Genomic DNA, 121,896 nt, shown 5'->3' on the forward strand with positions numbered 1-121,896 from the left:
CCTTAATAGCCCCTTACCCTAATCTATATAACATAGCCCCTACAAAGCCTCTCCATCGCCCCTTAATAGCCCCTTACCTTAATCTATATAACAAAGCTCCTACATAGCCTCTCCATCGCCCCATAATAGCCTCTTACCTTAATTATGTAACATAGCCCCTACATAGCCTCTCCATCGCCCCTAAATAGCCCCTTACCCTAATTTATATAACATAGCCCCTACATAGCCTCTCCATCGCCCCTTAATAGCTCCTTACCTTAATTTATATAACATAGCCCCTACATAGCCTCTCCATCGCCCCTTAATAGCCCCTTACCTTAATTTATATAACATAGCCCTACATAGCCTCTCCATCGCCCCTTAATAGCCCCTTACCTTAATTTATATAGCATAGCCCCTACATAGCCTCTCCATCGCCCCTTAATAGCCTCTTACCTTAATTTATATAATCCTTACCTTAATATATATAACATAGCCCCTACATAGCCTCTCCATCGCCCCTGAATAGCCCCTTACCCTAATTTATATAACATAGCCCCTACATAGCCTCTCCATCGCCCCTTACCTTAATTTATATAACATAGCCCCTACATCGCCCCTCCATCGCTCCTACATCGCCCCTTCATCGCTCCTTCTTCAAATTTATATTAAATTGTACTGTGATGGCCCCTACATCGCTCCTACATCGCTCCTTCATTGCTCCTACATCGCCCCTTCATCGCTCCTTCTCCAAATTTATATTACATTGCAACTTGATGGCCCCTACATCGCTCCTACATAGCTCCTCCATCGCTCCTCCATCGCTCCTTCATCGCTCCTACATCGCCCCTTCATCGCTCCTTCTCCAAATTTATATTACATTGCAACTTGATGGCCCCTACATCGCTCCTCCATCGCCCCTTAATAGCCCCTTACCTTAATTTATATAACAAAGCTCCTATATGGCCTCTCTATCGCCCCTTAATAGCCACTTAATTTAATTATATAACATTGCCCCTACATAGCCTCTCCATCGCCCCTTAATAGCCCCTTACCTAAATTTATATAACAAAGCTCCTATATAGCCTCTCCATCGCCCCTTAATAGCCCCTTACCTTAATTATGTAACATAGCCCCTACATAGCCTCTCAATCGCCCCTTAATAGCCTCTTACCTTAATTTATATAACATAGCCCCTATATAGCCTCTCCATCGCCCCTTAATAGCCCCTTACCCTAATCTATATAACATAGCCCCTACAAAGCCTCTCCATCGCCCCTTAATAGCCCCTTACCTTAATCTATATAACAAAGCTCCTACATAGCCTCTCCATCGCCCCATAATAGCCTCTTACCTTAATTATGTAACATAGCCCCTACATAGCCTCTCCATCGCCCCTAAATAGCCCCTTACCCTAATTTATATAACATAGCTCCTACATAGCCTCTCCATCGCCCCATAATAGCCTCTTACCTTTATTTATATAACAAAGCTCCTACATAGCCTCTCCATTGCCCCTTAATAGTCCCTTACCTTAATTTATATAACATAGCTCCTACATAGCCTCTCCATCGCCCCTTAAAAGCCTCTTACCTTAATTTATATAACATAGCCCCTATATAGCCTCTCCATCGCCCCTTAATAGCCCCTTACCCTAATCTATATAACATAGCCCCTACAAAGCCTCTCCATCGCCCCTTAATAGCCCCTTACCTTAATCTATATAACAAAGCTCCTACATAGCCTCTCCATCGCCCCATAATAGCCTCTTACCTTAATTATGTAACATAGCCCCTACATAGCCTCTCCATCGCCCCTAAATAGCCCCTTACCCTAATTTATATAACATAGCCCCTACATAGCCTCTCCATCGCCCCTTAATAGCTCCTTACCTTAATTTATATAACATAGCCCCTACATAGCCTCTCCATCGCCCCTTAATAGCCCCTTACCTTAATTTATATAACATAGCCCTACATAGCCTCTCCATCGCCCCTTAATAGCCCCTTACCTTAATTTATATAGCATAGCCCCTACATAGCCTCTCCATCGCCCCTTAATAGCCTCTTACCTTAATTTATATAATCCTTACCTTAATATATATAACATAGCCCCTACATAGCCTCTCCATCGCCCCTAAATAGCCCCTTACCCTAATTTATATAACATAGCCCCTACATAGCCTCTCCATCGCCCCTTAATAGCCCCTTACCTTAATTTATATAACATAGCCTCTACATAGCCTCTACATAGCCTCTCCATCGCCCCTTAATAGCCCCTTACCTTAATTTATATAACATAGCCCTACATAGCCTCTCCATCGCCCCTTAATAGCCCCTTACCTTAATTTATATAGCATAGCCCCTACATAGCCTCTCCATCGCCCCTTAATAGCCTCTTACCTTAATTTATATAATCCTTACCTTAATATATATAACATAGCCCCTACATAGCCTCTCCATCGCCCCTGAATAGCCCCTTACCCTAATTTATATAACATAGCCCCTACATAGCCTCTCCATCGCCCCTTAATAGCTCCTTACCTTAATTTATATAACATAGCCCCTACATAGCCTCTCCATCGCCCCTTAATAGCCCCTTACCTTAATTTATATAACATAGCCTCTACATAGCCTCTCCATCGCCCCTTAATAGCCCCTTACCTTAATTATGTAACATAGCCCCTACATAGCCTCTCAATCGCCCCTTAATAGCCCCTTACCTTAATTTATATAGCATAGCCCCTACATAGCCTCTCCATCGCCCCTTAATAGCCTCTTACCTTAATTTATATAATCCTTACCTTAATATATATAACATAGCCCCTACATAGCCTCTCCATCGCCCCTAAATAGCCCCTTACCCTAATTTATATAACATAGCCCCTACATAGCCTCTCCATCGCCCCTTAATAGCCTCTTACCTTAATTTATATAACATAGGCCCTACAAAGCATCTCCATCGCCCCTTAATAGCCCCTTACCTTAATTATATAACATAGCCCCTACATAGCCTCTCCATCGCCCCTTAATAGCCTATTACCTTAATTTATATAAAATAGCCCCTTCATAGCCTCTTCATCGCCCCTTACCTTAATTTATATAACATAGGCCCTTTATGGCTCCTGTACAGCCTCTGTAATTGTATTGCCCCTTCATTATAGAAGGTAGGGCATTAAGGTAAGGAAGGAATGTGACCCTCTACAGTTTTAAATTTAAGTTTTAAAAGGATGACAAGGATGACAACATTTATAAAAGCAAAGCTCTGAAACGGTAGAAAAAAGTTTAAAGGAAGCCTGCAAGAAATACCACGCTTTAACTGCTGAAAGACTGCCACAAGTAGACCAAATACCCCAAATTTGAAGCCTTCAGCTTCTATAACAAAAAAGTTCTAGGCATTTTAAAATGACATTTTATGTACAATGGAAATTTTGAAAGAATTGCAATGCTCATGTTGAAAACTTTAAAATTAAACTACGTGGCCTAGAAACAAAATTATAAGCTTATTTTTGTCATAAATTTAGGTTTCCAGTAACTAATTATATTTTTACAATAAAAATACCCATTTTTATAGTCAAAATCATTAAAAAAAAATAAGTTTTACTTGCGTTGTACCGAATGTACTGTAGCCAATCAGAAGGCTGAATCAGCTTAACAACCAATCACAGCTAAGCTTGTATTAGTTTACCCCTTTGTTTCCGCTATGATTTTCGTTTAAAAATGCAATTTAAATCGATTTTTTTTCATAGATTTTGACTATGAAATGTGGTGTTTTTATTGTAAAAATGTAATCAGTTACAGGCAATCTAAGTTTCTGACAAAGATAAGGTTATAATTTTATGTCTAGGCAACGTAATTTAATATTGTTTTTTCTTTTATGAGCATTGGAAATCTTTCAAAAATTCCATTGTACATAAAATGCTATTTTGAAATGCCTAGAACTTTTTTGTTATTGAAGCTGAAGGCTTATAATTTGGGGTATTGGGTCTTCTTGTGGCAGTCTTTTAGCAGTTAAAGCGTGTTATTTCTTGCAGGCGTCCTTTAATGAACATTAATAATGTAGAGTGTCAGAACTGAATAGTCAGAACATAAATTTAAAATTCGAAACAAAATTGTAAGTAAATTTATTGAGAAATTGCTAACATGCAGGAAAATGCTTAAGGACGTACTCACATTTTTTGGACTTGATTATAGATATGATTCGCTTATAACATTCTATTTTGTTGTCCTAGGAATCAGTATCCCAGAAATCAGATTAATCGGATAATTTTGATACATAAAAATTTGTTGTAAGTTAATAATTAGTATGCTTAAAATGGACGTATGGATATTCTGATAATGATTATAGACTTTCTAAATCGTACCTTTCTACTACAGGAATCACATGCCTAAATTAACGAAAATAGCTAACCGTTACGGACGTACGGACTGATCCTTAATATAGAAAAGCTTTGCTTTTAAAAAGTTAAAAAGATTTTTTGAGGGGATGGGGTAATATTTTTCTTGGGGTGAATTTTCTGGGAGGGTGGAGATACCCTCCCTCGAAATAATTATAAACCCTCTATGAACTTAAAAGAAGCTTCACTGTAAAGGAGAACCATATAGGTTCAGCGGTTAGCTTTTCTACAGACAAAAAAAAGATTACTACTTTATATAATAGGTTATGAAAAAGGAAAAAAAAGCAAGATAACAAGGATAACAACATTCACAAAAGCAAAGCTCTAAAATCAGGAGGTCAAACATAAATTTTGTTAAAATTAGCGTAAATCTATAATACAAAGTAGAATGATGTCTGTCCATCCGTCTGTCTGTCTGTCCGTCTGTCTGTCCGTCTGTCTGTCCGTCTGTCTGTCCGTCTGTCAGTCCCTTAAGATCTCGGTAACCACTGGACCGATTATATTCTACTATTCAGGGAATATACCTACTGGTCCTGTGGTGGTTTTAGGCTATTTTCTTGGGGGGTGGGATACCCCCAACCCCCCCAAAAACAAAAAAATCCCCCCCCCCATTTTTTTTTTTGCTGAAGATTTTCTTGGTCCTATTACGAATTTCGCCAAAAAAAAATTTTATCACCTCTTGGGGCAAAGCCCCTGAGGCTAGGGGCGAATCTGCTAGTATAGAATATAGTAAAAGGGCATAATTTTATTTTTAGTATTTGATTATAATACTAAACCTTGTTGTCCTAAGAAACATTACTCCAAAACCCAGATGAATGGGACAATGATATTATACAAAAAAATGGACGTACATACTTTCTAGTAATGAATATAGTATTGTACCCAACTGTTATAGAAATCATTCTGCAAAGTTTGAAATCGATAGGATATTTATAACATGTCTAAATTAAAGAAAATGTCGTCTAACCGTTTGGACGTACGGACAAACCAATCCTTACTATAGAAAAGTTTCGCATTTAAAAAGGAAAATTATAATGAAAATATAATGAATTAATAAAATAAATATAAATAATATAATAACATAATGAAATAAAGAAAAAAAATAAACTAAGAGAATGAAATTTTTTAGTTAAATAGAATATTGAATAAGGATCATATAATGGACAAACAGACAAAGTAAGTTATAGAGCAGACTTTAAGAGAATATGCTATTACTCAAAGATTATCACGAAACCTAAGTCTTTTTAAGCATAATTGAGAGACAGACAAAATAATTTATAGACTGGATATACATATGTCATGGGAATATTCACTAAAAATCTCAACAGTCTATCTTTAACAATAGCAGAGAAAACCACATGCTTAACTTAATGAGAAGAGCAATGACGAAAGGACTAGCCCTAATTGTAGAAAAGTCTCTCTTTTAACAAAAAAAGTATTTTTTTTGGTCTGAAGCTTAAAAATTTCATAAACTGACTAAATTCTCCATTTAAGGGAAGCTTCACATAGGTCATGGGATGGTTTTTTGCTTTTTCATTTTCAGATTTAAGCCCCTAATTGGTTTAGGCTATTTTTCTGCCTCCTTACATTAAAAAGAGCGCAGCTGCAAGTGAATAAGAAAAGAGAAATATAAAAGAAGAATACATATTATCCTATTATATAAAGTAGTAAAACATAAACAAACGTTGGAGTGGACAAACCTAGGAATGGGACAATCGTCGGAGTGGACATTGCTTATGTAAAACGCAGGAGTGTCTTTTATTTTATTTATAAGATAAAAATCTTTCAAAACAAAAAAAAATCTTGAATATCTTTTCTCACAGACTGAAATTTTAAAATCAGTCTAACAGTTTTCCAAAGTAGGTAAGTTCTATCGAAAGGCAAAGGTTTGAAACAGATAGAACATTTCATTAAACTAAAACATATTTTTTTCTCACATTGTTTACAACTGTCAAATAGGTTTTTTTATATGCCTAACCCCTGCAGGGGGCTTATTTGTATATTTATATCTTAACCTAACCTAACCTGTGTAGAAATAACTAAACAAATGTTGTTGAAACCTAATTTTTAAGATATTATAGACACTTCTGCGTTTTACTTATATAATGTCCACTCCGACATTTGTCCGAAATATCCTGTGTTTGTCCACGTTAGTAAGGCTTTCTGTTCTGAAACTTAAGATCTCAATAACTACTAAACAGATTGGGCTTTCTATTTCAGGTAAGCTTAATATTTGTCTTGTAATGGCTTTAGGCTATTTTATTTTAAGTCGAGGGATGGTTTTAGGCTATTCTATTTTAAGTCCTGGGAAGGCTTTAGGCTTTTATTCATTCCCCTTTGAATACAGAGCCAATAGATGCTGGGGGCGTAGCCGCTAGTCGATATACAAAGTTTTTTTTTGTCTGTAGCAAAGGATCTCGTTTGCTGCTAAACCGATATGATGTATGTCTGTCTGTCTATACCGTAGGATCTTGCTAACCGCTGAGTACTGAGATGATTTTAAGATAGTTTATTTTTTTTCCTTATAATAAAATAACAGGATATTTGTCCATAAAAAGCGAAGCAATATCTTAATTTTTGTTGTTGGAACTGTTATTCAGTTGATTATACCAAGGATCTAAAGGAATAAGACGATGGCCGATAAATTTTTATCCATCCCTAATAACGATACACAAAATTGCAACACTACAACCAAAATATGACAAAAGTCCCCAAAGTTTTGAGCCAACGAATAAGAAAACTTCATTATAAAACTTTGGAGACTATTGTAAAAATTGCCTAATGTTTCCTTTATCCCTGAGATTATACAGACTATCCTTAAACTAATATTTACATTAAAGTAACAGGATGTTTATCAGTATCAACTGAACCGATATGCTTCTCCTTTACATTGAAGCTTATTTTACTCGCAGGAAAAGTTTTCATTTTGGGGAGGGGACTAACACTTTCAGCCCCCGGAAGGTATCACTTCCCTTAAATTCTTAACCTTCCCCCTCCCCCCCTCTCCACCACATCTATTCATTAAAGTACTCCTAGGGTCATCTATGGGATTAGCCGTTAGTGACTTAAAAATAATTCAAGTGCAATGATATATTTACCAAATTAATACGATAATTTTGTATACATTTTTTATGAAAAAAAATTATTTTGCCAAAGGCAGCCAAAAAATAAGCAGCAAATATTTCAAAAATGCTCTGATAATCAGAGATCTACAGGGATAAGACGATTGTCGATAAAATGATATATATACATATATACAGTGTGTTTTTTTATGAGAACTTTTTTGAAAGCAATTTTACCTTACTTATAGTTATTAGAATTTAATGATTAATGGCTTATTCTCTTCTTTTTTATAACCTTTAATAGAAAAGCAAAAAATATTTCAGTTTTTATTCAAAAAGTACAGTAAATTAAAAAATTTAAAACTTAGGTGTCAACATCTAAAAATGGTTTTAGTGCATTTTTCTTATAATCTACCTTTGCAAGAATGGCTGCAAACCGCTTCAAAGTTGAGATATTGAGCTAAAAATTTATATAGATACTACTTGTGACATGTACTAGAACATTTTGAAATTTGAAGGCCATATCTCAACCAGGGAGGGAATACTGGCCCCCCAATGTACTCCCTCCATTCTTGGAAAGGGTAGAAGATTTGAGCATAAGAAAAATGCGCTAAAACCATTTCTCGTATTCATTTGAATCCGGTGGATAGGAACCGGTTCTCATCCATACGAAAAAACTATGTCTAGCATCGTATTATATCCAGCTTTCTACGAATATAGATATGTACAATCATAAGATTAAACCCAGTTTTTTTAGCCGGTGCCTTCTGCACCTCGGGGCTAAAAAAACTAGTTTTAATCTCATAATTGTACTTTCTATATCCGCGGAAAGCCGTTTATAATACGATGCGAGAAATAACTATTTTAGATGTTGACACCCATGTTTTGAAATTTTGAATTTACTGTACTTTTTAAATAAAAACTGAAATATTTTTTTGCTTTTCTGTTAATGGTTATAAAAAACGAAGAGAATAAGCCATTAATCATTAAATTCTGATAACTATAAGTAGGGTAAAATTGCTTTCAAAAATGCTCTCATAAAAAAAAACACTGTATATATATGTATGTTTATATATTAATTATTCCCATTGATGATTCACAAAATTACCCCTTCTTTAGTTTAGAATTAGTGGTTGAAACATTTAGACACTCAACTTAATGAACTAAACAATCACAAAACAATAAAAAGTCCCCAAGGTTGTTAATCTAACGAATAAGAAAACGGTATTATAAAACTTTGGAGACTAGACAGCACTCTTGGATAAGCCAACTTATAACACTTTGGGAACTATCCTAATCCTCCCTGGCGAAATGACAATGAGATTTTTTGGTAAATTTGTGGCAAACTTTATTCTTAATAAATTAGCACTTGGCAAAATTATACTGGAGAGATATTTCATTGAAGAATAATTTTTTTTTTTGCCCAAACTTTTCGTCAGCCAATAATAACAGATAAGTTAAACATTGTAAAAATAATATAGTAACTTAACTCGAGTTGTCAACGGCAGAAATTAGGTCCTGAGATGGTTTTAGGCCTGGAAAGGTTTATAACAATTTTATCTGTATTTCTTAAAATAAATTAACAGAATCTTTGTCTGTATGTATGAATGTCTGTCTGTACCGAAGGATCTTGCTAACCGATGAACCAATATGGTTCTCCTTTACAGTGAAGATTCCTATAGGTCCTGAGATCGTTCTCCTTAATAGGGTAGCTTCTCATAGGTCCTGGGGAGGTTAATAACTATTTTATTTTAATCCTTATAATAAAGTAACAGGATCTTTGTCTGTATGTATGTCTGTCTGTACCTTGCTAACCACTAAACCGACATGGTTCTCCTTTACAGTGAAGCTTCCTATGGGTAATGAGATGGCTTTAGGCCATTTTATTTTTAATCCTTATAAAAAGTAACAGGATCATTGTCTGTATGTATCAAAGAAGATCGCTAACTGCAGAACCAATATGGTTCTCCTTTATAGGGTAGCTTCCAATAGATCCTGGGAAGGTGTATAACTGTTTTGAAGGAGGATATAAGGGGCTATTAAGGGGCGATGGAGAGGCTATGTAGAGGCTATGTTATATAAATTAAGGTAAGGGGCTTTTAAGTGGCGATGGAGGGCTATTAAGGGGCGATGGAGAGGCTATGTTATATAAATTAAGGTAAGGAGCTATTAAGGGGCGATGGAGAGGCTATGTAGCGGCTATGTTATATAAATTGGCTATTAAGGGGCGATAGAGAGGCTATATAGGGGCTATTTTATATAAATTAAGGTAAAGGACTATTAAGGGGCGATGGAGAGGCTATGTAGGGGCTATGTTATATAAATTAAGGTAAGGGGCTATTAAGGGGCGATGAAGAGGCTATTTAGGGGCTATGTTATATAAAATCGGGTAAGGGGCTATTAAGGGGCGATGGGGAGGCTATGTAGGAGCTATGTTATATAATTAAGGTAAGGGGATATTAAGGGGCGATGGAGAGGCTATGTAGGGGCTATGTTACATAATTAAGGTAAGGGGCTATTAAGGGGCGATGGAGAGGCTATGTAGAGGCTATGTTATATAAATTAAGGTAAGGGGCTATTAAGGGGCGATGGAGAGGCTATGTAGGGGCTATGTTATATAAATTAAGGTAAGGAGCTATTAAGGGGCGATGGAGAGGCTATGTAGGGGCTATGTTACATAATTAAGGTAAGGGGCTATTAAGGGGCGATGGAGAGGCTATGTAGAGGCTATGTTATATAAATTAAGGTAAGGGGCTATTAAGGGGCGATGGAGAGGCTATGTAGGGGCTATGTTATATAAATTAAGGTAAGGAGCTATTAAGGGGCGATGGAGAGGCTATGTAGGGGCTATGTTATATAAATTAGGGTAAGGGGCTATTCAGGGGCGATGGAGAGGCTATGTAGGGGCTATGTTATATATATTAAGGTAAGGATTATATAAATTAAGGTAAGAGGCTATTAAGGGGCGATGGAGAGGCTATGTAGGGGCTATGCTATATAAATTAAGGTAAGGGGCTATTAAGGGGCGATGGAGAGGCTATGTAGGGCTATGTTATATAAATTAAGGTAAGGGGCTATTAAGGGGCGATGGAGAGGCTATATAGAGGCTATGTTATATAAATTAAGGTAAGGGGCTATTAAGGGGCGATGGAGAGGCTATGTAGGGGCTATGTTATATAAATTAGGGTAAGGGGCTATTTAGGGGCGATGGAGAGGCTATGTAGGGGCTATGTTATATATATTAAGGTAAGGATTATATAAATTAAGGTAAGAGGCTATTAAGGGGCGATGGAGAGGCTATGTAGGGGCTATGCTATATAAATTAAGGTAAGGGGCTATTAAGGGGCGATGGAGAGGCTATGTAGGGCTATGTTATATAAATTAAGGTAAGGGGCTATTAAGGGGCGATGGAGAGGCTATGTAGGGGCTATGTTATATAAATTAAGGTAAGGAGCTATTAAGGGGCGATGGAGAGGCTATGTAGGGGCTATGTTATATAAATTAGGGTAAGGGGCTATTTAGGGGCGATGGAGAGGCTATGTAGGGGCTATGTTACATAATTAAGGTAAGAGGCTATCATGGGGCGATGGAGAGGCTATGTAGGAGCTTTGTTATATAGATTAAGGTAAGGGGCTATTAAGGGGCGATGGAGAGGCTTTGTAGGGGCTATGTTATATAGATTAGGGTAAGGGGCTATTAAGGGGCGATGGAGAGGCTATATAGGGGCTATGTTATATAAATTAAGGTAAGAGGCTATTAAGGGGCGATTGAGAGGCTATGTAGGGGCTATGTTACATAATTAAGGTAAGGGGCTATTAAGGGGCGATGGAGAGGCTATATAGGAGCTTTGTTATATAAATTTAGGTAAGGGGCTATTAAGGGGCGATGGAGAGGCTATGTAGGGGCAATGTTATATAATTAAATTAAGTGGCTATTAAGGGGCGATAGAGAGGCCTTATAGGAGCTTTGTTATATAAATTAAGGTAAGGGGCTATTAAGGGGCGATGGAGGAGCGATGTAGGGGCCATCAAGTTGCAATGTAATATAAATTTGGAGAAGGAGCGATGAAGGGGCGATGTAGGAGCGATGAAGGAGCGATGGAGGAGCGATGGAGGAGCTATGTAGGAGCGATGTAGGGGCCATCAAGTTGCAATGTAATATAAATTTGGAGAAGGAGCGATGAAGGGGCGATGTAGGAGCAATGAAGGAGCGATGTAGGAGCGATGTAGGGGCCATCACAGTACAATTTAATATAAATTTGAAGAAGGAGCGATGAAGGGGCGATGTAGGAGCGATGGAGGGGCGATGTAGGGGCTATGTTATATAAATTAAGGTAAGGGGCGATGGAGAGGCTATGTAGGGGCTATGTTATATAAATTAGGGTAAGGGGCTATTCAGGGGCGATGGAGAGGCTATGTAGGGGCTATGTTATATATATTAAGGTAAGGATTATATAAATTAAGGTAAGAGGCTATTAAGGGGCGATGGAGAGGCTATGTAGGGGCTATGCTATATAAATTAAGGTAAGGGGCTATTAAGGGGCGATGGAGAGGCTATGTAGGGCTATGTTATATAAATTAAGGTAAGGGGCTATTAAGGGGCGATGGAGAGGCTATGTAGGGGCTATGTTATATAAATTAAGGTAAGGAGCTATTAAGGGGCGATGGAGAGGCTATGTAGGGGCTATGTTATATAAATTAGGGTAAGGGGCTATTTAGGGGCGATGGAGAGGCTATGTAGGGGCTATGTTACATAATTAAGGTAAGAGGCTATTATGGGGCGATGGAGAGGCTATGTAGGAGCTTTGTTATATAGATTAAGGTAAGGGGCTATTAAGGGGCGATGGAGAGGCTTTGTAGGGGCTATGTTATATAGATTAGGGTAAGGGGCTATTAAGGGGCGATGGAGAGGCTATATAGGGGCTATGTTATATAAATTAAGGTAAGAGGCTATTAAGGGGCGATTGAGAGGCTATGTAGGGGCTATGTTACATAATTAAGGTAAGGGGCTATTAAGGGGCGATGGAGAGGCTATATAGGAGCTTTGTTATATAAATTTAGGTAAGGGGCTATTAAGGGGCGATGGAGAGGCTATGTAGGGGCAATGTTATATAATTAAATTAAGTGGCTATTAAGGGGCGATAGAGAGGCCATATAGGAGCTTTGTTATATAAATTAAGGTAAGGGGCTATTAAGGGGCGATGGAGGAGCGATGTAGGGGCCATCAAGTTGCAATGTAATATAAATTTGGAGAAGGAGCGATGAAGGGGCGATGTAGGAGCGATGAAGGAGCGATGGAGGAGCGATGGAGGAGCTATGTAGGAGCGATGTAGGGGCCATCAAGTTGCAATGTAATATAAATTTGGAGAAGGAGCGATGAAGGGGCGATGTAGGAGCAATGAAGGAGCGATGTAGGAGCGATGTAGGGGCCATCACAGTACAATTTAATATAAATTTGGAGAAGGAGCGATGTAGGAGCGATGGAGGGGCGATGTAGGAGCGATGGAGGGGCGATGTAGGAGCCATCAAAGTACAATGTAATATAAATTTGGAGAAGGAGCGATGAAGGAGCAATGGAGGGGCGATGTAGGAGCGATGGAGGGGCAATGGAGGGGCGATGTAGGGGCCATCAAAGTACAATGTAATATAAATTTGGAGAAGGAGCGATGAAGGGGCGATGTAGGAGCGATGAAGGAGCGATGTAGGAGCGATGTAGGGGCCATCACAGTACAATTTAATATAAATTTGGAGAAGGAGCGATGTAGGGGCGATGTAGGAGCGATGAAGGAGCGATGTAGCAGCGATGTAGGGGCCATCAAGTTGCAATGTAATATAAATTTGGAGAAGGAGCGATGAAGGGGCGATGTAGGAGCGATGAAGGAGCGATGTAGGAGCGATGTAGGGGCCATCACAGTACAAATTAATATAAATTTGGAGAAGGAGCGATGTAGGAGCGATGTAGGGGCCATCACAGTACAATTTAATATAAATTTGGAGAAGGAGCGATGAAGGAGCGATGTAGGAGCGATGTAGGGGCGATGTAGGAGCGATGTAGGGGCCATCAAAGTACAATGTAATATAAATTTGGAGAAGGGGCGATGGAGGAGCGATGTAGGGGCCATCAAGTGGGTTGTTATATAAATTAAGGTAAGGGACTACGGAGGGGCGATGGAGAGGCTATGAAGGAGCCATCATGGGGCTATAGCATAGCCTCTTATCATAAGAGGCGATATTAACGCCCCTTCAAAGGAGCTATTAAGAGGCCATGAAGGAGCTATAGCATAGCCTCTTATCATAAGAGGCGATATGAACGCTCCTTAAAAGGGGCTATCACATCGCTCCATATGATAAGAGGCTATGCTATAGCTCCTTGAAGGAGCTATAGAAAATCATCGCCCCATATGGAGCGATGTCATGGAAAGGACTATACCCAAAAAAAATATATATACCATTCTTTCAGGGATCTAAAAGGATAATACAATGGCTGATGTACATCCCTAATGATGATGCATAAAGTTACCACTTCTGTAGATTAAAATTAGTAGTTGGGACGTTTGAGCACTCAACTAAATGAATTAACTTATCAAAATTCACTATTCCCAAAGTTGTTAATACAACGAATAAGAAAACGTTATAATAAAACTTTGGGGACTAGTGTAATAAAAAGCCTATTGTCCCCCCCCCCTTTCTCTGCCATTTTTCACAATATTTAGAAAAAAAATGAGCGAACATATCTTTTTTTCCAGATGAATTATCCCTCTCTCTGAATTAAATCAATTTCAAATGTTTTGTTCTATCCATAAAAAAAATGAATAATAGAAGAGAGAAGACAAGATTTAAATAAAAATTATATTGCAAAAAAAAATTAAAAGTTTGGGCCATTTAAAGAGGACGAAACTTTTCCTAAAAAGTGCAGACATTACCTTCTTAAGATTTGACCTCAGATGGGCTAGGTTTGAGCTAGAATCGATGTTAAGGTGTCTATAGAAGCGTCTTGGCATGCTTTACAAATAACTCGACACACCCCAGGGTGTATCTCAAATATTTCAAGTACTTTGTACAAGTAAAACGTCTGAAAAAATATCTTTAAACAAACAAAGTTCTAAAATCTAAAATGTTTCATGTGAAACTATAGGCAGCTTAGATTCTTGAAGCTCTGTATTTGAAGGGTAAGAAAAGCAAAAAATAGCGTAACCTATAACAAAAATTAAATCTGGTGCTGCAAGAACTTCCTAATAAACAAAAAAATGGGGGGGGGGGGTTTAGGGTGTCCCACCCTCCAAGAAAATAGCTTAAAACCACCACATGACCAATAGGTATATACCCTGAAAAGTAGAATCCGATCGGTTCAATGGTTACCGAGATCTTAAGGTACGGACGGACAGACATCAATCTACTTTGTATTATAGATTATTGGTTTAAAGGTTAGGACAATGTTAGTTTTAACCAACCAATAATGATTAAAATTACCCACATTTCTTTAAGATTATTTTTTAATAGTGCCAGTTTAATATTTCCTCCCTCCATGAAAGCTTCAGACATTTTACAGAAATACAGAAAAGGTCTTTTTAAAAACTTTTAGAATGATTGATTTTTTTTATTTAGTTGTGTTGTCTTAAAATTTTAAAAGTTTTAGTAGGGACAATTCTTCTAATATTCTGTTTGAGATAAAAGTGGTAGAAAATAGCCTAAATCCATCCGAAGAAAATTTTTTGAATAGCTATGACTATCCTAAGCCTTTTTTTTGAATCTCCCTTTAAATGAAAAACCCAATTGGCTCAGTGGTTAGTGAGATCTTAAAAAAAAAAAATGTTTTATAATATGATTTCAATAATTTTTACTTTTTTATTTTGATAATACTTATTCCCCTGTGTTACCTAGGGAAAATCTTTAACTTTTTGTTTTGTTATCTGTAGCCAAGTAGCAAACTATTCTTTACCAGGGATAAGGTAGATGGTAACTTGCTAATTTTATTGCTGTTTTTATATTAAAATAAGACATAAGTATAAAACTGTTTTTATTTAAGTATAATGTTAAGGAAAAGATTAAGCCATGACATAAATCAATATACTTAAGCAACTTGCGCCCCTAGCATAAAGGGGCTCTGTATTTGTAGGTAGAGTTTGGAAGGGGGAAGGGTTGAGAAATAGCCTTAAACCATCCAGAAGCTAAAGTTTTTAAAAATAGCCTAAACTATATTAAGACCTTTGTGAAGTATATTATAAAAAATTATGAATTTTTTTTCAATTTACGTGTGAGCTCCTTGAACCCTGATTTTTCTCACAAATTTTGCTGTGCCAGGGTCGACCTTGAAATCTGCACAAAATGAGGGGGGCAGCCACCCCCCCCCTAACGTCTCCTGCAGGGGGGCTGGGTATTAAATTGTCGGAGACAGGGCTTCAGCTTGAAAACACATTTGATTTAATAAACAGACAAAGATTTTAATTCGCTAGGCAAATAGGATCCTTTATTTTATATTTCTTTAATTTTCTCAACTAAAGTGACAAGATGACTGTCTGTCTAAATGTTTGTTGGTCCCTTAAGATTTGGTACCTTTCTTATTATAATATAATATAATCGCAAGAAAACAAGCTGGTGATTCTTCAAAATGAACCTTACATTATATTTTTCGAAATCTTTCTTAAGATATTGTTCAAAAAATTTAATTCATTCCAGAATATATAATTTCTACTGTTTATTTTTTGAGAATATAATTTCATATCCTCCAAAAAATGTTTTTTTTAAGTGTGTATTTCTTTGTCGATTTGTCGTTCTAAAACTTTCCAGTATGGCTCCAAAACCTAATAAATATCTGCTGTTTTAGAACTGATTCTGGGCCATACTAAAAAACCATGTATCGTATCGTATCAGAGATAATTGTCTACAAATAAAAAATAGAGATCATAAAATTAATACCTGTTTTGCTGACCGGACCATCTGCGCCTCCGGGCCATCAAAACTGGAGTTAATCTTTCAATCTTTCTCAGATAGAAAAACATACTTACTAAAACTATTTTTTTTATTTAAATGATTTAAATTTGTGAATGGATGTTCCTGTCCTGAGAGGAACTGCAACACAAATTCCCAGGATATTTTAGACAACCAAGGAACAATATCAACAAGAACGACCATGTAAATCTCCAGCAAAGATTTGCACACAAAAAAAAATAGCAAGAATTTAAGGCGGTTCTGCAAAAGTATTTTTTACTTTTTCGTGTTTAATAGATTTTTTTCAAGTTTTTACAAGAACCATGTAATTTTTTTTATTTATCTCTATACCTTAAAAAACGACAAAAAAAATTTACTTTTAGTGGCTACGCCCCTTTTTAAGGGGGTTGGGGTGTAAATTTGCCCCCTCGTTAGTTTTAGAATCATAGAGAAGAAAAATTTAATAGAATTTTATCCGGATAGCTGAATTTACCATCCCCCAAAATAGTTAAAAACCTGACCAGTACCTGTAAGAAACTTCACAAAGACACACAGACAGACAACCTGACTTTTTCATATAATGATTAAGCATTTGAAGGTTTCATTATTAGGTTATTAAATTCATTGACTAACGTATTGACGTTATTCTAGAGAGGCTTAACTGGTAAAAAGTTACAATGATATGATACTATACATTTAAAAAATAATACACACACACACTGACACACACCCACACACACATACGCACACACACAAACAAAATGTTAAAATTTATTCATTCATAAAACAGTGAATTATAGAAATATTTGCAATCTTGACTTGTTGTTTTAAAATTGTTTACTAGCCAAGCTGCTCTATAGTTTACAATGTACTTCCATACTTCCGGAATAATTATTTATTCCATTTTATTATAGACAGCTTTCCGTGGATATTGAAATGAAAAAATATAAGATTATAAACAGTTTTGTTAGACCCTAGTGGCTGAAGGCATGGACTAATTTTATGTTTTTTATTATTCGTAAAAAATTGTCTGTAATTCGATGTTATATATGGTTTGGGTAAGAACCGAATATAATCCACCGGACATTAATTAGTTTCAAAGCCCAACTGAAAAAGGTTTTAATTTACAAAAATCTTAAATACACTAAATATTCGTTTTTATGTTATTTCAAATAATTATAACATTTACTTAAGATCATATGAAACAAATTCAAAGAAGGTTTTTGTTTGTGTGTGTGTGTATATCCCGAAAGACCACACATACGGCAAGGCCAATCGATACACAATTTTCAGGGACGTTTATTACTTGTCTATGGAATGTTATATGCTATTAGGCCAGAAGGGGGGGGGGGAGTAGGTGGTAGCAACATTCTCTTGAGAAAAAATATCCCCCCAATATTTGTCTTCTCTTTTGATTTATCAAAAAGTAAATAACAGAGATAATATACAAAAAGTTTCAAACAAATAAATATTTAGAGTTATAGAGTTGCTTAACTACTGCTAAAACTTTATTGAATTAAATTGACCTTATATAATTAGGCAAAAAAAAATAATTGGTGAAAAAGCTTTCAAAATTCTTCACATTAAAAATTCTAGTTATTAAAATATTTTGATGTCACAATAAATGTAGATAGTCTAGATGATCATTACCTTGATTAAGCCAATAGAAAAACAGTTAAGTAACAGTAAGGCCATATTATTAGTTTAAAGTTAATGTGATTTCTATTTCGTTTTTTCAAAATGACAAGAATATAATAGTAGAATTTCTTTTTATATGTATTATGGCTTCAAAACCGATTTTATATCCGCTGCACTGCACTGGATGGAAAATTATTGAAAGCATTGTATTACAGACAATTTTCCACATATATTAAAATAAAATTCATGAAATTAAAACCAGTTTTGTTAGCCCAGGGGTTTCGGCCCATTGGGTATTACAAAACTGGTTTTGATTAATCTTAATATCCGCGGAAAGCTATTTATAATATGATGGGATAAACATTTAATCTTGTATTTAAATCAACAGTATTATAATATACTAGCGGCTTCGCCCCTAGCCTATAGGGGCTGAACCCCTAGAGGTAATTAATGAGAAAAAAAAATTAAGTACCTGGTGAGAAGCCCCACCACTAATGTTAAATAATAGAAGAAAAAAAAAGAAAAAAATTGGGGGGGGGGGATTTTTCATTTTTAAGGGGGTTGTGGGTGTCCACCCCATCCCCCCCCCCCCCAAGAAAAAATGCATCTAGGGGCTCTACATTCGAAGGAATGTGGAAGGGTATAAAAATAGCCTAAAGCCAAACCAACACTTATTTATCAAACTAAAATAGCCTAAACCATCTCAGGGCCTATAGCAAGCTTCACTGTATAGGAGAACCATATCGGTAACCAGCGGTAAGCGAGATCCTTCACTACAGACAAAAAAAGCTTACTACTTTTTATAATAGGATATATACCCTTTATTTTATCTACGTTTCTTATGGACATAAATGATTAATAATCCTTGTTAAAATGATTTTTCAGTCGCTGTTATTTTTTGCATATTTTTAATTCCCATACGCTTTGTTGTAATTTATCATAATTTTAAATTTTACACATTTTGTACGTTATAATCATTAAAAATGATCATTTATAAGGCATTAGCAACTTCGCCCCTCGCCCAAGCAGTTTTATGGATGTTCACCCAAATTAATTGTTGACAAAATTCAAAATTACCCCATCTTTAGATTTATTAGTTTGGACAACTTTTGGCACCAGTATATTTGGACCATGGAAAGAAAACAAAGTAGAGGTTTCATCTTATTTTCACAGTAGTTTTTGATAGGTTATTTTATGTTATTTTATGTTAGGTAAATGTTTATGATTGGCACCGCAGTGGCTAGAAATAGGAGAAAAGATATTGTTAAAATACGCCGAAACCAACCAGTTTTCTTTTCATGGTAAGCTAAGGATATTATAAACTATTATATTCTTGTTTTAAAGAAGAATTAAAATTATATAGGTTTATGTAACATATATTAAAACTAGGACATTTATTTTCACAAAAAGCCAAGCAAAAATGAGCTATTTAAAAAAGAGAAAATTATATGATATCATCAGAAATGATTGATATATAAAACAAACAAGTTTCATATAAATTTTCAATCAAAAAATGAGCTGAAACCTGCTCTGAAACGTTTTAAATCTTCCCTGAAATTGAGAAATCTTCAAATAGATACTAATAACAAAAGATTTTTTACAAAACAATTTGATGATTTTTCAAATATTTTAGGAGATTTTTTGTACAAAAATATTAAATATTACGATAAGTAGATGTAATCTAAATTTTAGTTTTTTTGAGTTATCAAAAGCGGTTAATAAACAACGAAGTGACGAACATACATTTTGAGTAACAGAGTAGCTATGCTGCTAAAAATAGAAATTTCACTTTGTGTAAACTAATATACTTTAGAAAAATATGACCGGGGGCAACAAAATTGGTTTTCAAATGGTTAAACCTTCTCCCATTGATCAGAGATTTAGATAAATTTTCTATGAAAAAAGGGCGGTTTCCCTCATATTCCTAAAGTAAGGAAAGGCTATGCACTAGGAGTAAAAACATCAATATTAATTTAAGAGCAAGGTTAAACTTTGTTGGTTAAACACTCTTTTAAATATCTGGTTAAATATCTTATCGGACAGATCATCGCCTTTGATTGATCTATAAGCTAATTTTCCTGGCATTTGCGTCGAAATTTTATCCAGTATAAATCATACTGTTTTACAATATCTCCTACACGTGAAATGCTCATTTTAAAACATTTCAAATAATGGGGAATAGTCCTTTTCGTGACATCGCACCTTAAGGGGCGATTTGTCGTATTTTTAAAATTACTTTTTATAGGTTATTTTAGGTTAGGTTAGGTTATATTGGGTTAGGTGATTGCCTAACAGGGTTAGGTAAATTGCCCCGCAGGGTTAGAGCCCCCCGCAGGGGCTAGAAATAAGAGAAAACCTACTGTGAAAAATACGAAGAATCGCCCCTTAAGGTGCGATGTCACGAAAGGGACTATACCCAAATAATGTTATCCTACAAAATTACTTCTATTGGCGATCTTACAATTTTGTCTGTCGTTGTTATGTCAACATAAGTATGTAGATATAGTGCCATAATGCTGTTGATATTAGGTCAGTCATAGCCACTCTTTATAAAAGTCATTTAATATATGTCAACTTTTTTGGCATTTCAAGAAATAATTTTTTTTTGACACTTATTCCGTGTCCTCGATTTATTTTATTTTTTAATTTACTTTCATTTTCAGTTGGAAAGTTTAGTAAATTTAGTTCTCAGTTTTATTGTTTTATTTCATATCATTTGCAACAATATAATATAGATCAGGGAAGCAGGGATGTGTAAATTGAATAGAAAAATCCCCCAACCCACAGATCCAAAGTTTATAGGGGGGGGGGGGGGGGGGGGGTTAGGTTCATCTCCAATTGTTATAAAACAAAATACTCTTTCTGTAGATTTGTCTATCCTAAGCAAGAAATGCCACAACTCTTCAACGAATGAGAGAGCGTGTTTATTTAACATTTGAGCTGGATCTTTAAATGTGTAGCCGTTGCCGTAGCCGTATTCGTGGCCGTAGTCGTAGCCGCCTCCATATTTTTACTGAAATTTCAAAAAATGGTTTTGATTTAAAGATCGCAAATAGCCGTGGCCACCCGTAGCCAATTTAATTTAAAGATCGGCATTAGGTTAGTGACTGTACCTTGGCCACGGCTAAGGTAACGGCTACACATTTAAAGATCCAGCTTTGGTAACACGTATAGCTTACTCCTGGCCTTGATGGATATTGTCATCCTAGTTTTATCAATGCTTTAATTCTTGAGAATGGTATTTATATAAAACAATAGCTTTCATTGACCCACTTATATTAATTCTCATCATTTTATTTTAAGAACGCAGCTACCCTTAAACTAATTTATTTTGGTACTTTCCCCCAAAGAACCTAGCGAGCACAAACACCTTATTTCCCTAATTTTTCAATGAATTGAAAATAAGGGTGTGGTTTAGTTTTTCTTTCTTTATGCCTAAGCCTTAAGGGGTTCATACCCTGCGGGGCCTGTACCTTTGGTGTCCTAATTCTGCAAGGCTTACCTGTACCCAAATTTAACCAAATCAAACCGATCACAATGTCATAAATCTACTAAATTTATGGAAGTACGATAATTTCATTTTTATATATTTTCTGTAAACCAATGGACTATCCTTGTTAATTTTATATTAAATTTGTCATTGTCTTTTAACATGGATGACAACATTAATTTGGTAAAAACAAAATCTCTCACTTTTTGGCTTAAAATCTTTTATTAATCATTGATTGTGGTGTTGTACAAACTAATTCACCAATAATTTTACTCTACCAATCATCAATCATCATTAAAGATGTATGTATGTACTCGAATTTATCGTTAATTGTCTTATCCTCTTAGATCCCAAAAATCACCGAAAACTAACCTAATTTTATTTTTCAGGGCTTTGTGCCAGCCAATGAGATAACCGGATGGAGATATTAATCCGGTCCCAGCCCGGGTAACCGGAACAAAACCGGATTGCAGCCGGCATCTTCGAATCCCAGCTCAACAGATAAAGAAACCATGAAAGAATGACTTGTCTTTAAGTAAAAAAAAGTGATTTTCAAAGTGTTTAAATTTTAATAATAAATTAAATGAGAACTAACTATTAGTGAAAAAATATAAAACCATAAAACACTTTAGTTACATTTTTACCTCTTGTACCTGTTTCTTTGTAGCCATATTTTTATAAAAATCATTAATTTTCATATTCTTTAAAATTTGAAAAGAATAGAAACAACAACAAAAGTGACAAAAATCTCCAAAGTGACACATTTATAAAAGGAAAAATTGTGCGGAAAAAATTTGATTTGCAAGACAAAAGAACATAAAGAAAAAAGGACATTTTGTATTGCAGTTCTAACAAAATAATAATAATAATATTAAGTGGGTAAAAACTTGCCATTTTTATCCTCAGGGGAAAGAGAAAAGAGTTCAAGTCATTTAGAGTGTGCTGCAGCTCTTCCCCCCTCTCTTTAGAGTGTATTTAGAGTGTGCTGCAGCTCTCCTTCCCTTTCTCCATCTCTTTAACTTGTTGAGTGTTGTCCTGCTGAGTTTCTCCACGAGAACTTGATAAAATTGTGCCATTTAATCAAACAATTGTCATTTTAAAGACAATTTGTCCAACAGCTACCAACCAGACAGTGACAAAATAATACACAAAAAATACAAAAATTGCGCATTTTTTTTCCGGCTAAGAATTTTGAAAAACGTTACAAGGCAACAGGCAGCAGACATTGCGCACAAAAACCCGCCAAAATAGCAACAAAGTAATCTGGGAACCCTTGCTGCAGACATCCCAGAAATAACAGCTGAACAAATCCGTGGGACATTTCTGGGACAAGTATGGATGAAGGATTTTTATTACCTGGCGGAGTTTTTGTTTTCCAGTTCTAGTCAGAATTGCACTGTGCTGTATTTGATATAGATGCCAAACCACATAACACAGATTAATTAACAATGCTTTATAAACATCTAAGGAAATTATGGATCATTTTGATTAATTATATTAATTAAAATTATTATTATTAGGGTATAAACAACAGACTAAAACAATTGCTGTAAAAATTTTAACTTTTTAAAATCGTAGCAACTGCATAATCAGTCTAAAAAAAGTCCAGAAATATTATTTTAGAAATATGATTTTCCTGTTTCCTTTGTTACTTTATATGCAGAGAGGGAGAGGACATTGGACTGTAAATTTCGCTGGTACTCAAAGATTTATAACTAAGATTGATTACTTTCTTTAACTGATTCCAAACAATTATTTTAATCTACAGAAGGAGCTTTTTAAAATCACAATTTATCGTTAATTGTCTTATCCCTTAAGATCACTGCTCAAGTTATTGCTTGGCTTTTATAAAACTTGTTGTCCTTGTCAAAGTAATACTTTATAAACATTTAATTGTATTGGATACCATACCAAAATATGAACTTTAAAATGATGTAAAACATAATTAAAGTAATAAAGCAACATCGCATCATTTTCAAAATTATCATATACACGTTACAGTTACCTTTAATTGATAATTTAAAACCAATTAATTTACGAAAAAAAATCATTTTTGTTTTAATTTTACATAATTCGTTCCAGCGGAGGTTTAAGGTTAAACATGGATGACAACATTCATAAAAGCAAAGTTTGCAACAAACCAGACGGTAAAACAGACGAACATTTAAAAATGTAGTATAAAATATTCAACATTATTCAGAAGAGAATAAGTATAGCCCAAAATAACCTAACTACAGGATGGATAATCAAAAACATTGGTGTAAAGTTTAGAAACCCAATCAAGATTCTATAAAAGTCCCCAAAGTTTTAAGCCAACCTGTTGATAAAACTATGGGGACCAGTTTGATTTAGCGTCCAATGTTCCCTGCCTCTGTTGAACTAATAGTCAATTAATTTTGTAAACACGGATTTAAAGTATAAACAAGGGTAATAATGGCCATATGCAAGACTAAGCAGAGCTTTTAAAGCAAGTTTGTGGAATAAATAAGAGGCAATCCTTATTATATAAAGTAGTAAGGTTTTTGTCAGAAGCTTAAGATCTCAACAACTACTGAACCGATGGGATTATCTCTATGTTGGTTTTAGGATATTTTATTTCCAGATTTAAGTCTTTGAGATGATTTCAAGCTATGTTTAAAGCTTTGTTTTAAGCCCCTCTCAGTCCCTTTGTTTACGGGGGCACTAGAATCTAGCGACGTAGCCGCTGGTACTTTTCAAAGCTTCGTACAAAGAAGATTATTTTTTTCTTTCCTTTTTCAGTCTTAAATTTTTACATTTTCTTAAGTAACTGACCTCCAAACCGACCATTGAACGTATAGAGAAGCTTCGGGATTAAATTAAAGAAAATATCAATAAAACCAATATAACCAATACGCCTGTCATTAAATTAAACTTCCGGTTAAAAATATAAGAGAGATAGATATACCATGGGAGGGTTGAGAGAGAGAGAGAGAGAGAGAGAGAGAGAGAGAGAGAGAGAGAGAGAGAGAGGTGAATCATTTTAAAACAGTTGGTTGGACTTACATCCAATATATACACAAAATTATGCTTCCTAAAATATAAGATAACAGTAGAAATAAGACCAAATATCCAAAAATTTTACTGTTATACAATTTAATGAATGTCTATAGGATTATTTTAAAAACACACACTCACATAAAACATAAAATACATATAAACACACAAGTTATTATGAATTTAAATAAAAGGATGTTTTACATTTGAAAAAATTAAATTTCGTTATATTAATTTTGGGGCAAAGAAGAGAGAAACTTTTATTTATTATGACAATTTTCTTTTTATTGGAGGGAATTGTAATAGTATAATGTACTGTACACATTGGGTATAGTAGGAAAGAATTTATTAGGAAAGAATAGTACAAGTTTAAACAAGGGGGAATGGGATAGTGCAAATGTTATTTTTGGAGGATTTTTAAAAGATTTATAGGGATTAATATTACAACTCTTATCTTTCGTTGTTACACCTTGTTTTCATATTTTTTAGCAATTTTTACAATTTTATCATCTAAAAATTCAATTTAATTCTGTAAAATTCAATATTCCTTTATTCTATAAAGTTTAGTCATTTTAGTGTATTTCCTTTACATTTAATATTACTCATATAATTTTATTAATTTTTAAACATTTTGGCCCTAGGCAGTCTGCGTCATACAAAAGCGATTTGATATTGACCACGTCTGATTAAGATAAGTAAATATGAATGAATATATTTTTCTTAAATAAGAAGGACTTTTAAATGCTCAGGAAAGCAAATTTGTTTTGAATTTAACAAGATATCGTATTCAGTGATTTATTTACAATAACAAATATTAAAAATTGATCTATCTTATCTTATCAATTATAAAACATCAACTTTCTTATAATCTGATCAGATCATACATGATAACTGTGCTTTTTATTCTAATGGACATATTTAGTTGTACCTGTTAAGCAGTGGGGGGGGGGGGGGGGGGGAGGGGACTTTGGAGTGTAAATTACATTGGTTTCCAAAGTTTAATGATCTCTTATTTTATTCGTTTGCTTAAAAATTGTGGGCATTTCTATTGATTTTCGATTTGTTGGTTCCAAACTATTGGTGTCCTATTTTAACAAAGGATTTTAATTTACAGAAGAAATAATTTTGTTAATAATCATTGGTGATGTATATTAATTTATCATCCATTGTCTTATCCCTTAAGATCCCCGCTGTAATAGGTTAATTTAAGGCTATGAGGTAAAAATAGTGTGTTAAGCTATTAGAGCATAATGTCTAAGTTTTGTTTAAAGAACAGAAAACAGATATATTTAGCTTTAAAATTATAAATTGAAAGTATATTAATAATTTTTAATTTTTAAAAGTTGTAAAAAATGACTAGAAAAGGTTTGTTTAGTCGGTAGAGAAGGTTTCATGGTTAATTTTCTGTGAATCAAGTGCAATAAAAAAGCAATAAGTCATTAAAAATTACAATTTTCCCTCTCTTCATCCCTATCTCCCTCTCTCGCTCTCTCTCTCTCTCTCTCACTCTCTCTCTCTCTCTCTCTCACTCTCTCTTTCAAAAGTTGCGTCGTTTTGTGTGTGTATGTGTGTGTGTGAGTATGTAGGGGAAAAAACAAATAAATAAAAACTGCAAAGTACTAATTGTGCGTGTATACGCCTGTGTGTGTGAGTTTTTGTGTGTGTGTGTTTAAGACCTTGGTTTATATGAATCATTTTACACACTGTGGCTCCTTCCCCCCTGTTATCCCCCCTCCAACCGCTGTCTCCCCCACCCCCCTCCTTTTGAAACTCCGAGACGCCTCTTCATGACTCCCCCCACCACCTACCCTTTAACTCCGACAGAGAGCTGGGACAAAGGAAATAAACAGTGTTTCATAAATTTTTTCTCGTATTCATTCGAATCCGGTGGATAGGAACCGGTTCTCATCCATACGAAAAAAACTATGTCTAGCATAGTATTATATCCAGCTTTCTACGAATATAAAAATGTACAATCATAAGATTAAAACCAGTTTTTTTTGCCCGTGCCTTCGGCACCTCGGGTCTAAAAAAACTGGTTTTAATCTTATAATTGTACATTCTATATCCGCGGAAAGCAGTTTATAATACGATGAAAGAAACAACTATTAAAATGTTTTTTTTTCTAGTATATAAAGTAGTGAATTATTTTTTGTCCTTAGTTTAAGATTTCGATAACTACTGAAATGATTAAGTTCACAATTTAGGGAAAGATTCACGTAGTTCCGGTTTGGATTTAAGCTATTTCATTTTTGGATTAAAATCTTAGTTTGGCTTATATTTCTTAACCTTATCAAATACAGAGCGACAAGATACTAGGGGCGCAACCGCCAGTATTTTATACAGTAAGAATAATTATGTAAACATATAAAAGTGTTAGATAGCATTCTTCCAAATATATAATATATATCTATCCCGTTATTCCTATTTAGAATAGTAGAACATATATTTCTATTCCTGTATCCGTGACTTGTAATCAGAACATACATAGAATCATTGAACCTATATCTCTATTCCTGTATCCGTGACTTGTAATCAGAACATACATAGAATCATTGAACCTATATCTCTATTCCTGTATCCGTGACTTGTAATAGCAGAACATACATAGAATCATTGAACCTATATCTCTATCCCTGTTTCTCTGACTAGTAATAGCAGAACATACATAGAATCATTGAACCTATATTACTATCCCTGTCTCCCTGACTAGTAATAGCAGAACATACATACATAGAATCATTGAACCTAAAATTATATTACAAATGTATGTATATTCATCTTCTATATATTATGCAGAAAAAATATAACGTGGATTTTTAATTTAAATTCTTTAAACTACAGTTTTAAATTCAAGCAAGTAGGGGGGACTCCTTTTGAAAACTGTTAAGAAAATACGAAAACAGTAAAAGTGTCTGACTATGACGTCAGAAAAAATAAACAACTAACCAATGAGAGCCGCTATATATTTTACCATTGTGAATACTGGCTTTTCATTGGTTAATTGTTAATTTTTTCTGACGTCATAGTCAGACACTTTTACTGTGGCCGAAAATACTGGCTGCTCCCCATGGCTTTAGTACATCCACCCCCCATTATTTGTTATTTATATCAAAATATTTTGGGTATTTCCGCCTCTCATCTCAAAACTTAATCATCTATTTTTTAGCACACATTTTTGTTTTAAAGAACATCTACAAAGAACTATCATTTACTAAGTATATTTGCGATTACTTTCATTTAATGAAATCTTCCAATTTTTAACATGTACAAAAAGGCCTGCTTAATTGCTTCAAGATCCATGTCAGATCTATATAGGAAATAAATGTCTATAAACGAGCTCAAGTTTTCCAAGGAATATATGATTAAAACTCATAGTGCTCCAATAATCCATAATAAACTCTCATTGCCCAGAACGATAAGACCCATTATTTTACTTTATTAAAAATAAATTCATTTTTTTCATTTCATGTTGCTATTTACCTTATATTGATGTATTTAATTTCTAATCATAAAAAAGAAAATTTAAAATTATAATATGATAAATTTAAGAAAACTATGTTTTAAAAGAATTCGATTGTGGCGACATTTTGTGTGTTCAAATATTAAACTAAAATTGTAATCATCATCATTAACCCTTTGGTGATGGGAATGTAAAGAAAAAAATATAATTTAAAAAAATCTTTTAAAAATCATTTAAATTATTAAATATTTACTTTCTTTTAGATAGTAATGCCGGGTGAGGAAAATAGATTTATTGAGAAATAGATATGCATATAGAAAACTAGCCAATAGGGAGATAATTATATCGAGCCAACTCTAGTCTGTTATACAGTAATATATATATGTATAATGTTCAGCTTTTTAATACTTTCATAATATTTTTTTTTTACAAAATACGATGTTGTCTTTTATATCGTTGAAATCTTTATTTTTTAATCATACTAACTAAGATCTCGTAATGATTTCCAGGTCAGGTTTTAGGCTTTTTGAAGAGGGTTGGAATACCGGCTGGGGACGAATCTACTGGACAAAATACATTAGAAAATATTTACAATTCTTTGTAAAATAATCTAGTGTGAAAAGTCAATAAAATTGTTAATTGTTGCTTTGGCATTTTCTAATCATATAGACGCACATACTTTTAGAATAGAAAAGCATCGCTATAATAAATACTAGCGGCTGCGCCCCTAGCATCTAGGGGCTCTATATTCGAAGGGCAGAAAAAAAAACCTAAAACCATACCAAGACTTATTTTGAAAAAAATAAATAGCCTAAAACCATCTCAGAGCCTATAAGAGCCCTCACTGTAAAGAAGAACCATATCGGTTCAGCAGTTAGCGAGATCCTTCGCTACAGACAAAAAAAAGCTTATTACTTTATATTAGACTAGCGGCTGCGTCCCTAGTATCTAGGGATATTAGAAGGGACATAACTTAAATAACTTAAAACCTTACAACGACTTTTATATAAAAATTAAGCAGCCTAAAACCACCCTGGGATCTATAAGAAGCTTCACTCTAAAGGAGAACCATATCGGTTCAGCGGTTAGCGAGATCCTTCGCTACAGACAAAAAAAAGCTTACAACTTTATATAATAGGATACTGTACACTTAAATGAAAACCCAGGGATCTCTAGGGATAAGACAATAAATTGATCTACAACCCAAATGATGATACACAAAATTATCCTAATAAACCAACTAATCAAAATTTAATCAAAGTCCCTAAAGTTGTTAAGTCAGGAATATGAAAACGTAAATATAACACTTTGGGGACGCGTGTAATAAACAGCCCAATGTTCCCTTCCCTCCCTGATATTTCAACCTATTTGTAGAATTAATATTGTTTATGAATAAGCTGAATTTTAGTTGCCGAATGTGTACAGAGTTTCCTCGGTGTTTCCTCATCCTATCTCAATATTTACTACTAGCTAAAAAAAGCTTCAAACTTCAAAAAAATCAAAATTTTAAAAATATAAATTTTGAAATTTTAAAAATTTAAAATTTTGAATGTATAATGTATAAATCGTTTATACATTCAAATTTAGATTTTTTGGGAAGTTTGAAGTTTTTTAGCCATTAGTACATATTGAGATAGGATGAGGAAACTTTAAGGAAACTGTGTACACATTCGGAAACTCAAATTCAACTGACCTGTTTATGTGACTAGGTATGAAGGGTGATCAAATAATTATTAGTGACGCATCTAATTAGTCCATTTTTATAGCTTCCTAAAATTTGTTTTATTTGAAAAAAATGGTTAAAATGGGCGGGGGGGGGAGTTGAATGCTGTATGTTGAAACTGTTAATAGTGCCTATAAAAAACGTAATACAATACAAATGACCAATGATATGCCAATGCACACACTATAAATTACCAATGGCAGGCCAATATACATTTTAATTGACCAATGGTAGGCCAGTATGACGTCGGTTGTTTGGTTCATACTAGCAGTGTCCAAACTTTTCATATTAAAACCTACAGAAGCTGTAACTTTACTTCTCCTATTCATTCGAATCCGGTGGATAGGAACCGGTTCTCATTCATACGAAAAAACTATGTCTTGCATCGTATTATATCCAGCTTTCTACAAATATAGAAATGTACAATCATAATATTAAAACCAGTTCTTTAAGCCCGTGCCTTCGGCACCTCGGGGCTAAAAAACTGGTTTTTAATCTAATAATTGTACATTCTATATTCGCGGAAAGCTGTTTATAATATGAGGCAAGAAATAACTATTATCTTTATTGGAAATAAACATTGATTTAACGTTCATAGTCTTATCCCTTGTGATTCCCGTCATGAAAAAGTTGTGCATTTTTGCATATTTTTTGTTCTTTTTATTTTGGCATTGCATAATTTTTTTCTGTCAAAAAAGTTTGATTTGTCACATAAACTGACATATTTTTCTATTTATAAGCTTCTGTTTTCATTTTTTTGATGCGTTTCATCTCTATAAGCATCATCTCTCTTATATGTTCTCTCCCCCCAATATTAGTGGCCTAAAACCTGACCAGGACCATTGGTGAGAGATAAATTTGCAATGAAAATTATAAATCATTAGATCCAGTGGTTTGTAAGATCTTTGTAAACAGTAGAAATCTTAATGAATAATCACTGGTCGGAAAGTTTGGTCCTTTATACTAAATCAAGATTTGAGAAAGGTCCGCAAAGTTTTAAGCCAACAAATAAGTAACTGTATTTGGGTTAAAGGATAGTTTACATTCTAATGAACCCTACCTACATGCTAAAAATAAAAATATACTTTTAAATGTATTTTTACTTGGAATAAAACCTTTCTTGTCCGTATATTTGATGTGTTAATTTAATCTATTACCTAATTTTCTACGCATAGTCAGGTGATATTTGGAGTGGGGTAAAAACAACAACCAAAAATTTGCTAGTTTTTTATATCCTAAAATACATATTTCATTAGGTTTACATGAAAGTTATTCATGCCTAGCTACTCCTCAGGGATATGACAATGGACAATAAATTGATTTACATCCCCAATGATGTTAAAATTACCCCTTCTGAATATTGAAATTATTAGTTGCCATCGCTAGCTAATCTGAACCAACCGATTTAAGACCCCAAACTTCTAAATCAAAGAATAAGAGAACAAGTTTTTAATACTTTGAGTACAGTTTACAGTACAATGTCCCCTACACCATAGGTATTCCTTCATTTCATTAGATTTTATTTTCTCCACTTACATAAAAACTTCTTTAAAAGAACGTGTCCTAACTTTTGTGATTTTTTTTCATGACAAGCTAACAAAGTTCAAAGTTTTGATTCACAGGGCTTCAACAAAATAGATTTTTTCAATAATTACTCAACAGAATTCAAAAAGTAAGGTGTCAAATTAAAGATCTTACTTTTTTTGTTCATAATGGCAATTTTCTTTTTTTTGTTGCGTTTAAGTACCTTAAAACCAACTTATTATTTTTTTATTAAATTTCTTAAAAAATAAGAGGTCTACAAAAAAACGATTGCTTATCTAAATTCTATGGATCATTTTACATCTACTTCTTACTAAAAACACCGACTAGCTATTTTTTTAAAAATCTAAAAAGTTAGGACAAGTTCTTTCTAACTTTAAATCATCATTATTGAGTTGTCGTTTTCTGTTTCTTGCTGAATATATTTTGACAGAATAATCCCACTGCTAAGCAGATAAATGTGTATATTAATATCTCCCCTCCTAACAAACTAAAAGTTATTCAGTCATGCTTAAAAACAATTAGTTAAAGTGATCATTTTATTTGTGTAATTGGTTATCCTTCATCTACCTCTCTCCCCCTTTTAAAGTAGCGTAGCAACTTTATAATATTATGTTATAAAAGTGAAAGTATAGTTTATAGTTGCATCGTATTATAGAAAGGTTTAATTAATTTATGATTTATTTCAATTGGAAAATTGTCTGTAATACAATACGATATATGTTTTTCAGTATGGTTCAGAACCTGTTCTAATACAGCGGCCGGATATTAATCGGTTTCAATTCCATACTTCCAGGCTTCAGCCCCTCGGGGATAACAAAACTATTTTTAATCTTATGATTTTTTCATTTTAATATCCGCGGAAAGCTGTCTATAAAATGATGCGATAAATAACTATTCTATATTTATAATGAGTCCTTTCGTCTGTATATAAGAAAAGCACTGTATTATGACTTAAACATTGCATTTGTTAAACCTAGCACAAAATAGTCTCTTATTAACTGTATAACAATTTACTGCACTTTGACAGATTTTGAAAAAGGATAGATATTATACCATATAACTTTAAGAATAAAAAGTATTTTTGTAGAACATGAAAATGATCCCTAATATGCGGACAGATCTCTAACAAAAATGCTGGCCCTACTATTTCTCCTTCCCCAAATTGTGTATACCTCCCCCACGTCCCCGCCCCTACACAGCCCGTACCACTCCACCCTCTACCCCTTCCCCTCCAGTAGACATCTGTTACTGGGGACCCTACTCAGCCTGCCCGCTCCCTCGCACCAATTCCAGCTGTCTGACCTGCAGTTGCCCTCCTTGCCGCCCCCACCCCCATGGCTGCCAACCATCTCTCTCTCCTCCATTGCGGGGGGTTTCAAACAGCTTGGCAGCTCCTTGCGCTCTCTACCTGACCTTCAGCTACCTTGGAAAGATCTGTTGGCCGAGCTGGTGAAAGCAGCTGCGAATGACCCCAAAGATGGCGGCTCTGAAGAGCAGCTGGAAAAGGAGAATCGGCAGCTAAACCAAATGCTGAATAAGCCTCTGGAAGATATTGAAAACCTGGTGGATACAAGGTAACATATATTTCTTTGTTGATATGAAAGATAGTCGTCGGATTTTTTTACCAATCATCATCTTGTATATAATAATAACTTGCATGGTTTGTCTATCCGTCGGTAGGGCTTCTGGACACATTTTATTAGCTGCTTTTAGAAATAGAAAGTTGAAATTTCTCGTAAAAATTATCCTTTATTCTCTTCAGACAATGTAAATTACAACTAGCTTGGTCAGTTACTTATGTAATAATAATGTATTAGACACAAAAAAAAATCTTACATAAAATCTTTTTTTAAAATATATAACATAAAAAATAAAACTAATAGGATTTTTGTACATTAAGATCTCACTAACCAGTGGACCGGAATAATTTTATTTTAAAGTAAAAACTATTTTGGGGGGAGGGTAATTCCACCCCCTCAGATGTGCGATATGGTTCTCTTTTACAGTGAAGCTTTTCATGGGTCTAGTAAATGTCAATTTTGGGGGAAATCCCAAGCAAAATCATTAAGGCAAAAAATATCCACTCCCTCCCCCCGATTTCCAACAAATGTTCGTATTTAATATTAATTATTTGATCATAATTATATAAAAACAGTCATTATCCCAAATTCGTACTTTCATAATTATTTTAACAGGAAAACTGATCCTTATTTCAACAACTATATTTTTGCACAAAAAAAATAATAAAAATTTCTCACAGGGGAAGCAAAAAATGAAAATTTTAAGAATTAAGTTTTGCTGAAATAGAATGTAATTAGGGAATTTATCATAATTATGCTGCAAACTGCATTAGAAAAATTAAAAAAAGGAAAAATTAAATTGTTTTAAAATTTGAGTTGTTCTTAATTGATTTTGAGTTGGTATTCATAATACTTATAATATATTACCAATTATATTTTCAACCGTGTATCCTTATAATAAAGTAACAGAATGTTTGTCTGTAGCTAAGGATATTGACAACTGCTGGTTCTCCTTTACGAGGTAGATTCTCAGGTCCCGGGAAGGTTTATAACTATTTTGGAGTAGGGTACTACCACCCGCCCAAGAGAACACCCCACCCCAAGATATACCACACTTTCCTGGGATCTTGCCAGATCAAGTATCAACTGTGGGGAATACCAAAGGATGACTCCATGCAAAATTTGAGCCTGATCCGGCCAAAACCGGCCGTGATTTTTATAAAAAAAAACTTTTTTTTCCGGTTTTTAGGGGGTATCTGTAAATTGATTCAGCTGGAGCAAAACCGGTTGGAGGTACAAAAAATTTTACTTCACATGAAATTTAGCCAATGTAATTGCCTACAAAAATGTACTTCATCATTAACTTGATTGGACAACTCTTTCCCCTCCTAAATGTCAATTAAAATCTTGGAAACGGCAAAAATCGCCAAAAATCACGCCTTCGGCGGCGAATAACGGCTAAACGGTCAGCCGGAGGCGAATCAAACATAAGTAAAGAAATGTCCGCCTCAAAAAGTTGTTCAACATCAAAGAGATGCTTGAAGTCTCTAAAACGACTCCTTCCCCTACTTTAAGGGGAAAAACTGAAAAAATGTGATTTTCAAAAGTATGCCCACTTCGTGGGTGTGGGGGGCACTGAACCCGTCACCCCAGGGTCACCAAATATAAAGTCTATTCGGCCCACAATGCTGAATTTTCACCAAGTGAAAGTCTTGTGTCATTATCTCTTATGAGAAAAAAGTTATTAATTAATCAAAATTTCAAATTGTGATTTTTTGATGGATTTCTTTGATGAAATGACACGCCGGTCAATTTTTAGGCCATTTTTTGCGGTTTTTGGCCCGCCACGCCCAAACGGTTTGAGATAATCTCACGGGACCTTTTGCCCAACCTAAGTCTGGTTATTTGTGAGGTCTAGGAAAAAAAACAGACTTACGCAAAAGATTATAATAATAATCTTTACACAGAAAAATGGCACAAGGTGAGGGTTTGAGGGGGCAAAATGAGCCGACCAGTGATTTTTGACGGCGCGCGGCGACGTCGTGCTTCATCAAATCCAGGATTTTTTTTTTCTTAGACCTCACAAATAACCAGACTTAGGATGGGCAAAAGGTCCCGTGAGATTATCTCAAACCGTTTGGGCGTGGCGGGCCGAAAATCGCAAAAAAATGGCATAAAAATTGACCAGCCTGTCATTTCATCAAAGAAATCCATCAAAAAATCACAATTTGAAATTTTGATTAATTAATAACTTTTTTCTCATAAGAGATAATGACACAAGACTTTCACTTGGTGAAAATTCAGCATTGTGGGCCGAATAGACTTTATATTTGGTGACCCTGGGGTGACGGGTTCAGTGCCCCCTACACCCACGAAGTGGGCATACTTTTGAAAATCACATTTTTTCAGTTTTTCCCCTTAAAGTAGGGGAAGGAGTCGTTTTAGAGACTTCAAGCATCTCTTTGATGTTGAACAACTTTTTGAGGCGGACATTTCTTTACTTATGTTTGATTCGCCTCCGGCTGACCGTTTAGCCGTTATTCGCCGCCGAAGGCGTGATTTTTGGCGATTTTTGCCGTTTCCGAGATTTTAATGGACATTTAGGAGGGGAAAGAGTTGTCCAATCAAGTTAATGATGAAGTACATTTTTGTAGGCAATTACATTGGCTAAATTTCATGTGAAGTAAAATTTTTTGTACCTCCAACCGGTTTTGCTCCAGCTGAATCGATTTACAGATACCCCCTAAAAACCGGAAAAAAACGGTTTTTTATAAAAATCACGGCCGGTTTTGGCCGGATCAGGCTCAAATTTTGCATGGAGTCATCCTTTGGTATTCCCCACAGTTGATACTTGATCTGGCAAGATCCCAGAAAAGTGTGGTATATCTAACCACCCCCCCCCCCCCCCAATCTTTTTCTTTTTAATCTAAAATAAAAATTGGGTTATCTAATTCAACTTTCCTCTTCTCAAGGGGACTCTAGGGGCGTAGCCGCTAGTAAAAGTAAAAGGAGTGTGTGTTTTCAGCTTCTTACAAAATCAATAGTAGAGGTTTGACTTAAGTGCGCCTAAAAGCCTCTAGGGGTTTTAGCTTTTAGTAAATAATACTTTTATTAAAACTATTGTAACTGGACAGTGTCTCAAAATCATTCATGTGACGTCATAAAAATGAGAAATATGAGAGGAGAAGTGGGAAAGAAAACCCCTAAAAAAGAGATGGATAATTTTTTATGTTATGACGTCACATGGCTGATTTTTTAGACACTTTGTCCAGTTACAAAATATTGGACGGCATTTTTACTTAACATTTTTTCCCTTCAGAACTGTCAACAAAAACGTATTTTTGAACTTGATGTTAAAGTGATTATAATTTAATTTGTTTATTCATAATTTTTAGTAGTGTAGCTTCTCTATAATTATGTCCGTCAGTCTTCCTGTCCATACTATTACACACAAATATGTCCGCACAGACTAGTACACATCCACACACTTATTCATTTATGCAAAGTAGCCCGGTATGCAATCATAACACCCCCCCCCCCCTTTTATTTTGCAACTAAGGGGGAGGGGTTGGATTAAAGTTTGTTTAATCGTTACTCTATGTTAGGTTAGGTTAGGTCATATTGGAAGATCGGTAGCCCTGCAGCGTTAAGACTTCCTATAGGATTTAGGAATATAAAAAAACTACTCACACTTATTTCAGTTTATTTAAAAAATAAGGGGGGGGGGAAGTATTAGAGCACAACATTATAGTTTATTATTCTTTTTCACCAGCTTTTTATTGCTGCGCTATTTATGGATATGATTATTCTAATTTACTGTTATGATATGCAAAATTAGATGAGGTTCTATTTACTAAATTGATTTTGAATCATCATTAAAAGAATTAATTCTGGCGTTTTTTTTATTAAAGTTAGATCAACACAAAAAAACCTTTACTAATTTTTTATTTATACAAATTCACAAAAAATAAACAATCGATATATATAGTTATACGTTTAAATCTCACTAACTACTATTTTAGCCATATTAGTGCTTTAACCCAAAATAACCCTGTTAAACATTTATAACCTCCTAGCCCATATTTTAGATAAATTGAAAATAAAGGGGGGGGGGTAGTTTTTTGTTTGTTTGTTTAATGCTTTAAATCAGTTTTAGGTTAGGTTAGATTGGGTACTAGTTATTTCAAGAGGTTAGACATGAGAAAAGAAAGAATATATGGTAAGTGTCTACGTGACGGCATAAAAATACGTTTAAATTCTTCTCTTTTTTAGATATATCCTTTTCCACTTCTCTTTTCGTCCTTCCTTTTTTATTTTTATGACGTCACACATGACACTTTCTGTATTTCGAAAAGGAAATACTGCATACTCATTTTAAATTTAACATTACAAATACAAATTAGTAAATTGAACTTTGGTGGCTAGTTTTTGTGATGATATAATGGGAAACACGTTAATATTAAAATTTAGCCAAATTATGTTTTACATCATTTTTAGTAGCAAAGATACTCTAATCTAATTTTATATGTCCATCAACTAGGCTTGCATGTAAAAATAGTTTATAATTATTTTCATATTAAATAAAGTTTTAAAAGATTGATATTTTCATAGCATAATAATTACTAAACTGATTGAGTTCTCTCTTTTGGGAAGCTTTACATAGGTACTCAGGATGATTTTAAGCTATTTTATGGATATATTTAAGCCTTTGGAATGGATTTAGGTTGCTAACTTCTAACCCCTTTGGATACAGAGCCCTTAGATGCTAGGGGCGCAGCTGCTAGTCAAAGCTGGTGTTGTTCCTTAAATTACCTAATGCACTTATACACTCTAATTTTTTTAATTGATGATGCAGAATATACGTGGATATTATGACAGGGGAAAATTTTCTTTAATTTAGATTCTTAACATAGAACTCATTTATTGTTCAGTTCGTTCATCAAATATGAGGGGAGGGGTATAGTTTTTTTTATTAGAAAACATGAAAAGTAATAATATATTCATTAATTTAGGCCTGACGATGAGACTATTGACGGATTGGTGAATGCTGTCGACTCTGCAGTTCAGAATATACAACAGTTTGTGTCAGGTATGTACAGACAGTACAGACTCTGTAGTTCAGAATATACAACAGTTTGTATCAGGTATGTACAGGATGTACAGACTCTGTAGTTCAGAATATACAACAGTTTGTGTCAGGTATGTACAGACAGTACAGACTCTTTAGTTTAGAATATACAACAGTTTGTGTTAGATATGTACAGACAGTACAGAGTCTGTAGTTCAGAATAAACAACAGTTTGTGTCATGTATGTACAGACAGTACAGACTCTGTAGTTCAGAATATACAACAGTTTGTGTCAGGTATGCACAGACAGTACAGACTCTGTAGTTCAGAATATACAACAGTTTTTATCAGGTATGTACAGACAGTACAGACTCTTTAGTTCAGAATATACAACAGTTTGTGTCAGGTATGTACAGACAGTACAGACTCTGTAGTTCAGAATAAACAACAGTTTGAGTCATGTATGTACAGACAGTACAGACTCTGTAGTTCAGAATATACAACAGTTTGTGTCAGGCATGTACAGACAGTACAGACTCTGTAGTTCAGAATATACAACAGTTTGTATTAGGTATGTACAGACAGTACAGACTCTGTAGTTCAGAATAAACAACAGTTTGTATCAGGTATGCACAGACAGTACAGACTCTGTAGTTCAGAATATACAACAGTTTGTGTCAGGTATGTACAGACAGTACAGACTCTGTAGTTCAGAATATACAACAGTTTGTGTCAGGTATGTACAGACAGTACAGACTCTGTAGTTCAGAATATACAACAGTTTGTGTCAGGTATGTACAGACAGTACAGACTCTGTAGTTCAGAATATACAACAGTTTGTGTCAGGTATGTACAGACAGTACAGACTCTGTAGTTCAGAATATACAACAGTTTGTGTCAGGTATGTACAGACAGTACAGACTCTGTAGTTCAGAATATACAACAGTTTGTGTCAGGTATGTGAAGGGAGGGTGGGGACAATAGACTGCAAATTAGAATGATTAAAACCTATAGTGTCCAAACCAATAATTGTAGTTAATCACTATGGAGGTTATCTATAAGTTTATCGTTCTTTGTCTTATTTCTTAAGCTCCTTGTGTAATTTTTCTTTATTTCTATCTATTTATAATTCTAAATCGACGATAAGATCTGTTACGGACAGAAGGACAGACGGACGTACGGATATTAAAATTATTAAATTATCATTATTATTAAATATTAAAAAACTTAGCTTTTGAAACTTACAAACATGTAAATAAAATAAAATGTAAAAAACTACCATATTTTAGCTTAATGCAATAAAAAACGAGATTTCCCGTTTTATTTATTAATAAAATTAATATATGAAAGTGTTATAGTTAAGTTTAATGTAAAAAGGAAATGGCCTGTTTAAAAAAACAAATAGATAAACACTCGGCACAATAATTTTGGCCGTTATATTATTAAAGAAAATATTAGAGCACAGTTTTCACTATTTTTAACAATAAGACATTAACTTTTAACTAACAAGGATGACAACGTCCATAAAATTAAAGCTAAATAAGTAATACAACAAATAAAGAGTTTCAAAAGCTTAGATAATGAAAATTTAGTGTTGAGGGGAGTGTAAGCTTGGGCGAAGACAGTCTAATAATTTTAAGGTCTCATCATAATTTTAAACACCCTATTTAAATTTAAGAGGGATGTACAGGGTGGGGCAAATAAGACCGGACAAACTTTAAACGGCCGTAGCGCGAAAACTACTTGACCAATCAGGACGTTTGACCACACTATAAAAAGCTTAGGTAATGACCTTTTAGCACAAAAAAATCTTTGGACGAATATGGACGTGTACAACGAGCTGGCCGCGCATATGTTCAACAAGGCAGATTCCAAATGCGCCGGTGGCTTAAACTTGATTCTCGACTAGGGCCTACTAAATCTGACCTCAGCCCATCTGTAGGTGAGGTAGAGTTTTGTAACTTGCTGGGAATAATGTTAGATGCATGAGTAAGACACTAGAAAAGACTAGAGCTCTCTATCTGAAATGGCTTGGCCGTAGTACTCCAGCAAAGTTACACGGGGCAGATTTTGAGATGTAAAAAACGTCAAAAACTGTGAAAATTTCTCGGTTCTTGACTTCAGGGACCCATATTGAACTTAAAAACTCATTTTAGACTATGGGTTGCGCTGACAACCCTAGATAAAACTTCATGCCATTTCTAAAAAGGTAAAGAACGTCGTTCTAGCTCAACTATGGTCCAAATAAGAGCCTCCGTGTATAAGGGTAGCTTGAAAGTTGGCGAATTTGGATCCTGCGGTTACTCACGTTCCTAAGGAAATGTGGCCTCCTAGCAGTCCGATCTTAATTCAATGAACTTTTGGGCCTGGGGCTACTTTGAAGCAAGCACCAATAGACGTGCCCATACCACAAAGACCTCTCTCATTGCCAATATCAAGGAGAACTACGCCAGCTTGGACAGGTACATTTTGACCTGGACCTGCCGGCGTTTGAGGAGGCGGGTAGAGGCGGTGATTAAGGTTGGCAGCGATTTTATTGAATAATCTAATAGTCATATACCTATTTTGCTTGCCAGTTTTTAAAATTCAATAAAATCTTAAAAATTGACGATTTTATGTTCATTTGTTTAGAAGTTACAATTTGTCCGGTCTTATTTGCCCCACCCTGTATATTTTTTAACTGTAAACCCCCCTTGAATGTTTAAGTAGGGTGTCTCAGGGGATTCTCGAAAATAGGTTTATAGGGAGGTGTATCCAACCACCCTAATTTTGCCAGGGGGTTGGATACACCCACTACAATTCCATTCTGCACGCCTCTGCTTGAGAGTCTAAGTTGTATAGAACACAACGGGCCTCTTGCAAGTCCAATTATATAAAAAAGAATTACCGCACAGAATTATTTTCATGGATTAATTAGAATCAAGTTAATGTGTGAAAGTCATTAACTAAAGTATTCAGGGATATAGAGACAGGGCAAGGGAAGTTTAAAACAAATTTAACCCTTAAGATGGGATTGCCATCGGTGAATGAAGTTGATTTTTACATTTGATACACAATAATTTAAGATTTGTTCCCCACTCCCCAAAAAGATTTGGAAGGAAGCCAGTAAAAGTGGCTGACTCAGATTATGACGTCAAAAAAATAACCAATGAGAGGCTAGTATACACTGTAATTGACCAATGATAAAATTTATAGTGGCCTCTCATTGGTTATTTTTTTTGACGTCATAATCTGAGTCAGCCTCTTTTACTAGCTTCGTTTGGAAGTCTTTGGATATAAAATACAAAAATAAAAATTGTACTGACTGACAATCCATTATGATTAAGAGAAATATTTGCTCCAAAAAATCGCCAAACTGAATTATTTTTCTAATTTTATGTATACTTACTTGTCATTTTTCCATGGTAAATTTGTTTGTCCAAGACCTTTTTAATCGCTAATTACATTTTCAATGGGATTTCTTTTTAAAAGAAGAGCATTAAAACAACGCAATTATAATTTTTTTTGATGGGTTGATGGGTTGAATGTTTTTACGTCCAGTCAAATCTTAACAAAATGAAAAAGGGGAGGGATTTTTCTTTTGGGTTTAAGAAGGCCAGGATAACACAACTCATCTTTTTTTTGAGGGGGGGGGAATTTTATTTTTTGGGGAGTTGTGGGTGTCCCACTCCCAAAAAATAGCTTAAAACCACCACAGGACCAATAAGTATATACCCTGAAGAGAAGAATCCGATCGGTTGAGTGGTTACCGAGATCTTAAAGGACAGACGGACGGACAGACAGACATCGTTCTACTTTGTATTATAGATAGAAGGTACACCTGTTTAAGGATAAGTGTACAAAATAGGTTTTACATTCATTTTTAAACCCACTTTCTTTTTTCCTTTTTTAAAAATGATTCAAAGCGCCACCATAATAAACTTTTTATTGTATTACGAACAAAATAAAACAGAAAGGAAATAAAAATCCCGTTTTCTCAACACGCTTTTACTTCTGGTCTAATTTGGTTTTCTTTTTATTATTTGATTTATTATTTAAGTGGATTTTTATATGGAACATTTTAATAGATTTTCTTTAACTGTTTTATTACAAAAGATTGTAATAGAAATTTTTAATTTCAACTTCGTGTTCAAAATTAGAACAGAACAGACAATTTGAATTAGATAATAGTTATTTCTCGCATCGTATTATAAACAGCTTTTCGCGGATATAAAAATGTACAATTATAAGATTATTTTTAGCCCCGAGATGCCGAAGGGACGGGCTAAAAAACTGGTTTTAATCCTATAATTGTACATTTTTATATTCGAAGAAAACTAGGTATATATAAACAATGCTAGACATAATTCAGTATGACTGAGAACCGGTTCTAATCCACCGGATATTAATCGGTTTCGAAGCGATACACAAAAAGTATTTATTAATATCTCGACCACGGCTGGGCCGGTTGAGTTCTCCGTTAGTGGGATGCTCCACAGCACTATAAATAAGTCTTTGGATAGTTTTATGCTATTTTTCTCCCATCATCTTCCAATACAAGGCCCCTAGATGTAAAGATAAAAGGTAAAATGATTGAACAGAAAATTTTCGTTGGAAAGAATTTTTTCCCCTTTGAAATTTAATTGTCTGATCTGAAAATAATCTTAATTCTTTAAAAATACATATATCTCTTTTTTTTAGGTTCAACTGGAAAGTATGAGGACTATTTGGGAGGATCCACAGGAGCTTATATTCCGGATTATTATCTTCAAGGAAAGTGATTTTTTTAAAATAATTTAATTGTTCCTAGAGGCCTCTAGTGACACCTGATGGAGACGGGGGGGGGGGAAGTCGACCCACCCTCTTTTTCAATTTGAGTTTTTAAAAGGAAAAGGAAAGGGGTCTCTCTCTTGGGAGGGTTGTTGTACCCTCCCCCAAGTATAAACCTTTCAAAGACCTATGAGAGGCTACATTTAAAAGAGAACCATATTGGTTCACCGATTTGTGATATACTTTCTTACAAACAAACACTTATAAACAGACTAATCCACATACATACATCGTGCTACTTTTATTTAAGGATAAGATTTTCAAAATAGAATATAATCTTCTTAATGCCTATAATAGGTAAAATTATTGGATTTATTTGAGATAATCCCGTAAATTTTTTCCCGCCAAAAAATCGCCGCCATGTTGTTTAGATGACACGGATTACAAGAAAGATCCTGGAGACTACCTGGACTACTATTCTCACTATGAGGACTTGTTCTGTAAGTATTTAATAGCTTCTATTTGTTCAACTGATAAACCTGCGACTAAGCCTTAAATCTATACCTGATTGGATTGTCATAATCTGGTCTGATTTAGACTGCCAGCTGATTTTTAAAATTGTATAAGGTTGATTTCATTGAGGCTCACAGGCAGCTGACGCAAGCCCTGTAATAAACTATCTCATTTACTTTTCAAAAAGAAAAAATATAGTGATACCCCACTCCGAAATCTGGACAAATGTAAAACCTTTCTGAAAAGTGTGAAACTATTCATCTAAGTAATTTACTACACAAAAGAGAAAAGGGTACCATTTTTTACGTCTTAGGTGTAGACTCGAACTCATTAACTGCCTGTCAACAAGCTGTCGCATTCTATTATACAATTTTTCAAAAAAAAAATTTGATAATAAAATCTAAAAAGAATTAATGAACAAATCTTTTAAATTCGAAACAAAAAATCTTCCAAATTCGAAACAAAAAATGTTCCAATTTCTGAAATGATAATGTGTAAATTTGTCTCTAGATACATCAGATGAGGACTCGGAGAGTGCCGAGGATAAAGAGGACAATGACGTGGCTAGCCTGGATTATACTGACATACCCACCACTGGCGGGACAGAGGGCATACCCACCACTGGCGGCGAGGACAGCATTGAGATTACTGATGATGGGGATGAACTTGAACCAGAGGACTCAGAGGAGTTTGAATACATTGACGAGGTGGATGAGAGTGTTGTTGTAGAGGAATCTACCATTGATGTGCCTATTCTCAACAGAACGGTAAGTGTTTTTCCCATATTTGTTCAAAACTGATTAATATCCGGTGGATTAGAACCGGTTATCAGCCATACGAAAAAATTATATCTAGCATCGTATTATATTCAGTTTTCTACGATATAAAAATGTACAATCATACCCGAGATCCAATTCCCGAATAATTATATCTTATAATTGTACACTTTTTATCCGCTGAAAGATGTTCATAAATACGATGCGAGAAATAACTATTATCGAACAGTTTGAATGCGCGCAGTTACTAAAAATGCCGCGTTAAATTATTTGCAGAATCACATCAAATCCTTGATTAAAGCCGTTTCTGAGCAATATAGTCATCTAACATAATTATAGAACGAAACTGGTAAAAGTGTCTCATAAAATAGAGGACAAATGTTTGGCAATCCAATTGACGTCTTTTTAAAACGGAATGTGACTTCAATCGAAAGTTCTTCTTTCCCATTTTTTTAGACACTTTGACCAGCTTCTAACAGACTATTTTAATCCTTAACCCCAAATTGCAAGGCAAAGGTTATGGGAAATTTAAAGTGCAGTTTAAAAGACAAATAAACATTGAAATGGTCTTTAAAAACAATTAAATAGGCAGTTAAATATGGGGAAGGTGAAAAAATGAGAAAATTTGGTAAACATGCTCGAGATACTGATAGTTATTACTATGGATACAATTTAATATTTTGTACTTATTGATCTTGATAACCTTTGGCTGTTTTGTTTATTACACTAGTCACCAAAGTTTCATATTAACGTTTATTTATTTGTTGGCTCAAAGACTTTGGGGACTTTTATTAACATTTCTGTTTAAAATTAACTATTATTGCATAATGTTGTACTACCAAATACAGAAAATAAAACGTTCTGTCACAATAATGATAAATGTTGAAAAGATGTCAGTATTTTGAGCAGTGACGTCTAAGCTTTTTAGCTTTTTATTTCCCAGGGGGGGGGGGGGTAAAGTAAATCGTTTCAAAGGTTTGAGGGGGGTAATTTAATGTATTTTTAATCTAAATGAGTGGCTTAAAGTTTTTTTTTTTGGGGGGGGGGGGATACCCCGTTTCCCACACCCCAGGACGTATATACTTATGAGTAAATCTAAAATGTGTAAATCCATTTCATGTTAAGATCCTATTTTCTATATTTATGTTTGAGGACAGTTTACAAATATTACTTGGTGCACTTTAATAATAAGGGTGTCCAACAAATATTACTTGATCCACTTTTATAATAAGGGTGTCCAATAAATATTACTTGATCCACTTTAATAATAAGGGTGTCCAATAAATATTACTTGATCCACTTTAATAATAAGGGTGTCCATTAAATATTACTTGATCCACTTTAATAATAAGGGTGTCCAATAAATATTACTTGATCCGCTTTAATATTAAGGGTGTCCAACATATTGGAAATCAATTATTTGTCGTCATAAAAAGAAAACTTTATGCTTATTTTTAATTAGGTTTGGTTAAGTAAAGGAGCCCTCCGTAACTGGTAATAAGTTTCCACTCTTATTGTTGGAATGACGAATTAGAAAGAGATAAACTTAAAAATTTTATTTTCTCCACTCTTTTGTGACTACCTTAATCGGTCATGAAATTTGATGTTTGTGCTCATTTGAGAATGAGAGCATCCATAAAAGCACAACTCAACAAATCATACAGAAGCTTACTTATCATTATAGAGTGACTTTGCTTAGAATATTATTACAACAAAATAAATTAATGTCGTAAAAGTTTTGAAATAAAGAATACGGAACCAAATCCCTATTGTCCCTTGAATCACCATATTAATAGGAGATGCTGTGAGTATTGGTGCAAAAAATATGACGTAACAAAAAAAATTTGCCAATGTGAGGCCGTTATTGACCAATGGTAAAATTTATAGTGGCCTCTCATTGGCTAATTTTTTTTGTTACGTTATATTTTTTGCACCAATACTCACAGCATCTTAATAGGACAATTATTTCAAAATAAAAGTTGCTATTTTGTTAAAAGAATCATTTTGCAGGAATTAAAATCATTAAAAAAGGTTCCACCACGTCTAAATTGATGAGAGCTATCTGTTACGGACAGACTTACTCTAGCTGTAGACAATTTTTGTTCTTTTTTCCAAAAGTGTCCATTTCCTGACAATTATGTCAACTAACCATTTCTTGGAATTTTCTCCTCGGGTTATTGCAAAATATAGTTGCACACACACACACACACACATACACACACGTACATACACAGGCAGGAAAGGTTATTCAATTATTGCTTCGAGAGCGATTAAAATCCTCTAGATAAGAACCGGTCCTCAGCCATACTAAAAATTCTTGTATAGCATTGTATTACAGACAATTTTAACCATTAAAATTACTGACAATTTTTTAAAGGAAAAAAGTTAAGTTAGGTTATGAAAGCCCCGAAGGGTTATAGCTCCATTTTGGAGCAAGAAAATTAAATATAAATAAGGGAGTTTATGTTCTCCACTCGTATCTTCAAAGGAGTTTACTGGATTATTTAAGATTTTTTGTTGTTTATGGGATTCATTTGCTCAAATTACAAATCAAACACTAGATCATTAAAATCAATTTTAATTTTAATCTTTGTCTTATCTGTTATACAAAATATTAGATCATGGAAATAAACGAAGTAGCGGTTTTTGTCGTATTTTCAGTGTAGCTTCACTCCTATTTCTAGCCCCTTTGGGGCCTAATTCCTAACCTTGCGGGGCAATCATTAACATTTACCTAACCTAACTTAAAATAACATATCAAAAGCTACAGTGAAAATACAACAAAACCCGCTACTTCGTTTTCTTTCCATGATCCCAAATATTTTTTAGAATAATTATGACTATCTGTGGATGGATGCACCAAGTAATAGTTTTACTTGTTAACAAATACAATTTTATGGACTTTTTAAAACAAAGCAAAATTAAAATTGAAATATATTTGTGATTTTAACATGCAAACTTTTTATTACAGATTAAAAAAGATTTCTTTAATAATGAAATAGAAATAAGACAATGGACAATAATTTGATGTACATATTCCCCAATGATAATAAACAAAGTCCGTTATCTACTGATCTATGTTTGTTTTAAATTTGAAATGAAGGATCAGGTGCTGTAAAATTTTCATAGGATTGATTATCTACGAAAATCTTAAAAATCTTAAAGACTGCTAGCTGCCAAACGAATAAACTTGGCTATTCTAGATCATTTATAGTTCTTTAACTGCCACAGTGTGCATGCATAACCTGTACGGTCAGCTGTTTGGCAGCTAGCAACCTTTAAAGTTTAAGGTCTTGAAGGTAATCGACCCCAGAGGTAGATTCTTAAAAAACTTTTTGGCTCACTGCCAGACTAAAATTAGTGAGGCTTGCTAAAAAATTTGTGAAAAATCCTCCAAAATCGCATCAAAAATCTACGAAAATTAAACAAAACCTTATGTTAATAACCCTCTTATGATTTTATTTAATTTTTGTAGATTTTTCATGCGATTTTGAAGGATTTTTCACAAAAAAATTTTAGCGAGCCTCACTAATTTTAGTTAGGCAGTGAGCCAAAAAGTTTTTTAAGAATCCACCTCAGGATCATTTTACCTTGAACTGCACCAGAGATAAAATGAATACGAACATTCTCTGAGTTGTTTAACTATTCATTGATGTCTGAAAGTACCACTTTATCCTTGATATTATCTATATACTTAAAATTTTAACAAATTATCAACGTATTTGTAAAATAACTTTACTTTAAAAGGCTTTGCTGTTATGAAGTCAATTGTGATTCAGTCATTTTCATGTCTATGGTAAGGTTTATGTGCAATCATTTTAGCAAAAATTAATATAATAAACTTTACTTATAAAAAAATTACTTAAGAATATTGAGAACTTTTTTCAAGTGTCAAAATAGCGGTTTCCATCAAAGTGCTTAGTTGAGCACAAGAATACCTCTCCACAGTTATTTTGAAAAAAAATTAAATAAAGAGAGGATAGGTTTTCGTATATTAGTTTGTTATCATATGCAAGATTGGGTTAGGTTAATTTGGGAAATTTCACCAGCATAAAAATAGGACAAACGGACAGATGAGTTGAAAATTGTCTGTAATACGACGCTATACAAGAGTTTTCAGTTTGGTTGAAAATTAGTTTTAATCCACTGGATATTGATGATCAGTTTCGAAGTTATACTGGAAAAGATGATTTTTGTGTGATGATAAGGACACTGGTCTGTTAGTAAAATATCATTAGATTACCACAAAATTTGTCTTTGCCTCTGTACGTGTGCGTACACACAATTTTGGACAAACTTTCTAATAATCTTTATAAAAAACTAACAGGATGTCTGATATGGTTCTCTTTTACAATGTAGCTTCTCATAGATCCTGGGAAGATTAATAACTATTTTGGGGAGAGTACCATCGCACTCCCATGCGAAATCTCCCCTAGAAAAATTGATAAATGCCTCATTTTCTTAACTCTGTCTGTCTGTCTGTCAATCTGTCTCTTTGTCTGTAATTATGTCCATGGAGGAAGGTGACAAAATGCATTTAACTACTCACATCCCTTCTTCTTTACCCCATAATTTATCAGTTACCAAAGGAAGATTTTCGAAATGTAAATCACCCTATTTTTTTCTATCTTCAGTCAAAACAAAATATTTTAATTCATAGCTTTGGAGTTTAATTTTTCTTCGTTTCATTTCCTCACCTTAGGTTAGGTTATATTTGGTACAGGTTAGCTCTGCAGGGTAAGGTCACCGCATGTGTAGGTCCCGCAGTGTTGGAGACCCAATCAGGGGGTATGCATAAAGAAAAACAACTAAACACTTCCCTTCTATTTTGATTTTAGAAAAATAAAGAGCGGGTTTCTATGCTCGCTAAGCACTTTGAGGGAATGCAGCCTGTAAGTTTTCTCTGTCATGTTCTGCTTTGTTTTATAATAGCGGCACACAAACACACACATCCTATTACTTTTATATAAGAATTAAACATCCCTCTCCGTGGTACTCGAATAGACAGGGGAAAGCGGCCAATTATTAATCATTCAAAAATATAAACTAAGCAAAATTTAAATGTTTGCAAAATAAATTTATGCAAAATTATTTTGCAACACTGGAAATTTTATTCATTCCTAATTATTCTCTCTGTTAATTAATCATCTATAATAAAAGTATCAGGTTCGTCATGTGCGTATGACGGGGTACCGATATGGTACTCCTTTACAGTTTAGCTTCTTATAGGTCCAGGGAAGTTCTATAGCAATTTTGAGGGAGGGAACCTCAACCGTCCTAAGTGAAATCCCCTCTTGAAAAAATATCCAGCAATGAAAAAAAATTACTTTTTCTTTTTAAAACTAAAATGAAAAATTTAGGGTAGGCCCAAAAACCCTCTCCCCTCCCTTCTCTCAAGTATACCAAGAGGATTCTTGGAGCGTAGCTGCTTGTTTGAGCTACAGTATGTCTAACATGATATTAAAACCTGGTTTGCCGAGTAGACCTATTTTTTTTTTTAAACGAATACTATCGAATTTTTGCACGTCATGTATTCAATGTTCTTTCTTAAATTTTTCCAGTTTATTTGTACTTTTAATTTTGCAATGTTTTGAAATTTTTATTGTCTATAGAGAGAAAATAGTAGTTTTAAGCTCTTAGAATAAGACAATTGATGAGAAATTGATGTATATCCACAATGATAATAAACAAATTTACCCTTTCTGTAGATTATAAATATTGGTAAAAAAAGACATAATGTGTAATGTTAAACATGATTATTTAATTTCTAAATTTCAAAATCTGAAATCTGATTTATCGGCCCTCCCAATGAAGCATTGTATTTTTTTTGAATTAAAGAATAATAATTATCTTCTGTTTACCTTTCCCTTCATCCCTGATGGAAGGTATGGCAAAAATACAAACACATAAAAGTTGACTTTCAGTGTTTTTATTGCTTATTATTAGGGTTGGACCGATAGTTTTTTGGCCGGATACTGGATATCCGAATGGTTTATAATGCCAGATATCCGGTTCCGGCCGGATATATGACCAACGTTCAATATCCGGTAAATAACCGGATATCCGGCCGAATAACCGGATATCCGGTATTAAAAATCAGCTGGATATCCGGTATCCGGATAGTTTTAATATCCGGTATCTGGCCGGATATCCGGCCCAACCCTACTTATTATAGTGTGGACACAACAGTGTGACAGGGAATTGTAATTGTTGGATAAATTATTTCCCCCGTTTTAGTTTTAATTTGACGGCTATTTATCCATCCATTGACCTATAAGCGTCAAAAAACTTTACTATTGACCTATCCAAAAAATCCCTGGCCGTTATTAGCCAAGACTTACACATGCAACTATTAACTCTATTTAAGTAAATAGAAAATGTAAACATTCATTTATGGGTGGTTTCACTCAAAGTACCTAGCGATCACAGATCCCACCTACCTCCTAGTGTAAAAAAAGAGTTGGGGGGAGGGGTAGTTTTTTCACGTGTTATTGCAATAGGTTAAGTTAAAGGGTGTGCAAAAAAATGCGGACATTTTTAAAATTTAAATTGCGCGGCTTGTGTTAATAGTAGAAAAATACTACGCATACCGTTAGAGCCGCTAAGAAGTCTATTTTTAGGAAATATGCTTCGCATAGTTTAGGAGCTACGTCCCAACTAATGTAAAACTTTCAATTTAAAAAATGTCGCATTTTTTTGGCACACCCTTTATATTTGGCACAGAAGCCCTGCGGGATTGGTGCCCGCTGCTGGATTAGGGAAAAGGAAAAAAAATTAAACTTGCCTCACCTAAAGTAATTAAACTATTTTCTTTCTCCCCACTTTTTTTTTATTTGTTTTAGAATAAGAGGATGGGGGAGGGTTGGGTTCTGTGCACACTTTGCAATTTGAGGGAAAGTACTCAATGCATGCCATAATAAAACGATTCAGAGTTGAATTTTTAATTGTGGATAATGTTTCTAAATAAGGTATGAACTGACACAAAACGGATATCTCATAATCTCATAATCATAAGGGTTATAAATCCAAATGGGGATACAATTAGTCATTTTTTATTATTTACAATGCATTGGTACATTGAAAAATTTTAAAATTCTGCCAAAAAAAAATAAATTATTTCGTCTTTTTAAAAAATATAATCTGTTAATATTGTAGAGCTTGCTAGGGTTAAAAAGAAATGATCAAGTTTTATGACAAGTTAATGTCAGGAATTTTAACAAACTATATTCATTTTTTTTGGATATATATTTGCAGAAATAGTAAATATTAAATTTAGTTACCAACATTTTAAAAAGTGAACTTTTCAATAATAAGGGCCAGTCTGTCCTTCCGTAATAGTTAGCTATTTTAGTTAATTTAAACATGTTAGAATTGTCCTATTGATTTAACATTCAAACTTTGCATAATGATTCTTATAAGAGTACAATTTATAAATGTCTAACCCCTGCGTGGGACCCGAAGCCTGCGGGGCTACTCTTTACCCAATACAATCTAAACTAAACTAATCTAAAATAATAATATAAAAAAATTAAGGGTTTTAACCGCTGATTTTAAAAATAAGGATCATGGAAAGAAAACAAAGTCATTCCTTAATTAGGACAGAAGTCACCTTCCTAGGAAGGACATAAGTAGCTTCCCTTATGTGAGAATTTGTTAGATGAAGGGCATAACTTGTCTCCCTTAACAAAGATTTTGCAAGATGAAGGACATAAGTAGCCTCCCTTCACCACACAAAACCTAGCTTTTTGGTCCTTCACATAGCAAAATCTTGCATAAAATAGTTTATCTGTCCTTCACATAGCAAATTCTTGCAAAACATAGCATTTATGTCCTTCACATAGCAAATTCTTGCAAAACATAGCAAATTCTTGCAAAACATAGCAAATTCTTGCAAAACATAGCATTTATGTCCTTCACATAGCAAATTCTTGCAAAACATAGCAAATTCTTGCAAAACATAGCATTTATGTCCTTCACATAGCAAATTCTTGCAAAACATAGCAAATTCTTGCAAAACATAGCATTTATGTCCTTCACATAGCAAATTCTTGCAAAACATAGCAAATTCTTGCAAAACATAGCAAATTCTTGCAAAACATAGCATTTATGTCCTTCACATAGCAAATTCTTGCAAAACATAGCAAATTCTTGCAAAACATAGCAAATTCTTGCAAAACATAGCATTTATGTCCTTCACATAGCAAATTCTTGCAAAACATAGCAAATTCTTGCAAAACATAGCATTTATGTCCTTCACATAGCAAATTCTTGCAAAACATAGCAAATTCTTGCAAAACATAGCAAATTCTTGCAAAACATAGCAAATTCTTGCAAAACATAGCATTTATGTCCTTCACATAGCAAATTCTTGCAAAACATAGCAAATTCTTGCAAAACATAGCATTTATGTCCTTCACATTGCAAATTCTTGCAAAACATAGCAAATTCTTGCAAAACATAGCAAATTCTTGCAAAACATAGCAAATTCTTGCAAAACATAGCATTTATGTCCTTCACATAGCAAATTCTTGCAAAACATAGCAAATTCTTGGAAAACTTAGCATTTCTGTCCTTAACATAGCATTTTGGTCCTTCACATAGCAAAATATCACAAAACATAGGTTTTTCTGACCTTTTTCTACCAGGAGATCAGAACACACATAACAAGAGTTTTTACATAAAACATTAAGATTATCAATTATGCATTTAACTCTGCATAAATTATGATAATTCATTATTATTACCCTTTCCCCCCCCCTATTTAAAATTTACCCCTGCATAAATTATGATAATTTATGCTGAGTTAAATGTACTGTTTGAACTTCTATCTAACAGGATATGAGAACTTAATCAGAACACACATAACAAGAGTGTTTACATAGTACATTCAGATTAACAATTATTCAATTTGCCCCTTTTCAGTCCATCATATGACTTGGGAAGGAGGTTGAGGAGCAGTTTATGCAGCCTAAATTCCACTATGCTATGCCACTTTTCCTAAAAGGCGTCATAGCTGGCCTCTTTTGTGTCCATCATATGACATGGGAGGTGGTGCCATGTAGGAAAAGTGGCATTGCATTCTTGGGAATTTAGACTGCATAAAATGATCCTCAACCTCCTTCCCATGTCATATGATGGACTGAAAAGGGGCCAGCTATGACGCCTTTTAGGCCCTAGAATGCAATGCCACTTTTCCTACATGGCACCATAGCTGGCCTCTTTTGTTATGTGTGTTCTGATTAAGTTCTCATATCCTGTTAGATAGAAGTTCAAACAGTACATTTAACTCAGCATAAATTATCATAATTTATGCAGGGGTAAATTTTAAATAGGGGGGGGGGAGGGGTAATAATAATGAATTATCATAATTTATGCAGAGTTGAATGCATAATTGATAATCTTAATGTATTATGTAAAAACTCTTGTTATGTGTGTTCTGATTTAGTTCTGATCTCCTGGTAGAAAAAGGTCAGAAAAACCTATGTTTTGTGAGATTTTGCTATGTGAAGGACCAAAATGCTTTGTTAAGGACAGAAATGCTAAGTTTTCCAAGAATTTGCTATGTTTTGCAAGAATTTGCTATGTGAAGGACAGAAATGCTAAGTTTTCCAAGAATTTGCTATGTTTTGCAAGAATTTGCTATGTGAAGGACAGAAATGCTATGTTTTGCAAGAATTTGCTATGTTTTGCAAGAATTTGCTATGTGAAGGACATAAATGCTATGTTTTGCAAGAATTTGCTATGTTTTGTGAGAATTTGCTATGTGAAGGACATAAATGCTATGTTTTGCAAGAATTTGCTATGTTTTGCAAGAATTTGCTATGTTTTGCAAGAATTTGCTATGTGAAGGACATAAATTTTATGTTTTGCAAGAATTTGCTATGTGAAGGACATAAATGCTATGTTTTGCAAGAATTTGCTATGTTTTGCAAGAATTTGCTATGTTTTGCAAGAATTTGCTATGTGAAGGACATAAATGCTATGTTTTACAAGAATTTGCTATGTTTTGCAAGAATTTGCTATGTGAAGGACATAAATGCTATGTTTTGCAAGAATTTGATATGTTTTGCAAGAATTTGCTATGTTTTGCAAGATTTTGCTATGTGAAGGACATAAATGCTATGTTTTGCAAGAATTTGCTATGTTTTGCAAGAATTTGCTATGTTTTGCAAGAATTTGCTATGTTTTGCAAGAATTTGCTATGTTTTGCAAGAATTTGCTATGTTTTGCAAGAATTTGCTATGTGAAGGACATAAATGCTATGTTTTGCAAGAATTTGCTATGTTTTGCAAGAATTTGCTATGTGAATGACAGAAATGCTATGTTTTGTGAGGTTTTGCTATGTGAAGGACAGAAAAGCTAAGTTTTGCAACTTGAAGGACATAAGCAGCCTTCCTAATGTAAGAATTTGTCAGACAAAGGACATAAGTCACCTCCCTTAAGTTAGATTTTGTTAGATGAAGGACATAAGTAGCCTTCCTTAGACCAATTTCCAGTGACTTCTGTCCTAATTAGGAATGACTTTGTTTTCTTTCCATGATCCAAAAATAAATTTGTGTTGTAGGTGTTTGACATGCAGAACTTCCACTGGGACATTGACACCAGGATCACGTTCAACCAGCTGCAGGGTGACGGCTGCCAGATTGAGTGCAGTGTCCACTCTAATGGCGGTCATCTCTTCTATGACGAGGTAGGAGTTTTTTTTGGTTCCATTGCAGCATGGACGTCCAATGGGGAGTAAAAATGTAATTCCCCCCTTAAACATTAAAAATCCCTCATTTTAACTTCCTCAAAAATAAGCTTGAACGTCTTTACATTGGAGGTATACCATTCAGTCAAACAATAGCTAAGCTCTTAGCCTTCGCGGGGAACTTGAATCTGTTTGAACCCCGTCGGGGCTAACCTGACCTAACTTACTCTCCTTTATCTAAACTATCATAGAGTCCTTTTTTTTACAACACCGTTTTTCTATTTTCACCGTTTTTTTTATATTTTTTAGATTATAATTATAGAGAAATTCATATTTAACACTAATACTTTATACCCTAATGTTTTGTTAAATACTCAATTAACCACAGTTATCACGCAGTTTACATAAATGCGCTAAAAATAATTATCTCAAGTGTGTTGTTTTTATCCATACGGTCTGTGTGCATCAATGGATCATGGCTATTCAAGATTATTTGCCTGCCCTCTTATGCCACTTAAAATGATGTGCAGATATATTATGCACATTTAGAGCCGTTTGGCAGCTAGAAGTCTTTAAAGCTTATATTTTTGGTGTAAATAATCATTTTCAGCTATATTACACCAAGAACTAACATTTCATCATTATGTAAAATTATTTAAAAACCTCTTAAAATTTAATTTATCACAGCCCCTCCCCTTTTAAAAGCTTCCCTATTCTTGGAAAGGTAATGATTTTCTGAAAAAAATTTTGTATGTTTAAGAAAATGTTAAATTTGTTATTAAAATTTTGCCATGGTTAGCGATTTATTGGGTTTGTCCACTGATCTTAAATGGATTATCAAGTAATATAGATGCCCAATGAAGATAAACAAAATTACCCATGTGTATTTTAAAATAATTGTTTGGGAACCGAGGTTTGCACGAACTAATCAAGATTAAATAGTGGTACTCAAAGTTTTTAAGCCAACGAATGGGATAATCCGTTCCTCCCTAGGTTTGTCTACGAGGTCCAATCATTTAAAGAACTAATCTTATTGATATTGAAATTTTTGGTAGAATCTTAATACCTTGTCCGTGTTTTGTGTCTGAGATGGGTTCTTAAAGATAATGCCGCGTTTTTTCGACATTTTTTACGCTATGAATAACAAGCGCGGCATTCGCGAAATCTAAAAGAGTATACAATGATTTATTTAATTATTTCGCTTTTGTTGGTACGGCCTTCATAGAAGAAAAACAAATTATCTTCAATCCATTTTTGCTGCATATTAATTAATGCATCTTTTTAGAGCTGTGTTAGACATTAGAAAAATTGCTAAAAAAAATAATTTAAAATTCAGTACTTTTAAGTTATATACTCTGTTTGAAATTCTATCGTCTTCGTTCAATCAATCAATGTCTAAAAAACGCCGAAAAATTTCGGCATTCATCTTTTAAAAACCCATCTCTGGTCTGTGTAATGTAATGCAGGGAGGGAGGGGATATTGGACCTTTTATTACACTAGTACCCACAGTTTATTAAAACGTTTTCCTATTCGTTGGCCTAAAAACTTAGGGAGCCTCTACTGAATTTTGATTGGTTAATTCCAAACTCCAGACAATAATTTATTCTACATAAGGGGTTTATCATCTTTAGGGATGTAAATTTTTTTTTAAAGCGAAACTTTTCTATAATTAGGGTCGGTACGTCCGTATGTCCGTAACGGATAGCTTTTTTCGTTAATTTAGGCATGTTAGAATTGTACTATCGATTTCAAACTTTGCATGGTGATTCCTTTAGTAGTTAGGTACGATTTAGAAAGCGTAGCAACTCTATAATCATTACCAAAATGTCCGTACGTCCATTTGAAACATGTTTTTTGTAAAAATTTTATATGATCTAATACTCCGATTGATCTGATTTTTGGTTTACTGATTCCTGGGACAACAAAGTATAATGTTATAAGCGAAGTAACTCTATAATCAAGTCCTAAAAATGTAAGTATGTCCATAAACATTATCCTTTAAAAAGCAGTTTTTCAACAAATTTACTTACAATTTTGCTTCGACTCTTATACATTTATATTCTGATTATTCAGTTCTGACACTATACAAGTGTTAATATCCGTTTGTCCTAACGTTTCAGTGCTTCGCTTTTATGGATGTTGTCATTCTTGTTTTTTATTGTCTTATCCCTTGATATCCATGGAAATTATGTTTCTAGAATAATGATCTTAGTGGTCGCGGTAAAAGTAGTTAAACAATTCATTTAAACAAGGACAATTATGTTTATAAGTAGCGCAGCATAAACAAGCTATTGATATTCAACAAATTTCTGTAGTATTATGTTTGAATTATCGAACTTTGATGTTTGGTAATGGGAAAAAATAGGAGGAGAGGGTTCTATTATGAAAGCAGGAAAATTAAAATACTTTGAATGACAAGAGCATGTACATATGTCGTACAGACGAGAGTATACTACACAGTTCATTCGAAGATGCTTTGACTTTAGTGTCAGAACCTAAATTAGGACATAGTGCATTTCATTACCCTAGGTTAGGTAACTTTATTTCACTTTTCAATAAAATCTAAAATGCAGCCGTTTTTGAGAAAATTAGATTTGAAAATTTCAAGTTTAATTTTCACCCACTAGGAGTTATCGCATAACCATGACAAGAAAAGCAAAGATTATTTATTTAAAATTTTGAACAACTTTGCTTTTATAAAGTTCTTTATAAAACCACTCCTGAAGTGAGTTGATTCATGGCCATTTTTATCAGTTGCTTTGCTAAGGTCACGGAAATTCAGCCTTAAATAAATCATATATAGAGAGGTTTTATGGCAGACTTTATAAAAGCAAAGTCGTTCAAAATTTTAAATAAATAATCTTTGCTTTTCTTGTTATGAGTATGCGGTAACTCCTAGTGGATGAAAATTGAACTTAAAATTTTTTAATCTAATTTTCTCAAAAACGGCTGCATTTTAGATTTTATTGAAAAGTGAAATGAAGTTACCTAACCTAGGGTAATAAAATGCACTATGTCCTAATTTAGGTTCTGACACCAAATTCAAAGCACCTTCATACGCACTGTGACTAGTTTTACAATTGCTACGCTGAACATAATTTATATAATCAGAAAGGAATAAGAATTGTAAAAAAAAATGAGTATATTTTAGATCAATCAACGTCCCTCTCTTTGAGTCTTCAAACCTTTGATTAGATGCTACAAAAAGCTGAGTAATAAATTGATGTACACCACTAATTACAAAACAAAAAAATCATTGGTTAATAAATCTGGACTCTGAAGATTTTTAGACCAAGAATTGTTTAAGGAGTATTTATTTCTGTCCTGCTTGTACTTAATGAATAAAATATACAATGTATGTGAGGTATAATTAGGTATTTATATTTTGTTCGAAATAGATAAAATTTAAAAACAATTAATAGATTGTAAAATAAGGTTCTAATATTTAACAATTCAGACAATTTTCTAGCTTGAAAAGATAGAATTTGTTACTTGACTTTAGCCTAAGACTATTCTAGCAAATAGGATACTTTTCTACCTTGAGTTGAAGTACAAAGCTATTACACAAACCCCCCCCCCCCTTCCTTCATTTTTATTTTTATCTTCATTTGGGAAATAAACTTGAAATTTTTAGTGAAATTGATTCTAATATGTAATCTTTAGTTCGTATAATGTGGTGAAATTTAAAAATAGCAAAAATAAAAAGTTTAGCCAAAGATAGGTAAATGAATAACTTCCCACTTATAAGACACTGAAACAGAAAAAAAATCCTGTTACTTTGGTATTTATAGAAAATAAAGTCTCAAGAACTGACTAACCTACCCACCGATTAATAATACAAATTCTAAAGCTTCTTTGAATGAACACTGCTTAGAAAGACTTCAACATCAATTGATTTTTAATTCTAGTTTTTGTAAATCTTGATGAGAATATTATCTTATTTTAATTTTAGTATTACAAATATAATCAGTCAAGGGCAAGTTAGATGTAACTTTCAAGGATATAGATATGGGACTATGGATCCAAAATTTATTATTTTGGGACTTTGGGTAATAGAACTAACGCAACTTTTCTTATTTTGGCTACATTTCATACTTTAGGTACTTGCGCAGAATGCCATAATGTATTACTGTCAAAGACACTCTATAAACTAATGATTTGTTAATTGTCCTTTCCCTATTTCCCTGGTAACATTATAATTAGGCCTCTGGTAGCACAGCTACTATATAAGTATGTAAGATTAATATTTGTTTTGTCTGTCGATTGTATTTTGATCTAGAAATAAGATATATCAATTAAAAAGCTAATACAATCTTAGCTAATATCTTAAGTTATAAAACAATAGATAAATTGATGTACACCCTAGATTTTAATTCATAAAATTTTTCTAAATTAAAATTATCTATGAAAAAGTTTAAACATCGATAATTTATTCTAGCCAATCAAAATCTGATAAAAGTACCCAAGATTCTTTATCCAACAAATGACAAAGTGAGTTATGAAACTTAGTGGAACAGTATAATTTACAGTCCAATGTCCACTTCCTTCCTTGGGTACATGGGATGAATAAGAAAAGTAGTGTTAAGAAAGGTGGTTTCAACATGAATATGTCTGTCTGTAAAAATTTTGTTAACCTCCTAAAAATTCTAAGGGGCTTTAAAATTCTTTGAAAAATGAAAAAAAGCTTTTTTTGAACTTGTCTTTTTACATTGATTTTTTCCTATTCATTACAAAATAAAAATAAAATTTCATAAAAAGTAAGATTTTATTATGATAAAACAATTTTATTCTATTATGAATGAATCAATAAGGATATGGAAATAATAATAAAAGTACAGCTAGGGTATACAATTTGAATTTACTTAGACTTAAAGTGCGTTAATATGTCTACATGTGCACTCTAAATAATAAGGACATGATAGAAAACATGCTTTTTTACTATAAACAGAAAAGATTCTTATTTTTATTTGAGTCTGATATGTTCAGCTTTTGTGTTTTTTCGTATTGAAGTTTTATGGGGAATAGTCCCTTTCGTGGCAATGCCTCTTAAAGGGCGATTCATCATATTTTTTAAATGGCCTTTTATAGGTTATATTAGGTTATGTTAGGTTTTTTTGGGTTAGGTGATTGCCCCCACAGGGTTAGGCAATTGGCCCCACAGGGTTAGAGCCCCCTGCAGGGGCTAGAAATAGTAAAAAATACGAAGAATCTCCCCTTAAGGTGTGTTGCCACGAAAGGGACTATACTCGTTTTATGCCCTTCTATTTTTAATGCTTTTGCTTTTACTGTTCTTGCTTAGGCACTGTTTGGAAAACCATAAAAAATTTTTCTTCTGCTAGACATAATCGTCCTTACTATATTGATAAATTTGTTAGAGTATTTGTGCGTGCATAGTTAACATGCAAACTAAATGTTTTGTTAGTAGTAATAATCCTTCATGCTTCACAGAGTTACACATTCTCAGGGATATAGGGATAGCAATTTATTGTCTGGTAGTGTTTGTCTTGTATATTTTTAGTACACTTGGTCTGCTAGGAGTTTAACAAACTTAGCGGCATTTGCTACAAAAAATAATCAAAGTTGCGTTAGCTCTATTACCCAAAGTCGAAGGTATACCAAAAATGAATTTTTGATCCAGAGTCCATTTCCTGTATCCCTGCATATTCCCGGTTAAAATTGGAAGCATGGCTTTGACATACTTTTGCAAAAAAAAAGTTGCAGTTCGATAATAAATCAGCCCTTGACACTTTATGACAAAGCCCATATTATCCTGTTGTGACGTCATAAATTTCGGGAAAGGGAAAGGAAAACCCCATTTGAATAGATTTTCTTCCCCCCAAAATATATGAAGTCACAACAGGACAATTTTGGCTTTGTCCACTTTATATTATCACCAAATATACGAGGACATAAATCATTTAAATCACATGTCAATAAACTACTTCAAATTTGAAAGGGTATCATCTAAATAGTTTTTAGTGAAAGTGGTCTTGGCTGACATATTATCGACCTGTACTATATGTTGAAAATTAGGTACATATAGCTCATTTTACAGCTTTAGTTTATAATATTTTTATTGGTTGTTTTTAACAACAAATTTTAATGGGATCTAATTATCTGATTTATCTGATTTTTCGCATATTGACTCCTGGAACAACAAAGTATACTGTTATAAGCGAAGCAACTCTATAATCAAGTCCTAAAAATGTAAGTATGTCCATAAACATTATCCTGTATCAAGCACTTTTTCAACAAATTTACTTACAATTTTCCTTCAAATCTTATACATTTATATTCTGATTATTAAGTTCTGACACTAATCAAGTGTTAATGTCCGTTTGTCCTACCGTTTCAGTGCTTCGCTTTTATGGATGTTGTCATCCTTGTTTTAAGAAGCTTAAGATAACATTTTAATAGTTCTTTATGATAAAACTTCCCATTTCTTGGGGGTAAAAATCAATATTAATTCCAATTTAACAAAGTACTTTTAAACTTTAAAATGTTTTTTCTCACTTTTATTCAAAATCGTAAACAATGCCTTGTTATGAAATGCTTATTATTTCTGCCCTTGCAATTTTCTGATTTATTTTAAATAATTTATTGGAATAAATGAGTTGGTTGGCTGGGGGCTTCAATTAAATATTTTCCCTAGGATATGAGCGCTAGCACAAGGTTAGGTTTTTGGTTTCATATTTTCTTTATATTTACCTACTAGAGGCTACGCCCCTAGAAGCCTCTATGGCACTGGAAGAAGGGGGAAAAGTCGACCTCATCCCATTTTAAATTTGAGTTTTAAAAGAGTTAAAAAAGTTTTTTTGGGGGGAGATAGGTGAAGAAACCCTCTCAAAAAATAGTTTAAAACCTTCCCAGGACCTATTAGAAGCTTCACTTTATAGGAGAACAATATTAGTTCAGCGGTTAGCGAGATCCTTCGGGTCAGACAAAAAATGCTTACTACTTTATATAATAGGATACTGAGATCTTAAGGTATAAGACAATGGACGATAAATTGGTGCACACTTTCAATTTAAATATACAAAATTACAACATCCTAAAGTTATGTTTGGACTCTGCTAGTTTGAATCTCTCATATTGTGGGAGTATTAACTCCCCCCCCCCCCTCTTTTACTTCAGGGGGTAGGTTTGTTCTAGTTAAGAAAACAAAAATAAATTTGGAGGCTATTATACCCCCCCCCCCCTTCATCCTTGGATGTTCTGGAAAGGGAGGCTTACCAAAAAATTGAAGGATAGCCAGTCCAATTCATGAGATCTTACTGAAGACAAACATTTAGTTACTTTAGTATTTAAGGTTTGGTACTTGAATTTATTGCACTAAAAGTGCAAACAATAACTTCTAATGCTTTTGCAAAAATCTAAAAAAAAAGTATATAAGGAAAAAAACAATTCAAATTGAAATTAAACAAAAAAAAACAAGGAAAACAACATCCATAAGTAGCAAAAAATTGAAAGATATCAAGAAAACAAAGTAACTTAGTTTTGAGTAGATGATTTGGAATTGTATTTAATAATTTAATAAAAAATGTCCATCAGCAATATAGACTCAAAACAATATGTTAAATATCAGAAATAAAGCTACTTGTCCTTAACTATAGAGATATAATGATTACGTCCGTCCGTCACCGACGGGTAGCTTTTTTCGTTAATTTAGGCATGTTAGAATTGTCCTAGCAAACTTTGCATAGTGATTCCTTTTGTAGTTAGTTACGATTTAGAAAGCGTAGCAACTATATAATCATTACAAGAATGTCCGTACGTCCATTTTAAGCATGTTGATTTTTTTTCTTTTTTAATAACAAATTTTTAGGTGATCTAATCATCCAATTGATCTGATTTTTGGTATGTTGATTCCTGGGACAACAAAGTATAATGTTATAAGCAAAGCAACTCTATAATCAAGTCCTAAAAATGTAAGTATGTCCATAAACATTATCCTGTATCAAGCAGTTTTTCAACAAATTTACTTACAATTTTGCTTTGATTCTTATACATTTATATTCTGATTATTCCGTTCTGACACTACATAAGTGTTAATGTCCGTTTGTCCTACCGTTTCAGCGCTTTGCTTTCATGGATGTTGTCAACCTTGTTTTTTTACAAACCTTGACCTTTTTTATACTGCTTAAATATTCGGATATTTTTAGAACTGAAATCATGTTTATAGTTTACTTAGTTCATTTTCTTTACAATTTCAATTTTTTCTTTGGAAATCATGACATTTTACTATAGCGTAGCAACTGTACAATCAAGTTATAACGTCTACGCTTGTTCTACCGCTGTGTTTTTCTGTATGTTGCACAAATAAATTGCATATTCCAAAGATCTGTAGTTGTTTTCGATCTAAACTAGTACCCAAAATTTTATAATAACGTTTTCTTTTTTGAATGTTGATTGGTTTGCTCATTAAGTTTCAACGACTAAATGTAATCTGAATAAAGGGCAATTTTGTGCATCATCATTGGGGATGTGCGACAATTTATCGGCTATTGTTTTTTTCCTTTATATGATTTAAAATGATTAAAGCAAGAATCATTCCTTAATTTAATCAGAACTAAATGTGAAAATTAAAATTATCAATTTTGATTGATTTTTTTACGCTACTGAGGACTTTTTAATCCTTGCTATTTTTGACTACTTTACTTAACCATGACTTTAAACTTCTTTTTTATGTCATTGACAAAAGAGTTAAAGCTTTATAAACCTATTCACATTGAAAATTTCCTATTTCTTTTTAAAAGCGCAGCTTCAATATAATTAGGGTCTGTCCGTCCTAAAAATGTCTTTAAACAATATCATGTATTTAAGAAGTTTTTCAACAAATTTACTTACAATTTTGTTTCGACTTTTATATATTTATATTCTGATTATTAAGTTCTGACACTCTGCAAGTGTTAATGTTCGTTTTACTTCTGCTTTAGAGCTTCGCTTTTATGGATGCTGTCATCCTTGTTTATGCACATAGTTCATTTTCTTGATCTGTGTTTATAGCAAATATTTTCTTAAATATGGGTTTGTACATTATAATTATAGAGATCTAGTTTTGTATTATATTTTTTAAACCTAACATGATGTCCGTCTGTACCTCAAGATCTCGCCAATCACGGGACCGATATGGTAATCCTTCATCAAAGTGAAGCTACTTATCGGTCCAGGGAAGGTTTGAAAAATATTTTTGGTGAAATTTTTTGTAAAACTAAACTGGAAAAATTTTCGATATAAACCCCCCCCCCCCAAAAAAAAAAAATAAAACTTCCCTCCTGAGCCCCTAGAGGCCGAGAGTAAAGATATAGCTACCCTAAAGTTAGCTTCGTATGCCATTGATTTTTATATATAAAGCTTAGCTTTTATACGTTTTATTTTAAATCTAAATAATTTAACAGCTTTAAGATGATAAATTTAGATTGTTTTTAATAAGGGAGAAAATAGAGAAATATAATCTAACTTTGTATGTGAAATTTAGGGGAGAGGGATTAATTTTCTCAAGATAAAAAGATCATAAAAATTATTGGAAATTATTTTAACAAAGATGGTGGAAAAGTATGTACACTGAAATTTTGTTCAACCCATTCAAGATTTGATAAAAGATTTAAAGTCAACTAATATTGCTTATAAAACTTTGGGGTACTAGTATAATTCATAGTTCAGTGTCCGGTCTCCCTTTCTGAGAGTTTGCATCTTGAAAGGGTTTTTGATTTGTTAGGTTTCTCTCAAAGTACCTATCCAGAACAGAAAATCCCCTCTATTTTTTATTACTTTAGGTAAGGTTAGGCTATGTTATTTTGGGAACTGGGTAGTCCCGCAGGGTTAGAGCTCCATAGGTTTATTCCCCACAATGTGGCTAAAAATTTGGGGAAACTCCCCCTTCCAGTATTTTCAAATTTTTTCAGGAATAAAAGGGGAGTTTAGTATTCGAAAGGCACATTGTGGGAAAGCACTTTGATTTGTAGGATGTTTGTCCCTGTGTGTTAGTCTGACATCTGGCTAACAATAAAAACTAAGGAGCTATGTAAAGTCACATTACACACAAACAAGCTGTGGAGTGGGGGGGGGGGGTATGATAAGGAGGTGAGACATAATAGCAAGTTTAATTAAGGGTCATATAATATAAAAAATCAGGGAGGGAGGGGATATTGGACTGTAAATTATACTAGTACCCAAAAACCATTAGTTTTAAACTACATAACGGGTAAATTGTTGGGGGGATGCACATCAATTTAGCATCTGTTATCCTAACCCTTAAGATTACTGAATATAAATAGATAGTTATTATCTAATAGATGTTTAAATTTCTTATTTTATGGCTACCAAACAATAAAATAATTTATGTCGTGAGTATTTTGTAAATAACTGGGAAATTTGCGTCCTAAATTTAAAGTAGCAGTAGGTACATGTTGGATTTTATAGTTTAATTAATTCATGAGCATAAGAGTAAGAGTTTTATAGATTTAGTTTTCAAATGTATATGATCGTTTTTCTTTAAAATAGTAATTTTTAGTTTTTGATTTTGTTAAGATTGTCACATGAAATTTAGCTTCTTTCGGCCATTTTAAAGATTTTAAAGCAATTTTTTGTGGGTCAATCATTATAGCTCGCTCATACCTTTCAAAAAGTTGCTTAGAAATAATATATCTAAAATTCATTTCATACTTTAAATAATAAAGATCAAAATAATTATTAAAAAAAATTGCCAACCTTTTATTTGCAAAAAAAATCAAAATTATTGTTGCTAAAAATTTGCAACACCGCCCTCTCCCCCTTTGCCTAGCCTAGGGCCTAGAAATTGCAATAGATACTCACTTACCCGACTATAATACCTTAGGGAAAGAGAATAATATTCAGAAGAAAGATTTGTCCAAATAAAACAAAGCTTTGAAACAATATGGATTAATAGTAGGAATTATAACTATGTTTTTAATTGCTTTTATTTTTCTATGTAAATTCTGCTAATCTAATCTATAGATAAGTAAGAAATCCATATATGAGTTATTAGTTTAGGTTTTAAGCTTCTCCATCAAGGAATAGTTATTTATGCATCGTATTATAGACAGTTTTCAGTGGATATTAAAATGAAAAATTATAAGATTAAACCCAGTTTTGTGATTTTTAATTCAATATTCGTGGAAAATTGTCTGTACTACGATGCTATTCATAATTTTTCAATATGGCTGAGAACAGGTTCTAATTCAAAAAAATTTCTTGAGAATGTAACTTGCTGTCCCTACTGGAAGCTAACCATTTATTTTGCAATACAATGTACTTTGTTTTTACTTTTATAATTTTATATGTTTGTGTTCATACTGTAAAAAAACATTCTAAAAATCTTTTGACGTATTTTTGAGCCAAAGCAGTAGAGTGCACAGGGTTTTTGTCAGGGGGGGGGTGCAATATTAACTCCACCCGTGTAAGTTATAGGAGTGGTTTAGATTTAGGGGGTTTATTACAGACCACAAGAGGGGTGCACTTTTATTGTCAGGGGTGGGTTACTCCCCCCTACATTTTGTTCTTTTTTGGCCTTGAATAAATCTTAGATATTAATTGAGAATGAGGTTCATATCTATAGAGGTTGACCAACTAACCCATCCTCCAGATAGCCTAAATCCTTCCCAGGTTCAATATTAATGAATTTAGAAAATTATTGTGTAATTGGTCCAATATTAATTGATAAATTCTTTTGATATATTTTACTCATTTTAACTAATTTTCATTGAAATAGAAAGATTTCAGTTTTTGCTTGTAAAGAAATTTTGTAAGTATTTTATGCTTTAAAAAGCTTTTTTGGCAAAGTTATGACAAATTACATGATAAAACATATAAAAAAAGAACGGACTATTTAAAGTTACTGTTATTTTTTAGAGTGAATGAGTGTGCTTATGTGTGTGTGTGTGTGTGTGTGTGTGTGTGTTTTTGCGTCAGTTATCATCCTGTGCATTGTGATAATTATAACTATATATATCTCTAACTGCCTCTAATGGCTTTATATGTTCTATATTCTCTACACAGGGACGAATACGTCTAATATCAGCACAGATTTTAGGGTAGTTGCATGCACAGGAATTTGCCATGGGGGATGTATTTCTTGAGCGAAAAAAAAGAAAGTTAGGCCTTGCCAATTTTAATTTTGAGTGATGTATTCACCCCCCTTCCGCACGCTTATAAATAGTAGTTTGACTTCTATGGGTGTTTTCAGAAATAGAAGAAACAAAGCCATCTAATAAGAATAGAGATTAAAATAAACAGCATACTGTAATACAGTATCATTTTAAGGCCTAATAATGATCCGTATATGACTTCAACGTAAAGTTGGACATAATTATGTATTACTTATTTTAAGGCGGATTTTCGATTTGACGTACGGATAAGAATCAGTAAAGACTTTTATAGCAGCTTCGCTGCTAAAATATGTCTTTTTATCCTATGCCATATATGTTATATTATAACATATTGCCTTTTAAAAATGCTTTACATTACAATTAAAAATATTGCATCGATTTATATCTGCTTTTAACATATGAAATTAAATTCTTAATCTGATTTTTTGTTGCAATGATAACAGATTAATTATTTTAAGGCCAAATTGTACAATATTATGGTTGATAATAAATAACAAGAACATTCATACATAAAATATTTAACGAAAAATATGAAAATATCGTAAAACTACAAAAATAACAAATTTATAAAAGTAAACATAAATATAGTTGTATGCTTTATGTTAAAATATGTATTTAACAGAAGATTTTTCTAAAGACTGCTAAAAAGGTATAAATTTCTAAGTAACTTTGAAGTATATAAACTATTTATACAAGAAAAAAGGCAAATGCCTCATTAATTTCATATTTTGGGTTCGTCGTTTTAAAAAATGATTAGAATCCAATAAGCTTACATAAGACTAAGAGTGTGATTGCTCGTGTTAGGCGCATCTATTTAACTCTATTCTTCAAAAATGAACATAATCCTAATTTTGTCTAAAAATCATACATATCTAACAGAAGATAATGAAAGTCCCTTAATGACGTCATAAAAATGAGGGATGAGGAGAGGAGGAGTGAGAAAGAAAATCCCTAAAAAAAAGAGATGGATAATCCCTAATTTTATGACGTTACATACTGATTTTTTGAGAGACTTTATTTGTCTTCTATCTAACAAGCTTAAAATAAGAATATTTTATAAACAAAACCTTGTTGGACAAAAACTTGTAATTGTACAATTAGAGTTCTTTTCTTCCTTGCATTTTATTTAGACTTATAAGAAATAGAGAAAAATCATGTAAATAAAAAGTTAAACTATTTAGGCTAAATGATTATTTTTTATTTTTTTTGAGGCTTTTTTGTCACAAAATGTTAGTAACTTAAGTTATCTCAAAACTTAAGCTACCTTTAAAACTACTTTTCAGTGAAGTCATTATAATGGTACCCTAGGTATTATTAAACACATTCTCTCATTCGTTGGCTTCATACATTTGGATTGTTTAAACTAGCAATGCTTAAACTTCGCACAAATAATGTTGATTTACAGAAGGGATGATAATTTAAAATGTATCAATTGATCGGCTATTGTCTTATCCTTTTAGGGTTCCTGCAAACCATAGAAATCTAGTATAGATTTTTCTCGTATTCGTTCGAAACTGATTAATATCCGGCGAATTAGAACCGGATCTCATCCATTTTGAAAAATTATGTATAGCATCGTAGCATAACTGTCTATAATACGATGTGAATATAAAAATGTACAATCATAAGATTAAAACCAGTTTTTTTAGCCTGTGTCTTCGACATCTCGGGGCTAAAAAAAACTTTAATCTTATAATTGTACATTTTACATCCGCGGAAAGCTGTTTATAATACGATGCGAAAAACGAATAAGAATTGTAGAAGAGTGGTTTCAAAATATATTAAATAGAAAAAATTAAGCCTCTATGTATAATATATTTATTGTAATAAGCAAACAATTCATTCATTATTCTTCTTGAAGTAAAAATTATATCATAAATTGGTGGGTAGCAGTGTACAAATTTAACTTTTTTGCATAGATATACAAAATCTTAAAATTCACATGTAGGGTATATATCTTCCCCTTAGAATTGGTCATTGGAATTTCATTGAATATTTAGAAAACTGGTGATAATGCCTAAAAAATGACGTCTTACTAGCCTACCATTGGTCAATTTAATTGTATACTGCCTAGCATTGGTCATTTGTGTTGTATGACGTCATTTTTTAAGTTTCAAGTTTTGGCTATTATCGTTAGTTTCAATATTTAGATGTGGGAAGAAGGAGGGTCAGAAATAGGCCCCTGGAAAAATTCCATAAATTTAGTCTTATTTCATTTTCAAGCTAAATTAATTGTGTTGGAGAGGGGGGTGTGAGGGAGGAAATTTTTTCAGCTCCAAAATCTCTTTCATTCAACTAAACCCCCACCCCAAAATTTTTTAAGATGAAGGGGCAGGGGGGGGTCATTTTGTTATACACTTTCCAATTTTGCTAGAATTTAGCTGTGTGGGTAAAAATTGTTTTTACTTGTGTATGATTTAATGTTGTATATATTGGTATTGACAGTAATGATTAGCCAGAGTTAATATGAATTGATTGTTGGGATCATGTTAGAATTACAAAGTAGAATCATTTTTCATGCTGTTAGCGGCCAAACGGCTGGAAATACAGTCTGCAGCATAGCCCTGCGACTTTGGCGTATCACGAAGCGCTTCCAGTTCGAATCTCGGCCCAATATTGCGAAATGAATAAAGAGGGTGAAATGGTTCCTACTGCTGCTATGTCAGTTAGTAGTAGTTTGATTCAGAGATATACAAATTTTAGACCCCCTGGTGTATTTCCGTCCTCTAGAGGCTAATTTACAAATAATCTAGAAGTCTTAATAATTTACAAAAAAAAACGTGTTCCATATGTAAATGAGCGAAAAAGCCGGATTTTTCGCGTGAATTCGCTTTCCTCGAATACGCTAAAATGCCCTTTTTTTGACATTTTCTACATGATCCGATTGTTGTTTTGCAAATGTACAATAATAATAATAATAATCTTAACTTTTACAATAACCTTGGAGATTTTAAAGTTTTATATAAGTTTTTACTGGTGGCTACGCCTTTAGTCTAAAAGGCTAGTCTGTCTAAAGGACTCATAAAAATATTAATAAAAAAATAAAAATAGTGAAAACTCCCATACAAGAATTTTACCATGTAGTTTTTGAGATATTAAGAGACACACAAACATGATTTCGTCAAAAGATAAAAATCATGTAAATATAGAATAGAAAAAAATCCAGGGATGGAGGGGACATTAGCCTCTTAATTACACTGGTACCCAAAGTTTTATAAACACTTACTTTATCCGTTCGCTAAAATAATTTTGGGACTTTTATTAAATCTTTATTAACTAGAAGTGTTTTTAATATTAATCTACAGATGGGGTAATTTTGTTTATCATCATAAGGGGTTTTTCATTTATTTATCCTTATTATCCTTTAAGGTCCATGAAAAAATATAATAGTTATTTCTCGCATCGTATTATAAACGGCTTTCCGCGGATATAGAATGTACAATTAAAAGATTAAAACCAGTTTTTTAGCCCCGAGGTGCCGAAGGCACCGGCTAAAAAAACTTGATGCTAGACATAGTTTTTTCGTGTGGATAAGAACCGGTTCCTATCCACCGGATTCGAATAAATACGAGAAAAACCTTTCTTCCACCGTTACTGAATGGAAAATCAGACAAGCATAAGTCTTTATTTATGAAAATATTTGCTTTTAAACTCTAAAATGATATTAAATAAAATAAAAGGCAAATATCTGTTTAAAGCTATAAAAAGAAGTATACATTGCAATTTAAACTCTTGCTTCGGGCTGATAAATTATCTTATGATTATTTAAGGACTAGTATTATAAAAATCCATATTTATGTAGTTATTTATCGATTATTTGCTCTTCCAGGAAGCTTTTTAAAGAACTTTTTTTTATTGTTCAATCCTTTTTTTAAACAGGCAAAAAGGTTAAGTATTAAAATTCATATATAGCGCAACAAAAAAAGCTAGTACATTTTATAAGGAAGCATCTCTATGATCAAGTCCTAAAAATGTAAGTATATCCTAAAACAGTAACCTGTATTAATGCAGTTTTGCAACAAATTTACTTATAAATTTGTTTAGACTTATACAATTGTTTTTGCATTTTCAATACTGAAACTCTACAAGTGTTAATGTTTTTTTGCCTACTGGTTCGGAGCTTCGCTTTCATAGATATTGTCATCCTTCTTCTATTTTGAACTACTGCTAAATACATATATCTTGATTACAAAACTATTTTCTTGTAAAAAAAAGCAAAGTAAATTAAAATAATAGATTAGTTATTTAACTGTCTAGTCTGAGTTCAAACCTTAAATTCTTTATTATAATAAAATTGTTAACAATTTAAAAAGTAAAATATTGTAAATCACATGCCAATATATTAATCATGGTAAACATTTTCACACAAAAAAAAACTAGTTTGCCTCCTTAAGATCTTGATCTTAGGAGATAAGACAATGCACGGTAAATTTATATACATTCCCAGTCACAACAGTCAAAAATACTTTGGATTAAACTAATTGGTGTAAATGTTTGGACACTGCTAATTTTAACCAACCCACTAGATCCATTATACTTAACCAAAAGTTTTAAAGAATGTATGAGATAATGTAGTATAAAAATTTGGTTACCAGCATAATTCAAAGTTCATTGTCCCCTTCTTCCCTCTTTAGATAAGATATGTTTTAAATTAAGTCAAATAATGCCTTTTTATAATGATTTCTTTGTAAACAGTTTAAGGAACAAGCATCTCGATAAATATATTTAAGCATCGGACCTAATCTGTGCTAAGTAAGAACAATCTGTGCAATTTCTTTCCTCTTATAATTCTTATAATGGAACTTTTGGCACTAATTATTAGGCACCAGACCAAGAAAAATTATACCATCACAATCGGAAGGGTGATAACATTTCTTTTCTCTTAAATTTAAATTAATAAGGAATCTTAAGGGATAAGACAATGGATGATAAAGTGAGTAACACCCCCAATTATGATAAACAAAAGTACTTATTCTGTGGGTCAGAATATTTTATGAAAGGTTTGGACACTTTTGTGTTTGTCCCACCTATTCAAGATTTAATAAATGTTTCTTATGTTTGTAAGCTAACAAATGAGAGAATGTGATTTAAGGAGAGGATAAATAATTGCACCACCCAACTGTATCATTTTCTAACAGTTTCCTAGTTTCTTTTATTGGCTTGGAACAAGTATTCTGCAAATAGATTAGAGTTAAATGCTGTAAACAAATATTAATCTTTATAAAAACTTAATTTCTAAAAGAGCGATATAGAAGGTAAAGCAAAACGATTGACGTCGTAATTGTAAGGAATCAAAATTAAAATACAGACAAAATCATAGTTTGACATAGTTTAGGAGTTTTTTGTTTTCTATTTAAGTTTAATTTAAATGCCATAAATATAGAGAGTTATCTAAAGGTGTATAATTAGAATATAAAACTGTCTCTTGTCTATTTAGACATTTTTTACGGGGGGTTGGGGGGCAGTAAACACTCTTTTATTATCTCCACCTTTGACGTCCTAGAATGGTAGCCAAAGGTTTTTAAACACAGTCTCATATTCATTTGCTAAAAATTTTGGGCTCTTTTGTTTAAATCATTATTATATCCCTATCCATTGCAAATTTCACTTTATGTGAAAATATGGTGTTCTATGTATATATATCTTTTGCAAGTAAAGATAATAATATATAATTATTAATATTTCAATTTAATATTAGATTATGAATTAGATAGATTGATCTGCACTGTTAGACCGACAGACAGACCGACGGACAAACAGAGCTATTGAGTAAATGCTCAATCTCTGAAAACAGTAAAAAAAAAATTGTATTTTCAATATATAGGATTTTAATATTTTTACAGCATGCCCGACATTATTGCATACTAGATGTTCAGCTATCTATCTTAAACAGCATCTGGGTAATTAACATTTCCATACAGATAGAGTTACAGACTGACGGACAGGCAAATACAGACTTATTATTCTAAGAATAGTTATTGAACGCATCGTTTTATAAACAGCTTTCCGCGAATATAAAAACTTACAACTATAAAATTAAAACCAGTTTTGTTAGCCCCGAGAACGGGTGAACAAAACTGGTTTTGATATTATGATTGTATATTTTTATATTCGTACAAAACTGTATATAATTTATAGTTTGAGAATGAGTTGAGATCGTTCCAAACGATAGTATACATGATTTTTCAGTATAGCTTAGAAAGAACCTGTTCAAATTCAGTGAATATGAATTGGTTTGGAAGCCATATTGGAATGGTTATTTCTCGCATCGTATTATAAACAGCTTTTCGCGGATATAGAATGTACAATTATAAGACTAAAACTGGATATAAAACGATAGTATACATGATTTTTCAGTATAGATTAAAAGAACCTGTTCAAATTCAGTGAATATGAATTGGTTTGGAAGCCATACTGGAATAATATTTATCTTTGATGAAACTATCACTGTATCTATTCCTTGGAGAATGATTGTCTGAAATTTAGTTGAATGGATATAATAGATTGTATTTAAAGTGTATGGATTATTATAACTACCTCTCTAGAATAAGAACATGCAATATCAAAAATAAATGGAATCTGGTTGCAAGTCCTTTATAGAAGGGGTGTTTTTATTTATTGTAATTGTGTTCGCGTATAAAATCTTTTCATTAGATCCTTGATTTTTGTCAATTTGTGTTTTTTTATGTTTTTCCTATGATTTATTCTAGATCTAGTTATTTTCAGGTAGGGAGGGGACATTGGGCTGTTTATTACACTAGTCCTTAAAGTTTTCTTATTCGTTGGCTTAACAACTCATGGGACTTTTATTTAATTTTGATTGGTTGGTACAATAAGTTAAGTGTCCAAACGTTTCAAATTAGTGATAATTTTGTGCGTAATCATTGGAGATGTACATAAACTTATCGACTATTGTCTTATCCCTTTAGATCCCTGAGTTAATTTAAAGTGTAAAGATTAATTTCCTAGCATTGTTGACCTACATTGTCTCAATGATTATAAAGATATGAAGTCTTTCTAATTGTTTTATCACGCAAGCAGGTTCTATAAATCTAGGCTTCCCTTTCTCTGTATGTTATATGTATACATATACATTCTATAATACAAAGTAGCTTGATGTCTGTCCGTCTGTCTGTCCGTCTGAAGCTTAAGATCTCAGTAACCACTGAACCGATCGGGTATATACCTATAGTCCTGTGGTGATTTTAAGCTATTTTCTTGGAGGTGGGACACCCCCTCCTCCCACCCACCCAAAAAAAAAATGAAAATTTCCCCCCCCCCCAAAAAAAAAAAATTATTTTCTGGGGAAACTACTCCAAAATAAATGGCAGCAATACTTAATTTATTTTAATTACCTCTTTGGACAAAGCCCCTACAGGCTATGGGCGAAGCCGCTAGTATTTCATAAACCAGTAAGTTTTTTTGTTTATTCTTTTAGAATCTGTCTAACCACTGAACATATTGATGTATCTGCTATAGAAAAGCTTCTGAAATAGGTCCAAGGATTGCTTTTTGCTATATTTTCGTAAATTTGAGTCTTTGGTTATTTTAGTCTAGTTTTATGCCTCCGACTTCCCTAAATAAATACTGAGCCCCTGGTTGATATGGGTGCAGCCCCTATTACATTATGTAATCAATTAACTATTAATTTTTGTAAATACATTTCATTTTAGCTTTGTGTGGTTTGATCATATTCAGTCTTGTTTTACAACACTGCTTTGCTTAATTTCATTAATTGTTTCAAAGCATAATTGGATATTTGCAGGGTGAGAGGGGACACTTGATTGTTAATTACACTGGTACCCAAAGTTTTATAATCACGTTATCTTATTCGTTGGCTCAAAAACGTTGGGTAATTATATTAAATTCTGATTGATTGGTTCCAATCAATTCGTCTTTATACTTTTCAACAAATAATTTAAAGTTTAAAGGGTTAATTTTATTGTACATAAAGGGATATATATAAATTTATCGTCCCTTGTCTTATCCCTTAAGATTCGTGGATTTATGGGATTTAAAGGTAGGTAAATGAAAAATAATTAATCAGTACCATAATGTTTCTATGGAATTGAATTTCCTGGCTGTCATTAAAGATACACGGCTTGTATTTCTGTATCAATAAGCATCCGATATATAATTTACTTGGACCGTCAGTCTGTCGGTCATGAATATGTCCTCTATAAAATACACTTTGTTGTCCTTCCATGAAATGTTTATAATTCGCTTCTTATGGATGTTGCCATCCTTGTTTTATAATAATTTTCTCCCATTACCCTGAAATTTAAAGTTTTATTTGTATTTTGATTTATCTATAATTTTATGACATTTCATAAGTAATTTATCATTCGGCTAAGTAGGTAGGTTAGAGTAGCATTATAACATTTACTAGCGGCTACGCCCCTATAAGCCTCTAGTGGCACTTTAAATGTTTTGTTTTATGTTGCGTTCAAGTTTCTACGATATGTTGCGTAAGAGTCTCTTTATACGATACCTCGCGATGTTACGTAGGAGTCTCTATACTTAAAATAAAAATTTCGATTTAATATTATTTCTCTTGGGAGGGTGGTGGTACCCTCCCCCAAAATAGTTATAAACCTTCCCGGGACCTATGAGAAGCTACCCTGTTAAGGAGAACCCGATCGGTTCAGCGGTTAGCGATATCCTTCGGTACAAAAAAAACACACACAAACACACAGACACACAAACATACTGTTACTTTAGTATAAGGATTTCAGGTTTTTTCTATGATTCAGGAATCTTAAGAGATAAGATAATTTTCGATAATTTGATCAATAAAACAAAATAATATTCAGAATATAGTTTATTGGTTGAAAACATTGGACCAACTAATCAATATTTGATAAAAGGGGTATAGTCCCTTTCGTGGCAACTCTCCTTAAGGGGCTATTCTTCATTTTTTTTACAGTAGCTTTTCTCCTATTTCTAGCCCCTGCGGGGGGCTCTAACCCTGCGGAGCCAATTGACTAACCCAATATAACCTAAATTAACCTATCAAAAGCCATTTTAAAAATACGACGAATCGCCCCTTAAGGGGAGTTGCCACGAAAGGGAGTATTCCCGATTAAAGTTTTTAAACCAACGAATAAGATATCACGTATATAACTTTTGGTATCGTTTTTTACCAGGAAGTAGTAAATATTTTTGCATTAAACTAAAGATCTCAGAAATGGTTAAACTGTGAAGTTGTGTTTTAGAATTGTGGTTTTATGCTATTTTCTTGAAACAAGGCCCATTATAGGCACAGTCCCTATATTCTAGGGGCGAAGCTGCGAAGAGCTATACAATGAATATTTGATTTTATTATGTATTATTAGGGTTTGATTTTTGCACAACGAATGTTTATAGGCAAATTTGCAAACGATTATGCGTATATAAATATTTAAAGACAAGGATTATTATATTCTAAAGTTGGGTAGCTCAAAATAATAAAAAATATATTATATTTATATAAAAGAATGGGTTGGAAGGGGAAAATTCTCGTTACTAATAGACAAGAACGTCCTAGATTTTTCTAAATTTTTTCTTGGGGGGGGGGGGGCAGAGTACCGAATCTACAATATGTATAGGACGTTTAAGGGTGGGAGGAATGCCATGGCTTTTGGACATCCTTACTTGTAGAGTAGCGTTGCTCCTACCAATACGAATATAAATGTTTGTAAAGGGTGAATTTACAAAAATTCTACACCTATTTAATGCGTTTGGAAATCAGGGTTATACGCACGAAGTACATAAAAATGGAAATTTTTGCCTTAAAACTTAGATATAGTAACCTCTCTAAAAGTTTTGAAACCCCCTCCTTAAAAATATACACAGATATCTTACTTGATTAGACAATTGACGATAATTTGTTTACTTTTCTTTGTGTGTTACAAAATTATTGGTGGAGAAGTCAGAACATATCTAGTTTGTGCCAACCAATCATGATTGATAAAAGTTTCTAAATCTATAAGTCACAAATGAGAAAACAAGTTTGTAAAATTTTTGGGATCTAGAATTGTTGGCCTACATATTTATTCCTTTATTTTCTAAAATACTTTTTATTAGATTCCAAACTTTAGCCAAAGGCAAAATAGTCTTTTGTATGTAAAGTAAACCCTTTAATAACTTAATGAATCAATTAATAATTTTCTAAAGAAATTTCTTAGAATTTTGTTAAATATAATATCATGTTTATTAAAATAATCTTTCTATCAATCTATATATCTATCTATCTAGACTGGAGAGCTGTATGATACAAGACCTGTTACCCACTATCTACCTGGTTGACAACAGAACTATCTATATATCTATCTATCTATCTAGACTGGAGAGCTGTATGATGTAGACCTGCTGCCCACTATCTACCTGGTTGACAACAGAACCGACTGCCATGGACTGGTCAACGAAACTGGAGAAATCACTGTCAAGTATATTGGTCAGTATTTTAGCAAATTATTGGAAGCAGAGCTGCCCTACACGTCTTACAAGTCTCAAGGAATTAGAGAATGCGCGGATTTTCTATGAGATTCTCTTACACCCTGATAAAATGTTTCTTCCAGATGACTAAGGATACCCTCCATTACCCTCTTATTACTTTACCCCAACCCCTACCCTGACAATGAAGGAACGTATTGACCAATTTATATTAAGGACTATATTAGCAACCTAAACTAAATTTAAATTCCCATTCTTACAGGTGCTATCCGTGGACCTGGCCCAGTTATTCTCTTCTTATAATTATAATTCATACAGGTGCTATCCGTGGACCTGGCCTAGTTATTCTATACTTATAATTATAATTCATACAGGTGCTATCCGTGGACCTGGCCTAGTTATTCTATACTTATAATTATAATTGATACAGGTGCTATCCGTGGACCTGGCCTAGTTATTCTATACTTATAATTATAATTGATACAGGTGCTATCCGTGGACCTGGCCTAGTTATTGCTGACATGTCAAGTATTATCAGATATTCAGAAATAGAAGGCAGATGCTTAGCTATTCTAAGGTAAAGGATTTAGTAAATAAGGATAACAACATCCATAATTAGCAAAACATTTAAAACTATGAAAATCATTTAAAAGTAACAAGATTTTTGTACAAATGGACATTAAAATTTAGCACCCGAAAGACTAAATAGTTAAATCTATGTAGCATTACAGATAGACGTATAACTTGTATAATAAAATAGTAACTTATGCCAAATTGAACTGCTACCCAATAACTCACTTTGTCCGTCTGTCCGTCAATTGCTTAGTTACATTTTAAATTTATTCTTCATTTATGAGCTTCGCTACCTGTGGATGTTGTCACCTTTGTTTAATATTAAATTTATTAAAAGAAATCACCAAAATCAAATAAGACATTTACCAAAAATACTAAAAATTGGAATATATTTTTGCTGTTAACCCTTACAGATCGGGGGGGGGGGTCATATTGACCCCCCCCCCTCTAGTTTTTTCAATGTCATTTTTTTTGTAGGTAAGATGGAGAGCTGTGACTTCATGACTTTTTAAGTTTAGTAATTATGCGTCGGCAAGAGTTGATTTTATTAGGATATCTGGTCTGTGTCGGTCGTGGTGTCCGGTCAAAGTCGGTTGGGTAGCATCAAAATTAAAAAAAAATATAAATAAATCTTAATTTCTACATTATGACTTTTGTGTATAAGGTAGAAACCTAAATTTTTTTTGGTGAATACTGAGATATCAATGACCTTATGAGAAAAGTGGTGCTATGCCCGTTTGACCGCACCCTGACCGACTTTATGACCGATTTTTGTCCGGCTTTTACTACAGACATATATCATGTATATCGTGGCTTCTATTACAGCTAGAGACCTATAAATTTTTTTGGTAAATTCTTGAGCAACAATAAACAGATAAAAATATTAATTGGCGCCGCCAACCGCCGTTTTACCGCCGTAACCGCCGAAAATGGCGGTTTCCGTTATTTGCGGTTTTTCGGCGATGATCAGAAAAGTAATTTTTTTGTTATGAAAAATAAAAGTACGTCCTAAAATTTGGTCATCCTAGCTGCAAAATTGGCCGCTCTACAGCTGTTTTAAAATTTAGCGGCTGGCCGCTAAAAAGCGGCTAAGGAGCAGCCTGGCCGCTATGACTAGAAAAAGTAATTTTCTCTAAAAATACACATGAACCACCAGAAAAAAAATTTTACGTCTTTATCTGTAACAGAAGCCGAGATAGAGGGGGGGGTCAATATGACCCCCCCCCCCCCCGATCTATTAAGGTGGGAATAGGGGCCCGATCTGTAAGGGTTAAAGCTACGCTACTTACGTTACGGACAAGATTTACTATGTTAAATTTTGAAGAAAGTACGATTTATTGCTATTACTATGCATTTTTATATTATTTCACTTCCTATTTTGCAAAGAAAAAAATGATTTAACTAAAATTTCCTTGTTTTATGAAATGATTGAAATTTACAGGGTGTAAAAAAACTTTGTGAGATTTTATTTTCATGATACGATTAGTGGAAAACCTTACCCCCTAACTTTTAATAGTGAATTGAACATTATTCTAACCAGCGAGCCATCTTAACCCTTAAGTAATCAACCAAGGTCAACAATTAAAAATACTTTTTGCATAAGATAGTTCGATAGCCACTTTTAATTGAAATGTAAGAAAAAATCTTTTTAATTATATAGTTGCCACTACAAATTAACTCTTGATATTTTAAATATAATGGTTAGGTTAAGTTAAATAAGTTTCTGAAAAGTTTAAGATAATGATAGTTATTGTTATAAAATTATTTAATAACACAATATTCTGCCTTTGTAGATTAAAACTTTTAGTGTATGTTTAATTTATCTTCAATATACCTATCCCTGTATATGTGAAAGGAAAGCTCAGCAGCCGCTTTTCAGCCGCGAATAAGCCTCAAATTTAAACCCGTATGGATGCTTTTCATTTTTTTTTTAGAGGGGGATTGCCAAACTTCGGTAACTTCCAGCTGATTTAAAAATTATTAGGTGTTGATTTCTTTGAGGCTTTCAGGCGGCTGAAGCGCGGCTGCCGAGCCTTGATGGGAAGTGTTGTGAAATATCATCTTGAATAATGGCATAAAATAAACAATTAACAATGATAATTAGTCAACAACAAAATAACAAGCATACCAATATTATTTCCTCAGAGGGGAGGGGGCATTGGAATGTAAATTACACTAGTATCCAGAGTTTTTAAGGTGCATTACCTTCATTGGTTACCCCCCCCCCCGTATGACTTTATCCCCATGCCCTCCCCCGACCATGGATGAAAGTATTAAACAATATCTGAGGACTATATTAGCAACCTAAATTAACGACTAAAAAATCCACTGTTATAATATCCAAATATTCTATATCAATTGTTGTACTTGTGTATACAGGGATTTATATACACAAACTAAATTACCAATGGCAGGCCAGTATACATTTTAATTGACCAATGGGCACAGTATGACGTCATTTTATATAGGCACTATAAAATGCTTCACTATAGGAGGCCTAATTAAAAAGGTGTTTCACATCGATTCAGTGGTTAGCGAGATCCTACGCTACACTTACTTAAGTTACTTTTATATAAGGATTGGCATTATTCATATTAATTGTCATACAAATTTTAGATATACGGGAATATACTTTTTACTGCGTAGTACACATAGTTGTGAAAAGTTATATGTTTAGTTTACAAACAAAATTTGCAATTGTTCAAGCATATCTTTAAGAATATGGACAGATAATCAGCATTTTCAAATCCATATTATAGTATGGCGTCGAATCAAATTAATTTCTGCTGGATTAAAATCAGTGCTGAGCAATACTAAACAATCATCGAATCTTAGACAATTCTCCAATAAAATAAAGAGAGAAAAAATCCTGGAAATATTTGCTGTTTTATTGCCCCTTCCGGATAATAAAACAGACATTTTTATATTTGAATCCGTGGAAATTAATTAAACCAATGGCGGTTATTAAGCTATGGTTTTACGTGTGAACATGTTATGTCTTTTATATATAATTATTTAAATATTCCAAAGCAAACAAAAATGATTTTATCAAAATTTCTAAATAACTGTCTCTTTCCCATTTTTTCAATTTGTCTAAAAGAACCAAATGAAACTTATACAAAAATTTCATCATAAAAAATAAATGTGTCTTCTAAGTCTGTTTTAATAGCATAGCTACTTTAAAATAAGGGGACGTTCATGCGTCTGACTGTCTTTACTAAGACATCTCAAAACTAACTTTCAAACGTTTGGTAAAAATTATTTTGTTTGTTTAAAAGTGATTTCTGTGAAGATATTTAAAATTTGTTTTGTTAAATCTATATGATTATTTTTGAGTAATTAGGGCAGATTATAAATTCTTACATTATAATGTACTAATATTTCTGAGCTTTGTTTTATTTCAGATTGGGTAAAACTAAAGTTGATGAGATATTGTCAGTGTCAACAGCGACAGAGGTGAGTGCTATACCAAGTGCAACCTCACAGCTGCCAGAGCTGCCGCCAGATGTAACACCAGGATCCACCCCAACTACACAAATCCCTCCAGGAAATTATACAAGAATCAAATATATTTTCAAATTATTATCCTATTATATAAAGTAGTAAGATTTTTTCGTCTGTACCGAAGGATCTAGCTAACTGCTGAACAGATATGGGTTGCCTTTACACTGAACCTACGTATAGGTTCAGGGAAGGTTGAGGAAGGTACCTCCACCCTCTAAAGAGAAAACGCCCCTAGAAATTAATAACCACCCTCACAACATTTTCCCCCTTTTTCTTTTTGAAATTAAGAATGAGTACGGGGTCCCTTCCCCTTTTTCTCATTCCAGAGTTGAGTAGCACCTCAAGGGTCATTTCGATGCACTTTTTTTTATATATCTTGTATTATTACAACTTTGTGTAGTTCTTGAAGAGGATGTGTTTCCCTGGGAAGGAGGATCAACCACGGACTATGTGCCAATAACACTTCCTGATACACCACAAACTACCTCTACTACAACAACCACTACCTCTACAACCACCACTAGTACAACTTCCACTACAACAACTACTACTACTACAACCAAAAGTACAACTACATCAACAACTACAACTTCTACTACTACCACAAGTACAACAACTAGTACGACAACAAAAAGAACAACCACTACTACAACAACAACAACAACAACAACTACGACAACCAGAAGAACAACTACAACAACGAGAAGAACAACTACAACAACAAGAAGTACAACCACAACAACTACACCTACAACTACGACCAGCACCACAACTACAAGTACAACAGCAACGACAACTACTACAACTACAACTAGTACTACAACCACTACGACAACTACAATCACTACTACTACATCAAGACCAACTACCACTACAACAACAACTACTACAACCACCACCACAACTACAACGACAACTACTTCAACCACCACAACAACTACAACAACCACTTCAACAACCACTACAACTACAACAACCAAACCCACAACTACAACCACGACAACGACAACCACAACCACTACAACAACAACCACTACTACAACAACTACCACTACCACAACAACTACGACAACAACAACCACTACCACTACAACTACGACAACTACAACCACTACAACTACCACCACAACAACAACAACAACAACAACCACTACCACTACAACTACCACCACAACAACGACGACCACTACAACCACAACCACGACCACTACAACAACTACTACGACAACAACAACAACTACCACTACGACTCGTCCACCTACAACAACAACCCTGACAACGACCACAACGCGTAGCACAACAGCCCTAACCACCTGGTGGACCACAGCAGCCACAACTCTGGGCCCTAAACCTGACCTGACTGATGATGATTTCCTGAACATGTATTTTGAAGACTCAGCTATCGAGGAATATGATGAAGATGACTTTTACTACCACATGTACTTTGATGAAGTGTCGACAACACCACTACCTATTGACGACTTTTACGACATTCTCGAGTCAGTGTCGGCCGGTTCAGAGCCGCAGGTTCTGAGCCCCCCGTCGTCCGAAAAACCGCCAGATTACACCGATTACTTTGGTGGTTATGATTATGAGTTTGACTTGACCAAAACGTTGAATGACACACTTGAATATTTTCGTGATCGTGTCCCACGCCGAGTGGCTGGTCACAATAGCACCACCCGCAATGGACGAAATAACGGTAAAATGCTTCGCTTGAAACGCGACACCCAACCACGTGATAAGAACGCGCTGTCATTGGCGCAAAAACGGCAACTGATCAACGCCAAAAAGTCCGGCAAACGGCTGCGGATTAAAGTGAACCATAAAAGGAATCGTGTGCGCCGCCGTAAAGTGAATGACCCGCGCGTGATTGGTATCCTGGACAGGCGGACGCCGGAACTGTTTCGGCAGTCGCCGTTTGTCACAATTTCACTGACAAAGTTTGTCGTTTTGTCGACAGGTGTTACGAATGCTGCGCTTCTCGCAGGTAGGAGTTTTAGATTTTTTTCTTTTCAGATTTTCGTTGATAATAATTCTAAAATGAAAACACACAATTGTTTAATTTTTTTTATCTGCTGCTAATAAAGGCGGATGAAAATTCAATAAAAAATCCTGTAGACCCTTACTCACTTGGTTCCTTATTCTGTATGTAATCCTCTGAGAAACATCAAATACTTAATAGGAAATGTGTTTCTCTTATCTGCTATTAAAGATAGATGTCTTATTTTTTTATATAAATAATTCCACGCCCATAATATTCTATGCCTGTATATAATTCATATCTGCTGGATAAGAACTGGTTTTAGACAATACTGAAAAATAATAATATAAGGTTCATAATACTGGGTTTGATATTAGAATTAGACGAAAAGCTGTCTAAAAACTATTTCTATATTTTTTAAAGATATTAAATGATAATAAAATCCGTTATTTACTAAGTATATTTGCGATAACTTTTATTTAATGAAATCTTCCAATTTTTAACATGTACAAAACGGCCTGCTTAATTGCTTCAAGATCCATGTCAGATCTATATAGGAAATAAATGTCTATAAACGAGCTCAAGTTTTCCAAGGAATATTTGTTTAAAACTAATAGTGCTCCAATAATCCATAATAAACTCTCATTGCCCATAACGATAAGACCCATTATTTTACTTTATTAAAATAAATTCCTTTTTTTAATTTCATGTTGCTATTTACCTTATATCAATGTATTTAATTTCTAATCATAAAAAAGATAATTTAGATTTATTATATAATAAATTTAAGAAAACTCTATTTTAAAAGAATTCGATTGTGGCGACACTTTGTGCGTTCAAATATTAAACTAAAATTGTAATCATCATCATTAACCCTTTGGTGATGGTAATGTAAAGAAAAAAATATAATTTAAAAAATCTTTTTAAAATCATTTAGATTATTAAATATTTACTTTCTTTTAGATAGTAATGCCGGGTGAGGAAAATAGATTTATTGAGAAATAGATATGCATATAGAAAACTAGCCAATAGGGAGATAATTATATCGAGCCAACTCTAGTAATTCAAAATTAACTAGAACTAACTGGCAATTTTTATCCAATTAATAAAACGCAATTTTGTTTTATGAAAAGAAAATAAATTTTATTTATTATATTTTCAGACACAGACAAGGTCATTTTTGAATGAGTTTTGATAATTTGAATTAATGGATATAGAAAATACGTGGATATTATGACAGGAGAAAAATGTCGTCAATTAAGGTTGCTAATATGAATATCATTTATTGGTCAGTTCATTTATCAAGAAGGAGGAGAGGGAGGGGTTGGATCGTTAATTAAGCCAGCTACAAGTTTCACTTTATAAGAGTACATAGTAATGTGGTGTAAGATCCAAGTAATAAATCCATTTTTGAAGTAAAGTTTTTGTACTTTAAACTAAAATTAAATTTACTGGCTGTAACTCGATTACATTTTTTGCTGACAATATATCTAAATACTAGCGGCAACGCTACTATTTAGGGCCGATTTATCTTGGGAGGGTGGTGGTACCCTCCCCAACGATAGTTATAAATATTCCCAGGATCTATGAGGAGCTACACTGTAAACATTTCGGTTCAGCGGTTAGAGAGATCCTTTAAGACTAACAGACAGAAACAGATCATGTTACTTTATATAAGGACTAGCGGCTTCGCCCCTAGCCTCTAGGGGCTTTGCCCCAAGAGGTTTGATCAACTTAATTTTTCGTATTTTAGATTTGAAAAGAAAAAGTAAAAAAAAAAATTTTTTTTTTGGGGGGGGGTATTTTCATTTTTTGGGGGGTTGGGGGTGTCCCACCCCCCAAGAAAATAGCTTAAAACCATCACAGGACCAGTAGGTATATTCCCTGAAGAGTAGAGCCCAATCGGTTCAGTGGTTACTGAGATCTTAAGCTTCAGACGGACAGACAGACGGACAGACGGACAGACGGACAGACGGACAGACAGACGGACAGACAGACATCGTTCTACTTTGTATTATAGACTCTATAGTCATAAGTCAAAATTTGTATCAATTCACTATCCTATCACACCTGGAAGGAATCTTAGGGCAAAAGACAATGGATGATAAATTGATGTCCTGATCCAAACAACAATTTTGATAAGCCAAAGTCCCCCATCTATAGAATAAAAAATAGAAGGAGGGTAAAATCTTACAAGGGGTAAAATGAAGCCCTATTACCGCACCCCCCCCCCCGGGCCCCCCCCCCCCCATCTAAAAAAAATTCAAAAATCACAATTTTTTGTTTTTAGTTGTTTTTGTAGATTCAGTTCATTTAGGATGGGGCTGTTTGCAAGCAAGGACTTCCAAGCTTTTTGGGGGTGGGTAAAATGAAAGATTTTAAAAGTATAAAATGTACTTTTTAAAATTTTGAGTTGGGGGGGGGAGGTTAAACATCTCTTTACCACCTATCCTTGACGTTTATGTTTGGAAGAGTCACAAAATTCGAGGGGAGGGAGGGAAAATTGGGCTGTCTATTTCACTACCTCCTAAAGTTTTATAAAACCGTTTTTTTATTCGTTGGCTTTACCACTTTGGTGACATTAATTGAATTTTGATTGGCTAATTTATTAAACTCAGTGTCCAAACTTTCAACCACTACAGAAGGAATAATTTTTTATCATCATTGGAGATTTACATCAATTCATCGGCCATTGTCTTATCTCTATAGATTCCTGGATTTTATGCAGAAGAAAAAAGTTTGTGCATCCGGTCATAGCATTTAAACAAGAATGTTTAATTTCATTGTAGCTCAGTAACGATATATTCAACACGTGGCTATGCCTCTAGAGGCATATAGGAGTACTTTAGGGAACGGGTAATGGGAAAAGGGAACCCTCGTCTGTGGGGCGTCCAAGAGGTGAATACCCCCCCACAAAAAAAATATATTTTTAGTTTTTACTCCCCCACCCCCCAGCCCCCCCCCCCCCCCGATAAAAAAGCTCGGACCTTCTTTGCCTTTAAGATATAGAGATTACCCCCCCCAAAAAAAAAAAAAATGTATTTTTCTTTTTTTACCCCTCCGCCCCTCCCCCCAAAAAAAAAAAAATTAAAAAGCTTTGACGTCCTTGCCTCGCAAGGGAGTGTATATTTTTTTGGGGTCATTTCTCTCATGAGGCTAAGTTAACATTCACTAAAAGAGTTATAACTCTGCTCTGGACCTATCAGAAACTCCACTTTAAAGGAGAACCTTATCGTTGTGCAAGATTTTTTGCTACAAACAAAGTTGACAAAAAAAATATTAAAAAAAGTTGAATGTCCATACGTTTCACCTTCTTGTTTTAATCAACAAAATGGACAATTTTCAGAACCATCACTGGGAATGTATGGATATCAATTTATCGGCCATTGTGTTATCCCTTTAGGTCCCTGAAAAAAGAGTAGCTTCGCTACTAAAAATGTTTCATAAAAAGTTAGCTGTGCCTGGGAACTCCACCAGCTTAATTGATAATTAACTCAGGGGTCTAAAGGGATAAGATAATGTCAGATAAATTGATGCAGGTCCCCAATGATTATACACCAAATTACCCTTTGCAGTTTACAATTAGTGGTGCTAGTGCAATAAACAGCCCAATGTCCCCTTCCTCCCTGTAATCAACCAGATGAATCACGGATGAACAGACAGGTAGCTTAATTCTCCTTCAATATCGTTTTATATTGAATAATAGATAAAGCCCTGAATAAGTTTATATCTGTAAAAATATACATCTTAAATACTTACTAAAATAAACAACACATATGTACAATTAACATAAGAATGTATTTGGTATCGTTATAACTATAAACATCTTGGTATCGTTTTTTTTATACAACAGGATTAATTTGCACATAGCCATCCAGCTCGTCCACACCTAACTGGCTGTCTTGGTATCGTTCAAGTAATCACCCTTGGTATCGTTGTCACCTTAAATAGGAATAGATTTAATTCCTCACAAGGAAGGAGGGGGCTTATAGAATTATAATCAAACCTTTTACATCAAATATTTTAATTATTTATATTTATATCTTACTTACTGGTACCTCTCGGAGGGGTCGAATCGATGGGTATTGGATTACATTTCAGACAACCAACCGTTTGATTGCACGACCATTTTGTTGATGTTACAGCCTAACATAGCAGCAGTAGGTACATTTTTAACGTCTCTAATATTTACAGATATTTTTAATATCCTTTTAAAGTAATAAAACTTACTTATTTATCATATCAGCATTTTTTTCACAGGAATACTTTTTAGAAGTAGTTCTTATAAATTCTATGGATAATTAGCAAGCTAAAGAAATATAATAAAGCTGTCAAATATCACTATTTTACTCTTTGAAAAAAGGAAAAAATGGATAAATCAAAGAACAAAGGTATAAAAAATGGTTCTACGTCCCTAGCAAATAGCATCGGTTGGCGAGATTTTAATTGGGAAAAACAAACAAAACATTCCAACTTTCTACAGTACTGGCGGCTGTGCCCCTTGCATTAAGAGACGGAGTAGAAAAATATCCCTTAAAGTCATTTTATAATATAAAGAAGTGAGATTTTTTTGTTTGAAACTTAAGATCGCATTAACCACTGAACTGATTTGGTTCTCTGTTTTAAGTAAGCTAAACACATATCCCTTGGTGGTTTTAAGCTATTTCATTTCCAGATTTAAGTCTTAGGGTGGCTCTAAGCTATTTTTCTAGCCCTTTTAAATACACAGCCCCTAGATTCTATGGGCTCAGATGAAGTTAAGATAATAAGATATTACATAGAACAATAGGAAAGATAATTAGATTTACAGTTTGGACCAAACATTTCTGGGATATAATTTGGAGGGAGATTAATTCAATTGCCATTGACCTATCTCTTCGTAATCCTACTGAAATTTTCAAGGTTTGTTGTAATACCTTCAAGGCCAATAAAATTCAAGTTAAACAGAGTTGTTAAAAATTTTATGTGAATTCAATAAAACATGAAGCGTCCATGCAAAATTGCAAACAAAAACAGCTAAATACATAATTTATACAGGGAATTTATATGCTTCTCTAAGATTGTGTTATATCTAAAAACTAGAAGTTTATCTTCTCTTTAAACTCTAGCTATGGTTTCAGATATTTTTTGTTAAATAACTCTTTATTGTTCTCCATAACTATTTTCTTCATGTAATATTGTAGAAACACTGGCTCTTGTATAAAAATTATATTTGACAGAAAATAAAAGAAATACGATGTGATATAATTTCCGTGTGAATATTAACAGCTTAAATTGCAAATAACGCTATAGTTATTAAAGCGTAATTTCAAACTATTCTTTAACATTTCTAGTTTGTACTACCCAAACTTCTTGAGATTCGCTACTAATGGATATTGTCATCCTTTATTATGTAATCTTTTGCTATTTGGAATGTTGCTTTGTTATAATCTTTTACATAGCGATGAGCTGATATTCTGATTTTAGGGCTATTCTAAAGAACAGCCTTTTTCAGAAAACGCCTATCTCAGAAAACGCCTATTCTTTTAAACTTGTTTTTTGTGCAAGTGATTAGACTCTAAGAAATACACACACAGACAATCAATCACATTTTTTCTCTCATTTATACAGGAGTAGGTCACTGAAAGTTAAATTAATGACACAATAAAAACTGTCCCGAATTTGTATTAATTTTGAGGAACACGACTCCAGTGACGTCATATTTTTTTTCCCGAAAAAGGGAAGGGGGGAAGAAAATCTCTTCAAAAGAGATGGGGAAAACCCCCTTTTCTCCCATCTCTTTTTTCTTCCCCCCTTCCCTTTTTTTTCTTTCACCCTTCCCTTTTTCGGGAAAGAAAAATATGACGTCACTGGAGTCGTGTTCCTCAAAATTAATACAAATTCGGGACAGTTTTTATTGTGTCAAATTAATCAACTCTCAATTCTTTACCATAAATTTATTGAGGTAGGATAATTATAACTTTCATTTGTCTCTTCATTTATTTTAATCTTGTTAAATTTTTATCTATTTTGCAATTACAGTATGGCTTAAAAACCGATTAATCTTAGTCATACTGAAAAATCTTGTATCGTATAGTAAACAATTTTCAACGAAAAATAAAATAAAAAGCATCGAATTAAATTCTGCTATATTGGCCAATAGCCATACTGAATAAGATCCTATATTTTTTATTTGCTATATGCGGAAAGCTGTCCAATATACGATGCATTAAATAGATATTATATTACCATCTAATTTTTTTTGTATGAAGTATTCTTTATTTTCTTTTAGCTTAAGTTGCTTTTTTTGTATTACGTACAAATTTCTAGTCTTTTTTATTCTAAAGAACGTGTCCTAACTTTTGTGATTTAAAAAAAAAGCTAGTCGGTGCTTTTATTAAGTAGTAGATGTAAAATGATGGATACAATTTAAATATGCAATTGGTTTTTTTAATTAAATTGGTTTTAAGGTACTATAGCGCAACAAAAAAGTAGAAAATTGCCATAATGAACAAAAATAGTAAGATCTTTAATTTGACACCTTACTTTTTGAAGAAAAAAAACTTATTGGGGAAATTTTATTTAGGGGTGGATTTTTTTGGTACCTTTCCTCAAAATTCTTATGAATCTCTGAAGAGAGACATCCTGTTACTTTTATAAAAGGATGAAGTTATAGTTTTGACCATTCTGGTGCATATGAGAAAGTTTGGTGCGACACATATGTTTCTCTATCTGAACTCAGGGATATAAGGGATATGGTGCATATGAGAAAGTTTGGTGCGACACATATGTTTCTCTTTGTGTACTCAGTGATATAAGGGATATGGTGCATATGAGAAAGTTTAGTGCGACACATATGTTTCTCTTTCTGTACTCAGGGATATAAGGAATATGGTGCATATGAGAAAGTTTGGTGCGACACATATGTTTCTCTATCTATACTCAGGGATATAAGGGATATGGTGCATATGAGAAAGTTTGGTGCAACACATATGTTTCTCTTTGTGTACTCAGGGATATAAGGGATATGGTGCATATGAGAAAGTTTGGTGCAACACATATGTTTCTCTTTGTGTACTCAGGGATATAAAGGATATGGTGCATATGAGAAAGTTTGGTGCGACACATATGTTTCTTTTTCTGTACTCAGGGATGGGGGGAAACCTTTTTAAGTCAGTTTAGAAGCCAGCATTTTCTTGAGTAGCACAGCACCTTATGTCAATTTTTTTTATCTTTTTAGCACCATAATGTCAGCTCTGAACACCTTTTATTAAAGCCTTAAATTCGACATAACATCCATTGACATGATTTGAAAAAAATTATGTCGAATTTATGTCAGCTGTGACCAAACTATCTTATATATAGTCGATGAAACCTGAGAGAAAGCATATCGTCAAAAGGCTGCTGATTTTGATAAGTTTAGTAATTGGCCAAATAAGATTAAATAATAAATTGTCATACAGTTAAAAGACGCATTAATGTGCCATTTAGTCGACATAATCTGACATAATATTGTATGTCTACATAATCTGACATAATATTGTATGTTGACATAATCTGACATAAAATTGTATGTCGACATAATCTGACATAAAATTGTATGTCGACATAATCTGACATAAAATTGTATGTCGACATAATCTGACATAAAATTGTATGTCGACATACTCTGACATAATATTATATGTCGACATAGTAGTCTAATATCATCGTAATGGTTGGCCTAGCCAATCAAACTGTTATTGAGATTTTTAGAAAGTATGGAAATAGCTATTAATTATTGATTTTGTAATATCTTAAGAATCCTTTACTCCCTGATTTTTAATAATTTTCTAAATCTGTATCTAGGCCTCTCCAGAGTAGGCCTTTAGTTGCAATACAGGGTGTCTAATAAATATTTTTTTTCACGTGGTGTTTTGAAAGGATTATTTGTGTGATCTATTCTGCATTTTTGAATTTAGGCATATCCAAAGTAATAATTTTACCGAATAAACAATTTTTTATACAAATTATTTGACTAAGAAACCATTTTTTGTTGTTTTAAAGTCATTTTAAAATCTAGGACTCTTCAAAGTAGGCCTATAGTTGTACTATTTGGTGTTCACATTTATTATAAAATGAGTGATACATTTATGATTAAATTTTAGAATATTATTCTCATTATTTGACTTTAAGGCATATTCAAATTATATAAAGTCTTACTGCAGGGTGATTAAAAGCTTTCTTTTAAATTACTAAAACATTAGAAACTTTTTACATTCAAAAGTAACAAAATATGTGTATGTCTCTCTGTACCGAAGGATCTCGCTAATTCTCATTTAAAGTGTAGCTTTTCATAGGTCCTGAGAAGGTTTAGATTATAATTTTTTGTGGGGTGGGTAAGAGGTAATATTTTTTTTATAATTTAAATAATCATTTTAACGTATTTCCTTTATTTATTTAATGATATTTATTTTGTAACTCTTGTTTTTACTTGGTCATTTATCTTTCACAAGAAATTATCAGGGGTTTACAGCCGCAATTTTGATGAAACTTACGGGCTAGGACGTCCAAAAAAATTTTTTTTTTTGGGTGGGGGGGGGTAAAAATTTTGTCAATTTTTAGGGTGGCTACGGGGGGGTAATCTTTACTTTAAACTTCCAAGCTTTTTTTTATTTAGGGGGAGGGGGGTGATCACCCTTTACCCCGACCCCATGGACGTATTTGCATACGGGGCACAGTTATGGAATCTCGACGACAAAGATTTTTTTATCCAATCTTGACAAGTGAGGTATTTTTGGAAAGAGGAATATATATAGAAAACGCCTATGAAAATTAGAAAAACCGCAGAAATCATATTTGCAAGTTATTTGCAAAAATCTGCAATGTTAATTTGCAAAATTAATTTCATGCCTTAAATGACTTATTTAAAAAGAAATCTTTTTATGAAATGTGTTTATCTATAAGTTTAGAACATACTTAAGGCAAACAAATTTCTTTAGTGTTACTTTTTTCACCTTATATATGAAAAAAGCAGTTTCTCACATTTTATGATAAAAAAGGTATAGGAACAAAAAATATGTTTTTTCTTGTTGTAAACACAATGATTGGCATAAAATCTATCATCCTAAATGTAAAAATCAGATATAGAATCCTTTTTAGAGCAAAAGTAGTGCAAAAAGTAACCAAGACATTTTTGCAAAGTTAGAAAATCTGAAGAAAATAGTTCTTTTTGATTTTGATATACATATCAGATAAATGTTTATAAAATTAGTGATCAAAAACTATGAAACAAGTTATAACTTTTTCAACCCTATCATTGATTAAAATGCACTTTTAGGTTTACTTATAAACAAAGTAGCACAAAAAAACTCTTTTTATTAAGTTATTAAACAAAATAAATTCAAATCAACAATTAGGCGTTTTTTATAATGCAGTAGACCATTTTGTAGTTGTTTTTTTGGCATTTATTTTGTTTAATTACATCATAAAAAGAGTTTTTATGCACTACTTCGGTAATTCTTAAACCTAAAAGTGCAATTTAATCAATGACAGTGTTGAAAAAACTTATAACATGTTTTATAGTTTTGAATCACTAATTTTATATACGTTTATCTGATATGTATATCAAAAGCAAAAAGAACTATTTTCTTCAGATTTTCATACTTTGCAAAAATATCTTGGTTACTTTTTGCACTAAATTAGCTCTAAAAAAGGATTCTATATCTGATTTTTACATTTAGGATGATAGATTTTATGCCAATTATTGTGTTTACATCAAGAAAAAACATATTTTTTGTTCCTATACCTTTTTTTATCATAAAATGTGAGAAACTGCTTTTTTCATATATAAGGTGAAAAAAGTAACACTAAAGAATTTTTTTTTGCCCTAAGTATGTTCTAAGCTTATAAATAAACACATTTCATAAAAAGATTTTTTCTAAATAAGTCATTTAAGGCATGAAATTAATTTTGCAAATTAGCATTGCAGATTTTTGCAAATAACTTGCAAATATGATTTCTGTGGATTTTCTAATTTTCATAGGCGTTTTCTATATATATTCCTCTTTCCAAAAATACCTCACTTGTCAAGATTGGATAAAAAAATCTTTGTCGTTGAGATTCCATAACTGTGGGGGGGAGTAAATTGATGGGACATTGGACGGTACCCTAAGTTTTAAAAGTTTTTGAAGACTTCTTGATTGGAGTGTAAAACTTTTCCATCAATAATTTTAATCTACAAGGGTGTCTTATGAATGTACAGCATGACCCTCAAAAAAGTATTTTTAAGCATCTGCAGCCCTTATTTCTCAATGAATTAAAAAAAATGCATATTTCCTTGTTCTCCATAGTATTCCACATAAGTAGATATAAAAATATTTTTTTTACCTCCATTAACACCGGAGATTTTTAGAGCTAAAGTTTTGAAAAAGTGACTGAGAAAAAGAAATTTTTTTGTTTCTCTTATTTTTTGGATGGTTATATTATGTTTTTCTGGCAACTGAATAATGAGACACAAAGAAAAACAAGTTAACTAATTATTTCTTTTTTATTCCACCAAAAAATATAAATTTTTAATGGCAAAAAATACTACTGAATGAATTGATAATTTGCAAATTTTAGGTTATTTATTAACCCTTATTTGAGAAAAGGATTAATTATGACAGTTGCTCCGCCTACTTTTCTGACATCTCAATAATTTAACAGGGGTTAATTAAGCTTTTTAGACAAAAAAATCATTATGTTTTAATTTTATTTTCTTCATAACTTTTTTGTTATTAAAGTTAGGATTGTGAAACAAAAACAATTTTCCTGCTATATTCATAAAGATTTATTTGGTTTTTTAATCTTAAAAAATTTTGCCTAATAAGTAAGTTTTTCAAAATATCATTAAACTAAAAAGACTCAAAAAATATGTGTAAAAAAATGCTTTTTACTCAAAAACTAAATTTTTTATTTCATTTTTGTATAAAGTTTCTGCTAATAACAAAAATAAAAGGATTTCTACCTTAATTTTGCTAAAAAAAAGTCGTTTCATGTTAAAAGTTACTTTTTCCTCAGTCACTTTTTCAAAACTTTAGCTCTAAAAATCTCCGGTGTTAATGGAGGTAAAAAAAATATTTTTATATCTACTTATGTGGAATACTATGGAGAACAAGGACATATGCATTTTTTTTTAATTCATTGAGAAATAAGGGCTGCAGATGCTTAAAAATACTTTTTTGAGGGTCATGCTGTATATCAATCTATTACTTGAGATCCCTATGCAATTTTTAGGCAGTTTGGCACCTTAAACAAATTTATTTGGTGTAAAAATATAACCACTGTAAAGTAATTAGATTATTTACTTACTGTGGATGTCACCTATCGAACCCTGTAAATTTATTATAGAAACTTCAAGAGCTCTAATTTCACATAATTTATAAGAAATTATTGACAAATATCATAAAATTGGAAACTTATTTTCTCTGGAACAAAGCTCATTTCAAAGGAAGCTCCTACCAGCTAAATTTTTTCCTGTTAATTGTCTGGTTTATATCAGGGATCTAAAGGGATAAGACATTGGCCTATAAAATCCCCAATGATTATACACAAAATTATTCTCTCTGTGAATTACAATTAGTGGTTGAAACGTTTGGACACTCAATTAAATGAACCAACCAATCAATTCAAACTTCTTTGGCAGATAGACACCCAGTTACTGTTTAGAATTATATGAAAAAAGGCATAAAAAAAGTAAATATAGGAATTTCTCTTTAATGGATTATTTGTTTTACTTTGTAATTATGATGACATCTACTCGCTTCATCTTTTTTAAAGAACAAACTATTACGACACTAGAGGCTTCACACCCAGCCTTAATTGCCTAATTCTCATAGGAATCACTATTATGCTTACTACTATGCTTTCTAGATTGTAACTAATCATTACATGATTCATTGGGAATGGTTTAAGATTAAAAGGACGATTCTAACATGTCTAAATATATTATCATGGCTATCAACAAGAGATGAAACGATGAACGTAAGAAGGGCTTACTTGAAGTTTAGAAAAGCTAAGCTTTTTAAAAATGTAAAAATTTTGACATTTTATAGCTAAAATGATTTATTTTCTGTAATATTTTGTTCATTTTATACTTTTGTAATAAAAACAACGTGGAATTATAACAAGGACAATTTTGATAAGCAAGACGAATATGTCAATGAAAATACATAAATAACATAATATTCTGAGTATCTTAACGTTCTAAGGATCAGGGAGTAAGGGAGGGGACAATGGGCAATTAATTCAATTTAAGAGGGTTCGCTGAAAAGCAATGAAAACCAGATTTATCAAGAAAATTTTACCAAAATTGTAAAGGGATCATGGTAACCTAATTTAGAACAAAATTAGTTCTAAGAAAAAAATCATATACTTGAAAATTAAATTATCAACACATTCTGTAATTAATCACTAGAAAAATCTTGTTTAGAACTACCTCAACCCTTCTCATATATTTATAACTGACACCTAAATTTAAGCGGTTCTTAGATTATTTAATACATAAATATCACAGTAGAGTTTCTATACATGAAATGACATTTTCTTGGGAAAAAATATTTGTTAAAACCAGCCATTAATAACAAATTTTTCTGTCTGCATATTCAAAACTAGCTCAGCTAGTTAGCGGGGCATTGATGTGCAAGTACCCAAAGTCAGTCAGAATCTGCTGTATTCGTGCACATTCCCTTTAAGCCAGTACCCAAAGTCTGAGACTCCTAAGAATTGAATATTCGATCCATTGTCCCCTCCCTTACTCCCTGATTAAGGATACTATAAGCAAAAACTAAAGTTTCTTACTTTCTCTTGTATATCATGTATAGAGTAGCTGTGCTACTAAAAAGAATAATTGCTTGCTAGATTTTTTAATTACAGAAGTTAATTCTATAATTATTATTATGTTTTATTGTTGGAAAGGGGTAGTTGCACAAATTGCATTGAAACTTAAATTGACGAAACCCAATCTGTACCACTTTTGTACCACTTTTGATTCCTGTGGCGTAATAAAAATGAGGGATTCTCCACCATCCCTTTTTATGGGTTTTCTCTTTCCCAGTTCTCCTCTCATCGAGTCATCTCCCTCATTTTATGGAATCAAATGTGGTGCAAAAGTGGTACAGATTTGACTTAGTCCTTAAATTTAGTAAACTGCATATTTTTTCTGTTTAAAAGTTTAAACCATATCTATATGACATATATTTGAAATAATTTAAATTTTCTACCAGGTAGTTTCAAAAATATCAAGACTTAAAAATCATGTTTTTGGATATATGCAACTCATATAACTGTCCTGTTTTTACAAAAACAGCATAATGACTATTTTGTTCGTGCTTAATTGATTGATATTTATTGTACTACAAAATTATATATGTTAGATGGTATTCTTGTAATCAAACGTTTTAAATGCACTTCATGCAACTGTTTCTTATATTAGGCCTATACTTTTTACTTAATCTAAAAGTTGCAACTGTGGCCTAATGCTCCCAAAAAAACTGATTTAATTTGAAGGGTTGACAAATTTTACCCCCTCACCGAAGAATTTACCTGAAATACCAGAGCACTTTGAAGGAAAGTACCAAATATTCCTCATATCATCATAAAAAAAGCATAAAATGTAATTAAAATTAGAAAAGTAGTAAAAAAGCAATAAAAATAAAAATTGCAACCATCAACAAAGTTTCATTGATTTTCTGTATAAAGGACAAATATTTTGAACAATAAATAGCAACTAAACCTTATGTAAAAGTAACAGGATCTAGCTAACCGCTGAACCGATATGGTTCTCTATTACAATGTGGCTCCTCGTACGTCCCGGGAAGAAAAATCTGCCCTAGAAAAAATTATCCCACCCATCCCAATTTTTTTCTTTTTAAGACTGAAATAGAAAGCGAGCGGGGGGTGGACTCCCCCTCCCCACCTCAATTGCATTTAGATGTTTCTATTATTGCTGTTTATGCGTTACGGACAAAATTTTTAATGATAGAGTTAAAATGTTTTTTTCCAGTATCGCTTCGAAACCGAATAATATCCGGTGAATTAGGATCCGGTTCTCAGCCATACTGAAAAATCATGTAGCATCGTATTATATCCAGTTTTTTACGAATATAAAAACTGGTATTAATCTTATTACTGTACATTTTTATTTCTGCGGAATACTGTTTGTAATACGATGCGATAAATAACTATTATAGAATACTTATTCCAATTGGCAGAACACAGTAATAGTGTCTGACTGATTATGACGTAACAAAAAAAATTAGCCAATGAGAGGCCGCTATAAATTTTACCATTGGTCAATAACGGCCTCTCATTGGCTATTTTTTTTTGTTACGTCATAATCAGTCAGACACTATTACTGTGTTCCAATTGGCATTATTAAAAAAATTATAATTTTTCGATTTTGTAATTTTGTTTGGAAAGTTTAACATGTATTTGCCATTAAATTGTTGCATTTATTTATTTAACAGCATTTTTTTCAAAATTAAATGATATTATTTAACAAATTTAGGCACGATAGAAAAGCTCTATTTAATTCAAATCGTCTAATCATTAAAAAAAAACATTTCAGGCAATAGAATTAAGATTTTGCAAATTTTAAGTGATAGTGCCATGTGAAGTTTACTTAATATAAAAACTCAATCGGTTTTGTAGCTATAGATTAAGAATAAAAGCCTTACTACTTTGTATAACATGATTTAGTTAATAAAAATCCTTATATTTTAATTAAAATTTATTGAAATCAATGATTCAATGCTTTTAAAGTTTTTGTAAGTAGGACACTATAAAAAGTTTAAAGGATATTTGCTAATAAAGCTGAGCAAAAAGTATAAAATTCGTAATAAAAAGTTTAATTACGTCATAACCAGCCCTTATATTACTTTTACTTATCATATTAGAGTTAGAAAAATTAGAGTAATATTTAATAGACTCATCCAAAAATAAATAAATATAGAGTATATTATTTTGCCTCCAACGTTTCTGCTATTTAAAATTTACAGCTTGTACATTTTTTTCCTTGTCGATGACAATTTAATCACGTGATGTAAACAAACAGAGCTTACCTAATAATTTTGAAACACATACTATTTTCTTGTGCTTATTTTAAAAGGTTAGGTTAAGTTATGTAAGAGTTAGTTGAACCCCGTAGGTTTATGACTTCTCAGAAAGGTTAAAAGTTGGAGGAAGGGGGGGGGATGACAAACTCATTCAAGCTATTTATTTTCAGAAGGTAAAAATGGTAACCCCCCCCCCCCCCCCCCCCTCCACTAAATAATTTTTGCCCCGAGGAAGGATTTACACCAGAGAGGAAAGTAATTAAACCCCTATATCTTGGATGTGAAACATCAATATTTACACATTGGGATTATACAACATTGTTATCAGTCTATACATGTTAAACTCTATTATGGTGGTATCCCTTTAAACTACCCTTAAAACAATAATATGCGTGGATGTAAAACATAAGTTTGTAATAAAAATGGTGGTTAACCTAAAACTCTTTTTATCATTAACCATCTTGTAATAATGGATATAGAATATACGTGGATATTATGACAGCGTAGAAAATTGTCGTCAATTTAAGTTACTACAACTGTTCTCATTTATGGTTAGTTCGTTCATCCAGTAATGTTGGAGAGGAAGGGGATAAAAGAAGTGGATGGGGGATAACGTAATTTTAGCCAGCTGCGAATAACAATTTCTTAAAGAACAGAAAAATATGACACAACATCCAAGTAATAATATATCTATTCTTATATCACAGATAAAGGAAAGGACAATCATTGGTTTTCATTCATTTCATTATAGTTTTGTTAGCCCGGGACTTTGGTCCCGACAGGGCCTGCAAACTTTACTCATAATTTTTCAAGTTTTTATCCACGTAGAACTATACTGTCTATAATACGATAAATAATAGATTAAATATTCCAGCCATCGATAAAATAATTTTAAAATTTTATAAATTGTCTAATTTAGCATGATATAATCGATTTAAATTTTTGCAAAAATCATCTTTAAAGAGATTAATTCATTTTTATCATTTGAAAAATTATTAAAATTCTATGAAACTTGATCTTGATTGGGATAGAATTAATGGAGAAAAAAATGTACATCCCGAAGTACATAATATTAAAACTATTGGTGGCCATGCTTAGGCACAAAAGGTTTGTACAAACTAACAAGAATAAGTTAAATTACTTTAAGCTTTTAAGCCAACGAATGAGGGATCATGTTTGTAAAACTTTGTTTGCGTCATGATTTACAGTTTAAATTTCCTCTCTCTCCCTGCCTGTATCTATAATACAAAGTAGCTTGATGTCTATCCGTCCGTCTGTCTGTCCGTCTGTCTGTCCGTCCGTCTATCCGTCCGTCTGTCTGTCCGTCCGTCTGTCTGTCCGTCTGTCTGTCTGTCCGTCCGTCTGTCTGTCGCTTAAGATCTTGGTAACCATTGAACCTATTGGATTCTATTCGTCAGGGAATATACCTACTGGTCCTGTGGTGGTTTTAGGCTATTTTCTTGAGGAGTGGGACACCCACAACCCCCCAAAAAACAAAAAATCTTCCACCCCCATTTTTATCTATTTTCTAATTTGATGGAAGTTGTTGCACCAGTGGTACTGAATTTTTTTTGTAAATCACCTCTTAGGGCAAAGCCCATAAAGGCTAGGGGCGAATCCGCTAGTTTAAATATATATTTGTATAGATTCATAGAATTCAAATTTACTTTTTGTATATCAGAAAAAGAGTAAGTTTTTGTCCTAATTGATCAAATGATATCTTACTTTTGATTGTTATTTTTAATTTGTGTGTGTAGTTTTTACTTTAATTACCATGTGTGGCATAAATTTATTAAACTTTTTTTTGAATATTTCTATTGATGACAAATAAGATTAAGTCCAATAGTAACGTAGCTGTGTTTGAAATCATGGGTTGGAAGAATTATCTACGGATTAAAACAATTTCTTCTCAAAATCAGGGATCTGAAGGGTTAAGACATTACACAATAAATTGATATTCATCTCTAATAATGATTCACAAATTACCCCTAATTTAGATTAAATTGTAACAACCAATCAAAGATTTCAAAAAAGACCCCAAAGTTTGTAAGCCAATGAATGAAAAGCGTTTTAAAATAAACTTTGTGTTCCAGCATTAATTGATATCCAATACCCCCCCGCCCCCCCCCCCTAATAATTCCCCTCCCCAATTCTTTTTAATAGAAAGACATATTTAGATTAATTCAATCAAAACAAAATATTTATTATTCTATATATTTACCAGCGGCTACGCCCCTAGGGGCCTCTAGGGGCACTTGAGGAGGAAAGAGTCGAATTTAATAACCCAATATCTTATTTTAGATTTGTGGGGGGGCGAATTTTTTTTGGGGGGGGGGAGATTTTTCATTTTTTGGGGGGGGTTGGGGGTGTCCTACCACCCAAGAAAATAGTTATAAAGCTTCCCGGGAAGCTACCCGATAGGTTCAGTGGTTAGCGACATCCTTCGGTACAAACATACAGACAAACAAACATCCTGTTACTTTATTATAAGGATTTTTACGGAATTGAAAACAAAAATTTAGGTGTAAATATTTTATACTCCGACAATTTTTACAATACCATATTGATATTCAACGAAAAAAAATGTAAAAGTTTACATAGCAATTTTTACTGTTTATGAAGAAATTTATTTTTTAATTTACTCCTCCCTTTTCGACAAATTTGTAATAATAAAGCTTCTTTTTGCATATTTTTCAAGGAGCAAAAAAGTTATTTCTTATCAGAACATTAATTTTAATATTCTTTTGTTAAAAATAGAACTTTCTTTTTTGAATATAAAAAAATTAAATAAACAAGGCTACTTTAAAGTATCCTTTGTCTGTCTGTCTGTCACGTTGTGCTGGCAAGCTTTCTGTTTTTCTGTCACTCTCCATCTCTCTTTTTAAAAATTTTGGTATCCACCTTTATCAAGGAAAGAAGAGTAAATAAGACAGTAAATTATACTGGTATCCAAAGTTTTAAAACACGTTATATCATTCTGTTAGCATAAAAACTTGGGTACTCTTATTGAATCTTAATTGATTGGTGGAATTTAGCAGTGTCCAAACTTGTCAACCAAAAATTTTAGCTTCCGATCTTAATTTTGTTTATCAGCATTGAAAATGTACATCAATTTATCCCAATTTATTCTTTATTGTTCTATATATCCCAACAAATTAGAGATTGCTCTTTGAATCGTTATTTTATACATTATATGGTTTTAGTCTATTTTTTCACTTCATAGGGTTTATACTTTTGTGATTTGAATTTGAAAATCCTATTATATGAAGTATGAAGGTTTTTTTTGTCTGAAGCTTAAGATTTCATTACACATTAAACTGATTGAGTTCTTCCCTATGGGTATGGATGGTTTTAGGCTATTTTTTCCTCTATGTACCCATTTGAGTACAGAGCCCCCTATGGTATTATTTAAAGTAAATTTTGTCTAGTAATACGTAGTTGTGTACTTTTGTTTTGAAATGATTAAAAATAATATCATGGTAAGAAATAATAAAATTAAACTAATGTTCATGTGAGTCAGAAAAAATATTTTTCTCTATAATTATCAATTATAATGGTGTAACAGTGGGGTTTAAGTCTGACAAAGGCAGCTACTCTGCTGTGATAATAGTGTTATGGATTGTTATGGAACCCTACTAAGGTTGTTTACTGAACGTGTGCCCTTAATGGGATCTTAATGTTCAAGTTTTGTTTGTCCGTGGATTAAACAACAGTTGTAAGCAGTAAACTAAGATTAATAAACACGATCTCTTATTTGTATGACTGATTTCTTTAGGTCAGAGAGAGAGGGGGAAAGATGGCTGTTTATTACACTAGTCCCCAAAGTTTTATAATAATTTTTTTTTATTCGTTGACTAAACAACTTTTGGGACTTAGTATACAGTAAATCCTAGTTTTATAATAACGTTTACTTATTCGTTGGCTTAACAACTTTGGGAACTTTGGTGAATTTTGATTGGTTGGTGTATAAAGGTGAGTGTTCAAATGTTTCAACCACTAATTTTAATCTACAGAAGTTGTAATTTGGTGTAACATTATTGGGGCTGTACATCTATTTATTGGACATTGTCTTATCCATTTAGATACCTGACTTTAGTTACACATGATTTGTTAGTTTAAAATAGCAGTGGTCAAACTTTTCAATCATATATTTGTTTATGATCATTGAGAATGCACATCAATTTAAATCCCATTGTCTTATCCCTTAGGATCCCCAATTTCAAGAAAAAAAAGTGGTAAATTTTTCAAACTAACGAAAGTAACTTAATCCATGGATCTAAAGGGATAAGATAATGGCCTATAAATTTATGTACAGCCCCAATGATGATGCACAAAATTACCATTTCTGAAGATCAAAATTAGTGGTTTAAACGTTTGAACACTTAGCTTAATGAACCAACAAAATTTACTAAAGTCCCCAAAGTTGTTAAGCCAACGAATAAGTAAACGTTATTATAAAAATTAGGGGACTCCCTCTCTCTCTCTCTCTCTTTCTCTCCTTTTTTTAAATTCTCTAAATTCTTGGTTCTAGTCTCTGTAGGTTAGCCTTAACCCCTAAGGGCCGTATCTCTTCAGGAGTCCCTTAACCCTTACCTAGACAAAGCGTCCCTAGACAAAAATCTTCAGCTGAAAAAATTCCTTCAGGTTGGATGTATTATTGTGTCCTATAGCCCATCTTGGAAAATACATCTATTAAATGAATAGAAATTTCAAACTAATTTATTCACAATTATATTTTAATGAAATCGATTACTGTTAATATATGATGACTATTAGATATTTCATTCATTTTTAAATTAAATTTTACATTTTGAATTATAAAAGCAAACGTTTTAAGTTGCACTTTAGCAGCAATTTATTTATTATTGTTGAAATCAATCTTGTAAAGTCATTTTGTAGGGGCTCTTGATCTATAGTATAGATGTATAAACAGACAACTACCTCCCTTCCTTTTTCAATGATCTTTTTCATCTGCTTCTAAATTATTTTCTGCTACTTGGCTCTGTTAATATAGGCGTTACCATTGGTTTATTTTCAATGACCCAAATAGAAAGGTTGCACAAGGTGGTTGCGATGGGGAGATACAGTTCTTTAATCCTTCCTCCCTCTAGTGTTTTACTCTAATCTTGAGGGGAACGTGGAATCCGACCTTCCACTTTTAATTTTAGTTTAAAAGAATTTTTTGGGGGGGAGTGTTTTCTTGGGAGTGTTGGGGTACCCACTACCAAAATAGTTATAAACCCTGGACACAAAAGAAGTTTTACTCTAAAAGAGAACCATATCAGCTGTTAACAAGATCTTAAGTCACAACCAGACAGAAATCATATTTTTTTATTAAGGGATTAAACAACATATAGTAAATTTAGATTCAATATGGCTTGCAAGGATATGGCTTTTTGAAGAATAAAACACACTTTTAAAGATTATTTTAGGTTAGGTTAAAATAATGTAAGATGGTGTTTTTTTGTTAAAGTTTTTAAGTTTAAGCTTTGTCAGTGTTAATTTTGTTTCTAACAGGATATAATTTTGGTTTATAAAATTACAAATTTATTTTCTACATAATTTTGTTTTTGTAAAATATTATGTGTTGTTTTACTTATATTAGGTAGGACTAATTTTGTAGATTCTAAAGAAAGTAATTAGATGTCTTTCTGTCATATAGATTTATAAAAATAGATTAATTGTTTTTTAGCCCTTAGAGAATCACATTTCTCTCTTAAAAATTTATGTTATTTTTTAATAGACAAGTCTAAAAATACAACAATATTGGTTTTGAAGAAGAAACAATAATTTGACCCTCCCTAATACACATGGTTATGCTTCGATGATACGCCACTTTCATTGCGGGTTATAGAGCTGCTCTGCTTCAAGAATATCACAGTAAAATTATAACCTAAGCAATAATGATAATATTATTGGAAATAATTGTACCAGAACCGTTTTGAAACCAGCATTTAGTATCAAACAAATATCATGTTACACAAACTTACATAAAACTCTAGCCCCCCCCCCCCACACACACACACACACACACACACACACACATACAAAAAATACACTAACCTACTAACATAGTAGCGAAACAAATCATGGATGGGGAAAATGGATAAGAAAAAAAACATTTTCATGTTCATGGAAAATAAATTGACCTCCCCAAACCCAACATGATTTTTTTAAATTGTATTTTTTATGGTGGTGTATATCCCCCTACATCCTTATTCATTAATTGTCTCCTACCTCCCCTAAAAGCTATGCTTGCAATTACCTAAAATCTAAAACTAAGCATCTGTAGGAGCTCTGTATTGGAAGGGTAGTCAAGGCAGAAAAGTAGACTAAAGCCAACTTAAGACTAATATCTAGAGATAACATAGCCTAAAACCTAAATCTGGGATTTTGTGTATCTTTTCTAAAACGGATATATTTATCGGTTTAGTAGTAATTAAAATCTAAGGCTTCCAATGTCTAATCATGAAGTGGCAGATAGCCTTTTTTTTCTTCAAAACTTTCAATTTTATTTTTGTAGGCACTTATCCAAATTCCTGGAGCAAAATATATAATTTTTAAAAATTTATCCGTAACCTTGAATTATTTTATAAGAAATATCTATTATAATCACATTAATATTTTACAACATTTTAAATACTTTAAACAGATGAAAAATGTATGCTAGTGGAAATGATAAAATTCACCCCTATTTAAAATGGACGATTTGAAAGTATAAAGTCTTTTAATTTTTTATATGTTTGATCATGTTTTGGTCATAACTCTGTCAAGAAGGCTTTCTAAACAGACCCTTTTCGACCTAAGATACTGAAACAGTTCCTTGATAAGCCCAAGTAATCAGTTTATAACTTTCTATTTCATGGAAAACTAAAGAAAATAATAAAAATATGCAAATTTGGGTGTACGTTTTTATATGGTTTGTACGTCTGCTAGTAAATTGCTTTCTGCTCTTTTGTAGCTAATTTGTTGTTTTAATGTTTCCGTCGCTATTGGCTAATATTCAAAGACCCAATTGAAGGTCGGCATAGGGTCCCCAAAACCCGCGAACGACTGTAATGTATTTAACAAAAAAGTTCATGGCTGTTATCCTATTATATAAAGTAGTAAGCGTTTTTTGTCTGTCCCGAAGGATCTTGCTAACCGCTGAACCGATATTGTTCTCCTTTACAGTGAAGCTTCTTATAGGTCCTGGGAAGGGTTTAAACTATTTTTCGAGAGGGTGTCCTAACCCCCCTCTCCCCCAAAATATAATTTTTATAACTCTTTGGAAACTCAAATTTAAAATAGGATGAGGTCGACTTTTCCTTCTCCTACCAGTGCAGTGCCCCTAGAGGCTTCTAGGGGCATAATTAACATATTAACATATTTTAAAGTTAGTTTGTTTTTTTCGCCTATTTTTAAAATATATATCAGCGTCTTGATTAAAATTTCACAATAAGTTTTCTAAGAATAACTTAATATGTTCCATTTATTTATATTATGTAATTACAATTACAGCAAATAGTTTTGTCAAGCATTCAAAAGTATTAAAAATAGTAGGAAATAAAAATCAATTTAATTTTCAACGTTTAAAAATCAATAATACTAATGATTTCGTAACAAGGCGTATATCATTTGCTTTGTTCTAATTAGGAAACTTGCTAAAAGTTACAAAAAAATCTTTTAGAAACTACCTAAATATTTATAGATTTGATTTCAAATTATTATGAATGGTTGTAAGCCCATCCGTCAGAAATGTTCTATGATTTTTCTTTTATTTTTCGTTAAAAATTCTTATAATATGATGCGAGAGATGATTATTAGTTGGGCTCAAAACCGGTTTTAATCCATTGGAAATCAGATTCTCTTGAAATCGGATTCGAAGCCATAATGCAAAACTACTTTACTTATTCGACAGGGTAGCTTGAACTTAAATTATATAATTGATTGATATATTTTAAATAACCATAATAAGCAGATGAACAACAATTCTAAAAGATCTTTAGGGAGAAGTCAATGAAAATACTTTGATATACATCCCCAATCAACTAATTAATCAAAATTCAATAAAAGTACCCAATGTTTTTGAGTTAATGAATACTATAACATTGGGTATGAAACTTTTAGCATCCAATGTTATCTTCCTTCCTGTCAATCTTTGATAGGAAAAGAGAGACAGTTTTTGTTAGTGGTGTGGTTCAATTCTTTAAAGCGATTCTATCATAAAAATGGATTATCACCTCCAATCTCCGTGTGCATCTGAATCCTAACTTCAGAGAATCAGGGCTACATACATACATACACATCATAAAAATGGACATGAACGTCCACAAGAGCCATACGGAAAAATCAAGTATGGTATCGTATTACAGACAGAAGGGTCTCTGTGGGGTCGAGTGAGTTGACCCTTCCCATTTTTTTATTATAGATTTCTTTTGTGAGGGTGGTGGTATCGTCCCCCCAAAATAGTTATAAACCCTACCAGGAACTATGAGAAGCAGACACACACACAGATAGAAACACCTCCTGTTATTTTTATATAAGCATATCATACAATCTTTTATTTTACCACCGGGATGAAAATCCTTATGTAAATTGTTTTAGAGTAACAGCGCTATTAAAAAATTGACAGTTGATAAATGAAAAAAACTGCTCTTCCTTATTCCTTCTCTAGATAGGTGTTCCAGCAATTTCGTAAATCATTCAATCAAATTTAATATTTTATATACAATGGGTTCATAGACAAAATATGAATTGATCTTATGATGAACTAGCCTAAAACCATCCTGTAATCTATGTTAACGTTCCAAAAAGTGGAGATTTTAACGGACAAACAAAATAAACTTACTACTTTATATACATTGATGCCTCTAGGGACACGTGAGTGAGGAGGGGGGAGTTGTCCCCCATTTTACGCTATAGTTTTAAAAAGAAAAGGTAAAAAAAGTTTTGGATAACTTGATGCACATCCTATGGATGTGTGGGCTTAATTTTGTACTTAATCATCCAGAAAAATTTAATTTTATTACCAGCTAATAATTAAGGAATAGATACATTAAAGAAAAGACGACCTTAAACATATTAATTTTACTATTATAGAAACAGTTACTATTTTTTCATACTATTTTATTATTTAGGTAAAAAAATTTAAAAATCTTATTTGAGGGGTGGGGTGCTTTTATCCTAGGTTGATTTATCTTTGAAAGAATTCCACAAAATATTTAAAACCATCCCAGGTTTAATAGAAGCTACATTACAAAGAAAACCATATTGGTTCAGCGGTTAACGAGATCCCCCGGTACAGAAAGACAAAAAAAACAGACAGACATCTTGTTACTTTTACATAAGGGTTTTTTGCTTTTTGCTTATTTCTATAACGAATATTTAAAAAATGAAAAGATAAATAATCTAAGGTTAAAACCATGTAAAAATTAGATGACTGAGTTTTAATTGGTTACTTTTACTACATCCCGTAAATACTAGCAAAGCGCAACAAAAGTTTGACAATATTTTAATTGTTTTTTTTTATCATAAGAGCTGCTCGAAAAGTAATTTGCTTCACAGAAAGCCTTCTTTTAGTTCGATTATTGGTTGAAAAGTTGTGACTTTTTTAGTTTGAACCAACAATCAAGATTAATTCATAGTACCCAAAGTTTTTGGCAATAGTTTCTATAAACCTTTGGGTACCAGTGTGAATTTTATTCCAACGCCTTCTCTCTGCATTAAATAGTGACTTTAAAAGCATAGAAATAGATCAGAGAGGGAGGGGACATTGGGAAGTTTATTACACAGTTTTCTTATTCGTTGGCTAAGCAACTTTGGGGGCTTTGATTGGTTGGTTCAAGTTGAGTGTACAAACTTTTCAACCACTAGTTGTAATCTATATAAGGAGTAATTTTGTGCATCATTATTTGGGATGTAAATATATTTATCGGCCATTGCTTGCCTTTAGCCCTTAATATCCATGGAAATACTAAGGTCTATAATATAAACTGTAAGCCACAGATCACAATTATAAAGTTATAGCTAAATTGAAAAGGTATAATTTAATATGATAACTGATAATTTGAAAAGTTATTATTCAAAATTTATAATAACTAACCTCTTAAACAAGTTGAAAATTGAAAGTTTTCTCTTATCTTTTTTTTGTTAGATTTTTCAATAATTTATTGCATTTAAAATTCATTTATAGAAAATTTATTGCTTAAGATTGGAGTACTTTTATCATATTCTGATTGGTTGGTTCAAACTAGTAGTGCACAAATTTTAAAGCAATATTCTAAAAAACATAAGAAGTGATCATAGGCGTCCAAGCTTTTTTATTTGGGGGGGGGGTAAAATTTTGAAAATAAAAATTTTGAGGGGTACCTACGGCACCCCCAAGCTCATTTTGGGGGGGGGGGGGGTAAAAATTGAAAACCCAAAATTTTGGGGGGGTAATCACCCCATTACCCCCCCCCCCCCTTGGACGTCTATGGAAGTGATTTTATTCCTAGTATCGATTCAAAACCGATTAATATCCGCTGGATTAGAACTGAAATCGTGTATTTTATTGTAAATGTACATCAATTTATGATTTATCTCTATTGTCTTATCCCTTAAGATCTAAGATTATATTTAAAGAGAGTATAAATATATTCAACTTCCCAACTACTGCTAACTTATACGTAAATGTTACAATTATACAAATCTTCAATGTTAACTTGTTGATCAATATTTAGCAAGGATAATTATGTCCATAATAAGCAAATATCACAATGGAGATAACTTTATGTATACACCCAATTATGATAAACAAAATATCGCCTTAATTACATTTGAAATTGTTGCTGGAGAAGTTTTTAACAGCCCAATGAAAATTTAATAATGTCCCCAAAGTTTTTAGGCCAGGAAATGAGAGGAAAAACTTTGGGACCAGTTTGATATTCAGTCAAATATCCCCTCCCCTGCTAATAGTATAAAGTATTTTTGTATGAAGTGACTGTCTTAATTTTCTTATGAAGCACTATTTTTGACTGACAAACAGACGGACGGACCCTTATCATTGAGTAGCTATGCTACTATAAATCAACATATACTTAAATTTTAACTTGTTGATCAATAATTATATATAAACAAAGGTTATTCATAAATTTATGTTTAAAATGTAATCAAAATTCACACAAAACTTGTAATTTAATTAATAGACCTCCTTATAATAACAACGGATATCAAATTTGTGCTTGTGGAAGGATAGTACAATAAAGGATAAAGTAATCCTCGTTGAAAATTTTTAATGGAGATTTATAGTCTATAGCCTGTTTTAGGCTGTTTAAATTATTTAGACAAGAACAATAAGTTTACTCATCCCAATAAAAATATCAAGCCACATTATTTTAAAAAATAAAATCTATGTCTTTAACGTCAGAGATCTAATTAAGATTTAGTAAAAGTGCACAAAGTTTTTAAGCCAACAAATAAGATAAAGTAGTTAAAAAACTTGAGTACTAGTATAACTTACAACCCAATGTCCCCTCTCTACCCGCTCCATTGATCAACAAACAATATAATAGACAGATAACGTACATACATAAACATATAAAGCTTCGCTTCTGTAATACATACATTTGTATTACTAATAACATAATATGGACTTCAATAAAATTACTATTATACTCCAGGCCTCAGGCCTATTTTCTAAAAAAGAGAACTTTACTAATAAAAACAAACTGTATCATGGGGTAGTCGTCTCTAAAACAGTGGTCTCGACAATTTTTTTTATAAAAAATCTCATTGTTGGTCACAAAAATGGCTTTGAACCATTATACAGTCGTTTTGGCAAGTAATAAGATGTCTTTGTGTGTCTCAAGTTGTCTCATAACTTTGTCTGACTGTAGTATGATTGGAGTATCTTTTTTTCCCTAACAATAGTGCCTATCCAAATAATAATTTGCTTATTAACCGAGGGTGCTATTTTCTAATTTTACCAAATGGATTCAGCTTAAGTTTTAATGCAATTCAAATTTAATACAAATTTGACAGTTAGGGAACTTAAATCTTTTTCTCTGCATGTTTTCGGAGACTTAAGGGGCTCAAGAGTAGACATCAGTCCAACTGCTACTTTGTCAGTCATTTGACAACAATATTTATGAAACATTTGAAGTTGTTCGTATTTTATTTGAGAACTAGCGGCAGCACTCATTACATCAAAGGGCTCTGTATAAGTAGGGGGTAGTGGCCAGCAAAAAAATAGCACAAAACCATCAAAAGACTTTTATTCCCAACCTATATGAAGCTTCTAAACGGAATAGAGCCATTGGAATATAACAATGTCAATAATGTGCCAGCCATGACCGCTTTTATTCAATATAATAGTTATGTAGACAACATAAACCATGTAAATTGTATGCCAGCACAATACTTCTAGCAGGTAGGAAGGGCACATTAGGTTATTTTTATTACACTAGTTCCCAAAGTTTTATAGAAAAGATTTCTTATTCGTTAGCTTAAAAACTTTGGTGACTAGTGTAATGAATTTATATTCTTTGTTTATTAAGTTGTATGTCCAAACATTTCAATCACAAAGTGTAATCTATAGAAGGGGTGATACCGTGTATCAATATTAGGGATGTACATCAATTTATCGACCATTGTCTTATCCCTTTAGGTCCTGACTTCACAAGTTTGATAACTGGTTAATGTTCCTAACTGATTTTGCCTTGGGGTAGTGATTGCCATAAAATTTTAAGACATTATACTAAATGTTTACTTGTTAAACAACCAAGCTTCTCTACATATTGAGTATGTTCGACTGTCTTTAACTGATAAATTGAGTTATTAATTAGAACGTTATAATCGTTCTATCCATTTTAAACTTTGTATAAGGATTCCTGTAATAATGAGGTTTTAATTTGAAAGCGCACCGACAGTCGATTTTTAATCTATTTGAAAACAAAATTTGCAAGTAATAAAATTTTGAAATGGTGATTCCTAGGAAAATATGACATTACGACAAACATTATTTTTATGCAGCTAGACTTTTAAATAATGTTCAGCAACACTTAAAAACGCTGTCGCTATATGAGTGCGTTCATGTTCGTTTGTCCTACTGTCTGTTTGTTGAACTTTGCTTTTATGGATGTTGCCATTCCTGTTAAATATGATTTCTACATAATCGAATTCTTCATGTTAAAATTCGGTCAATTACAATTACACTAGTTGCTGGAACAGCGAAAAGTGTCATGTTTGACGTCATAAAAATACGTCTAAAAGGGAGGTATGAGAGGAGAAGTGGGAAAGGAAACCCCCAAAAATGATGCTGTGAGTATTGGTTTAAAAAATATGACGTAACAAAAAAAATTAGCCAATGAGAGTCCACTACGCATGCCGCCATTGGTCAATAACGGCCTCTCATTGGCTAATTTTTTTTGTTACGTCATATTTTTTAAACCAATACTCACAGCATCCCCAAAAATTTTATTTAAGATTTATTTTAACCACTATAGGTTATTATTTTATCTATTTAGATTATTTTTAATTTTTTTAGAGAAAAATTTTTGAAATATTTTTACGAGTAAGCATGTAAAAATTTTACGTTATTTTCTTGGGATTTTAAAAATTTGTATAACCTTGTAAATATATATTTATATAATTTAAAGGGACAATGTAAGTATTCATTTTTAAAGAAATTACAATATTTAAAATTTTGAACCTACCTTCTAATGAGGGATTATATAGATAATGGACGATTTATATACATCCCCAATGATGACAAACAAAATTATAATTTCTGTATGTAGATAAAGAATAATAGTTAGAACGTTTGTATCCTATAAGTTTTGAGCTAATCAAAGTTCTGTAAATTAAAATCATAAGTTGAAAAGTTTGGACTTCTATGTTTTCGCAATTTTTAGCTCAAAACTTTGGGGACTTTTTTTAGTCTTAATAGGTTGGTATAAACAATTTAACTTATCAACTTTAATCTGTAGAAGGGGTAATTTAGTGGTGTACATCAAATCACCGTCCATTGCCTAATTATACCTTAAAAACACATAGTTAAAAAAACATATCTATAGTATAGATGTACAGACAACTACCTCCCTTCATTTTTCAAAGACCTCTTTCATCTGCTTCTAAATTATTTTCTGCTACTTGGCTGTGTTGATATAAGCGATACCATTAGTTGATTTTTAATGACCCAATAGGAAGGTTGCACAAGACGGTTGCGATGGGGAGATACAGTTATTGAACCCTTTCTCCCTCTAGTGTTTTACTCTAATGTTAAAAAAATAAAAACAAAAATTAGACGAGTTTCCCTTAAAATTTTAAGATAACCACAAAAATGAAAATATTACATTTCATCAACATGACATCATCTACACGAATATGGGGATAGGCCAGTGCAAGATATTTTAATATCCACTAAAAAAAGTACATTTATGATAAACAACTATTTTAAAAAAAAAAACCTTTGACCGGCAGGATCTTGCTAACCACTGAACCAATTTGGCTGTCCTTTTCTCAATTCCTTACATAGACTTTAGATTATCCTCTTTTTAAGTTTAAGTGTTTGGGGATAGTTTTAGGCTATTTTACTGCCCTACCTCCTATGGGATATCCTATTATTAAAGTAACACAATGCCTGTCTTTGCATCTGTTTTTAAAGATCTCGTTAGTAACTGGCCCGATATGGCTCTCCTTAACAGTGATCCTTTTTAAAGGTCCCGAATAAGGTTTGATCAATTTTGGGGAAGATAACTAACACCCTCCAAAAAAATATCTTTGATATGCCTGTACCTCTCTATTTTTTTCCTTGTCTCTTAATTCATTGGTTTCAAAATTTGACTAATTATCCTTGAATATCATTGAAACAAAAAGTATGCCATGCCGTCTGCAAAAAGTCTTATTTTTTTTCATATTTCCGCTGGAATTAAACCGGTTCGGACAAAGAACTAACAAAATTATAAAGAATTTGACATGAAAAATAAAATAGAATAAAGGTAATCCCTTTTTTGTTGGCTTAGGACCAACAAAACTACGTAAATAAAAATGAAGTAAGGGGTTGAATAAATCAACCACCAAAGAAAATTAAGGAGGGAGGGTTACACCCCTCTAGGTGTCCATCCCACTACACCACTGTACAGCCCCCTAAAACAGCCAATGGGGGTGTAAAGGTGAAAAAAGTCACGATTGAACACTTAACTTATTCAGGGGTTGGCCCCTTGATTTTAGTTGATATAGTTTATAAAAAAGTTAAAAAAAAACATTCAAATTATTTTTTGCGAGATTGATTTAACACCAAATTGAATTGTAATGAATTTGACCACTATTTGATTCTAACTTCTAGCTAGCTCTAGCTACTGAACATGTAATACAATTATACAATTATAGTTGTCCGCAGAAACGGGAATAAATATTCGGAAAATAGACCAATTGAAGTCTTTTGGTGCTAATAAAAAAAATAAACTATAAACAACTATAAACAAATTAAATCCTTAAAATAACTGGTAGAACAAGGATGACAACATCTATAAAAGCTAGGCGCCTTAACTAAGAAATCCTCAATTATACTACCAATGTTTAAAAAGCAATAAAAAGAATCTTCTTCTAATGTCGTAGATTTAAAAAAAAACATTAAATATAAGTCATTCCTAAAGATGAAGTTTCGTACGTAGACCTCTAACATTAAGGCTTCATTTTATAAAAAGCTAAAGAGTTCTCTTAAAGGAACTTAAATGTGTTTTTTAAACGCCTAGAAATAATCATTTTATTAAATTTAATTAAATGGACATATTTTACTTTTTATGTATATTTGTCTCTCTTCCCAAATTTAATATACACCACTTTAACCCCCTACCTCCTATTAAGGAGGAGGGGGGTTTAAAGGCATCATATTAATTATTTTCCAATCTATATCCATTTAAACCTTGATTATTTTATTATTTAATCTCAAATTCAATCTTAGATTTCAAGCCAAGGTCGACAAATTTAATTTATTTAATTTTATTTTCTGTACACAGTCACACTATAGTCTTATCGTTGAAAAAAGTTCATCTAAGCATTCATAAACAATGAAAAAAGCCATACATTCTTTTTCCTAAAAGAATTATTTTATTTCGCCGAATATTTTTAAACTGTATATATGATAAAGATATGCAGATTCATTGGTTTATGCCTAGTATAATATATTGTATTCATTTAATAACTACATGACATATCTAAAAGTTTTTTTTGTAGCAAATTATTTCTTTCCTTTTTTGTCTCTCGTTCTTTTTAAACTTTCTGTTACATTCTTTCCTTAAAATTCTCAATGATAAGTCACATATTTTATTTATGATGTGAAACATCTTCTCTACTGAATCGTTCTTGTTATTATCTATAATACAAAGTAGCTTGATGTCTGTCCGTCTGTCCGTCTGTCTGTCTGTCCCTTAAGATCTCGGTAACCACTGAACCGATCGGATTCTACTTTTCAGGGAATATACCTACTGGTCCTGTGGTGGTTTTAGGCTATTTTCTTGGGGGGTGGGACACCCCCAACCCCCCCAAAAATAAAAAAAATCCAACCCCCCAAATTTTTTTTTTTACATTTTTTGTAAAATCTCAGTAACCGCTGATCAAATTGGGCTCTACCCTTCTGGGAATATACCTACTGGTCCTCTGGTGGTTTTAAGCTATTTTCTTGGGGGGTAAGACACCCCAACCCCCCCAAAAATAAAAAAATCCCCACTTCCAAAATTGTATTTTTTTTTTATTTTTTTAAAACAAAAACCAGTAATTGGGGTGGGGGAACCCCACTGCAACATGGGGCGAAGCCCCAATGAATCCCCCCCCCCGAAAAAAAGAAAAAAAAGTATTTTTTTTTAATTTTAATTTTTGTGTATGCAAACAACCTAGGTCTAATTTTTACGAATTGAAATTTTTGTGTATACGGCAAACAACCTGGGTTTAATTTTACCACAGAGTAATTAAACAAAGAATAATTTTTTGAATATTTCTATTAAGGAGGGTTGACTTCCCAAAACTATATAGGGCGAAGCCCCTAGAGGCTAGGGGCGAAGCCGCTAGTAAATCTATAATTGATTTGTATTAATTAAAGTTTGAATTCAATTATATAATCTTAATTATCTACACCCCCCCCCCCCCCCCAAGTGTTACACTTCCCTTGTTAGTTGTTGGTCAGGGAGAGAGGGTACAATGGACTGTAAATTACACTGGTATCCAAAGTTTTATAAACACGTTATCTTATTCGTTATCTCAAAAGCTTAATTTAATTCTTACTTTACAATCTTGTAGTGTCCAAACTTTTTAACCAATACATTTAATCTACAAAAGGGGTAATTCTGTTTATTATCATTGGGAATGTCTTAAAGTGATAATCTTAATCTACATAAAGGGTAATTTTGTTTATTATCATCGGGAATGTCTTAAGGTAATAATATGAATCTACAAACAGGTTAATTTTCATTGAGGTTAAAAATGTATTTATAATTCATTGTCTTATCCCTGGTGGTTCCTGGTTGCTGGTACACCTCATTAATTATCATTTAATCGTGAATTATTTGACCTTATCCGGTGGCTTATTGAGATCTTACTTCTCCGGTGGGCAGTCACTTCCGTACAGTTGTGCATCATACAAGGATGACAACATCCTCAAATGGCATAAATGAATAAAAGGACAAAGTGAGCTTCAGTTGGCATTTTGTCAGTTGTCAGCACAAAAAGACATTTAGAAAAATAAATATATGTCTTATTTTGAAGCTAGACCGACAGACAGACCAATTAAACTACATATATACTTGGTTATCGTTGGTATTTAGGAAATTATCACCAAATATTTCAGTTGTCTATCATTAATAGCAGTAGAGAGAGTCATATTTCTCCAAAAGCATATTTAATTACAGAGTGGCATTGCTACTTAAAAGACACAAATATAAGAGGATATGTTTTACAATAAGCAAAGAGGAGGTTCCAGATTGGGCAGTTGGTTTAAAATGCGGTTCTGATGATTTGATAATGTGTACATAAGCGGAAATTAATCTCCACCATTACTTACACTTATAATTCATTATTTAATCCCTTGAATTTACTTATTTAAACACCGTAACAAGGAAATCATTTAAATTAGTAGCGAATTATAGAAAAAGTTGAATAATAGCTGTTGTGGCTCACTTAGATCTTAAATATTCCTAATTCATTGTTTTACAAGTTTATGTTTACAAGCTAGGCGGTAGAATAACCGCCTACTAAATAAAGCCCTGGAAAAATAATTTAAAATAGCCACTGCAATGAATGATAGGGTCTTCCATTTTAAAGAAGCTTCTAAAAAACCCGTGGTATGTAATTTAAGTATTTTTTGGCTACTTTTCTACCCCTCCTCTTTCCTTCGAATACAGGGCCTATAGATGCTAGAGGCACAGCCACTAGTCATTAAAATAGTAATAAGTTTTTGTGCTAACCCACCAATTACTTAACAAAGTAAACAAATCAATAAGCTGAAATAAAACTTAGAATTAGAAATAATCATTATGAAATGTAAAAAGACAAAAGTTAGTAAAGGTTGGCAGTGACCAATCTTTTTCACCAATTATATTAATCTACAATAAGGGTAATTTTGTTTATCGTTATTAGGGATTTACATTGTCATCCATTGTCTCACTTCTTAGGATTCAAGAAAAATATTTAAGATACAAAATGGGAAAATAAAATAGACTAAAACCATCACGAGGCCTGTGGTGCTTTTTGTAAAAGAAGAAGAAAATTGGTTCTTTGGTTATATAGCAAGATCTTAACAGACAACGAACAAAAAACATATTACTTAATGTAATAGGATACTAATATCTATAATACAAAGTAGCTTGATGTCTGTCTGTCCGTCCGTCCGTCTGAAGCTTAAGATCTTTTTAACCACTGAACCGATCGGATTCTACTCTTCAGGGTATATACCTATTGGTCCTGTGTTGGTTTTAAGCTATTTTCTTGGGGGGTGGGACACCCCCAACCCCCCCAAAAACAAAAAAATCCCCCCCCAATTTTTTTTTTTTGCTGAAGATTTCCTTGGTCCTTTATGTTTTGTAAAAGATTTTCTTGGTCCTTTATGTTTTGTAGAAGATTTCCTTGGTCCTTTAACGAATTTCGCCTTAATTTTTTTATCACCTCTTGGGGCAAAGCCTCTAGAGGCTAGGGGCGAAGCTGTTACTTACATGAATTAAAGACATGTTCTAGATCAACAACGCCTATTAAAGCTTAATAAGGTTAAAAGTCATAAAAAAGATAATTAAATTAATGGCTATTAATATCAATTATAGCGTAAGTAGGAACAACTAATATTTTATTAGATAATTATTTATAAAATTAAAAATCATCTTTTATATTGAAAATATGTCCTTCCTTCTTTATTGAGTTACTAGCGGCTACGCCCCTAGAGGCCTCTAGGGGCACTTGTGGAAGGGAGTGTCGAATTTGATAACCCAATTTATTATTTAAGATTTTAAAAGAAAAAGTAAATTTTTTGTTTGAGGGGGCCGGGGAGGGTGCCCTCCCTCATTTTTTATTTTTAGTTAAAAAAGCATTTTTTTAATTTTTAAAAAAAATTTTATAGGGAAGATAATTTTTTTCTAGGGGCTATTTCTCTTGGGAAGGTTGTGGTACCCTCCCCCAAAATAGTTTTATACCTTCCCGGGACCTATAAGAAGCTACCCTGTTAAGGAGAACCCGATCGGTTCAGCGGTTAGCGAGATCCTTGGGTACACACAGACAGACAGACATCCTGTTACTTTATTATAAGGATTTTAAAAATCCAAACAGATTTGAAATAAAATCTAAAAATCTCAAAATAATCATAATTTGAAATAACAAGCAGGGGTCTTAAGGGATAAGACAATGGATGATTAATTGTGGTACATCCCCAATGATAGTGAACAAAATTAACCTTTCTGTAGATTAAAATTATTGATTGAAATGTTTGAACATTTCTAGTTTGGAACAAAACAAATCAGAATTCACTGAAAGTACCCAAAGTTTATGGCCAACAAATAATAAAACGTGATTACAAAACTTTGGGTACCGGTTCAATTTGATTCTATTGGTCTGGGTCTCATGATAGGTACATATGGTCAATATTTTTCTTCTTTGATTAAATTTAAATATGATATGATAATAATGATTAATGTTTTAGGTGTTTCTGCTGATTTAGCCCCCATTCTACCTGTGCTGTCATTGCCAGTCCTGCCGGCTCTCACTCTGCCTGTTCCAGTCAGCTCCTCCACAACCTCCACCACCTGGTGGCAACAGTTTCCACATGTTGTCATCTCGGGTTCTACAGGTACAGACAGATTGACGTTATCAAACTGACAAAAATAGATAGATAGACAGACAAACAGAAAAACAATCTAAAAGATACACAGACAGACCAACGGCGGCAAGAAAGACATACTGACATAACAACAATGACAACAGTTTCCACATGTGGTCATCTCAGGTTCTACAGGTACAGACAGATTGACGTTATCAAACTGACAAAAAAAAGATAGAGAGACAGACTGACAGACAAACAATCTAAAAGACACACAGACAGACCAACGGTGGCAACAGTTTCCACATGTAGTCATCTCGGGTTCTACAGGTACAGACAGACTTACTTGAAATAAACAGATAAATTAACAAACAGACAGACAGACAAAGGATAGACAGGTAGACAAACAGACAGATAAATAAAAATGTATATTTAATAGAATGACAAAAAAAGACAGATAGAGAGATAGACTATTAAACAGACAGACAGAAAGACTGATTAGCAGATACACAGGCAGACAAGAATTCAAGCTTACAAATGTATAAATGAATTGATAATTATTAGATAAATAAATTTATAATAATTCAACAACTTTTCAGGGACAACTGCCCTTGGTTTCATAATATTTGGTTTCCTAATCTACAGTGTGGTTATTCTCTGGATAGATGGGGAACATTTCTTCAGAAGGGTCAGACAGTTCACCATCAGAAAATGTAAGTTTTTATGTATTGAAGTAAAGATTTGATCTTCGCATTTAGGGTATGTCAGTACGTCCGTTCTTAACATATGGCTTTGTTGTATATTTAGGTATGTTAAACCTTCCTAGAGGATCTTGTAATTATAAAGCCAAGTTCACAAAAGACACAGGTCGACCTCTGGAAATTTTAGGTTGACCTTTATAAGTTTTAGGTTGACCAATTTTATAAAGATATTTGTTGGCTGTACCTGTTTAGGTTTACCTGCAGAAAAAATAGGTCGACCTCTTTTGTAAACTGTGCTAAGGAATATTAAAAATAAAAAAATGTAGCAATTTTATATATTTTGATAAAAAAAACGTGATTATTGAAGATATTATTCATAGAATGTTTTGGCAAAATATTGAATTATAGTATACCTAAAATTACGTCTTGTACTAGATTTTAAAGCAAATTTGCTTCCTGATTTGACTTTTATGTAAAATTTTTATTGGTGAGCAAATATATTCTCTGAAGTAGACTTTCAAACAGGGCTCGGCAGTCACAACTTATCCTCTATATCTAAACCCATTTTTATGCTTTCATTATTCTATTTTGGTCCAGCTTTTAACATTGTAAAAGGTTGATTTCCCTGAGGCTTACAGGTGGCTGACAAGCCCTGCTTCAAAGTTACCAAAAACAAAAATAAGACCCTTCTTTGGGTATCCGACTGGACCATTTTAATTGTTTTAGTCCATGATATGCAACGCAACGTGTTACGGCGGATCAACACCTCTCGGCTGGACGACTTCACGAACACACTGACAAGTGCGTGGAATAACTTCACCAACAACTTCAGTATTGGTAGAGATGATACAGATGTTTTCAATGGAAACAGGTATGATGTTCTTGTAATCTATATATTATTACTTGGATGTTGATCCAGATTTTCATGTACTCTAATCTGGCTACAATAACAATAACATCTACCCTCTTTACCCCATTCCTCCCCTCCTACTGAATGAACGAACTGACGAAGAATTGGATTGGGCAACCTAAACTGACGACAAGTATATGTACAATGTACATAGTAGGTATAAGATATAGAAGCATAAGAAGGCAAGAAATAAATATTATTAGTAAACAAGGGGATTGCCTGTTTGTGTATCTCTCTGTTTATTATCATTAACTTTTATTAACTGACAGAAAAATCGAAAGCAATATGACTGTTAGTACTTCAAGGGTAAAAAGAATTATTGTTTCAGAATCCGCGGTCAAGTAAAACGCGTCAAGGGACGGCGGAAAAACTTTGTCCGCCACCAGCTGCCGCCGTTAGAATTTCCGGCCGACCAGAACCGGAACGAGCCGCCGCCGTTAGAATTTCGGCCCGACAACAACCCGCCGCGCAAGCGGATACGCTTCCGCAGCGGTGGGGATGTGGCGCAGCTGGACTGGCGGGCTGAGCCAGAGTTTGTGACAATGGATCCAATATATCCAGAATATGATGATTATAATTACAATTACAATATTGAGGAGCGCGATTCAATCCCAAGGATTACAACCGCAGAATATGACGAAAACGGCGGGGATACAAACCCGCCATACCGACAGCAGAACGTCTACACGACCGACCCTGAGCCAGAGCCCAATTATGAGGGCCGGCCGGCGGGCGGTCAGCAGACGTTTTCACCGAGTGTCGGCGTGTACAATAGCAGTCCGGAGAACAGGATAACACCACCGGCCACCGCCAGCCAGTCAACGTATGGCGGTAACGGCGTTAGTGTGTCCTACCATCCGGAACTGAATTATGATCCGATCCCGCCGGATCACGCCACTAACCACCACTACACCGTGCCTAATATTTACAGTGAAAGTTTGAAGGAGGCCTATCAAAGGAACCAATTGTATGACACGCGACCCGACCAGTGGCCCAGAGAATGGGCGGCGGGCGGTGCACAAAATGATAGGCGGCGTGCACAAAATGACGTGCGGCGAGAGCAGCAAAATTCGCAGCGGCAGCAGTACACACCTAGTACTCGGCGCAAGGACCAGAGTAGCACTACTCGGTGGTATGATGGTGATTATTCTGATCAGTTTCTAGACACTCATGATTACTATAACTTTGAGAGTGAACATGTTGATCCTGAAAAACATTTTACAAAATATGAGTGATTTTTACCCATCCATCCCCCCAAATCCCTAAATTGCATAATTCTTCCCCCTAATTTTTGTGTATAACATAAAATTCTCATTGTAAATCAACTCTTTTTGCTCATAAAACTTATCTCACAACTCACTCATAAAGATCTCAGCCCTTCTTTGTTTCAATAGAGAGTTCTTACTTTAAATTGTTTTAGAGTAGCTGCGCTATTTGTCTATTTTTCTTATTAAGAATTCAATAAAAAGTATTACAAGAATTTGGGTTTTGTAAGTTTTTTTTTCTATTCTTTTAGATTTACTATTTTAAAAATCTTAGAGATCTTTGATAAAAATAAGCATATTGCTTTAAATACATTGACATTAAAAACACAAGAAAAAATTCTTTAAAATATAAATAAAAAATCTTCCAAAAGTATTAATTTGTAAATAATTAAACATTTCCCCATTCTCCTGGACATGACGACATCATATTGAAACATGGGCATATAATTATTGTAAGTTAGAATTATTTATTGTAAAACAATTTATGATAAAATATTGTATTTGAATTATAGTCAAACTTGTGTAACTGCCATTT

General features: G+C 33.0%; 3 protein-coding genes across 3 annotated transcripts; all 3 read left to right on the plus strand.

Annotated features, from left to right (window-relative positions):
- Positions 1-32,360: 32,360 nt before the first annotated feature.
- Positions 32,361-42,586, plus strand: LOC145305398 (uncharacterized). Its single transcript, XM_080147016.1, has 3 exons — positions 32,361-32,812; positions 37,771-37,847; positions 42,507-42,586. The coding sequence occupies exons 1-3, from the start codon at positions 32,370-32,372 to the stop codon at positions 42,584-42,586; spliced, it is 600 nt and encodes a 199-aa protein (XP_080003142.1). The 5' UTR covers positions 32,361-32,369.
- Positions 42,587-42,919: 333 nt separating this feature from the next.
- On the plus strand, positions 42,920-81,293 carry LOC145305399 (uncharacterized). The gene is made up of 7 exons (XM_080147017.1): positions 42,920-42,932; positions 43,007-43,075; positions 43,599-43,855; positions 54,429-54,554; positions 77,007-77,118; positions 77,604-77,694; positions 81,095-81,293. Exons 1-7 carry the CDS (start codon positions 42,920-42,922, stop codon positions 81,291-81,293), a joined length of 867 nt encoding a protein of 288 aa, XP_080003143.1.
- Positions 81,294-81,483: 190 nt separating this feature from the next.
- Positions 81,484-121,347, plus strand: LOC145305400 (uncharacterized). Its single transcript, XM_080147018.1, has 6 exons — positions 81,484-81,487; positions 81,595-83,184; positions 118,369-118,515; positions 119,085-119,198; positions 119,913-120,057; positions 120,425-121,347. Exons 1-6 carry the CDS (start codon positions 81,484-81,486, stop codon positions 121,329-121,331), a joined length of 2,907 nt encoding a protein of 968 aa, XP_080003144.1. The 3' UTR covers positions 121,332-121,347.
- The last annotated feature ends 549 nt before the right edge of the window (positions 121,348-121,896 follow it).

Source organism: Acartia tonsa, chromosome 14 (assembly GCF_053477335.1).
Source record: "Acartia tonsa isolate MP-2025a chromosome 14, ASM5347733v1, whole genome shotgun sequence".
Classification (NCBI taxonomy): Eukaryota; Metazoa; Arthropoda; class Copepoda; order Calanoida; family Acartiidae; genus Acartia; species Acartia tonsa.

Excerpts from the sequence above, each read along its gene's own strand:
- LOC145305400 (XM_080147018.1), top strand. Across the intron at positions 118,516-119,084 it reads TGTCATCTCGGGTTCTACAG|GGACAACTGCCCTTGGTTTC; the intron begins GTACAGACAGAT and ends ACAACTTTTCAG. Across the intron at positions 120,058-120,424 it reads GATGTTTTCAATGGAAACAG|AATCCGCGGTCAAGTAAAAC; the intron begins GTATGATGTTCT and ends TTATTGTTTCAG.
- LOC145305398 (XM_080147016.1), top strand. The coding sequence starts at position 32,370 with ATGCTGGCCCTACTATTTCTCCTTCCCCAAATTGTGTATACCTCCCCC. Across the intron at positions 32,813-37,770 it reads GAAAACCTGGTGGATACAAG|GCCTGACGATGAGACTATTG; the intron begins GTAACATATATT and ends TCATTAATTTAG. Across the intron at positions 37,848-42,506 it reads TATACAACAGTTTGTGTCAG|GTTCAACTGGAAAGTATGAG; the intron begins GTATGTACAGAC and ends TCTTTTTTTTAG.
- LOC145305399 (XM_080147017.1), top strand. Across the intron at positions 54,555-77,006 it reads GTCATCTCTTCTATGACGAG|ACTGGAGAGCTGTATGATGT; the intron begins GTAGGAGTTTTT and ends CTATCTATCTAG. Across the intron at positions 77,119-77,603 it reads AATCACTGTCAAGTATATTG|GTGCTATCCGTGGACCTGGC; the intron begins GTCAGTATTTTA and ends TAATTGATACAG.